The sequence below is a fragment of the Pinus tabuliformis genome, chromosome Q (genome assembly GCF_031772625.1).
Source record: "Pinus tabuliformis cultivar Carrire ecotype Pingquan chromosome Q, CPIR1, whole genome shotgun sequence".
Classification (NCBI taxonomy): domain Eukaryota; kingdom Viridiplantae; phylum Streptophyta; class Pinopsida; order Pinales; family Pinaceae; genus Pinus; species Pinus tabuliformis.
In genome coordinates, this window is record NC_142296.1 from 969435275 (window position 1) to 969579453 (window position 144179).

Consider the following 144179-nt stretch of genomic DNA (forward strand, 5'->3'; position numbering starts at 1 on the left):
ATATTCTGACCCCTCACCATTCGACTCGCTCTGGCTATAGGAGGTAATCATAAACAAATTGAGTAATCTGATATCTAAATTGCATGAAATGAAACTAAGATCAAACTACACATTCATCCTTCAATCCCTCACCATTCGACTCGCTCTGGCTATAGGAGGTAACTGAAAATGACATGAGTAATCTAATCACTAACTTGCAGAAAAATAAACTAAATCATATCACATCAACTCATATTCTGACCCCTCACCATTCGACTCGCTCTGGCTATAGGAGGTAATCATAAACAAATTGAGTAATCTGATATCTAAATTGCATAAAAGTAAATGAGCAAAATGAAACTGAAAGAAATAACAATGCTGGAATTAGAATTCTAAAAATAAATCAGCAGAAGGACAAGATGATTTCATGTAATTAGTCATTAAAAAGCTATGTGAAATTGCTCAGGCTGTCTATAAGAACCTGAAAGAAAAACAATGATCAGTTACCAATCATGAGAAAGCATAAAAGAAAATATGGACAACAGTTAACATGAATATCAAAAACAGTGTAATATATACAAACAAACGATTATGGCAACAGTAACATGAAAGAAGAAAGCAAGAAACTATACAGTAGTTACAGAGCCTTGGTGTACAGGGGCCCTCTGCAACCTCGGCCAATCAGCAATCAGTCACAAATTGAACTTAAGAACACTGTCTTCTCATATATTAAAATGCAGTCATAATATAAAGATAGAGCACGGCACTGTGGGCTCGTAAAACATTCAAGATTACATATACCAAGCTAACTAATAAGCGTATGATAACACGTTATTTATAACTGAGGATGCTACAACTAATTCCTAAATTCTGTGTTGTTAAACAGACACGTGAATAACCACGTCCGGAGATTTAGCAATATGGTAGCCGTGACAATTAAATCCAAGGAGTGGTGGCTGTTAGATTTGGGTTCACAGAGCAGTCCACAGGTGTTAGCACACCTCCTGAGATTGAGGAATTTGCCACGCAAGTCTTCACGTGGTGAAAAACAGAGTCCTACCACCGCAAAACTCTTAGGTTGACCACCACTTTGACTGTCCTTGATCATGGCCTTTTGTGAGTGATTCGGCTGAACCAAAGGGACACGTTCCATGTCCACATCATTTTCAGCTTTCCCATGTGGCTGGATTATCCAGTAGACACCTGTAACATAGACTTCAACAAAAAGGTTGCGGAAAGTTGAGCTGGCTACGGAAACTGACAAGATTCCACAGCTGACTGAGCAAAAATCTAGATCAAACAGCAGTCACAAGACATAGTTAGGAAACCATTTTATAAGCTCTTTTTAAAATAATATGCAATGATTTGACAGCTTGGTGGTTCAAGTAACTGGAAAAGAAGGCTAAAAAGGTGTATAGGGAAGGTGCAAGTTTGGGACTCAACAATGTTCTCAGACCCAGCTTCTTCTTTTCAGCCTCCACAATATCATGCTCAACAATATAATACAATGTGGAAAAATCAACCTCCCATCCCGAATTGGTCATAGCAACCATTTCCTTCATCATCTCCATGGCCGAATCAAGCAAGTCAACCCAGTTGGGCAAATTTTCCCTATACCCCACCATATTGGCAAAACAATGTATATCCAGCACAATGGTCCCCTCCTACTTCACAGAGTCAAGCTTGGCAGACAAACTGGCAAAGACTGATGAATCAGCCGGTAGGAACCATTCTGCTCCCTCAACCTACACTGCCAGCATTACAACAAAATCCCCAGTCTAACTTAAGACCGCAACTCCCAGCCCAACCCAACCCCAATCCAAATAATAGACCGGTCCAATCTATTCAAATAATTGAAACACCAGAGATAGGAACCGATCTAAGGGAGTGTAATGACCTTCAATTAAGATCTGGGCGCATCACTGAAACAGAGGGAGATAAAACCGCTCAAGTTGAAAATCAGTTACCTATAGAACAACTGCCACAAGAAGAGGATGTGACCAGACAACAAATTCATGATCAAGCAACCACATCTTCTCCCCCATTCCCAAAACGATTAATTATACCTCGACCTATACAATATCCTAATTTTGACATTTTGGGAGAATCAAAAAATCTATACATAAAAATCCCACTCCTCCAAACCATTCAAGACATCCTAATACATGCAAAGTCTATCAAAGAGCTATGTATAAAGAAACCAAGGAGGAAAATAACAAATAACCCAAAATTCCAAGTAGTTGGCACTCTATCCGACCTATTATCAGGAAAAGAAACACCCGTCAAATATGAAGACCGAGGAAATCCAATAGTAACCATACAAATCAATGGACAAACCTTCTCAAATGCCTTAGTTGATCTAGGAGCTGCAATCAATATCTTAACAACCACCACTTGTCAAAAACTAGGCATTACATCAGTAGAACCAACCTCCACTTTATTAGAATTGGCTGACCGATCTGTGGTTAGGCCAAAAGGCACACTACATGATGTCATGGTATCCGTTGACTCCTGGGAGTATCCTGCCGATTTTCTGATAATAAACCCCAAAAACCGACTTGATGGACATCCATTGATTTTAGGCAGACCTTGGCTTGCAACTTCCGATGCTTATATTGGCTGCCGATAAGGCAGTATGACCATAACTAGGGGGGATAATATCAAGAATCTAGCTTTATACCCTCCCGCGCAGCCAAGCGTCACAATAATAAAAACCAACAAACATCCTGTATCATACCTCACCGAAAATATTAGATCTCCATTAACCATAGAAGAGGCCCTTGATTTCAAAGACCGAATAGAAGATGATGCCATTAAAAATTTTATTAGTCAAGCTAAACCCAGATCCCACATACAATGTCACATGATAGAAGCAACATTTGATAATGAATTAGAAGAAGATCCTCTTAAAGATACTCACGAGCAAACAATACCTACTACCTCTGTTTCAAATAGAAAAATTGTAGAAATTGAGCCAGGAAATACTTTAAACATTAATGCCAACCTGACTTCCAAACAAGAAGAGAAGCTCATCCAACTACTAAGGAAATACAAAGAATCATTTGCATGGGACTATCCTGACATGAAAGGAATTGATCCCTAGTTCTGTACACACCATATTTACATAGAGAAAGATGCGAGACCTGTTCGCCAACCACAAAGGAGACTTAATCCTCATCTAAAAGACATTGTAAAAGCTGAACTTCAAAAACTTTTAGATGTGAACTTCATTTACCCTATCTCCGATAGTAAATGGGTCTCTCCACTTGTTGTGGTGCCAAAGAAGAATGGAAAGTGGAGGATTTGTGTAGATTATAGAGAGCTAAATAAAGCAACACAAAAAGACCACTTTCCCCTTCCATTCATTGACCAAGTATTAGACACTTTGGCAAGAAAGAAATTCTTTTCTTTCTTAGATAGCTTCAGTGGATACAATCAGATTCAGATTGCCCCAGAAGACCAAGAGAAAACTACTTTTACTTGTCCTTGGGGAACATTTGCCTACAGAGTTCTACCTTTTGGCTTATGCAATGTCCCTGCCACATTTCAAAGGGCTATCCTCAGCATTTTTTCAGACTTAATAAATGAAGGGCTCGAAGTATACATGGATGATTTTACACCATACGGGGATGATTTCGACCCAGCATTGGACACACTGGAAAAAGTGTTGCAGTGTTGCATTGCCACCAGGCTCTATTTGAGACATGAAAAATGATATATGATGATGACTAAAGGACTTATTCTAGGCCATTATATCTCAGCAGTTGGCATACAGGTAGACCCAGCTAAAATTCAAATAATTTTGCTAATTCCCACTCCTACCACTCAAACAAAGGTACGCAGTTTTCTTGGATTTTCTGGTTATTATAGAAGATTTATAGAACATTTTTCTCATATTTCTGCACCTCTATATGCACTGACAAGTAATGTTGACTTTATTTGGACAGAAAAATGTGACCTTGCTTTCCAGGATCTGAAAATTCTTGTCTCAACATCCCCAGTCCTTAGAGGTCCAAATTGGGACCTGCCATTTCAAATTTCATCAGATGCTTCAAATACAGCTATTGGAGCAGTCCTTGGGCAGAAAGAAGATAAAAAACCATATGCAATTTATTATATTAGCAAGAATTTATCCCCTGCTGAATTGAATTATACTGTTACTAAAAAAGAATTTTTGGTTGTAATACATGCTATCAATAAATTTAGGCATTACATTATTGGATATCTTGTTATCTTGTATACAGATCACTCTGCCATAAAATACTTAGCAAATAAACCAATCATAAATGGTAGAATAACCAGATGGCTGATTTTACTGCAGGAATTCGATATCACAATCAAGGACCGACTTGGAAAAGAAAACCCTGTAGTTGACTTTCTCTCACGAATGCCAAAGCCAATGGACGCAGCAGCAGTTGAAGATCAATTTCCAAATGAGCATTTGTTTGTTGTCACTGTTAAAACACCCTGGTATGTTGATGTTGCAAATTACTTAGCAGTAGGAAAATTATCAAAACATATGACCCCCAATGAACGAAAATAGATTATCCAGTGAAGTACTCGATTTTCTTGGATTGGGGGCTTCCTGTTCCATACAGGGGCAGATATGCACATCAGGAGATGCGTCCGCGAAGATGAAATTTTTTATATTTTGAAAGCTTGTCATGACGGACCATGTGGCAGACATTTCGCCGATAGAAGAACTAGACATAAGGTGCTGAAAATAGGGTATTATTGGCCCACGATCTTCAAATATGCAAAGAAGTTCGTTCAAGCTTGTGACAGCTGCCAAAGAGCAGGACGCCCTGGACAATTCGACGAAATGACCCTGAATCCACAGCTAGTTATTGAACCATTTGAGCGATGGGCCCTCGATTTTGTTGGTCCAATTAACCCATCGTCGAACTAGAAAACATATATTTTGGTAGCAACAGAATATGTCACCAAATGGGTTGAAGCAGAGGCATTGTCGAGAGCTATAGAGGATCCCATCATACAGTTCCTATTCCGTATATTTGTGCGATATGGGCTTCCAAGAGATATAATTATAGATGGTGGACCACAGTTTGCTGGTAATAAGATTGCTGCAACACTAAAAAACTATCATATACAGCATAAAATTACTACTCCATACCACCCACAGGAAAATGGTCAAGTAGAAAGTAGCAATAAAATAATCGAAGCAATCCTAACAAAAACCATTGCATCACATAGACGCGATTGGGTTGCAAGATTACCAGAAGCCTTGTGGGCTTACGGAACAACATGGAGAAGCACTACCGGCTATTCACCATACCAACTAGTATTTGGAAAGGAACCCATCTTTCCGATAGAGTTCGAAATACAAACACTGCGAACAGCACAAGAAGTCGGTCTAGATCTAAACGAAGCACAGATTAATAAATTACAGCAGATCAATGAGCTAGATGAAATTAGGTTCTCTGCACTTCAACACACTGCATTGATCCAACAGTAGCGAGCTAAATGGCATGATGCCCTCATTAAAAAGAAAGTCTTCCGTGAAGGAGATTGGGCCCTCCTATACAATTCCAGGTTTTAGGATTTTCCTGGAAAGCTTCAGACTCATTGGTTGGGGCCATATGAAATCTAGAAGGTACATGATAATGGCACCCTTACTCTAATCACCATTGATGGATTTGGACATACCTTCAAGGCAAACAGCCACCGAATTCGACTATACTGCAAACCACTTACCCGGGAATCCTTCTACCAGCAGCTCCATGAAGAATCCGACATGCAAATTTTGGAGGAGGAAGAGAAATCTTCCTCACCTCTGGTTCATTAAGTGATTCAACTATTCTTAAATTCTGTACATAATTCTTTTGTTTTTTTGGCATAAATTATTCTCTGTACATATTTTTCTTTGCATTTGCACTTTGTTGTTCCTTTTAGAAAGAAACAACATTCTCACCACCTTGTTGTTCCTTTTTCAAGGAACATCACCTTTCGTTTTGTTGTTCCTTTTTGTAGGCTCAGCAGTTCCTTTTCCCAAAGGAACAGAACTTACATTTTTTCTATTGTTCCTTTTTCCGAAGGAACAACACTGTCATTTTTGCTGTTCCTTTTGTGAAGGAATAGCACTTGTGTGCACTTTTGTTTTTTTGTTGTTCCTTTTCTAAAGGAACAACACTATCGTTTTGCTCTTCCTTTTCCAAAGGAACAACACTTTTGATTTCTGTTGTTCCTTTTTCCCAAAGGAACAACACTTGTATTTTCTGATGTTCCTTTTCCAAAGGAATGGCACTTGCATTTTTTTGTTGTTCCTTTTTCCCAAAGGAACAGCGCTTGTATTTTATGTTCATTTTGTTCTTCCTTTTCCAAAGGAACAACACTTTTGATTTCTGCTATTCCTTTTTCTCGAAGGAACATCACTTGTATTTTCTGTTGTTCCTTTTCCAAAGGAACGACACCTGCGTTTTTTTGCTGTTCTTTTTTCCAGAAGGAACAACGATTGTATTTTCTATTGTTCCTTTTCCAAAGGAATGACACTTCCATTTTTCTGCTGTTCCTTTTTCCCGAAGGAACAGAACTTTTATTTTTTGCGGTTCCTTTTTCAAAGGAACGACACTTGCATTTTTCTGCTGTTCCTTTTCCAAAGGAACAACACTTGCGTTTTTTGTTGTTCCCCTTTGAAACGCCAACATTTTCGTATTCCTTTTACTTATGCTTGTTCTCCTTACCGTTCCAATTCAAAGACACCTGTTGTCCCTGTTGTTTCGAGTCTTTTGGAGCACAACTATACACTTATGCAATGCATACAAAACTTGAACACACTGAAATCAGTAAATTACATAAAATCACTATTTTTACAAGAAATTGCTTTGAATTGATAGGAGGGAAGAGGAAAGGACACAATTATTCATCACTTTGCTGTCATTATTCTACTAATACTAATATGATTGGTTATCTTTATCATGGTGGTTCTTTTAAATTCCCATGATCTTCTTTGATCATTATTAAGGAATAAGAACAAAGGGTATATTTTTCTATTGAGATGTTAAGACTTCTTCCACCATTCCTACTCTTACGGAGTGTTGAACCACCCTTTGTGTATAAATAGGAAAGTACTCTATAAAAGAGAAAAAAGAGAAAAATGTTTATATGATCCGCTAACATGAGTTGTCAAATGAAGGATAGGGGGTCTCATCAAGAGCCAGCCTACCATGATCATAAGGAAGAAAGTGAAGTGGCATTCCCACTATGGCCACCACACCAGGGATATGATCCAAGAGGCACATCACAAAAAATAAAGAGTCCTTGGAACAGGAGGTCTCATCACGAGCCAGCCTGCCCACCTTTCACTCCTTCCTGGTGAATGGCATTATGGTTTAACTGGTTACCAAGCTAGCATAATGACCTCCATTTTGACATTGCACAACACTTCCTAAGCATACACAAAGGATCATGGTTCCATGGGTGAAACAAACAACTCTGTCAAGGTTATGGACACCTGTGGGCAACAGAGCTCTGTTGATGGTATTGAAGTCACATTCCTTATACACCAATAGCAATCATCAACACCCTTCTTGGTCTTATACCTTTGTAATAGGTCAAATGAGATTATGTATATCACTTCCCCGAACCTTTCAACACATGAAAATCTATTATAACCAATCATGACGGAAAAGTTGATAATGACCGCATCAGACTTTTTGTGCACGTCAGTTGTCCTATCCTTCCAGCCTCGCATCATATCACGACATTCTCTTATTTGTTAAGTGATCTTATACACCTCTATTTCGGCAATCTGTTCCTTTTTGTAAACATGGCATTTTGGTATACGATGTTCCTTTATGACTTTGTACCATGACAGTTCAGCATGCCTCTCTCTCATTTGACATCCGAAGACGGCCTATCACATTGCAGGGGGGAGGCAGGTGACCTCATAATTTGCTGGTATAGTATCAGACTATTATTCGGAAAACTTTCACTTGGGAATAGCAAGGCTTAATGGTATATCGTTTTTCAATTTACATGGCTTGTTGTTCTTAAGCTATTTCCATATCATGCTATGCATCAATTAGTAAGTGACTTAGGATTTGAACGAGCTTGTTGTTTCGTTATTTTCTTTGTATTTCTAACAGTTTGAACAGCCTACTGTTCCATTGCCATATTTGCATTTTTACAGTGTGCTAAAACATGGGAGGAAGATCAATTCGGAAAGAACCACAGGTATTTACAATTTCTAATGCTGCATGGGAAATCCTGACAAGGGCAAGATGGCTAGTTTATCTCAAACGTTTACAGGAATCCAATGAGACTGTAGCAATAGAATTCTTGCAGAAATTGCAAGAATATCACTCCATGGTAAGAGAGAGACACATAGCAGTCATCGATGACATAATTGCAAAGGTCTCAGCACTGCCAGCCACTGGACCTATGTGGACTCTAAAGAAGGAGAGACTGCGAAAAATCATAAAAATCTTCCGAGATGAAGGCCAGAACCTGACAGTAAGAGGAAAGGGAGTTCTACCAGTAGCATTAGGAGAACCGTGGACAGAATTGGCAAAGGTCATCCAGAGCTACATCACCTGTGAAGGCCGGAAATACGTGGTAAGACCACGACACCTTAAACTTTTAGCCGTATTAAAACAAAAATGCTCCGTGAATGTACCTGCATTTTTAAATTCTTTACTTCATGATGTTGCCCGAAGCATGAGAAAATCACGACACATAGAATCAGTAGTAAGTCACCATGGGCTGATACGACTGATAGTTAGCCACAGTCTTGCTCAGCAACAAAGCAGTTGGGAAGAGTTAATTGCTACGATAAATGAGGGACTGACTCTGCCACCCCCAAAACGAAAACATGCTTCCAGTACATCGAATAGACCAATGAAATGGAGGAAATCAGCCAGATTAGCATGGATCAGAGGGAGGCTAGAAAATCCCCAAGGGAATAACAGCCAACCAGTGGAGATAGATGATTCAGGGGATGAGCAACCCTCGCAATTAGAAGGAGAGGAGAATGAGAAAGAGATGGAGGAAAATAAGGAAGGAGAAGCATAGGAAGATACTGAGTAGTCTGGACAGGCGGAGGAAGAGACAGAGCAACACGAAGAGAGCCCATTGCAAAATCCATTGCAAGAGGACGAATTGGCCCAAATTCTGGCCAATATGGGCGAATATGCTCAGCCTCTTAGCCCGCTAGACCTCCACATCGAAGAGGAACCAAAGGAGCATTATGCTCAGGACAAAAATACACTCGAAGAATTGTGCGATGAGGAAGAAGAAGAAGAGAATCATTCCATTCATGATGAAATTATAACTGGAGAGAAAAGTGATGAAGATACAAAAGCGGAGCAATCTGTTCCTAGCCAGACTACACCGGAAGAATTTCATGGAGAAGAAGGGGTGGAAAAAGAAGTCACCCAGGAAATAACAGAACCAGCTAGGGTTTTTACTCTTGAGCAACCCAATCAAAATAACAAAGGAGCACCCCAAGAAGAAAACCAGGGAATTGGCCAAGATGACAGTCCAAGCCCAAGTACACAGACAGTTGTTCCTTCTACGAAAATAGAAGAAATTAAAAGATTACGAAAAGAACAACAAAGACTGTTGAATGTGATAGCACAACTTCAACAACAAATCAGGGTTTTGAAAATTGGAAAGAGAGCAAAAAAGACCTCGAGGGTAAGACATGTAGCCACTCTAGCGAGACCCCTTAAGAAAATGGTTAGGAGGACTCAAGTCCAGACTGCCGTTCAAAACCAAAAGGAATAGCATTCAGTTGTTGCTCATGTTGAAGTGCAAACAGATGATATATTGCCCTGCGAAAAGGAAGTTCAGACAGAGGCACAGCCCTCTGAAGAAACATGAACCATAAATATGACATGAAGCAATAAGTAGATTCAATTAAACCTGCCGCTTACCACTACCATGTGTGATAGTGATCCGAGGACAGTAACCCTACGAGAGGGTTTGATGCAAGCTCAACAAGCAGTATAAAAACTTACAGAACAAATGGTTTATCGAGAGAAGTATTAAGAATTACAACAACAGCTAAAGAATGCCAATTTATTCGAAAGTCGGGCTTTTGAAGGATGGCGAAAGGGAGAAGAAAGAGTCGCAAAGGTAACTCATAGGTTAGATGTAGTTATCAGACAGATGGATACCTTATGCTATTTGTACACTGACGTCCTAGCATGTAGAGCCCCTGCTAATAATTATGCCTTGTTTTTAATGGAATGATATTTGCAATTGAAAATTAAGGCCGTCAAAGCAGGAGCCCCTATACAAATTAATACTATTGATGATTTTATAAATTGTTGTAAGAACTATGGAGTAAAGGTTCAAAGATTATTGTGTGAATTCTATCTACATAACCTTGTGTTAGATAAAGAGATAGAGCAGAACCCAGGCCCTTTTGTTGGGGACATCCAACTGCAGGCATTTATTTTTGTTTGGAGTTAATCAAATCAAATGGCTTAAAGCCTAGAATTCCTTCCAAAGACAAGAAAACGGATTAGACTTATGGGCAAGAGCTGAGCCTAGAGATCCATTAAAGTTGTGGAATAAACATAGGAACCTCATGAGGATTCCGGGCGTGATTGAAGCATTAGGACCCATTCATACAGCAATCAATCAGCAAGGGATAGAATACTTTTTTTACCATTAAGGACCTTTCCATTGCAACTGCTAAATTTCGATATCAGATTTCTAATCCGAATATCCAACTCAGGGAACCATTTAATTATGAGAACTTTAAGTTAGCCGTTGATCGCTTGAGCCTCTATGGTGATCTTATCTTGTGGGTAGGGCCATCTTTGTTAGGATATAGGTTCCGGAGTCCGATTATTTGGCACCCTGCACCTAGATACCAAACCCTGTATGAGATGCCTGAGGGTCAAACATGCCATCTTTTTGAACACCTAGTTAGGCATCATGGCTGTAGACCACCACATGAGATCCCATCTTCGGCCTACTCTCTCATTGCCTTACATGTCAACTACAATGTTTTCATGAGGGCATGAAAAAGGGTAAGCAGGGGGGGGTGTGGAGTACTAAAAAAGGTATGTTTTTATCGTTTATTTTTTCATCTTTTCTTTTAAAATCATGACCTCTTTGCATCATGAACTAGGTAGATAATAAGAAATCATGACAAAATATATGGGATTTAGATGCAACGCAAAACAACTAATAATTGCCATTTTCTTATATAGGAAAAGGAGAAAATGGAAGATTGCCATCCCAAAGGAAAAGACAGGGCAAATTTAACTATTGTCCCTCTAGCAGGAAACCGCATGCAAATAAGACGATCCAAATTGGAGCGTATTAGCCAAGGAAGGGAAAAGGAGATATTGAATCGGCGCAAGAGAACAAATGGATAACTACGAATTAACAGTTTGGCGAATCCCTCAGGATCCTTTGATCCTGAGGGATCACTATCTTAACTATTTTTGCATCATTGATATCTCCGCTCGGCTGTTATAAGAAGGGGCAGCACTGCTAGCCCAGGGGACGACCTGTTGTTATTTTTATGTAATTCTCCTTTGTATTTGAAACTTTTATCATCGACTCTCATTGAGAAGTGATTCACTGTAACTCTGCTTTGATGTTTTAATATAAACCTGGTTGGCGTTCCATCTTTGATTCTGGAGTAATCTCAAGCGATGTGTCCCTGGAGGCTAAGGGCCCAACCCTGGTGGAACACTTGCTCCTGTACCATTATCTCTAATTCGTGTGTGGTTTTCATTATCAGCTTTGTTCGGTAATCTGATTTGTTTTGTTATTTTACATCACGGTTCTGTTACATTTGATTTATGTTCAATTTAGTAATATTGTTCTCTGTGACAGGAATGTTGTATTGTTCATTCCGACTTTGTAACGCATTTTTGTTCCTTTAATCATTGATATAACATTGCTGCTCTGTACAGAATGCTATTGTCGTTCAAATACAGAGCAACTGTGTTGTAACATTCATAAGTTGGTATTACTGTATTCGTCTATGGTTTACACTTAATCGCGATTGTTGTCCAATTGACGTTGTTGTTCCATTACGAATTACAATCGTTATTCTTTATAACTAAGATTGATACTTGTTGTATTGAAGTCATATTACTATTTCTCTTAATATTAAGGCGTGTCACATGTGTCATTTATCTTGGTTCATTGTACATTTACATTTAACTCTAGTTGTTGTTCTATATTTCATTTTTGATTAGTTGTTGTTATATTTCCATTTGTTGTCCGATTTATCCTTAGAGTAAAGATTGCTATCTGATTTCTGTAGGATACGATTGCTGCATTTATTTCCATGGACTAAGGTTTTGTTGTTCAATCTTATTTATAAGAACTAGTTGTTGTTCCATTTTCTAGTTGCTGTTCCATTTCCTAGTTGTTGTTCCATTTCCTGTTATTGGTGTTATCATTGCTTTGGTGTACAGAACGATCTGAGACTATAGTGAGCATTGACATCTGTTGTCTAGCTTCCAGATTGATGATCTTTTCCTTGATTATCTTTAGTTACATCAGTTTACATAGGGATGAGTTATTGTTACTGTACCCTTGACTGATAATTGCTATAACTTTCTGAGTGCATGATTTGAGTTTTAAGGTACTTTTCTGTAAGTAGATCTTATTTCAAGCATTCGTTTACTCTTGTATTTAGAGCATTGTACTACTAGCATTACTTTGACAAATGACCGCCTCAAACTGAGTACATTCTTTGAGATAACAAATCGTTCCTGGATTGACAAGTTAATTTGAGGTAAATAGAGGTGAAAAAGACCATTTTTACTGCTCAACAATATGTGGACCACTTCTTACGGAGATCATTCTTCAACTTCCCTTGCATCTATATAAACTCCAGGGGTCGGTGGTTTATGTGGATGATTGTTTCCTTCCCAAAAATGTAATGCTTCCATTGTCGGCATGCCTGCACAATGGAATACATCTCTTTTTCATAAGTGGGATACTTCTGGACTGTGTCTGAAAGTGTCTCACTGTGATATGTCACTGGATGCCCATGTTGAGTAAGGACTACCCCAATAGCTTAGTCAGAGGCATCTGTCTCTATCTCAAATGATTGTTGCAAGTATGGTAATGCGAGCAATGGTGTCGAGCAGAGGTGATGTTTTAACTCTATGAATGCCTTCTGTTGAGATTCAGACCAAAGTATTTTTGCTTTCGCTCCTCCCTTAGTGACTTGACTCAAGGGCCAAGTGATATCAGAAAATCCCAACACGAACCTGTGGTAGAAGTTGGCAAGACCTAGAAAGTTGCGGAGCTCTGTCATAGTGGTTGGAGCGCTAATCCCGAATGACTTGGATCTTGGTTGGATCCACATGCACCCCCTATTCAACAATAATGTATCCTAGATAAAGAACTTGGGTCATGCCAAAAGTGCATTTCTCCAAATTGGCACATAACTTGTGTTGTCGCAGTGTTTGGAGAACCTATCAGATGTGGTGGAGGTGCTCTTCCCAACTCTGGCTGAAGATCAGGATGTCATCCAAGTATACCACTACAAATGAGTTGGTGAATGGTCATAGGATGTCACCCATTAGCCCCATAAAGGTTGCAAGAGAATTTTTCAACCTGAAAGGCATAACCAACCATTCGAAAAGGCCCTCCTTGGCTTTGAAGATAGTCTTCCACACATCGGAGGGTTCGATTGGTACCTGGTGATATCTTGACTTCAAATCGATCTTGCTGAAATATTTTTCCCCCTTTAATTGGTCTAGAAGGTCATCAATCTGTGGGATCGGGTACCTATTATGGATAGTGATATTTTTTAGCACCTAATAGTCAATGTTATCACCTGGATTGAACCTTAGGCTGAAGGAAGGCAATGCCAGGGTAACCACAAACCACGCTTATCCAAGTAGCTAGCCCTACTAGGCCAGGAGAGGGCTCTCTCCGTAAGGATCTCAGCCAAGATGACTGGATCAAGAAAAGGATTTTAGGCTAGGTATAGTAGCACAAATTTTTGATTGGATTTTGAAGGGGTTTTGCTGGATCAAGAGGAGATGGATAGTTTAGGTCTAGGGAATTAGGTCAAAATTGCAGGGTGTTCAATGGGGCAAGGTAGGCATAAGTTTTAGCACTCTAGGGCTTGATGGGGTGAGATTTTTAAGACTGGTGAGAAGCTAAGAAGAGCATGTAAAAACATTAGATCCTTCCTAAACTGCAGAAAACATGAAACGGTGAATGTTTTCCCAAAGCAGAGCACTGATGTAATGAATTCTACCTATTAACTCGAAAGCTTTCACATAGAAGCAATGAAATGATTAAAGAAGTACACAAAACACATTAACATATGATCACAAAAGAAGAAACTGCACTAAAACTCCATACCACATTGATCCCATAAAAATAGCAACAATTCTTATTAATCTCCTGCTAAAGTGCTACAAAATGATGTACAATCAAGGTCTGAGCATCCAGCTGAGTCCAACCCTCTACAATGAGAAAGAAGAAGAAGATATAGGCATTGTTTCAACCTCCTCCCATCCTCAGGGGTCGAATCCCTAAGATGAGGAGCTAATATAACCAACACTGAACAAGAAACAGGAATATAGGCATCTCAACAACTTGCCTCTAAAAGTGAAAAACTGATTCATTTGAGCTCAAATTGACTTTTAATCTAATGAATCTACCCTATACTACTAATTATCCATCATATTTACAAGCCAAGTCATAATTTACAATAGTAAAACAACCTCCATGAGAGAAAATCCATGAACACAGTAAAAAAAATGGAAAAATAGCCATCCTGTGCAAAATTTGCCCTACGCGCAGCGCCACTGGCCCAATGCACAGTGCCACTTTCAGGTCCTTTTTGGAAGCCTTCCCGGCATACAAATTGATCTCATGATATCTCATTGGAAAGGTCTTTAAGTCTACTTTCCAAAATAGCTAGAATATCTTCATTTGAAGCTCATTTAACACCTCAAAAGTTGATTCTCCCAAGACTGCTTCTGTGCATCCAAAAAGTGGCAGAAAGGTCATTTTTAGGGTGTTTTTTGACCTTTTGTTGGACCAGTTTTGCCCCAAAAACTTAGAAAATCCATAGGGTGCATGTTCTTATCACTCTAAATCCAAAATTTCAAACCATTTCTCCATTGGGTGCCCCTAGGAAAATCGCAACGGCAGTGGCGCTACGCGTTGAGGCAGATTTCCTGTGTAAAATTTCAAAATTTTCAAGTGACAAAAGTTCTTCCAAACTTGCCCAAAATTTGTGAGAAGCACCATAATCAAGTGTCCTGATGAGCCAAGGAAGCTTCAGAAAGAAACCTAAGCCTATCCTCCTCCTTTTTAACTTTTAGAGCCCGCCTTAGCCTAGCTTTCATCTTTTTGACCCTCATGTTGCAAATTTTGTTTCGAGTCTTGTAATGGTAGGCTATGTGCCTGATCATCTAGTTATCTCTATTTGCCTTCTCATATTTCTTTACCTAAGCACTACTAGAAGGTCCTCTTGATTCTTGAGACACTGGTGGAGGAATTTGAGGACCCCTGAAGATGTCATGAGCAATAAATGTCTCCCCTGTCCATGTTTGCAAGTTTTGAGGTTGTGCAATCCTAGAAAAGGGATGGAGGGAATGAGAAAGAGTGATTTAGGAGTTATGGGATGGGAAATGACCTTATTAGGTGTTTGATAGACTAGAAAATGAAGGGGAGGGTATGAGTCATAAAAATGAGAGGGAGGGCTTGGTTTGTTTGAGATATTGTTGTTTGGGAAGAGGGATAAGGGATGTGGATGTTATGGAATGATATAGGGAAAGAGTTTAGAGGTTTAGTGATAAGTGATAGAAGGAATAATTGGGGTTTAGGGTTTAGGCATAACCAAGGGAAAGTTTAGGGTTTAGGCATAACCAAGGGAGAATTTAGGGTTGAGGCATAGCCAAGGGAGAATTTAGCTTAAAAGTTTGATTGCAAACCAACAATGTAGTATGGGAGGAAAAATTACTTGTATGAAGGGAAGAGAGGGAAATCTTGAATTTTTTATGAAGTTTGACACCTTTCTGGCCCTTATTCTCAATGCACAGTGCCACCTCCTGAACGCTCAATGCCACTCCTTAAACGTGCAACACCAATTCAATCTGACTTTTGACTGCCTTCCCGATGTCCAAATTGCACGTGGGATAGCTAGCAGGAAATATTGTCGAGTCAACTTTCCTGGACATCCTAAATTTTTCAATTTGGAGCTAATTTTCCCTGTCAAAAGCTCAATCGCCCAAGACTGGTCAAAATGTGAAGAATGAGGCTGCCAAAATGCAGAGTATTGTTTCAGTCAACTTTTGGAGGTCTTCCTCAACTCTAAATTGAGCTCATGATATATCATTGGAAATATCTCCGTGTTTAGTTATCATTTAACTCATCAAGCAAGTCATTTGGTCACTCCACCTAGGAGAAAACATGATTTTCCCAAGGTCACTCCAGAAGTGCATCAACTCTCCTGGGGCAAATGATGTTTTGGAAATTTCTCCCAAATCATGAGACTTGTGTAAAAAATGAAGGAGGTTTTTCTTCTTGTGTCTATGGTGGACAAAAACCTTTCTCACTTTTGTCAAATTGACCTTTTCTTGCTCAAAAACATCACTTGAATAAAACCTATCCCAATGTGTGGAATAGGGGATTTGTAGAAATAAAGGGAAATGAAGGGGATGAGGGGCTTCCAGTTTCTTGAGAAAACTTTTGGAAGTAGGGAGGGATGTTAGGAAGTAGAGGAAAGTGAAATTTCTAGGATTGAGTGAGGGGAAGGGGTCCAAAAGGGCAAAACACGGGCCTAACCTAGAAAAGTGTGAAATTGTAGCAATAGGCTAGGGTTTGTGGGAAAATGATGAATTTGAGGGATATCAGTGATGGGGAGTGTTTAAGAAGGTATATTAAGGATAGGGGAAGGTATATGAGCATCAACATCCAAGTTTTGTTGATGATTTGACCATCCAAGAAAAATTACCTCCAAAACCCTAGGAGAGGGAAATGAGCCTTACCTAAGCACAACTGAAGCAAAAACAAGGTGTAAAATGACCCATTGGAACCTAAAATAATGATGACAACTCTTTCAATGATGGTACACTCAGCTAAATGGTGACATGGACCGATACTTGGAAAATTTTGGAAGGAGTGAAAACAATCCTAGACCTAATACCTAATGACCAAATTTTACTTGAAGACTCACTGAAATGACAAAAATTTGACTTTGACACCCCAAGGCCACTTTATAAGAGCATATTTGATCACTGGTGGAAGGCTGCAAAGACTAACACTAACATTGGCTCCATTGGGGATGGTAGCTCCTTGGAGGTGCCAAGAACACCGTATACCAAGTAGCCTTATCCATTGGGCATGGAGTTAAAAAAACTCAATCTGAAATACATGACTAAATACTAATGACTCAAAGACACAAACTGACATTTACTCAACTAAAAACTGACTCCATACTAAAACACAACTGACAAACTAGAAAAGATGCTCATAATGGAGCTTATTCAATAAAACCTACTCTAATTGTTACATTCATCATCTGATCAAGTGAAATGAAACAACCAATGCAACCAAGTAAGCATTCTGGCTGCTATTTGAATTCTCCGCAAGTGCTTTTTTATGAGCAAGAAGAAAGAACGATTGAAATGCAACTCCCATAAAAACTTGTAAACAGATCCAAATTTTCCCAGATTGAATAATATGGATTTTCTATTAGACTCCAAAAATACTGCGTGAGGATCTTGAAATTCATGTGCACTGGGACTTAGCTCATCCAATGAATTATGTTTCTTCTCCTCATACCATGAATGCAAACTTTCATCTGAGTTTTGTGACGAGACTCCTGCTGAAAATGACAAAGAAATTGGCTATCGGATCAAGTTTGTATCAATAATTTTTTCAAGCTCAAAGTTAGCTAATGGAGAAGGACTTTGACTGCAAATATCATCCAACACATCAGCTATTGGATCATGAAAAACTTGAAAATACTATTGCAACACATTTTCTATTGGTTCCAATGAGATTGCATGATTTTCTACAGGCTGCTCATCCTTTATTGAAGATATACTATGAAAATTTCCCTTCAAAAACTGAAATGATTCAAAACATAATGGTACGGAATCATCTTGCATCATTTTATCATATGTTCCAGCTTCCAAGTCTTCATCTGCAACCTGACATTCAATGGCATTCGGGCGCTGCAAATCTAGATATAAGAAGTCTTGAACAAGGATTTCATTGCCCTCTATAGGGTCAAGATCAAAACTTATCGACGGTTGATTTCTGATTGCACAAAAGTTGTCTCTGATGATCCGAAATGAAGTAAAACAAAGAGGCAAAGATCCTTCACTCACTTCAAAATTTTCTGCACTTTCCTCCTCACTTCCATAGCTGATATGCATCGGTTGATCATTGTATTTGAGCTACTGAAAGTGAACTTCGTCCTTCCACAAACTAGCTGTTGATTTGTTTGCAATACTAGCTTCTGTTTGGAGAACATAATCATCAGCATACTAATCAAACTTAGGAAAATCATCAGTATAAAACACACCATCAAGCATACATGTTAGATCAACAGATCTCTCTTCTCTAAGATGATCTATAAAACAATCATTATCAGATCTATGACAACTTGGATAAGAAAGAAAATGTTTTGGATCAGCCACTTGTTTTTCTTCAATCAGTGAGGCATGGTCTTGAACATCATACTCATTCCTTGTGGTGATCTTTTGCATCATCTCTTCCACTGCACTTACCAGAATGTCGAGCTTTACCTCTAAAGATGTCAATTCCTTTGGATCTATGTTCTTAATCTCTTCTTCCTTCAACTTTTCCCTTCTGATCATGAGATTAGCCTCTACGTCTACTGCACTATTTTGCATCTCTTCAAGTGTTGCAAGGTTCCTTTCTCTCAGCTAAAACTCCATTTCCAGATCAAAGTCTTCCAGATAATGCAAGAGAGTTGAATCAGGAGGAGGTCTTATATTAAGAGACATTGAACAATAAGATTGGTTAAATCTGACAAAAAATTGTTGTACTATCTCCCCTGGCTGTCTTTTTAGCTGGTTATACTCTTCTAGAATTGAGAAAGGGTTCTGTCTGACCACCCACTTATCGAGGAAAACTTTGACGAACTGTTGGAAATCTAAGATGCTCGCATCAGGTATGATTTTGATCCAACTCTTGACTTTGCCTTGCAAAGAAAGAGCAAAAAGCCTAATACTGACATCCTTTTCATTAACTTCAAAAAGGTCAAGAAAAGACTCAAAATTTAGTACATGTCTCTCAGTTGTGATGTTGTCACATTCACCATCAAATCTTGGTAGATATAGGTAATGATTTTTAGGGAAAGCATGGGATATAGGAGGTAAAATCAGAGACTTGTATTTATCTAGAATTTTACAAGGTATAGGAGTATATGCAAAAGTTGTAGAATTATTCTTGATCTCTTAAGGCTCATCAGTTTGAAGACGGTCATCATAAGATTCGGAAGAAGGGTCTTGATCAAGATCAAAGGCATGCAAATATTTTGTATTCACAATCTTCAAAGGGAAAGAATCAAATGCAGGTCTAGGATATTTTCTCAAATACAATATACTTTTTAAAGCCTTCTTGACATTCTTGGGAAAAGAGAAGAAAAATTCCAACTTGAATACCTGATCTTTCCATATTGTCCTTTCATTTTTTTGTTGGTCAGGTACATCCTCTAGTGGAGTCCTTGGATCTAACCTCGAAACTGATTTAGAGTCACCAGGTGAATGATTTCAGCCTCCCAATGTCTGATCATTTTCCACCATCAACAATCAGATCTAGGTATGAACTTGATACATTTTTCTGAGGAACATAAGACTATGTTCCCCGGTATGGTCGCCACTATGTTATCACCTAGATTGAACCTCAGGCTGAAGGAAGGCAATGCCAGGGTAACCACAAACCATGCTTAGCCAAGTAGCTAGCCCTTCTAGGCCAGGAAAGGGCTCTCTTCATAAGGATCTCAACCAAGATGACTGGATCAAGAAAATGATTTTAGGCTAGGTATAGTAGCACAAAGTTTTGATTGGATTTTGAAGGGGTTTTGCTGGATCAAGAGGAGCTGGACAGTTTAGGTCTAGGGAATTAGGTCAAAATTGCAGGGTGTTCAATGGGGCAAGGTAGGCATAAGTTTTAGCACTCTAGGGCTTGATGGGGTGAGATGTTTAAGACTAGTGAGAAGCTAATAAGAGCATGTGAAAACCATGGATCCTTCCTAGACTGCAGAAAACATGAAATGGTGAATGTTTTCCCAAAGCAGAGCACTGATGTAATGAATTTTGCCTATCAACTTGAAAGCATTCACTTAGAAGCAATGAAATGATTAATGAATTACATAAAAAAAAAATAAAATATGATCACAAAAGAAGAAACTGCACTAAAACTCCATACCACATGGATCCCATAAAAATAGTTGCAATTCTTAATCTCCTGCTAAACTGCTACAAAATGATGTACAATCAAGGTCTGAGCATCCAGCTGAGTCCAACCCTCTACAATGATAAATAAGAACAATATATAGGCATTGTTTCAACCTCCTCCCATCCTCAGGGGTTGAATCCCTAAGATGAGGAGCTAATCTAACAAACATTGAACAAGAAACAGGAATATAGGCATCTCAACAACTTGCCTCTAAAAGTGAAAAACTGATTCACTTGAGCTCAAGTTGACTTTTAATCTAATGATTCTACCCTATACTATTAATCATCCATCATATTTACAAGCCAATTCATCATTTACAATAGTAAAACAACCTCCATGAGAGACAATCCATGAACACAGTAAAAAATATGGAAAAATAACCATCCTGTGCAAAATTTGCCCTACGCGCAGCGCCACTTTCAGGTCCTTTTTGGAAGCCTTTCCGGCATCCAAATTAAGCTCATGATAGCTCATTGGAAAGGTATTCAAGTCTACTTTCCAAAACACCTAAAATTTATTCATTTGAAGCTCATTTTACCCTCAAAAGTTTATTCTCCCAATACTGCTTCTGTGTGTCCAAAAAGTAGTAGAAAGGTCATTTTTAGGGTGTTTTTTAACCTTTTGGTGGACCAATTCTGTCCAAAAAACGTATAAAATCCATAGGGTGCATGTCCTCATCACTTTTAATACAAAAACTCAAACCATTTCTCCATTGGGTGCCCCTAGGAAAAGCGCAGTGCCAGTGGCATTACGTGTTGAGGCAAATTTCCTGTGTGTAAAATTTCAAAAATTGCAAGTGACAAAAATTCTTCCAAACTTGCCCAAAATTGGTGAGAAGAACCATCATCAAGTGTCCTGATGAGCCAAGGAAGATTCAGCAAGAAACCTAAGCCTATCCTCCTCCTTTTTACCTTTTAGAGCCCGCCTTAGCCTAGCTTTCATCTTTTTGACCCTCATGTTGCAAATTTTGTTTCGAGTCCTGTAATGGTAGGCCATGTGCCTGATCATCTGGTTTTCTCGATTGGCCTTCTCATATTTCTTTACCTAAGAACTTCTAGAAGGTCCTCCTAATTCTTGAGACACTGGTGGAGGAATTTGAGGACCCCTGAAGATGTCATGAGCAATAAATGTCTCCCCTGTCCATGTTTGCAAGTTTTGAGGCTGTGCACTCCTAGAAAAGCGATGGAGGGAATAAGCAAGAGTGATTTAGGAGTGAGGGGATGGGAAATGACCTTATGAGGTGTTTGGTAGACTAGAAAATGAAGGGGAGGGTATGAGTCATACAAATGAGAGGGAGGGCTTCGTTTGTTTGAGATATTGTTGTTTGGGAAGAGGGATAAGGGATGTGGATGTTATGGAATGATAGAGGGAAAGATTTTATAGGTTAGTGATAGGTGATAGAAGGAATAATTGGGGTTTAGGGTTTAGGCATAACCAAGGGAAATTTTAGGGTTTAGGCATTACCAAGGGAGAATTTAGGGTTTAGGCATAACTAAGAGAGAATTTAGCTTAAAAGATTAATTGCAAACCAACGATGTAGTATGGGAGGAAAAATTACTTGTGTGAAGGGAAGAAAGGGAAAAATTGAATTTTTTTATGAATTTTGATGCCTTTCTGGCCCTTCTTCTCAACGCGCAGTGCCACCTCCTGAACGCGCAGCGCCACCTCCTGAACACGCAGTGCCACTCCCTTAACACGCAAAACCAATTCAATCTGACTTTTGGCTGCCTTCCTGATGTCCAAATTGCACGTGGGATAGCACGTTGGAAAGAATGTCCAGTCTAATTTCCAAAATATCCTTAATTTTTCAATTTGGAGCTCATTTTCCTTGTCAAAATCTCAATCTCCCAAGACTAGTAAAAATGTGAAGAATGAGGCTGCCAAAATGCATAGTGTTGTTTCAATCAACTCTGGGAGGTCTTCCTCAACTCCAAATTGAGCTCATGATAGCTCATTGGAAATATCTCTGTGTTTATTTATCATTTGACTCATTAAGCAAGTAATTTGGTCACTCCACCTAGGAGATAACTTGATTTTCCCAAGGTCACTCCAAAAGTGCATCAACTTTCCTGGGGCAAATGATGTTTTGGACATTTCTCCCAAAGCATGAGACCAGTGTAAAAATGGAAGGAGGTTTTTCTTCTTGGGTTTATGGGGGACAAAAAACTCTCTCATTTTTGTCAAATTAATCTTTTCTTGCTCAAAAACATCATTTGAATAAAACCTATCCTGATGTGTGGAACAAGGGATTTGTAGAAATGAAGGGAAATGAAGGAGATGAGGGGCTTCTAGTTTCTTGAGAAAATTTTTGGAAGTAGGGAGGGATGTTAGGAAGTATGGGAAAGTGGAATTTCTAGGTTTGAGTGAGGGGAAGGGGTCCAAAATGGAAAAACACAAGCCTATCCTAGAAAAGTGTCAAATTGTAGCAATAGGCTAGGGTTTGTGGGAAAATGATGAATTTGAGGGATATAGGTGATGGGAAGTGTTTAAGAAGGTATATTAAATATAAGGGAAGGTGTATGAGCATCAAGATACAAGCTTTGCTGATGATTTGACCATCCAAGAAAAATTACCTTCAAAACCTTAGGAGAGGGAAATGAGCCTTACCTAAGCACAACTGAAGCAAAAACAAGGTGTAAAATGACCCATTAGAACCCAAAATAATGATGAAAACTCTTTTAATGATGGTACACTCAGCCGAATGGTGACATGGACCGATACTTGGAAAACTTTGGAAGGAGTGAAAACAATCCTAGACATAATACCTAGTGACCAAATTTTACTTGAAGACTCACTGAAATGACAAAAAATTGACTTTGACACCCCAAGACCACTTTATAAGGGCATATTTGATTACTGGTGGAAGGCTGCAAAGACTGACACTAATAGTCAATACAGAGTCTCCAAGTCCCATCCTTCTTCTGTACCAACATGATAGGCCTCCCACAGGGCAATGAACTCGATCGAATGTGACCTTTCTACAACAGCTCTTGAATCTGCCTCTTGATTTCATTGTTCTCTAGAACAGAGCGCTAATAGATTGGTACATTGGGCAGCGGCGCACCTGGGATCAGATCGATCTAGTGCTTGACCTGACAGTGCAGAGGAACCCCTTCGGGGGAGGTGAAGCCTTGTACTCCTCCACGACCTTTTCCATGTGTACTTGTCATGTAGAGGGGCCCTATCTGGAGGTCGTGGCCACCGTCTTCTTCTTTCCTTAAGGGCATATCATGAGGAAAACAAATTTCCCGGTTTTGGAAATGAGCTTACTGCATTGATTTGGAGTAACCAAAGAGATGGTGGTAGGATGTGCTACCTCTGGTATCCTGTACAACTTATTTCCCAAAGTAACAATAGCAGCATGAGGCCTTGACTCATATACAGCATGTCACTTCCACAAGTATGGTTGGCCTAATAATACGTCACAAACATCAAGGGGAGCAACGTCATACGATACCTCATCTGTGAAGGGCTTGATTTTGTATGGAAGGCGACATTGCTGGCTCACGCAAAGATCCCCTCCTTGGTGAAGCCACCTGATGGTGTACGGTTGTGGATGTGTTGTGGTCGGTAAGCCCATTGGCTTCATGACCTCTTCCGAAATGACATTCTTTTGGCTCTCATTGTCGACAATGAACTGTAGCGGGGAGCCCTTTAGCCACATCTGGGAGTGGAATAGGTGCTCCTCCTCCTCTAGATCTTTGGGTCCCCCCTTCTGGATCTTCGTGGTGGCAACAGTGGCATTGGGATCCGCATAAATAATATGATTCCCTTTGTCATTCCCCTTATCGGGTTCTGACTCAGAGTCTGAACATGCATCTAATTCCAAAGACTTTAGCTCGGCCACCAGTGACTGCTTGGCCCGACACTCACTTGTGTTGTGAGTGGAGCTCTTAAGGAACTCACACCACTTTCTCATGTCCTTATTCAGCTTCGCGGTGTTGTTCTTTGTCACCCCGCCTTGGCTTTGTACTTTGTTCAGCGGTTTGGGGGTGCCTTTCCCTTAATTTGGATTTGCAAATCCAAAGTCTCACTTCTTCTGTTAAAACTTCTGCTTGATCTTGACAGCGTATCAGTATGTCGTGCCGAGAGAGGAGATGTCCAGGAAATCCATCTCATCATGGTTGTACCTGTGTAGGCAGCTACGGTATTTGAGTACCAAATGTAGCTCAGAATCCTTGATACCCAACTTTGTGCGAAGGGTATAAAAAATATTGGTAAACTCTCGCACGTCTTGGTCCCTTCCCTGTCGCAGTGTGATCCACTTTATGTATTTATCCTCATAGCTTCTGATAGGGTAGTACTGCCCCTTGACGGCATTCTGGAATGAATTCCAAGTGGGTGCAGCTAAAAACAGTGAGGTCGTACTTTCATCTTTCTGCTCGCAATAGGTTTCCCACCAATCCTTGATGTGGGGGGCAGCTTTGAGAAGAGCGAAAGTAATCTTTTCCTGGCCAAAAAAATCATGAACAGAAAAATACCCTTCTAACATATTTAACCATTTATCTACAACGCCTGCATCTATCTGACCCTCAAATATGGGAATGTCAAAGTTAACTTGTACCTTAAAGGGTGTGGCGCTTTTAGAGTAGCTGCTGGAAGTAGATGTGTCACCCCTGGGTAGCCGTTGAAGGATCTGGGCAAAGTTGTCCATCATCGCATTCCTTTATCGCTCAAGGGCCTCTTCGAGCAAGATTTTGATAGCATCTCCTACCCCCTCGTCTTTCTTTTCATCTGCCATGGGAAGCCATCGGGATTTGCGAGGCTGGTCTTGAAAAGGTTCGACTAGTTCAAGCCTTAAATCCTTATATCCCGACCTCGTTGGGGACATGCAAAGAAAAACAGAGAAAGAGCAGACCGCTCTGATACCACTGATCTAGATTTAAACAGGAACGCAACAAATTACAGAGATAACCATAAATATAGAGATATAGCAGAAATAATACTTCATTTCATTAATGTAAAATACTGAAATGTGCTTACAAATAGAAATGGAAATAAACTAGCTCAGGCGATGGTAGCTTATCTCTGAGGAGAGATGTGACGGCTACATGCCTCTAAATTGTCTTACAATGAGGCTCGAAGGCCTATTTATTGTTGAGAAATAATGGAAAACCCTAAACATCCAAAACCCTAACCCTAGGAGATGAAACGCCAACTATGGGCCCCGTTTTGGGTAAATTGGTACATCAACTTCCCGGGGTCGTAACTTTGGCATACGATCTTCGTATGACATGCACAATACCTCGTTAGAAATATCTATCTGAGGACTATAGCTTTGGGATGAGTAACATCAATCCATGGACCCATGTTGCTCCCAGTTTTCCCAAAAAAAGTCTTTTAGGGCCTCAAAACAGCTGCAAAAGTACGAGACCCGAAAAACTGCCAAAATTAGTAAATTGTGCTACAAATAAGGAAACTGAAAAACTGAAAGAAACAATGATGGTGATCCAAGTGGAATTGGTGGGTGGCCATTAAAATTATCTGAAAATTTTTGAGCCACTCCATTATGATAGCCATCTGTTGTGGCCACCAACAACCCCCCTCCTTCTTTAGTATTAGCAATAACACTAAACTAGTGGGGACACTTAGTAAAAAATTCAAAAAAATTTATAAATTTTTTTTGTATTCTACTCCTTAAAAATACATCGCACGGAGAAGAGTAAAACATTTCTTTATGAGCACAATAAAAAACTGCGAAGAAGCGACGCGAAATTCATCGCATCGCATACATTAAGAAGCGCCCATAAATGAAGATCTTAAGAAATCTCCAATGGCCGATATGCGACATCGCATATCGCAACATCGCATAAACAACACACAATAACTTAAAAAATTGAAACGATCTGCGATCTTGCGATAAACGCGATGCTACGATCTTGCAACAACGCGATAACGTGATTCTGTGATGAACTGATCAGGAAACTCTGCGATGACACATCTTGATAATGCGATCCGTGATGCTGCGATGCGAGTCGCAGAAATCATCCATCGCAAATTTTCCTCGGCTCAGCATTCAAGAAAATTTGTCCCTAAAACAAAAATTGGGGGCACGCCTTAAAGGAAATTAATGAATGTACGCCAAAATATTCATGAAGGACAGTTTTGTGTTTTTCGAAGAGTCAGTTCACTATGGGTGTCATGATTTTATACATTCGTAGAGCTTAGAGCTTTCGTGTCAAAATTTATTATCATTACTCTTTTTCTTTGCGTGAACTGCAGGAATGAAAAACAGGAAACAACATGAAGCAATGTGCAGGAAACATCTAAGGAAAAAGGGAAAGCATCAATGCACGGAGAATAGAGAAGAGATGTCCTCATAAACGGATACCGCATGCAACAGAAACGCAGATTTCAGAGTATTATTGAACAGATGCTGATATCAATAGGCGATTCGACACTCAAGGCCAACAGCTCACAAAAGCACCATGTTTACAAAATTCTGAAGCTTATGCACAGTAAAGGAAAAAGCGCTAAAGGCGGAAAACGCACCAGAAAGGCCCGGATCAAAGAACGGAGGTAGTTTTCGATGCGTGATTAGCGCCTAGCGCTAATCGCGCATCGCTAAGAAAATTGTTCAGAAAGCAAAGTCCCTAACTTGCTTAGTCATCCACGAGTCCGAAAAACCGAGATAGCAAAAGCAGAAGCAATTTGAGAGAAATTTGGGTTGTTACCAAGTATATACGTAGTAAATTCACCCAGCCAGAGGATGATTCCCAAAAATATCTTCTAGTTTAATAAAAAAGTGGTGCCAGCGCTTGCCATTTCTATTTGCGTAGCTCAGGCAAAAGCAGAAAACAACCAGCCAACTCTTCCCAGGCAAATGTTGAATGCTCGCAACATTAAGGAGCAAATGCAGAAATAGTTAGGAATTAGATTCAATTTTTAGAAATAAGTTTGCTTAGATAAAGGGCGGTCATTTAAACCGTATCCTAAATTTATGTAATTAATTTATTTAGTTAGCAGTATTTAAACCCTTTTCATGCATTTAGAGAAGGGTCCAGAAATTTGTCAAAAACTTGTCCTCAGAACATGCACTTTTGCACCCTCAGAGGAGGTTTTGGTGAATGAATGGATCAAGGTTTATTAATGTTTGCATTTGATATCTGCTACTCATGTTGCACTTCTGTACTCTTAGTAGATATTAGAACAAGGAGAGATAAATCATTGTTGCTTGAAGCTTATGAGTAGGACCAGTCATAAATGGTACTTTTATCTCTTGACCATTTCTGCTTATATTCTTAAAGTGATATACAGTTTTTAGTTGTTTATATGTTATTGCATGAATGTTTGAGTTACCATTTAGCACTTTTGTATGGTGGAGCCATTTATTTATGTTTGATATATGAATAACTTATTATGTGATATGTTGTTCACAACTATTTTGCCTAACTTTTTATGCAAAGTGGTTTATCTTAATTGATTTCCATTCTTATGATAGATGAATGATCTTTATTACCAGTTATTATTTGAAATCTCTTTAGATCGCATAATAGAAGAAATACATCCCAGGTTAGCATAGATTAGATGTGCTGTTTTCATTAGATTACAATAGCATAGAATTAGATTAAAGTAGCTTAGATTAGAACTCTTAGATCAGCATCATCCAACTCTACACACACACACACCCTTAGATTGGGAAACTGGTCCCATTATCCCCAGTCGGACCCGCTATACCAAACGGATAAGGAGCTGCCAACCAAGGTCCGGACCGGGCGCGTATCCCCCTTGTTTTCGACCCGATTTTCGTGGCCTCAACATATTTGGCGCTAGAAGGAGGGCCTGAACTATGAATGGCACCTAAATCAAAATCTAAATACCATTCTGAGAGTAAATCGCCCTCATCATCTCCCCCGACTTCTCCAGTATATTTAAATCCAGAGTCAGAAGTCGCTCGAGTATCAATCGCTGCTACACACCCTGATATTTCAGACCAATCTACCATTAAACCTCCTGGAGTTGAATCTCTGATTCACAAACTTCAGGGATTTTCCATTTCTCCTCAGAGGTCTGATAAATCTCAAAGCAGTGTGACTTCGCAGTACAATCCTGCTCATCCCCTAACCAGGTTAAAGAGTGAAAAATTTGGCATCCAGCCAACTGAGTTGCCTCTTCCCACCAAGAAAAGAGCGAGGAAATCACCACAAGAGTCTGACAGTGAGACTCTTTCGTCCACATCGCCCATCTCAACTACCTCACCGCGAAGTCAACCACCCACACCTCCATTCCAAACCATCATCCATCCATCTACCGGAACTCCCACAACCCCTCTTCAATCCTCTACGATCATAATATCCTCATCTTCCCAGCCACAGAGATCATCTTCTGCACTTTTCTCTACTAACAACTCAACGATGGCCCAGTCTCCATGGAACAACCTGGGGCAGTTTTAATGCCTGCGCCCTTGAGTCAAATACCGGCCCATCCTAAGAAATGGCTGCCCAAATTCATTCCAGAAGCAAGCATGCTAGCAGAAGAACACATAAACAATTTCATGCTTTCTATCAATCTCAACGGAGTTACTAACGAAGATGCTGTTGTTTGGCTTTTTCCCTATACACTGCAAGGGACAGTCGGGTCATGGTATTTTTCATTACCCTCCGGGTCTATCACAAGTTGGGATATCTTCCAGAATCAATTCCTTATCAAGTTTGGTGATGATAGATCAACGACAACATTAATCAATGACCTATCCAATCTTAAAGCCCAAGCTAAAGAACCTATCAAAGATTTCGATTTACGGTTCAATAAAATTCTCAACAAAATTCCCACTGCTTCCCAACCCAGCGAAGAAGTACGATGTGAATGGTATATTACTGCTTTACCATCAAACATAGCAATCTTCGTGGATAGAGCAAATAAAACAACCTTAGTTGAAAACATGACAGAGGTGATAGCAGTAGAGAAACGCGTAATAGCCCTGGAAAAGAGATCTGCGATAGAGGAACGCAAGTCTAAAAAAGTCACCTTCAAGGAAGACTCCAAGAAGAAACAAACAAAAGACCCTTTCGATTTGGAAGGATTGCAGAAAGTATTAAAGACCATGTCTAATGAGATGGTTGACATAAAAAAACAAGTAGCAGAAACTTCTTTAAAAAAAGCCCTACAGAGCTTTTAAAAGAGGTCCTTCAATGGATGCAAAACCACCCAATGCCATCTCCAATGCTGAAACTGAGGAAGAGGAAGAAGAAGAAAGTGTCACTGAAGGGAAGATCGACGACGAAGAAGTTGTGGAATTACAAGGAATGTGGGATTTCATCCTCTCACAAGAAGAAGATCAAGAAGTATTTCCGGTTAGCACACGAAGCAAAAATCAGCTTGATCCTCCCCAAACTACCCCTAAACAGAAGAGCGCAAGCCCTACAACAAAAGATAAAGTCGCAACAAAGAAAACAACCACTAAAGCGACTCAATCTAGCCCAGTCCAAGCAGATCAAACAACTCCATCAAAAACACTGATAGTGTCGGATGAAATGGAGTACAATATTATTGATGACATGAAAAAGACTAGGGCTAATATTACCCTTTATGAATTGAGCAAATTGAAGCATCAACAGAAGATAATTATGAAAGAATTACATGCCGTGCCTATTGTACCTTTGCCTACCGTTGTACTCTCTCAAGCTTCCCACAACATGGGAAGACCTCCAACTAACGCGATCAATAAGATTGATCCAAATGATATCGCCTTCATTGGAGGAAGATCAAGATCTCACACTCCCCCGTTTCTTCTCACTTATGAAATTTTCAATAAAAATGTGCACAATTGTTTGGTAGATTCCGATGCTTCATCGAATATTTTACCCAGATCAATATGTGCTAAGTTAAATGTTCAACCACAAAAATCCGAAGTGCGCATAGTTCAGCTTGATCGATCTCAATTCGAAGTGATTGGTGAATTTAATCAAGTAACCATAAGATTGTCATCTAACCCGAAGGTATGTCAGATTATTGACATTCTAGTGGTTGATATCCCAGAATTCTATGGCTTAATTCTTAGCAGGGATTGGTCCGAGAAACTCCATGGATACTTTGCAACCGACTAGTCGTACATGTGGTTACCCTACAATGGTAAACCGAATCAAATAAATGTTGAACGAGAGTTACACCAGAAGTACATAGTAATGGAATTAGAGGGAGAAAATGAAGCAGTATCGTATAACAGCAGTATCATAGGCAATTACTCGGTGGATTCTTTTCTCAGTAATTTCAATGCTCACACATCACCTTACTTAGAAAATTCAGTTTTGTCCCAAGTCGAAATTTTTTCCCAAACTGATAGTTCAAGGTGTATTAATTTTGTAGATAAACCTATAAATACATCTTTGTTTTGGAAATTATATTTCGATGGCTCTAAATCTAATGAAGGAGCAGGAGCAGGATGCGTTCTGATTAGTCCAGAAGGAAACAAGACCATGCTTACATGCAGACTCGAATTCAATTACACAAACAATACAGCAGAATATGAGGCCTTGGTGCAAGGCCTATACAAAGCAATCGGGTTAACGTCAAGTATCTTCAAGTCTTCGGAGACTCTGAGATTATCGTCAAACAGATAATAACACTATACATTGCCTATCAGGTCATTTAAAACACTATCAATCTTTAGTACAAGATCTGACTGAGCATTTCAGAGCATTTAATATTTCTTCAATCCTGAGACTCCAAAACGCAAGCGCAGACCTTTTGGCTAACGTAGCCTCTAGGCTTATTCCCTCCGAATATTTTAGTCTAGATAGATTCTCAATAGAATTAATCTTTAGACCATACATCCCTGACAACATTACAAATTGGAGAGTATTCAATGATGATCCTGATATTGTAAATTTCCTCACTTCTGAAGGATCCTACTCCAATCAGATAATTGACGAAGACCATCACGATCGACAAATACAACAAAATAGCACTGATAATGCTATACCTAAATCGGTGGTTAAGTTGGAAGACTTATACGATTTAAAAAATTGGTTTAAAAGGTCTACCAATTCAAAGCTCTACAGTCCAACTCTGAACTATGAATTAGTAAACCTAGGAACCGAAGATAAACCACAAAACGTTAATCTAGGCATCGGCCTAGTCCCTGAAGAAAAAGTAGCGTATATTCGTCTTTTGAGACAATATAAAAATGTTTTTGCTTGGAATTACGATGAGCTGAAGATGTATGACACTTCTATCATTCAGCATACTATTCCTATGATTGATAACGAAAAACCTGTCCAACAGAAACTGAGAAAGATCCACCCCAATTTAGAAAATCAGATAAAAACTGAGCTAAATAAGTTATTAAAAGCCAGAATAATTTTCCCCGTCAGACATTCCAAATGGGTCTCCAATATGGTACCCGTTAGAAAGAAAAACTGAGATATTAGAATCTATATCGATTTTCGGAATCTTAACAAAGCTTGTCAAAAAGACAATTTTCCTCTTCCACCTATGGAACAGATATTACAGGCAGTAGCAGGCTCAGAACTGATGTCTTTTTTGGACGGATTTTCAGGATATAATCAAGTGCTGTTGCATCTCGATGATCAGTTGAAAACCACATTCAGAACTAAATGGGGCACATATGCATATCGGAAGATGCCATTTGGTTTGATTAATGTCGGCGCTACATTTCAAAGAGCCATGGACATCGCATTTAAGGGTTTAGTAAATAAATCTGTAGTAATTTATTTGGATGATATAACAGTGTACTCCAAGAAGCGAAGCGACCATCTCAAAGATTTAAAACAAATCTTTCAACGATGTTTAAGGTATGGGATTTCACTTAACCCAAAGAAATATTTTTTCGCATTAAGTGAAGGGAAACTTCTAGGATTCATAGTGTCAAAATCCGGTATTCACATCGATCCTGACAGAATCAAAGATATCTATGAAATATCTCTACCTCATAATCAAAAATCCATGCAATCTTTCCTTGGTCAAATCAATTTTGTAAAGAGATTTGTCCCAGATTTTTCATGAATTGTGTCTCCTTTGCAAACCATGATTAAAAAGAATTCAAATTTTAAATGGGGTCAAGATGAACATGAAGCATTCAACCTGATCAAACAAGCTATTATTAATGCTCCATCTTTAGCAACCCCGAATTTTTCAGAATATTTTGTTTTATACACATTTGCCTCAGAGAAATCATATGCTGCGATCCTAACTCAAGCAAATCAAGAAAAAGCAGAAGCTCCAATTGCGTTTTTTAGCTCAAATTTACAAGTTTCTGAACTCAATTATTCAGACATGGAAAAACAGGCCTATGCTGTTTTCAAAGCAGTCAAATATTTCAGACCTTTCTTACTTAAAAGCCATACTAAGATCATAGTACCGTTTCCAGCGGTAAGAAATCTTCTAGTACAGAAGGATATGGGCGAGAAAAGAGAAAATTGGATCACTGCTTTACAGGAATATGACCTTGAGATCAAACCAGCAAACATTGTAAGAGGTCAAGGCTTCTGCAAAATGTTGGCTAGAGCATCGCGAATCTCTGAAATTTCATTTGAAGAGATACAAATGTATGAGGTAAGCCTAAATGATGCAGAATCATTGTATGCTGATATCATTTATTATCTTAAGAACGGGTATGCTCCATCACACCTGGATCACACTAAGAAAAGAGCTCTGAGATTGAAAGCTAAACAATATCAGCTCATAAATGATATTCTTTTTAGAAAGAATTATGATTCTGTTTTTCTTAGATGTCTTGAAAAAACTGAAGCTGAAAAAGTTTTGCAGGAACTCAACGATGGACCAGCAGGCGGACACTATGTTGGAGATGCTACTGCACATAAAATTTTACGTGCAGGATATTAGTGGCCTACGATGTTCAAATATTCACACAGTTACGTGAGGAAATGTCAAGTGTGCCAAACTACTGCTGGAAGACAAAAGAAGCCGTCCCTGCCACTACAACCGGTAAACATCGAGCAACCATTCAGTCAGTGGGGCTTGGACATAATAGGTGAGATCGTTCCTCACTCTTCTAAGCAGCATAGATACATCCTCATGGAAACAGATTATTTTACTAAATGGGTAGAAGCAGTTCCTCTCAAGACAGCTAATTCTGAAAATATTATCGAATTCATAGATCAATTTATAATCACTAGGTTTGGGTTGCCAACGGCTTTAATGTTTGATAATGCATCATACTTTTCTGGAAATGCAATGACTGAGTTTGCATTTAAAAGAGGGTTCAAACTAAAATATTCGGCCAATTACTATCCACAAGGTAATGGGTTAGCTGAGTCAACAAATAAAAACCTAATCAGGATTATTAAAAGAACAGTTGACCAGAACCAAAAGAATTGGCATAAAGCTTTGGTAAATGCTTTATGGGCAGATAGAATAACGAAAAAAGCTTTGATCGACACTTCCCCCTTTAATTTAGTTTATGAGAAAGAAGTGGTTCTTCCAACTCACTTAGTCATTCCCTCTTTGTCTTTAATACAATACATTGATGAAGTACCTACTTCCTCCATACAACTAAGACAAATGGAAATAATTAAATTAGAAGAGCAACGAGAACAAGCTAAGAAAACCCATGCTCATCATCAAGCGCTAATAAAATCCTTTTTTGATTCAAACATAATGACCAGAAAAAAAAATTCAGATGGGAGATTTAGTTTTAAAATGGGATAAGGCTCATGAAGAAAAGGGCGAACATACAAAATTTCAAAAGATGTGGCTTGGTCCTTTTCAGATTGTTGAAGTCATAGGTCCATCAACGTTTGTCTTACAGGATTTAGCAGGTAGGAGGGATTCTTTGCCTGTTAATGGACAAATCCTTAAAATATATTTTCCGTAGAAGATTATTCTTCTATTTTGTATAATAGTTTTATTTTTCTTTTCTTTTTCATAATAAAATCAGTTGTAAATGGTTACTACCGGTATTCACGAAAAGACACCAATTCTCTTTCAGATTTTGAGCTTTTCGCTTGTATAAATAGAAAATTTTTGAAAAACTGATCTTTATTATTGACAAATACAGTTAAAAACTTTAGCCTAGATATGATACTAGTTTCAACTTCAAAAAATTTGATGAAAGCAACCTTTAGCGAAGAAATTGTTTTATATCAGCACAATGAAAGGTATCAATAGCAAAATAAAGATTCTCTGTAAAACTGCTGTTTTCAAACTCTATTATTGTCGTCAAGAGATTTCTTAAGGAAAACAATGATTTCCTCCGTGTTAAAGAAAATCGCAGCATTCAGAGGGACAATCCAAGAAACACTATATCTCAAAGAATAAGAGGTCTCATCATGAGCTGGCTTATCATGATCACAGATATTATAACTTTGTTGACTTTGCCAAACATTGTCCATCAAAACAGAGCAATGACTCAAGATTGTTGAAATCAAAAGACAAGGGGTCTCATCACGAGCCAGCTTGTTCAGCAAAAGTGTAAATCAAGTGAATGACTGTGTCATAATTTGGCTACCAAACCAAGACATTGTTCTTTAAGAATAAAAAAGGAAAAAGTGTCAATGTGGATTTTTCTTTGAAGGTTGTAGATAACCTTAAGCAGGATAAAGGATCATTGCTGGGTAATAGGTAACCCTGTCGAGGCTATGGACGCCTGCTGGCAGCAGAGGCTCTACCTACGACAAACGAGCATATTTTAAAGCTAGCACACAGAGAAGACTTTATTTTATCTTTACAAGACCAAGTAATGGCTGATATAAATACAAGGACAAGCCTGAGAAAGCAAACAATTAGAATAGAAAGAGGTTGAAACAAAATATCATTGATAGAATAAGGCATAATGTACTCTATCTGTCCATAACAAAGTTTAGATTTACGAAAAATTTTCGGTTTTGGAAGTTTAAAAAATTCAATAGAAAAGTAGAGATAATTGGTTCTTCCAAGTGAATCGCCATTGTTGTGGCCACCAACAACCCCCCTCCTTCTTTAGTATTAGCAATAACACTAAACTAGTGGGGACCCTTAGTAAAAAATTCAAAAAAAAATTATAAATTTTTTTTGTATTATACTCCTTAAAAATACATCGCACGGAGAAGAGTAAAACATTTCTTTATGAGCACAATAAAAAACTGCGAAGAAGCAACACAAAATTCATCGCATCGCATACATTAAGAAGCGCCCATAAATGAAGATCTTAAGAAATCTCCGATGGCTGATATGCGACATCGCATATCGCAACATCGCATAAACAGCACACAATAACTTAACAAATTGAAACGATCTGCGATCTTGCGATAAACGCGATGTTGCGATCTTGCGACAACGCGATAACATGATTCTGTGATGAACTGATCAGGAAACTATGCGATGACACATCTTGATAATGCGATCCGCGATGCTGCGATGCGAGTCGCAGAAATCACCCATCGTAAATTTTCCTCGGCTCAGCATTTAAGAAAAGCTGTCCCTAAACCAAAAATTGGGCACGTGCCTTAAAGGAAATTAATGAATGTACGCCAAAATATTCATGAAGGACAGTTTTGTGTTTTTCGAAGAGTCAGTTCACTATGGGTGTCATGATTTTATACATTCGTAGAGCTTAGAGCTTTCGTGTCAAAATTTATTATCATTACTCTTTTTCTTTGTGTGAACTGCAGGAATGAAAAACAGGAAACAACATGAAGCAATGTGCAGGAAACATCTAAGGAAAAAGGGAAAGCATCAATGCTTGGAGAATAGAGAAGAGATGTCCTCATAAACGGATACCGCATGCAACAGAAACGCAGATTTCAGAGTATTACTGAACATATGCTGATATCAATAGGCGATTCGACACTCAAGGCCAAAAGCTCACAAAAGCAGCATGTTTACAAAATTCTGAAGCTTATGCCCAGTAAAGGAAAAAGCACTAAAGGCGGAAAACGGACCAGAAAGGCCCAGATCAAAGAACGGAGGCAGTTTTCGATGCGCGATTAGTGCCTAGCGCTAATCGTGCATCGCTAAGAAAATTGTTCAGAAAGCAAAGTCCCTAACTTGCTTAGTCATCCACGAGTCCGGAAAACTGAGATAGCAAAAGCAGAAGCAATTTGAGAGAAATTTGGGTTGTTACCAAGTATATACATAGTAAATTCACCCAGCCAGAGGATGATTCCCAAAAATATCTTCTAGTTTACTAAAAGAGTGGTGCTAGCGCTTGCCATTTCTATTTGCGTAGCTCAGGCAAAAGTAGAAAACAACCAGCCAACTCTTCCCAGGCAAATGTTGAATGCTCGCAACATTAAGGAGCAAATGCAGAAATAGTTAGGAATTAGATTCAATTTTTAGAAATAAGTTTGCTTAGATAAAGGGCAGTCATTTAAACCGTATCTTAAATTTATGTAATTAAATTATTTAGTTAGCAGTATTTAAACCCTTCTCATGCATTTAGAGAAGGGTCCAGAAATTTGTCAAAAACTTGTCCTCGGAACATGCACTTTTGCACCCTCAAAGGAGGTTTTGGCGAATGAATGGATCAAGGTTTATTAATGTTTGCATTTGATATCTGCTACTGTTGTTGCACTTCTGTACTCTTAGTAGATATTAGAACAAGGAGAGATAAATCATTGTTGCTTGAAGCTTATGAGTAGGACCAGTCATAAATGGTACTTTTATCTCTTGACCATTTCTGCTTATATTCTTAAAGTGATATACAGTTTTTAGTTGTTTATATGTTATTGCATGAATGTTTGAGTTACCATTTGGCACTTTTGTACGGTGGAGCCATTTATTTATGTTTGATATATGAATAACTTATTATGTGATATGTTGTTCACAACTGTTTTGCCTAACTTTTTATGCAAAGTGGTTTATCTTAATTGATTTTCATTCTTATGATAGCTTAATGATCTTTATTACCAGTTATTATTTGAAATCTCTTTAGATCGCATAATAGAAGAAATACATCCCGGGTTAGCATAGATTAGATGTGTTGTCTTCATTAGATTACAATAGCATAGAATTAGATTAAAGTAGCTTAGATTAGAACTCTTAGATCAGCATCATCCAACTCTACACACACACATACCCTTAGATTGGGAAACTGGCCCCATTATCCCCAGTCGGACCCGCTATACCAAACGGATAAGGAGCTGCCAACCAAGGTCCGGACCGGGCGCGTATCCCCCTTGTTGTCGACCCGATTTTCAGGGCCTCAACATATTTGGCACTAGAAGGAGGGCCTGAACTATGAATGGCACCTAAATCAAAATCTAAATACCATTCTGAGAGTAAATCGCCCTCATCATCTCCCCCGACTTCTCCAGTATATTTAAATCCAGAGTCAGAAGTCGCTCGAGTATCAATCCTGCTACACACCCTGATATTTCAGACCAATCTACCATTAAACCTCCTGGAGTCGAATCTATGATTCACAAACTTCAGGGATTTTCCATTTCTCCTCAAAGGTCTGATAAATCTCAAAGCAGTGTGACTTCGCAGTACAATCCTGCTCATCCCCTAACCAGGTTAAAGAGTGAAAAATTTGGCATCCAGCCAACTGAGTTGCCTCTTCCCACCAGGAAAAGAGTGAAGAAATCACCACAAGAGTCTGACAGTGAGACTCTTTCATCCACATCGCCCATCTCAACTACCTCACCGCGAAGTCAACCACCCACACCTCCATTCCAAACCATCATCCATCCATCTACCGGAACTCCCACAACCCCTCTTCAATCCTATACGATCATAGTATCCTCATCTTCCCAGCCACAGAGATCATCTTCTGCACTTTTCTTTACTAACAGTTCAACGATGGCCCAGTCTCCATGGAACAACCCTGGGGCAGTTTTAATGCCTGCGCCCTTGAGTCAAATACCGGCCCATCCTAAGAAATTGCTGCCAAAATTCAATCCAGAAGCAGGCATGCTAGCAGAAGAACACATAAACAATTTCATGCTTTCTATCAATCTCAACGGAGTTACTAACGAAGATGTTGTTGTTCGGCTTTTTCCCTATACACTGCAAGGGACAGCCGGGTCATGGTATTTTTCATTACCCTCCGGGTCTATCACAAGTTGGGATATCTTCCAGAATCAATTCCTTATCAAGTTTGGTGATGACAGATCAACGGCAACATTAATCAATGACCTATCCAATCTTAAAGCCTAAGCTAAAGAACCTATCAAAGATTTCGATTTACGATTCAATAAAATTCTCAACAAAATTCCCACTGCTTCCCAACCAGCGAAGAAACCATCAAACATAGCAATCTTCGTGGATAGAGCAAATAAAACAACCTTAGTTGAAAACATGACAGAGGCGATAGTAGTAGAGAAACGCATAATAGCCCTGGAAAAGAGATCCGCGACAGAGGAACGCAAGTCTAAAAAAGTCACCTTCAAGGAAGACTCCAAGAAGAAACAAACAAAAGACCCTTTCAATTTGGAAGGATTGCAGAAAGTATTAAAGACCATGTCTAATGAGATGGTTGACATAAAAAAACAAGTAGCATAAACTTCTTTAAAAAAGCCCTACAGAGCTTTTAAAAGAGGTCCTTCAATGGATGCAAAACCACCCAATGCCATCTCCAATGCTGAAACTGAGGAAGAGGAAGAAGAAGAAAGTGCCACTGAAGGGCGGACCGGTGATGAAGAAGTTGTGGAATTACAAGGAATGTGGGATTTCATCCTCCCACAAGAAGAAGATCAAGAAGTATTTCCGGTTAGCACACGAAACAAAAATCAGCTTGATCCTCCCCAAACTACCCCTAAGCAAAAGAGCGCAAGCCCTACAACAAAAGATAAAGTCGCAACAAAGAAAACAACCACTAAAGCGACTCAATCTAGCCCAGTCCAAGCAGATCAAACAACTCCATCAAAAACACTAATAGTGTCGGATGAAATGGAGTACAATATTATTGATGACATGAAAAAGACTAGGGCTAATATTACCCTTTATGAATTGAGCAAATTGAAGCATCAACAGAGGATAATGATGAAAGAATTACATACTGTGCCTATTGTACCTTTGCCTACCGCTGTACTCTCTCAAGCTTCCCACAACATGGGAAGACCTCCAACTAACGCGATCAATAAGATTGATCCAAATGATATCGCCTTCATTGGAGGAAGATCAAGATCTCACACTCCCCCGTTTCTTCTCACTTATGAAATTTTCAATAAAAAAGTGCACAATTGTTTGGTAGATTCCAGTGCTTCATCGAATATTTTACCCAGATCAATATGTGCTAAGTTAAATGTTCAACCATAAAAATCTACAGTGCGCATAGTTCAGCTTGATCGATCTCAAGTCGAAGTGATTGGTGAAATTAATCAAGTAACCATAAGATTGTCATCTAACCCGAAGGTATGTCAGATTATTGACATTCTAGTGGCTGATATCCCAGAATTCTATGGCTTAATTCTTAGCAGGGATTGATCCGAGAAACTCCATGGATACTTTGCAACCGACTGGTCGCACATGTGGTTACCCTACAATGGTAAACCGAATCAAATAAAGGTTGAACGAGAGTTACACCAGAAGTACATAGTAACGGAATTAGAGGGAGAAAATGAAGCAGTATCGTATAACAACAGTATCATAGGCAATTACTCGGTGGATTCTTTTCTCGGTAATTTCAATGCTCACACATCACCTTACTTAGAAAATTCAGTTTTGTCCCAAGTCGAAAATTTTTCCCAAACTGATAGTTCAAACTGTGTTAATTTTGTAGATAAACCTGTAAATACATATTTGTTTTGGAAATTATATTTCGATGGCTCTAAATCTAACGAAGGAGCAGGAGCAGGATGCGTTCTGATTAGTCTAGAAGGAAACAAGACCATGCTTACGTGCAGACTCGAATTCAATTGCACAAACAATACAGCAGAATATGAGGCCTTGGTGCAAGGCCTATACAAAGCAATCGGGTTAAACGTCAAGTATCTTCAAGTCTTCGGAGACTCTGAGATTATTGTCAAATAGGTACGTAACACTATACATTGCCTATCAGGTCATTTAAAACACTATCAATCTTTAGTACAAGATCTGACTGAGCATTTCATAGCATTTAATATTTCTTCAATCCCGAGACTCCAAAACGCAAGCGCAGACCTTTTGGCTAACGTAGCCTCTAGGCTTATTCCCTCCGAAGATTTTAGTCCAGATAGATTCTCAATAGAATTAATCTTTAGACCGTCCATCCCTGACAACATTACAAATTGGAGAGTATTCAATGACGATCCTGAAATTGTAAATATCCTCACTTCTGAAGGATCCTACTCCAATCAGATAATTGACGAAGACCATCACGATCGACAAATACAACAAAATAGCATTGATAATGCTATACCTAAATCGGTGGTTAAGTTAGAAGACTTGTATGATTTAAAAAATAGGTTTAAAAGGTCTACCAATTCAAAGCTCTACAGTCCAACTCTGAACTACGAATTAGTAAACATAGGAACCGATGATAAACCACAAAACGTTAATCTAGGCATCGGCCTAGTCCTTGAAGAAAAACTAGCGTATATTCGTCTTTTGAGACAACATAAAAATGTTTTTGCCTGGAATTACGATGAGCTGAAGACGTATGACACTTCTATCATTCAACATATTATTCCTATGATTGATAACGAAAAACCTGTCCAACAGAAACTGAGAAAGATCCACCCCAATTTAGAAAATCAGATAAAAACTGAGCTAAATAAGTTATTAAAAGCCAGAATAATTTTCTCCGTCGGACATTCCAAATGGGTCTCCAATATGGTACCCGTTAGAAAGAAAAACAGAGATATTAGAATCTGTATCGATTTTCGGAATCTTAACAAAGCCTGTCAAAAAGACAATTTTCCTCTTCCACCTATGGAACAGATATTACTGGCAATAGCAGGCTCAGAACTGATGTCTTTCTTGGACGGATTTTCAGGATATAATCAAGTGCTGGTGCATCCCGATGATAAGTTGAAAACCACATTCAGAACTAAATATGGCACATATGCATATCGGAAGATGCCATTTGGTTTGATTAATGTCGGCACTACATTTCAAAGAGCCATGGACATCGCATTTAAGGGTTTAGTCAATAAATTTGTAGTAATTTATTTGGATGATATAACAGTGTACTCCAAGAAGCGAAGAAACCATCTCAAAGATTTAAAACAAATCTTTCAACGATGTTTAAGGTATGGGATTTCACTTAACCCAAAGAAATCTTTTTTCGCATTAAGTGAAGGGAAATTTCTAGGATTCATAGTGTCAAAATCCGGTATTCACATTGATCCTGACAGAATCAAAGAAATCTCTGAAATATCTCTACCTCATAATAAAAAATCCATGCAATCTTTCCTTGGTCAAATAAATTTTGTAAAGAGATTTGTCCCAGATTTTTCACGAATTGTGTCTCCTTTACAAACCATGATTAAAAAGAATTCAAATTTTAAATCGGGACAAGATGAACATGAAGCATTCAACCTGATCAAACAAGCTATTATTAATGCTCCATCTTTAGCAACCCCTAATTTTTCAGAATCTTTTGTTTTATACACATTTGCCTCAGAGAAATCATATGCTGCGATTCTAACTCAAGCAAATCAAGAAAAAGCAGAAGCTCCAATTGCGTTTTTTAGCTCAAATTTACAAGGTGTTGAACTCAATTATTCAGACATGGAAAAATAGGCCTATGTTGTTTTCAAAACGGTCAAATATTTCAGAACTTTCTTACTTAAAACCCATACTAAGATCATAGTACCGTTTCCAGCGGTAGGAAATCCTCTAGTAAAGAAGGATATGGGCGAGAAAAGAGCAAATTGGATCACTGCTTTACAGGAATACGACCTTGAGATCAGACCAGCAAACATTGTAAGAGGTTAAGGATTCTGCAAAATGTTGGCTGGAGCATCGCGAATCTCTGAAATTTCATCTGAAGAGATACAAATGTATGAGGTAAGCCTAAACGATGCAGAATCATTGTATGCTGATATCATTTATTATCTTAAGAACGGGTATGCTCCATCACACCTGGATCACACTAAGAAAAGAGCTCTGAGATTGAAAGCTAAACAATATTAGCTCATAAATGATATTCTTTTTAGAAAGAATTATGATTTTGTTTTTCTTAGATGTCTTGAAAAAACTGAAGCTGAAAAAGTTTTGCAGGAACTCCATGATGGACCAGCAGGCGGACACTATGCTGGAGATGCTACTGCACATAAAATTTTACGTGCAGGATATTACTGGCCTACGTTGTTCAAAGATTCACACAGTTACGTGAGGAAATGTCAAGTCTGCCAAACTACTACTGGAAGACAAAAGAAGCCGTCCCTGCCACTACAACCGGTAAACATCGAGCAACCATTCAGTCAGTGGGGCTTGGACATAATAGGTGAGATCGTTCCTCACTCTTCTAAGCAGCATAGATACATCCTCACAGCAACAGATTATTTTACTAAATGGGTAGAAGCAGTTCCTCTCAAGACAGCTAATTCTGAAAATATTATCGAATTCATAGATCAATTTATAATCACTAGGTTTGGGTTGCCAACGGCTTTAATGTTTGATAATGCATCATACTTTTCTGGAAATGTAATGACTGAGTTTGCATTTAAAAGAGGGTTCAAACTAAAATATTCGACCAATTACTATCCGCAAGGTAATGGGTTAGCTGAGTCAACAAATAAAAACCTAATCAGGATTATTAAAAGAACAGTTGACCAGAACCAAAAGAATTGGCATAAAGCTTTGGTAAATGCTTTATGGGCAGATAGAATAACGAAAAAAGCTTCGATCGGCACTTCCCCCTTTAATTTAGTTTATGGGAAAGAAGTGGTTCTTCCAACTCACTTAGTCATTCCCTCTTTGTCTTTAATACAATACATTGATGAAGTACCTACTTCCTCCATACAACTAAGACAAATGGAAATAATTAAATTAGAAGAGCAACGAGAACAAGCTAAGAAAACCCATGCTCATCAACAAGCGCTAATAAAATCCTCTTTTGATTCAAACATAATGACCAGAAAAATTTTTCAGATGGGAGATTTAGTTTTAAAATGGGATAAGGCTCATGAAGAAAAGGGCGAACATACAAAATTTCAAAAGATGTGGCTTGGTCCTTTTCAGATTGTTGAAGTCATAGGTCCATCAACGTTTGTCTTACAGGATTTAGCAGGTAGGAGGGATTCTTTGCCTGTTAATGGACAAATCCTTAAAATATATTTTCCGTAGAAGATTATTCTTCTATTTTGTATAATAGTTTTATTTTTCTTTTCTTTTTCATAATAAAATCAGTTGTAAATGGTTACTACCGATATTCACGAAAAGACACCAATTATCTTTCAGATTTTGAGCTTTTCGCTTGTATAAATATAAAAATTTTGAAAAACTGATCTTTATTATTGACAGATACAGTTAAAAACTTTAGCCTAGATATGATACTAGTTTCAACTTCAAAAAATTTGATGAAAGCAACCTTTAGCGAAGAAATTGTTTTATATTAGCACAATGAAAGGTATCAATAGCAAAATAAAGATTCTCTGTAAAACTGCTGTTTTCAAACTCTATTATTGTCGTCCAGAGCTTTCTTGAGGAAAACAATGATTTCCTCCATGTTAAAGAAAATCGCAGCATTCAGAGGGACAATCCAAGAAACACTATATCTCAAAGAATAAGAGGTCTCATCACGAGCCGGCTTATCATGATCACAGATATTATAACTTTGCTGACTTTACCAAACATTGTCCATCAAAACAGGGCAATGACTCAAGATTGTTGAAATCAAAAGACAAGGGGTCTCATCACGAGCCAGCTTGTTCAGCAAAAGTGTAAATCAAGTGAATGACTGTGTCATAATTTGGCTACCAAACCAAGACATTGTTCTTTAAGAATAAAAAAGGAAAAAGTGTCAATGTGGATTTTTCTTTGAAGGTTGTAGATAACCTTAAGCAGGATAAAGGATCATTGCTAGGTAACAGGTAACCCTGTCGAGGCTATGGACGCCTGCTGGCAGCAGAGGCTCTACCTACGACAATCGAGCATATTTTAAAGCTAGCACACAGAGAAGACTTTATTTTATCTTTACAAGACCAAGTAATGGTTGATATAAATACAAGGACAAGCCTGAGGAAGCAAACAGTTAGAATAGAAATAGGTTGAAACAAAATATCATTGATAGAATAAGGCATAATGTACTCTATCTATCCATAACAAAGTTTAGATTTACGAAAATTTTTCGGTTTTGGAAGTTTAAAAAATTCAATAGAAAAGCAAAGATAATTGTTTCTTCCAAGTGAATCACCATTGTTGTGGCCACCAACAACCCCCCTCCTTCTTTAGTATTAGCAATAACACTAAACTAGTGGGGACCCTTAGTAAAAAATTCAAAAAAATTTATAAAAAAATTTTGTATTATACTCCTTAAAAATACATCGCACGGAGAAGAGTAAAACATTTCTTTATGAGCACAATAAAAAACTGCGAAGAAGCGACGCGAAATTCATCACATCGCATACATTAAGAAGTGCCCATAAATGAAGATCTTAAGACATCTCCGATGGCCGATATGCGACATCGCATATCGCAACATCGCATAAACAGCACACAATAACTTAACAAATTGAAACAATCTGCGATCTGCGATCTTGTGATAAACGCGATGCTGCGATCTTGCGACAATGCGATAACGTGATTTTGTGATGAACTGATCAGGAAACTCTGCGATGACACATCTTGATAATGCGATCCGCGATGCTGCGATGCGAGTCGCAGAAATCACCCATCGCAAATTTTCCTCGGCTTAGTATTCAAGAAAAGTTGTCCCTAAACCAAAAATTGGGCACGTGCCTTAAAGGAAATTAATGAATGTACGCCAAAATACTCATGAAGGACAGTTTTGTGTTTTTCGAAGAGTCAGTTCACTATGGGTGTCATGATTTTATACATTCGTAGAGCTTAGAGCTTTCGTGTCAAAATTTATTATCATTACTCTTTTTCTTTGCGTGAACTGCAGGAATGAAAAACATGAAACAACATGAAGCAATGTGCAGGAAACATCTAAGGAAAAACGAAAAGCGTCAATGCTCGGAGAACAGAGAAGAGATTTCCTCATAAACGGATACCGCATGCAACAGAAACACAGATTTCAGAGTATTACTGAACAGATGTTGATATCAATAGGTGATTCGACACTCAAGGCCAAAAGCTCACAAAAGCAGCATGTTTACAAAATTCTGAAGCTTATGCCCAGTAAAGGAAAAAGCGCTAAAGGCGGAAAATGCACCAGAAAGGCCCGGATCAAAGAATGGAGGTAGTTTTCGATGCGCGATTAGCGCCTAGCGCCGATGCGCGATTAGCGCCTAGCGCTAATCGCACATCGCTAAGAAAATTGTTCAGAAAGCAAAGTCCCTAACTTGCTTAGTCATCCACGAGTCTGGAAAACCGAGATAGCAAAAGCAGAAGCAATTTGAGAGAAATTTGGGTTGTTACCAAGTATATACATAGTAAATTCACCCAGCCAGAGGATGATTCCCAAAAATATCTTCTAGTTTACTAAAAAAGTGGTGCCAGCGCTTGCCATTTCTATTTGCGTAGCTCAGGCAAAAGTAGAAAACAACCAGCCAACTCTTCCCAAGCAAATGTTGAATGCTCGCAACATTAAGGAGCAAATGCAGAAATAGTTAGGAATTAGATTCAATTTTTAGAAATAAGTTTGCTTAGATAAAGGGCGGTCATTTAAACCGTATCCTAAATTTATGTAATTAAGTTATTTAGTCAGCAGTATTTAAACCCTTCTCATGCATTTAGAGAAGGGTCCAGAAATTTGTCAAAAACTTGTCCTCAGAACATGCACTTTTGCACCCTCGGAGGAGGTTTTGGCGAATGGATGGATCAAGGTTTATTAATGTTTGCATTTGATATCTGCTACTGATGTTGCACTTCTGTACTCTTAGTAGATATTAGAACAAGGAGAGATAAATCATTGTTGCTTGAAGCTTGTGAGTAGGACCAGTCATAAATGGTACTTTTATCTCTTGACCATTTCTGCTTATATTCTTAAAGTGATATACAGTTTTTAGTTGTTTATATGTTATTGCATGAATGTTTGAGTTACCATTTGGCACTTTTGAACGGTGGAGCCATTTATTTATGTTTTATATATGAATAACTTATTATGTGATATGCTGTTCACAACTGTTTTGCCTAACTTTTTATGCAAAGTGGTTTATCTTAATTGATTTCCGTTCTTATGATAGCTTAATGATCTTTATTACCAGTTATTATTTGAAATCTCTTTAGATCGCATAATAGAAGAAATACATCCCGGGTTAGCATAGATTAGATGTGTTGTTTTCATTAGATTACAATAGCATAGAATTAGATTAAAGTAGCTTAGATTAGAACTCTTAGATCAACATCATCCAACTCTACACACACACATACCCTTAGATTGGGAAACTGGTCCCATTATCCCTAGTCGGACCCGCTATACCAAACGGATAAGGTGCTGCCAACCAAGTTCCGGACTGGGCGGGTATCCCCTTGTTGTCGACCCGATTTTTGGGGCCTCAACACCATCACACCTAAAACAAAACTCCTCTTAGCCCTCTTGTCAAAACTGCTCTCGAATTTATGGGATGGCTTCGAGAGATTCAAGTCCCTCAGGCTCTCCTTTGTGTAGTCGACTACTTTTCCCCATAACTGCCAATGCTTCAGAACCAAAAGAAACAGAAAATAAAACAAGATTTGTTTCATGATTATGCAGGTATATTTAACTAATATTTACCTCAAAAGGAAATAATAACATGTCATGATAATCCTGTGTTGATTCCCTTCGCATAAAATCTCGGGCTTAGACAAGACAGGTGAAAACAAAAATTGGTATAATCGCAATCATGCATTCGTGCCATTGATCATACCATTACTTTGATAATGATTATCACCCTTTGGTAGCGCAAATTCAAACAAATTTTCATTTTGAAAGAATTAAAAAAACACGTCATACCAATTAATTGATCAGTGCCATTTGTCGAATGATGATAGGTTGCATGGGAAATTGATGTGTCAATGCTCGCTTGTCCCAAAATTAAAATCTCTGCTGACGTTTGATTTGTCAGCACCTTCGTTTCAAATTTTTGAATTAGCTCTAACAATTTAACTTTCAAAACAACTGGAATTATTAATGAAAACTTAATACTGTTAAACACTCTACTCTAAACCTAGATTGTGATAACAGGTTGGTTGTTTTTAGTTCATTGTACTTGTTCACTTCTTGTCTCTCTTATGAGAAGAGGGACTTGGAATTGCCTAGAGTTCGATGTAGTTGCAAAAAATAAAGGAATAAAGAGGATGTGCCAAATGTTAACATGAAAATAAAAAAATAAAAAAAAAAAAAAAAAAAAAAAAAAAAAAAAAAAAAGAAGAAGTGAAAATGGATGAATTTTAATTAAAATCCAAGTTAACTTGAGCTCTACTCCCTCATGTGAGGCTAGAGAATTATCAAGTTCTTCCTTTGAGATGTTCTTGGCTAGATAATTATGCCAAGGAACCAATTCACCCAAATAGTTGATTTAATTTGTACTTTTATATCACGTCCTCAGTGATCTTAGGGACAATATTTTACAATTGTTGGTTTTCAATTAGTCATTCAATAAATAATAATTGAATAAAATGGAAGATAAGAGGAATAGAAAGAGAAAAAATAGGAGGTTTAAAACATTAAATTAATACTCAAAACCTTTTTGTGTTGGAATATGTGCTAAGCATGAGAATTTAACAATCACATAACATCATTTATCTCTATATTAAAGTTTCACTTCAATAGCACAATGAAAAATGGAGGTATGGTGGATACAAGTTGAATACTTCATAAGAAATGCTTTTTCACAACATTATGTAGACAGATGTGAGAGGGGAAGTAATACCTAATGGTCACTCTTAAAATTTATTCATACAAAGAGGAACAAATATATAATTGAAAATTCCTTTGATTAATAGGAGAAGACTTTACAAATATTTTAACATAGATTTCCACCAAATGAAGAATTAAATCTTACATAATGACAAAACCAATATTGTCCAAAATCATAATCTTTAGTAAATATAAATATCTCCTTCCTTTAGTATCGAGTCTTTCCTTATTTTTATATTGTTGACTTGAGGGGGGCTGACTCAGGTTCAGAGTTAATTAGCCAAACAAATCCCTACACTACTGGCCCTTTTGGCATCAGCCCGTGGAGTGCAGACCGAAGTCTCACCCGAAGCAGTATGGGAGGGTGCTGGAACCAAGTTTCCGCACCCTGAGATGGTTATGATGTCGTTTGATTCCTTCTATCCCTTCTTTCGTGCAGGTTGCTTATTTCTAGGGCTTGCAAGACAAACCCTCTATTTCGGCCTTCAATACCTCCACGAAAGTATACGATCGACCTTCGCGCAGCCCTAACCTGCTGCTCAGGTACTTTCACACTGCTAGAGTAGTGTGCCATACAAGTTCCCCAATTAATCTAAGTGACTTGCTTATCTTATCAAACAGTTATAGTTAACATCGCATAACCATATATTTGTAAATGGATTCAATTATTCAATGTACTTGCGGTCTTTTGCACATAATATAATCACAATAAAGGAAATTCATACATAAAATATCCAAATGCATCAACAGAACAAAGACAAATAAATTGCAGAATATCTCTCTTTATTAATATCTTTCAATTGTTTATAGACTCTGTCCACCCTACGCACACAGCTGCAGGGGTCCACACACTCGACTACGGACTTCTACCCTAGGCCTCTGCGCACTCAGCTACAGAGCCTCTACCTATGCTATGACCCAAGACTTAGACTTCTTGCTCAAAATCTATGACTCTTTTACATGATCTGCCATTGTATGTCCTTAAAACTACTTAGAGCTTAGCTCTTTTTATACAATCCCATGGTGCGCGGACCATGGGTAGATCTCATACAGCCGACTTTACTTGACAAAACTAAGGGCAGACTACCATTTATGACACATAACACCTTCGCACTTTGTGACCACAAAATGCGGAGTCTTTACATTCTTATTACAAAATTTGACTCAAACATGGGCTTTTAGCCCCAAAACTACCCTTTGGGTATCCCACTCCAAACAAGCCCCCAACACAAACATCGTGACTCACCCTTGAGTCACTCAGTAGGCGCAGAGATCTTTGCACGAAACCCATCCAGCTCAACCCATATGACCTTTACCTCGGTCATGCACTGAGCTGCCGCCTACTTCGCATCTTCCACTGTCTTCTCATTCACTGCTCCTTGATGAGCCCCAAAAATGTACAATTATTTGGGCTCATTCAACCTCCTAATTTGGCTTAGTCCACCATTCTCATTTGTTTATTGCATGTTTTTTATTATTTTTATGTTAATAGAGTGAATTTGGTTAGTCATTATGCCAACAAGTCTAATGGGTGCTTTGTGTAGCCTTTTTGGTCAACTTGGAGACAAAATGGAAGGTCTTAATGAGCACTTGGCAGCCAAATTCGTGGGAGAACAAGCTAGAGGATTTGTAGGAAGGTGTCCCCCTCATTTATGGGCCCTTACCTCGAATTCTCCACCATCAGCTCGGAGTTCAAGGGCCACCGAATCAATCAGCTCAAGGGCAGCCAAGCAAGTCAAGTTGGACTGTTGTTAACTACAAGTCTTGGGCAGCCAAGTCCCTAAATTTTAGGAGGACTGTTGGGTCCTCAAATTGTATAAATAAGAAGGCTTAGGGCCTCATTTTGGTTAGCTAGTTGGTAGTCATCTTTGGGATTAGCTAGTTAGTCAATTTGGTTAGCCAATTAGTCATTTTGTTTTAGCCATTAGTTAGCTAGTTTGTAGTTCGATTTTTATGCAATAGATTAGCTTTGCTTTCAGCTCATGTTCAAGTTCTCCTTGTGGACAGTTTTGATGTAACTTTTCATTTCTTGATTAATAAAGATGGATCCAGCTTTGCACCAGCTCTAAATCTCTCTTGGGAGGCTGTAGCTCTTGGGGTTGGGCCCATCTCAAGCGCCCAGTACCTCCCTTGTTTATATTTATGTGTTTGTTGCGTTCTTGAAATAAAATCTGCTCTTTAGATCTTGCTTTGTTATTGTAGTTGGTTTTGATGGGTAACGTAGCTTTTTATGCTTAGAATCGATTGGTAGGAGTTTGTATGCATTTATATCTTTTGGCATGTTCTTGCTCACATGATGTATATGGTTCTCTTTTCAAACAAGGCTGTTGTTTATTCATTCATTAACAGTTGGATTGAGTTAGCTAGGACTTGGTTTGTTTGCAAGAATTGGATTGAGTTAGCTAGGACTTGGTTTGTTTGCAAGAATTCATTGATTTGTTTGAATAAGCATTGTGCAGGGCATCTCTATCACCTTCATCACCTCCTCGTTCATCTGAGCCTCGTTCAGGTCAGCTCCTCCATCACCAAGTCTGTTTCTTCATCTCCCATCTGCTCTTTTGCCACGTAACCCTACCTTCTTGCTTTTCCATTGCCTAAACCTTCGTTGATGCAAGTCAGCCTTCCACATCATCTCACCACTCCATCCATCAGTTCCTAGGTCACTTCAGACCCCCATCCTACCTCCATAACCATCCATGCATCTTCCATCAACCATCCATCCTCAAAAATCCAATTCGTAAACATCCTGTAGAAGAATTACAAAACATCCTGTAGAAACTTCCTGTAGAAGCCCCTGCAGACTTCCTGTAGAAGTCCATAACCTCGGTTGCATAGCATCCAGACCTTGTGGAACTCTCTGAAAGAATGCCAGGGATCCCTTAGACCCTTCCTGAACCTTCCAAACCTTCCTCAAAGCATTTTCATCCTGTGATTCATTCCTGCACAGTGGAAAACTAGTTAAGAGCTCTTGCATGACAATTCTCATAAATTAGTCCAAAATACAAAAAGATGTTTTCTCTAGTTAAAGGCAGTATAGACACATGCATTTGATCATCATAGAAGTAGTGGCACCTTTTCTCATAAGTTTGCATCTTCATTTTCGCATTAGTTAGATTAGCTGGTAAAATTAGGGTTTACTAGGATTTCCATGCTTTGGTTGGCTTTCAGTTCATTTTTGCCAAGTAGATTAGTTTTCTTTGAGATAGCTTTCATCCATCATTTAGCAAGCTTCTTCTGAGAGCATATAGAAGTTGGCTTGAGCCCTAGCAGACTTGTGCCAACTGACCAAGTGACAGCTGCGACAAGAGCTAGTACTTGTGCATACAGCACCGTCGCTTCCAAGTTTGTACGAACTACCGGGTTGATAAAATTAGAGATAGGGAGCTCCAGGAGTTGTAGCATTATTGCTACAATACTGGAGCCCACCATCTTTTTGGCGCCGTTGCTGGGGAAGTGGCAGAGTATTGGTGATTGTTGCTATTCTTCTATTTTCTACTACAACCTTCTACTAAGTAGTTTATTTCATTTCCATTATGCAATTTCATTTATGCAAAAGTAGATTAGCATTTCTTGCTTTCATAGATTAGCATTTCAATTCCGCAATTTCATTTCTGCAAGCGTAGATTAGCATTTCAATTCCGCAATTTCATTTCTGCAAGCATAGATTAGCATTTCAATTTCGCAAGCGTAGCCTAGCATTTCATTCCTGCAATTTCATTTGAGCAAAATAGATTAGTCCTTTCCTGCTTTCATTTCAATTCCGCATTTTCATTTTCGCAAGATAGTTAGTTGCAGTTCAATCTATCTCAGTTTTGCATGTAGAAGTAGGAAAAAAAACAAAAATCAATCAAAAAGATTTCATTTCATGTCTTGTAGGAGTAGAGATAAGTTAGAAAAATGATTGCACAACCCCCCACTGCTTCACACAGCCTTCGCTCTTCTTCGATGGCTGTGACTAAGAAGAACCCCTGGGTGGACATCAAGGCATATTTAAAGAACCTCTAGGGGAGAAGAAGAAGAAAACATTCCTCTGGAGCAAATGGCTACAAGTAGAGATGTTGGGAGCAACATCTTGTCCAAAGATGAATTTGCAAATCAGTTGGAAGATTTCAAGAGTGATATGAGGCAGTTTCTTGCCATGCAACTGGATACCTTGTAGATCCAAAAGAAGCAAGAAGAAGCCAAGAGGGCTTTGGTCATCTTTTGTCCCAGATGCACTAGAAAGCATCCTAGGAACGAATGTCCAATGCACTCCCTAGAAGTGTGTTTCATCTGTGAAGAATACCATCCTACAGATCAGTGCCCTTCCTTACCCAGAATCAAAGCTGCATATCAGAGAGCCAAGGGAGCCACTGAATCACTCTATTATATGAACCAAAGTTGGCCACATGGACCTAGATCTTACCAGCAGGAACTGCAAGGGACACCCGAGACCTATTATGACCCTTATCAAGCCACTTTCATGCCTCCTAGGGGTCCCCCTGCTCATCCTTCATGGTTCACACCTCCTCCTTGTTCCTTCAAAGATCCATATTATACCCAACCAGTTGCTCATTCATTTCACTCTTATGCTCAGCCACAGCCTCAGTGGAATGCACCTTATCAGGAGTGGAGGCCCCAGTACAGCTCTCATCCCGCTCATTTTCCTCCACCACCTGCTCATCCACAACCATCGCCTCCTCCTCCACCAAGGCAACCCCAAATGCCTACCCAACCACAATGCCATCCATCTCCATCTCAATTTCACACCTCCACTCAACTACCCGTACCATTTCCAAAGCCATACAATGGAGTAGCTCAACCCCATTGCAAATCTGAGGCACAACATGTGCAAATGACTCCTCTTGAGCTCAATGATGTTCACCAAAGCTCAGGAAGAGTGTTGCAAAACAAAGATTCTATTGAAGGACCAAAGGAAAAAGAAGATTCCAAAGAGGAGATCAAAGAACCATGGGCTGCACTTGATGAAGAGAAGAGATCAGAATCAGAGATCGAGAAAGCTTCATCATGGTTACCATCAAATCTTCCATGTATTCAAGAGAAAGATCAACACAAAGAGGAAGATGAGAAAGTCATGTTAGAAGGTGACATGAAACATGATCCAGATCAGCAAAAGAACCAAGGATATCAAAGCTATATTGAGATATGGTTTCAGAAGGTCACTAAGTTGCAGCAGTACTTTCTTCCTCAGCTTTGTTTGATCCCTTCAAAGTCAGATCATTTGGTCTCTGAGATCTGGATACTTGTCCAAGCATGCATTTCGAGCCTTCACATCATTTTTTCTCTAATCTCGATGTGCACATGGCTCCATTGGAAGTATTCTTATACTTGAACATGATTTTGTTTTTCAAGTAGGGTAGGGTAGAAAAAAAAAAAAAAAAAAAATGAAAATAAGAGAAAAAATAAAAATCTAAGGTGAAAACCTCCTCGGAGGCGCCTTAGATTGGCTCATTGATTGAAAACCTCCATGAGGCGGTCAATGGGTTGGAAAAAAAGAGAAAAGAGAATAAGATCTTTGGGTGAAAACCTCCCTTGGAGGCGCCCAAGGCAGGCAATTAGGGTGAAAACCTCCATGAGGCGCCCTAGTTGTTTTTCAAAAAAAAAAAAAAGAGAAAAAAAGAAAAATAAAGCTAATCTCCATTGAATAATTTCATGTTGCAGCAATGACATTGCAGGTTGCAAGAAGGACGTTTCATGACAGGAGGAGCACTCAAATCAAGGTCAAAGGGATTTCTTGTGCCTTCTACAGGAAGCTCTGTATTTCTACAGGAAACATCCTGTAGAACCTTTGGACGAGCCAAATCCAATTTCAAAAGTGAATCTAATGGTGGGAATCTGTTGATTAGGCCTACAAGCACTTGTGTTTCCATCCCTTGCCTTCATCCATCATTTTTTCCACCTCCTTGTCCTTCTACAGGAACTTCCTGTAGAAATTGTGGGAAACTAGACATGCATTTCAAAAAGTGGTTTGGCAAACATGGTAGCTTCCTCAAGGGTTCAGAAGCCCTCATGCAATCTTCCAACTCCTCCTCCATCATCTCCATACCTGCATCATAGCCAAAATTCATTTTGTCATACCATGCAACCAAAATGCAAAGTGCCTTGAAGCAAAAACACATAGAGCAGAATTTGTTTTTGCCATAACTTGAAAACCATGCATCCATTTGACAAACCGTTTTATGGGAATTGTACAAGGTTGATGACAACATGCCTGAGCAGTTTCATGCAATTCTGATGCACGGTTTCCAAGGAATCAGCCTCCATCACCATCAGCCATTTTTGCATTTTCTCCATATCCGTGCATCCGTTTTAAAACCTGTTTCATGGGGAGATGCACATGGGTGATAGTAGCCTACCCAAGCAGTTTCAGCCGATTCTGATGCACGGTTTCCGAGAAATCGACCTCTGAAATCTTCAGCCATTTTCCATTTTTCTTGAAATCCGTGCATCCATTGATCACGAATTTGCTATGGGAGATGCATAATGATGGTAGGAACATGCTCACCGAGTTTCAGATCAAACCGATCTACCGTTTGGGAGAAATGGCAAAAAGAAGTTCTGGTTTTGTGACCATGCAGCAGCAGCAGCTTGAACAGGCAGAGTTGAACGTGGAAACGATTGCATGCAGCTCAGATCCAGCCAGAGGACACCTGCACAAGGAAAAGCAATCAAAAATCATTAGCCAAACCTCATGCAATCAAAGGATCCAAGCATGCAGCAGCAAAATCAGCGCATGCAGCAGCAACACGCTTCACAATCAGCTGTTTAACTTGCAGGTACGTGACTAAACTTGTTCCTCTGTTTGCATGAATCTAATCTGAGCATTGCATGAATGAATGAGATGGTTAGGATTAAAAAAATCGGTGGCCAGCTAACTGGCCACCCACATCTAGTTCAACAGCGCTTGGTGGGTGAATGAGACACGTGCGCTCAGCCATCGCAGGAAGGAAATTGAAAACGGGTAGTGATGGACAGTTAGACTTCAGCGTGCTTGATGGATGAGATTAACAGCAGAGAACAACTAGTTAAACATTGCAGTGGAGACAACAGTTGCATGGGGCCAACGTGCACTTGGCCACTTCACTCCCTCACCAAAAATCACGTTGAAATTAAATGATGCTTGGCTGACTCTCACCACCCTCTGTTTAACTGCAGTCAACTGAAGCGCATGTCTACCACTTCCAGATCAATTAACCAATGATGCTCTACAAGATTTCTACCTGATTCCTTAGATTTCTGTCGTTTCATAAAAAAAATTCTCACCTGTCACGCTCTACAGGCGTTTCTACAGGATGTCGTCTACAGGAAAGGCAGAGAACAGCTCTGCGGAAGGAAAACGCTGAAAGATTCAGTTGGCTTTGTGCAACACCTTCTTGATAAGTATGACAACATTATTAGCATGGCATTTAGCAATGATAAAACTTTCCAAAATGCTTTGAATTCATCATTTGAATTCTTTATGAATTTGAATACAATGTCACCAGAATATATTTCTTTGTTTGTCGATGATAACCGTCGGAAGGATCCAATGAAATCAGCGAAGAGCCTACTTTGGCCGTGCAAGTTCTCACAACAGGTTCATGGCCAACACAGCTAGGTTCATGTTGTAACCTGCCCACAGAAATCTGGGCTGTGTGTGAACTTAATGTTTCCACTTATCAGATGTGTATTCTAATGCTGTTTGAACAGGCAACAGATATCCTAGCTGCAGATCTGAAAAGGTAAATTGATATCTCTCAATGGGTATCTGAATTCCACGGTTGCAATCACAGTTTAGACACACATGGAGATCTAACCTTCAGGTAGACTTCATGGATATGATAAAGAAGCAACAGGGAGGATCTCAATGATGATGTAATAATGGTGCAATAATGAGGACAACCTCAGTCTCAGCGCTGGAAGTATGGGCATAACTACGTTCATGCCAAGATCAAGATCTCAATGAAGCAATGATGAATGATGATGAAAAATGTGACACTGTCACCCGGGTATTCTCACCATGCCTAGTAGCACAGTTCAAGAAGAAGGCACCCTCAGCCACGCAGACCCAAATAGTGAAGACTGTTTCTACAGGAAGACAGAGACTGTTTCTACAGGAAGACAGAGGACTGTTTCTACAGGATGCCAGCGAACAGTTTCTACAGGAAAGTTTGAAAAGAGGGAAGCCAAAGGAGAAATCGGCCGAGATGCTAGCCAAGGAAGCCACCAGGGCCATCAAAGACAAGGAGAGATTGGTTGCTCAGAGGATGAGCAACACTTTCAGTAGGGGGTGATGATGAGCCCCAAAAATGTACAATTATTTGGGCTCATTCAACCTCCTAATTTGGCTTAGTCCACCATTCTCATTTGTTTATTGCATATTTTTGATTATTTTTATGTTAATAGAGTGAATTTGGTTAGTCATTATGCCAACAAGTCTAATGGGTGCTTTGTGTAGCCTTTTTGGTCAACTTGGAGACAAAATGGAAGGTCTTAATGAGCACTTGGCAGCCAAATTCGTGGGAGAACAAGCTAGAGGATTTGTAGGAAGGTGTCCCCCTCATTTATGGGCCCTTACCTCGAATTCTCCACCATCAGCTCGGAGTTCAAGGGCCACCGAATCAATCAGCTCAAGGGCAGCCAAGCAAGTCAAGTTGGACTGTTGTTAACTACAAGTCTTGGGCAGCCAAGTCCCTAAATTTTAGGAGGACTGTTGGGTCCTCAAATTGTATAAATAAGAAGGCTTAGGGCCTCATTTTGGTTAGCTAGTTGGTAGTCATCTTTGGGATTAGCTAGTTAGTCAATTTGGTTAGCCAATTAGTCATTTTGTCTTAGCCATTAGTTAGCTAGTTTGTAGTTCGATTTTTATGCAATAGATTAGCTTTGCTTTCAGCTCATGTTCAAGTTCTCCTTGTGGATAGTTTTGATGTAACTTTTCATTTCTTGATTAATAAAGATGGATCCAGCTTTGCAGCAGCTCTAAATCTCTCTTGGGAGGCTGTAGCTCTTGGGGTTGGGCCCATCTCAAGCGCCCAGTACCTCCCTTGTTTATATTTATGTGTTTGCTGCGTTCTTGAAATAAAATCTGCTCTTTAGATCTTGCTTTGTTATTGTAGTTGGTTTTGATGGGTAACGTAGCTTTTTATGCTTAGAATCGATTGGTATGAGTTTGTATGCATTTATATCTTTTGGCATGTTCTTGCTCACATGATGTATATGGTTCTCTTTTCAAACAAGGCTGTTGTTTATTCATTCATTAACAGTTGGATTGAGTTAGCTAGGACTTGGTTTGTTTGCAAGAATTCATTGATTTGTTTGAATAAGCATTGTGCAGGGCATCTCTATCACCTTCATCACCTCCTCGTTCATCTGAGCCTCGTTCAGGTCAGCTCCTCCATCACCAAGTCTGTTTCTTCATCTCCCATCTGCTCTTTTGCCACGTAACCCTACCTTCTTGCTTTTCCATTGCCTAAACCTTCGTTGATGCAAGTCAGCCTTCCACATCATCTCACCACTCCATCCATCAGTTCCTAGGTCACTTCAGACCCCCATCCTATCTCCATAACCATCCATGCATCTTCCATCAACCATCCATCCTCAAAAATCCAATTCGTAAACATCCTGTAGAAGAATTATAGAACATCCTGTAGAAACTTCCTGTAGAAGCCCCTGTAGACTTCCTGTAGAAGTCCATAACCTCGGTTGCATAGCATCCAGACCTTGTGGAACTCTCTGAAAGAATTCCAGGGATCCCTTAGACCCTTCCTGAACCTTCCAAACCTTCCTCAAAGCATTTTCATCCTGTGATTCATTCCTGCACAGTGGAAAACTAGTTAAGAGCTCTTGCATGACAATTCTCATAAATTAGTCCAAAATACAAAAAGATGTTTTCTCTAGTTAAAGGCAGTATAGACACATGCATTTGATCATCATAGAAGTAGTGGCACCTTTTCTCATAAGTTTGCATCTTCATTTTCGCATTAGTTAGATTAGTTGGTAAAATTATGGTTTACTAGGGTTTCCATGCTTTGGTTGGCTTTCAGTTCATTTTTGCCAAGTAGATTAGTTTTCTTTGAGATAGCTTTCGTCCATCATTTAGCAAGCTTCTTCTGAGAGCATATAGAAGTTGGCTTGAGCCCTAGCGGACTTGTGCCAGCTGACCAAGTGACAGCTGCGACAAGAGCTAGTACTTGTGCATACAGCACCGTCGCTTCCAAGTTTGTACGAACTACCGGGTTGATAAAATTAGAGATAGGGAGCTCCAGGAGTTGTAGCATTATTGCTACCATACTGGAGCCCACCATCTTTTTGGCGCCGTTGCCGGGGAAGCGGCAGAGTATTGGTGATTGTTGCTATTCTTCTATTTTCTACTACAACCTTCTACTAAGTAGTTTATTTCATTTCCATTATGCAATTTCATTTATGCAAAAGTAGATTAGCATTTCTTGCTTTCATAGATTAGCATTTCAATTCCGCAATTTCATTTCTGCAAGCGTAGATTAGCATTTCAATTCCGCAATTTCATTTCTGCAAGCATAGATTAGCATTTCAATTTCGCAAGCATAGCCTAGCATTTCATTCCTGCAATTTCATTTGAGCAAAATAGATTAGTCCTTTCCTGCTTTCACTTCAATTCCGCATTTTCATTTTCGCAAGATAGTTAGTTGCAGTTTAATCTATTTCAGTTTTGCATGTAGAAGTAGGAAAAAAAAACAAAAATCAATCAAAAAGATTTCATTTCATGTCTTGTAGGAGTAGAGATAAGTTAGAAAAATGATTGCACAACCCCCCACTGCTTCACACAGCCTTCACTCTTCTTCGATGGCTGTGACTAAGAAGAACCCCTGGGTGGACATCAAGGCATATTTAAAGAACCTCTAGGGGAGAAGAAGAAGAAAACATTCCTCTGGAGCAAATGGCTACAAGTAGAGATGTTGGGAGCAACGTCTTGTCCAAAGATGAATTTGCAAATCAGCTGGAAGATTTCAAGAGTGATATGAGGCAGTTTCTTGCCATGCAACTGGATACCTTGCAGATCCAAAAGAAGCAAGAAGAAGCCAAGAGGGCTTTGGTCATCTTTTGTCCCAGATGCACTAGAAAGCATCCTAGGAACGGATGTCCAATGCACTCCCTAGAAGTGTGTTTCATCTGTGAAGAATACCATCCTACAGATCAGTGCCCTTCCTTACCCAGAATCAAAGCTGCATATCAGAGAGCCAAGGGAGCCACTGAATCACTCTATTATATGAACCAAAGTTGGCCACATGGACCTAGATCTTACCAGCAGGAACTGCAAGGGACACCCGAGACCTATTATGACCCTTATCAAGCCACTTTCATGCCTCCTAGGGGTCCCCCTGCTCATCCTTCATGGTTCACACCTCCTCCTTGTTCCTTCAAAGATCCATATTATACCCAACCAGTTGCTCATTCATTTCACTCTTATGCTCAGCCACAGCCTCAGTGGAATGCACCTTATCAGGAGTGGAGGCCCCAGTACAACTCTCATCCCGCTCATTTTCCTCCACCACCTGCTCATCCACAACCATCGCCTCCTCCTCCACCAAGGCAACCCCAAATGCCTACCCAACCACAATGCCATCCATCTCCATCTCAATTTCACACCTCCACTCAACTACCCGTACCATTTCCAAAGCCATACAATGGAGTAGCTCAACCCCATTGCAAATCTGAGGCACAACATGTGCAAATGACTCCTCTTGAGCTCAATGATGTTCACCAAAGCTCAGGAAGAGTGTTGCAAAACAAAGATTCTATTGAAGGACCAAAGGAAAAAGAAGATTCCAAAGAGGAGATCAAAGAACCATGGGCTGCACTTGATGAAGAGAAGAGATCAGAATCAGAGATCGAGAAAGCTTCATCATGGTTACCATCAAATCTTCCATGTATTCAAGAGAAAGATCAACACAAAGAGGAAGATGAGAAAGTCATGTTAGAAGGTGACATGAAACATGATCCAGATCAGCAAAAGAACCAAGGATATCAAAGCTATATTGAGATATGGTTTCAGAAGGTCACTAAGTTGCAGCAGTACTTTCTTCCTCAGCTTTGTTTGATCCCTTCAAAGTCAGATCATTTGGTCTCTGAGATCTGGATACTTGTCCAAGCATGCATTTCGAGCCTTCACATCATTTTTTCTCTAATCTCGATGTGCACATGGCTCCATTGGAAGTATTCTTATACTTGAACATGATTTTGTTTTTCAAGTAGGGTAGGGTAGAAAAAAAAGAAAAAAAAAGAAAAAAATGAAAATAAGAGAAAAAATAAAAATCTAAGGTGAAAACCTCCTCGGAGGCGCCTTAGATTGGCTCATTGATTGAAAACCTCCATGAGGCGGTCAATGGGTTGGAAAAAAAGAGAAAAGAGAATAAGATCTTTGGGTGAAAACCTCCCTTGGAGGCGCCCAAGGCAGGCAATTAGGGTGAAAACCTCCATGAGGCGCCCTAGTTGTTTTTCAAAAAAAAAAAAAAAGAGAAAAAAAGAAAAATAAAGCTAATCTCCATTGAATAATTTCATGTTGCAGCAATGACATTGCAGGTTGCAAGAAGGACGTTTCATGACAGGAGGAGCACTCAAATCAAGGTCAAAGGGATTTCTTGTGCCTTCTACAGGAAGCTCTGTATTTCTACAGGAAACATCCTGTAGAACCTTTGGACGAGCCAAATCCAATTTCAAAAGTGAATCTAATGGTGGGAATCTGTTGATTAGGCCTACAAGCACTTGTGTTTCCATCCCTTGCCTTCATCCATCATTTTTTCCACCTCCTTGTGCTTCTACAGGAACTTCCTGTAGAAATTGTGGGAAACTAGACATGCATTTCAAAAAGTGGTTTGGCAAACATGGTAGCTTCCTCAAGGGTTCAGAAGCCCTCATGCAATCTTCCAACTCCTCCTCCATCATCTCCATACCTGCATCACAGCCAAAATTCATTTTGTCATACCATGCAACCAAAATGCAAAGTGCCTTGAAGCAAAAACACATAGAGAAGAATTTGTTTTTGCCATAACTTGAAAACCATGCATCCATTTGACAAACCGTTTTATGGGGAATTGTACAAGGTTGATGACAACATGCCTGAGCAGTTTCATGCAATTCCGATGCACGGTTTCCAAGGAATCAGCCTCCATCACCATCAGCCATTTTTGCATTTTCTCCATATCCGTCCATCTGTTTTAAAACCTGTTTCATGGGGAGATGCACATGGGTGATAGTAGCCTACCCAAGCAGTTTCAGCCGATTCCGATGCACGGTTTCCGAGAAATCGACCTCTGAAATCTTCAGCCATTTTCCATTTTTCTCGAAATCCGTGCATCCATTGATCACGAATTTGCTATGGGAGATGCATAATGATGGTAGGAACATGCTCACTGAGTTTCAGATCAAACCGATTTACCGTTTGGGAGAAATGGCAAAAAGAAGTTCTGGTTTTGTGACCATGCAGCAGCAGCAGCTTGAACAGGCAGAGTTGAACGTGGAAACGATTGCATGCAGCTCAGATCCGGCCAGAGGACACCTGCACAAGGAAAAGCAATCAAAAATCATTAGCCAAACATCATGCAATCAAAGGATCCAAGCATGCAGCAGCAAAATTAGAGCATGCAGCAGCAACACGCTTCACAATCAGCCGTTTAACTTGCAGGTACGTGACTAAACTTGTTCCTCTGTTTGCATGAATCTAATCTGAGCATTGCATGAATGAATGAGATGGTTAGGATTAAAAAAATCGGTGGCCAGCTAACTGGCCACCCACATCTAGTTCAACAGTGCTTGGTGGGTGAATGAGACACGTGCGCTCAGCCATCGCAGGAAGGAAATTGAAAACGGGTAGTGATGGACAGTTAGACTTCAGCGTGCTTGATGGATGAGATTAACAGCAGAGAACAACTAGTTAAACACTGCAGTGGAGACAACAGTTGCATGGGGCCAACGTGCACTTGGCCACTTCACTCCCTCACCAAAAATCACGTTGAAATTAAATGATGCTTGGCTGACTCTCACCACCCTCTGTTTAACTGCAGTCAACTGAAGCGCATGTCTACCACTTCCAGATCAATTAACCAATGATGCTCTACAAGATTTCTACCTGATTCCTTAGATTTTTGTCGTTTCATAAAAAAAATTCTCACCTGTCACGCTCTACAGGCGTTTCTACAGGATGTCGTCTACAGGAAAGGCAGAGAACAGCTCTGCGGAAGGAAAACGCTGAAAGATTCAGTTGGCTTTGTGCAACACCTTCTTGATAAGTATGACAACATTATTAGCATGGCATTTAGCAATGATAAAACTTTCCAAAATGCTTTGAATTCATCATTTGAATTCTTTATGAATTTGAATACAATGTCACCAGAATATATTTCTTTGTTTGTCGATGATAACCGTCGGAAGGATCCAATGAAATCAGCGAAGAGCCTACTTTGGCCGTGCAAGTTCTCACAACAGGTTCATGGCCAACACAGCTAGGTGCATGTTGTAACCTGCCCACAGAAATCTGGGTTGTGTGTGAACTTAATGTTTCCACTTATCAGATGTGTATTCTAATGCTGTTTGAACAGGCAACAGATATCCTAGCTGCAGATCTGAAAAGGTAAATTGATATCTCTCAATGGGTATCTGAATTCCACGGTTGCAATCACAGTTTAGACACACATGGAGATCTAACCTTCAGGTAGACTTCATGGATATGATAAAGAAGCAATAGGGAGGATCTCAATGATGATGTAATAATGGTGCAATAATGAGGACAACCTCAGTCTCAGCGCTGGAAGTATGGGCATAACTACGTTCATGGCAAGATCAAGATCTCAATGAAGCAGTGATGAGTGATGATGAAAAATGTGACACTGTCACCCGGGTATTCTCACCATGCCTAGCAGCACAGTTCAAGAAGAAGGCACCCTCAGCCGCGCAGACCCAAACAGTGAAGACTGTTTCTACAGGAAGACAGAGACTGTTTCTACAGGAAGACAGAGGACTGTTTCTACAGGAAGCCAGCGAACAGTTTCTACAGGAAAGTTTGAAAAGAGGGAAGCCAAAGGAGAAATCGGCCGAGATGCTAGCCAAGGAAGCCACCAGGGCCATCAAAGACAAGGAGAGATTGGTTGCTCAGAGGATGAGCAACACTTTCAGTAGGGGGCTGATGATGAGCCCCAAAAATGTACAATTATTTGGGCTCATTCAACCTCCTAATTTGGCTTAGTCCACCATTCTCATTTGTTTATTGCATGTTTTTATTATTTTTATGTTAATAGAGTGAATTTGGTTAGTCATTATGCCAACAAGTCTAATGGGTGCTTTGTGTAGCCTTTTTGGTCAACTTGGAGACAAAATGGAAGGTCTTAATGAGCACTTGGCAGCCAAATTCGTGGGAGAACAAGCTAGAGGATTTGTAGGAAGGTGTCCCCCTCATTTATGGGCCCTTACCTCGAATTCTCCACCATCAGCTCAGAGTTCAAGGGCCACCGAATCAATCAGCTCAAGGGCAGCCAAGCAAGTCAAGTTGGACTGTTGTTAACTACAAGTCTTGGGCAGCCAAGTCCCTAAATTTTAGGAGGACTGTTGGGTCCTCAAATTGTATAAATAAGAAGGCTTAGGGCCTCATTTTGGTTAGCTAGTTGGTAGTCATCTTTGGGATTAGCTAGTTAGTCAATTTGGTTAGCCAATTAGTCATTTTGTTTTAGCCATTAGTTAGCTAGTTTGTAGTTCGATTTTTATGCAATAGATTAGCTTTGCTTTCAGCTCATGTTCAAGTTCTCCTTGTGGACAGTTTTGATGTAACTTTTCATTTCTTGATTAATAAAGATGGATCCATCTTTGCACCAGCTCTAAATCTCTCTTGGGAGGCTGTAGCTCTTGGGGTTGGGCCCATCTCAAGCGCCCAGTACCTCCCTTGTTTATATTTATGTGTTTGCTGCGTTCTTGAAATAAAATCTGCTCTTTAGATCTTGCTTTGTTATTGTAGTTGGTTTTGATGGGTAACGTAGCTTTTTATGCTTAGAATCGATTGGTAGGAGTTTGTATGCATTTATATCTTTTGGCATGTTCTTGCTCACATGATGTATATGGTTCTCTTTTCAAACAAGGCTGTTGTTTATTCATTCATTAACAGTTGGATTGAGTTAGCTAGGACTTGGTTTGTTTGCAAGAATTCATTGATTTGTTTGAATAAGCATTGTGCAGGGCATCTCTATCACCTTCATCACCTCCTCGTTCATCTGAGCCTCGTTCAGGTCAGCTCCTCCATCACCAAGTCTGTTTCTTCATCTCCCATCTGCTCTTTTGCCACGAAACCCTACCTTCTTGCTTTTCCATTGCCTAAACCTTCGTTGATGCAAGTCAGCCTTCCACATCATCTCACCACTCCATCCATCAGTTCCTAGGTCACTTCAGACCCCCATCCTACCTCCATAACCATCCATGCATCTTCCATCAACCATCCATCCTCAAAAATCCAATTCGTAAACATCCTGTAGAAGAATTACAGAACATCCTGTAGAAACTTCCTGTAGAAGCCCCTGCAGACTTCCTGTAGAAGTCCATAACCTCGGTTGCATAGCATCCAGACCTTGTGGAACTCTCTGAAAGAATGCCAGGGATCCCTTAGACCCTTCCTGAACCTTCCAAACCTTCCTCAAAGCATTTTCATCCTGTGATTCATTCCTGCACAGTGGAAAACTAGTTAAGAGCTCTTGCATGACAATTCTCATAAATTAGTCCAAAATACAAAAAGATGTTTTCTCTAGTTAAAGGCAGTATAGACACATGCATTTGATCATCATAGAAGTAGTGGCACCTTTTCTCATAAGTTTGCATCTTCATTTTCGCATTAGTTAGATTAGCTGGTAAAATTAGGGTTTACTAGGGTTTCCATGCTTTGGTTGGCTTTCAGTTCATTTTTGCCAAGTAGATTAGTTTTCTTTGAGATAGCATTCATCCATCATTTAGCAAGCTTCTTCTGAGAGCATATAGAAGTTGGCTTGAGCCCTAGTGGACTTGTGCCAGCTGACCAAGTGACAGCTGCGACAAGAGCTAGTACTTGTGCATACAGCACTGTCGCTTCCAAGTTTGTACGAACTACCGGGTTGATAAAATTAGAGATAGGGAGCTCCAGGAGTTGTAGCATTATTGCTACGATACTGGAGCCCACCACTCCTGCGTTGCCAGCCTGAAGCTTTTGTTGCATTTCTTGCAGAGTCACAAGCTTTCCTTCAATATTTCTTGTGATTGCGTAAGCCTCCTCTAGCTAAGGCTTTAGTCGCGCCTTTATCACTGCTTCCTTGTGCAGTGTTGCATCCACCTGCTCCTTCAGCTGCTTAGCCTCCTGCAGCTTGGCTAGCTTATGTGTCAGCGCGACAGTTTGCGTTGTGCCCTTAACTTCATCGTAGCGCTATTGTAGCTCGCGTGCTTTCGTCTCTAGCCTCTGTACTTTTGGGTCATCCTGCAAGCTTGTCAGGACCTCAAATGATTGCTAGAACAACTGTGTCTAGTCTGCTACTGCACTTTCCATCGCCACAACTGCTTCTGTGACAATGGACACCCGCTGTTCCTTTACCTCTGGTGGTGTTGAAGGTTGGGCCCTCAACTATAGCTCTGTAATCTACAAGTTCAACTCCGGTTGAACCTGCGCCATATCAATCTCAGTGTCGTGCACCCCTATGGCCAATTTGCGGATGTGGACCTCGACTGGCTCCTCCTCTAGAATGGCCAACTCTGGGACCATTCTGCATGCCTCCTCAACAACCTGCATAATCTTCTTGCTCTGGTTGGTCGCCTCGGTCTCAGCGGTGATGGCAGCATTTCTCTGTAGGGCCATCTGTTCATTGTTGATCCATTATTCGTTGATCACCTGGAGGGCGCGGTGCTCTCGGGCCCTCATTTCTGCAATTACTCCATCCTGCAAGAGGTGGAGTGCTTCACGCAGAAGTGCTACCAGGTTCAGCCTAACTCCCTTCAAGGCGCTGACAGTGGGCCTGTTAGCCTCATTGTCTGTGGTCAATGCTCTATCTGACATCACTATCGCACCGGAAGCCTTCGTGCACTGCCTATCGACAGCCTCTGAAGTGCCAATGGCCAAGCTGGTAGACACCGTACCAGCCTACGACACGCAAGTCTACAACTCCTGCAACCCAGTCTGGATAGCCCCTAGTATGATCTGCTACTGTTGTTCAAATTGCTACAAGGCCTCTGCGATGACATCTCTGAATTTGTCACCAATATCATGTAAGTCGCCCTCCATAAATGTGATAGGATCAAGTGAGGTCTTGGTCATCTTGGATTTCTTTCTGGACCCTCCCTTCTCCAGCTCTCTCAGGCGCTTAATGTGGGTAGATGTCTCCTAAGGGTCTGCATCGTGCTGCTTTTTGTCCTCCTCTTCAATCTTAGGTGAAGGTGACCACGTGCCTTTGTCAGAGCCCCGCTCTATGCCACCTGTCAATTTTCCTGCCTCCTTTCCTACTTGTTCTGCCTAGGATTTCTCAGCAGCCCCATTTTTCCTCTTTTCGACTAGCTACGCCATCTCCAGCTTGGACTCCTCTTTCTTGTTCTACGAAGCGGACTTGCTTCCGCTCACTGCCAAGTCCGTGGTAGTGCGCCACTCTACCGGCCATTGATCGAGCACTACATCGATGGCATCATCCGTGGCCAGATACGGCAAGTCATACCACTTTTGCGCAGGGTCCTTCCGCACCCTGATAGATACTCAATGGAAATCGGCTTTGAACTCAGCATAGATCTGTAGGTTAAGGTACACTGTGGGTGACAATTGCAGCTTGCGATTGACGGCCATCCTGATATTCATCTCCATCAAGATCCAAAAGATCTTGTTGTCCTGAACTCACTGCGTGTCCTTGGTCGCCCACAACGAAGTGTACTTCACTGCTTCAGGGAGGTCTGGCACGACCGAAGGGAACTGGCTCTCCTCTAGTAGCTCCCACGCTACCAGCACAATCAACAGCAAGAGCCACACGTAGTGGAATGTCCCTCTTTTCTCTTAGGCTTCGCGGCAGTTCGCCAGGAACTCTCTGCGAAGGTAGTCCAATTAGTTAAACTGGACTCCTTCTATGCACTGTTGTGTGAATGCGATGACAGGTGTCGGCACCTCATCGGCATGGCACTTCTGCATCACCTTCCCTGCAAGGATCTGCGTTTCTACCTTCACAGCAAGGTCACAGATGCTGGAGATAGCGTACCCACGCGGCATCTTTACCAGCTTAAATTTCTCCTTCAATGACTTTGCGAGCGCCTGCTCACCACCCTTGCCACCAAACATCATTGTTGGATTCTCGCCTGTATACGGTAGGTGTGTTATCCGGTGAATCAACATATCGATGATGGGTATCGGCTCCTCCAGCCACAAACATCCATCATGCACCAAGCACAGCAGCTGCTTGATGACCAAAACTGTCACCGGGGTGCGGTTATAGTTTGGCACCCAGAGCAAGTTCAGTAATCCTGCCTTCTCTACCCCCTTGAGCCACCTCCGCGGCTCCAATTTTGTCATTCCCATATTTGTATCTATGATGCGGCGCATCAGCTACTCGGTCGCCAGGTGTGGGAACTTCTCGTGGTCCGCCAAGTCCCAGTCTTCATGCTTCACTATCAGCACTTGTGCCAAACACGGACTGTCAAAAGTAATTTCATTTGGTAGCAGAGGGGTTTACAAGGGTGTCTTACTCTTATCAATGTCCTTTGGGACCTTGGACTTAGGCTTGCGCAGAGGGAAATACTCTGGCAACCGCGTAATAGGGTTCGCACCCTGGGTTTCAACCTCCTTTACTTCAACTCCTACATCCTCATTGTCCATCGGGATGTCTTCGATATCTTCCTCCTCAGCTTCTAGGTTTATAACATTTCCTTTCTCTTGTGCAATGGGCTTTGGTGGGTTTCGCATTAGCGAGGCGCACCAGTATGGCAGGCTGCTTGCCCTTCTTGTACTTCACAATCTCCTTGACTGGAGTTGGCTTCGGTCTCGGTGTTCTCGGTGACATAGGGACCTCCACTAATACTTCGGAAACCTTTGGGGAAACTTCTTTGGCCTCCATATCAATTTCTTGCACATTCTCCTCGACTACCACTTCTTCGGTATCCATAGCTTTTGTGCATGTCGACATGACGCTATTCACTAGTTCCTCTGTCTCCTTTGACAATTGTTCAAACGTCGGACTCGCTATCAGATCTTGAAAGAATTCACGGTTCATGTGCACATGAGAGTGCAACAACTCAATTCTCAAAATGCCAAGTGTTTTTCACTGGACAGCCACTTGTAATTTATAGGACATTTCGAATTAAAATCTGACCATTCCCACGACAGATCAAGGATCTAAGCCATAAATTTCATCTTAAATGTTGGCCGCCCACTCCATTTGGCCTCACTTCTGCTATACTATCATGAACAGTGACTTTAACGGTCACTTTCTGGCTGACTTGCACGATTTCTCCTTGGGTAATGCAGCTCCCTCCGCACTACCGCGAACCCAGTGACACTTCCTGGCTTCGCACCATCCTCTAGTCGTGCAACTCCCCAACCTGGGTAGTGTAGTTTATAGTCTCGCGCCAGCTGCCTGGAACGCTAAGATTGTGCACCTTCATCTAGTCACATGGTCGAACCGTCGGTGTATGGCTTCAAGTGACTGTCGTTCACCTTTCCTGGGAAGGGTTCTCCATTTAATTTGACCACCTGTATCACTCCTCCATCAGTAATCTCCTTAATAACATAGGGCCCTAACTAGTGCATCCTAAACTTCCCTGGAAATTTATCAAACTTACTATCATATAACAAAACCAAGTCATTTACCTTAAATTTTCACAGCTTGATGTGTCGATCATGCCATGCCTTTTCACGTTGCTTTTGGACCTGTTGGTGAAATCCAGCCAAAAATCTTTCTTCCTCCAATTCATCCAATTGTGTGGGCCTCTCCTCCAGGGCTCCGCAATCCGTCATACCTATGAGCGTTGCTATGTGCAGACTAGGCATGATGTATTCCATAGGCATTACCACTTCAACCCCATAAACTAGCCTAAAGGGGGTTTGTCCAGTCAACTTCTTACACGTCGTTCGGTAAGCCCATAATACTGAAAGTATGCGTAGGTCCCAATCACTTCATTAAGGATTACAAACCTTGGTCAGTGCATTTTCGAGCACTTTGCTGAATGCTTGCACCGTCCTATTAGCCTACGGGTGATAAGGCGTGCTCTTCTAGTGGTATACCTGAAATTCCTCTATTAGCGCACTGATCATCTCATTCAGGAAGTGTGTACCACGATCACTCATCATGATCTTTGGACAGCCAAATCGTGTCAGTACATGATCAAATACGAACTTCGCGGCAGTCGCACCCATGCAATCCTTCACCGGCTACGCTTCTGCCCAACGAGTCAAATACTCCATCGCGGTGATAATGTACCTTGCTCTTGTCTTTCCTTGTGGCTGAATGGGTCCTAGAAAATCGATCGCCCACTTCACAAAGGGTCACAACATCATTTGTGGATTCAAAGGCATCTCATCCCTCCACGATGGCCTACCCGTTCTTTGACATACATTGCATGCCTTGAAATATGCTTTTGAGTCCTGGTGAAGGGTTCGCCACCATAACCCTGCATGTAGAATCTTTTGTGCGGTTGCTCTCCCTACATAATGTCCCCCCGTGGCGCCCCCATGAGCATTCGCAAGGATGTTGCTCCTTTCGAACTCAGGTACATACAATCACAATATCTCATCAGTCCCCATCTTGTATAGATGCCCAGCAATGATAAAGAAATTTGTCGTGTGCACCACTAATTCCTTCTTTTGTTGGACAGTGTATCCTTCCAGAGCAGCTCCTGTCATTAGGAATTGTATTATATCCTCTAAATGACCATCCACAATGCGCACTGGAAATAGCTATGCGTTAGGAAATCCCTCCTCCAAATTTGTTGGCTCTTCCCCTATTTCGATGCGCGACAGATGGTCTGGTCCCGCGTTCAGTCATTTAAGCTTGACAACAACTTCAAAATCATACTCCTGGAACAATAAGATCCACCTGCAAATTCTCCCCACCCAACACAGGCTTATTTACCAAGTACTTCAGTGCAAAGTGATCCTCATACATCTTAAAATGGCCTCCCAGCAAGTAGTGCCTATACTTCTGGAGCACATACACCATAGCTAGCCCTTCGCGCTCAATGGTGAAATAATTCTTCTTCGCTTTGGATAATATTTGGCTTGCGAATGCGATAGGATGATCCAAGCCTTCTCCGTCAGCGTGTGTCAACATTGTTCCCAGTGTTATACATGACGCATCGACATGTACATGAAACTCTTTATTCCAGTCTAGGAAGACTAGAATCGGCACGGTGACCATATTTTATTTCAATATATCTAGGATCGTCTTATAGTCATCGTTCCAACAGAATGTGACATCCTTCTTCAACAGTTTCGCCATAGGTGTGGTGATCTGGGCATAACCTTTGATAAACTTTCTGTAATATCTCGTATGTCCCAGGGTAGTGCGCAGCTGCTTCACACTCCGCGGTGCTTCCAAGTTTAGTATCACTGTGATCTTCGGGGGGTCAACCATCAGTCCCTGTCTGCAAACCACATGCCACAACAGGTTTCCAAAAGGAACACAAAACAAACACTTCTTGAGATTGAGCGTGATCTAGTATCTTTGGCAAGTATCCAGCATCAGGTGCAAGCTTACTACATGGCACTTAACCAGCTCAAACACAATCCAGTGATCAAAATATACCTCCAGGAACTAATGAATATATTCCTTGAACGTAGCAAAAACTATGCACGAGAAGATCGCAGGTGCATTCTTCAATCCGAACGGCATTACAGTGTACTGAAAACAACCCCACTCAATCGCGAAGGTTGTCTTGCTCCTATCCTCTGGCACGATTTTGATCGGCTGGTACCCAGAGAACCCATCAGTGAAGGAATATGCTTCCTGGTCACCTACATTGTCCAACACTTCATCAGTGAATGGAGTTGGGAAAGGATCATGTACACAAGCATCATTTAGCTTTCTGAGATCCACGCATATCCTTATTTCATCCTTCTACTTATTTTCCTGTACAACCATTGGACTTACCCAGTCAGATTCTTCCACAAGCTCAATGATGCCTTCCGTAAGCATCTTGTCTAACTCTAAGTGGACCTTCTCCTTATATCTCAGATTGAGACGGTAAGGCCTTTGCTTAACTAGCTTCGTGTCGGGCTTTAACGTGATCTTCATCATTCCTAGGTCCCCGATTATCCTCTTTAGATCTGTGAACTTGGTAGGGAATAAATCCTGGTATTCGCGTCGTCCCAGTAGTCTCCAATCTTCGCGAAATTGGGTTCCAATGATACGACATCACACATCTCTTATGTAGATTCCAGTCCTGGAAGCGGAACCATTTGTTGGCTTGAGGGGGATTGACCCAGGTTCAGCATTAATTAGACAAACAAATCCCTACACTACTGGCCCTTTCGCATCAGCCCGCGGAGCATGGATCGAAGTCTCACCCGAAGCAGTATGGGGGGATGCTGGAACCAAGTTTCCGCACCCTAAGATGGTTGTGATGTCATTTGATTCCTTCTATCCCTACCTTCATGCAAGTTTCTTCTTTCTAGGACTTGTAAGGCAAACCCTCTATTCCGACCTTCAATACCTTCGTGAAAGTATATGATCGACCTTCGTGCAGCCCTAACCTACTGCTCAGGTACTTTCATGTTGCTAGAGAAACATGCCGTACAAGTTCCCTAATTAATCTAAGTGACTTTCTTATCTTATCAAACAGTTATAGTTAACATCACGTAACCAGATATTCATAAATGCGTTCAATTATTCAATGTAATTGCAATCTTTCCCGCATCAGAAATCACAATAACAGAAATTCATACATAAAATATCCAGATGCATCAATAGAACAAAGACAAATAAATTGCAGAATATCTCTCTTTATTAATATCTTCCAAGTGTTTACGGACTCTTTCCACCTTGCGCACACAACTCCAAGGGTCCGCGCACTCAGTTGCGGACTTCTACCCTAGGCCTCTGCGCACTCAGCTGCAGAGCCTCTACCTACGCTATGACCCAAGACTTAGACTTCTTGCTCCAAATCTATGACTCTCTTACATGATCTGCCATTGTATGTCCTTAAAACTACTTAGAGCTTAGCTCTTTTTATACAATCCCATGGTCCGCGGACCATGGGTAGATCTCTTACAGCAGACTTTACTTTAAAAAACTAAGGGCGGACTACCCTTTATGACACATAACACCTTCGTGCTCCGCGACTACAAAATGCGGAGTCTTTACATTCTTATTACAAAATTTGACTCAAACATGGGCTTTTGGCCCCAAAACTGCCCTTGGGGTATTCCGCTCCCAACATATACAAAAATAAACTCTAATGATAATTAGTTGCAAGTGGAAACTTTCATGGACTAGGATTAAAAAAATAGACATCAACTATAAAAGTGTATAAATTTTTTGTATTGTTGCAATGTGTTCATTGATGTATGCTTTTGTCGACTAGTTATTAATTGAGTCATCATAAGGTAAATTGAGCTAGCAAATTCCAATCTTCACCCATTGGATAATTGTATGTAGCCATCTTTTTGTATGCAATGTCTAATTTAATACATTTTCATAAGTTGCGATTATATAGAAAATGGGTTTTTTATGTCATAAAAGGTAAAAGTCATTAATCAACTTATCCACAATTTTTTGACCTTTCAAAGCTCTAGCCATATCTGAAAATTTATGCTCCTTATTTCTCTCCTTTAGTAGAAATTCTCTATAAGATTTTTGTAGAATTATATTACCTTTCCTTCCCAAACATGTGGGTAAAACCATTTCTTGTAAATTATTAAACATATTCATGAACTGCTCAATATTTCTTTCTATAATATTTCATTTGTTCTGATCCTCTTTTGTTAAAATATTCTTAGTCAAAAAAAAATTGTCTCCATTATTAATGATGTTTTATTAGTAAGTCCCAATGCATTCAACTCTTGCCAAGACTTATAATTGAGAAATTTTATAATTTAAATTGCCATATCATGCTTATTTCCCAATACATCCCATGTTTGTTGGATGTCTTGTTATGTATGGTATGCCAATGTAGACTCATCACCAATCAACCTAAAATAATTCCAAAGCATTGTAATTTATGCTATGATATGATCCCATAAAATGTGATTGGATCCAATTAAGTATGGTCTTCCTATCCATTTATTTTACACTTGTTGCAAATCCTATCAAATTTTAGCCCTAATTTGTTGATAGGCTATGATAGTACACTCTGTTTATGAAATATGATCCTTTAGAATAGGTAATTCATCTTCCTAAATTGTAATAATTCTTTTGAGGTTTTCTAGCTCAACCTCCCTCAAACTCAAATCAGCTAGAGTTTTTGGTTTGATGGTACTTTAGGCATAGATGAAGAACTTTGACAAACATGTTCTATCCTTTCTTTATTTAATATTTAAATTTGATGTTCATAATTCTGAATTTGTTTATTCATCTATATATCTAACTTAATAAGTGATCCTTCTCTTGTTGCATTGCCAATAACTCAAGGGTCTGCACATGCTATGTATTTGGGGCTTTTAAGTCTTTTTTTCAATGTAAGGATATCAGTATCCTTGGATCTTATCAATTCTTGAATTGATTATGCATCCTTACGATTAGCTCCCATCTGTACTATACATGTCTCTAACTAATTAATCCCCATCTATGTTGTCCTATTGAACAACTTCTCTTTTTTGTGTTGAATATCGATTTTTCTTACCATAGCCTACACTTTGATGCACTTAATGAAGTCTTTATGAGGTATCTAAATACCATGTCAACTATTTTTCTATGCAAATCCATATTATCCACTAGATTGATTTTATCCAAATTCATTGACAATTTCATTGTTTTGTACTCACTATTTGATTTCACAGTTTATGTCTTTCACTCTAGAATAGCCATATTCGATTGTCCTCTTTCAAAATAAAGGGATGATAATAATCTAATTTGAGATGGCCCTTTTTCCACAACTATGAATACAAATCGTTTTTTGAAAAGTAAGAAAACTTGGTAAAAATCACATCATCATAGTTTTGTCGTCGTGTTTCGAACCATCCAGTATGGTTCATCATCAGGACAAGATGAAGAACAAGATCTTGGCATCAAATTAAATATATGAAGAGAAAAAAAAAAATAGTTGCTATAATAAAACAATTAGATTTGACTAAATCAATAATATTTTTCACATTTTTTTATTAATAAATTTTTTTCACATTTTTGTTCGTTGTTCTAGATATTGAGAAAATAAGTTTTCTTGTTTTGATGGCTTTTCTATTGTCATAGCTCCTTCCTAGCTTGATCAATGGGAGATGATATAATTATTGATTGAACATATTCCAATAAAATATAGGCTTTCTTGGAGATGCCTATTGTATAGTGTGTATCGACACCTTGTTGCTTTCTTCTTGTTCCTTTGTTCTCTGCCTTTTCCCTAACTATTGATCATCTTCATCCATATCTGAATCTACTTGAGAAGTTTCTTGATAAGTCCTCTTATGATTTTTTTCCAACTATTGTTGAGTATCTATAATGGGAAACTGAGATAATTAAGTTATTTATTGAATTTCTTGTTGAAGTACTGGTTGCTTAGGTTCCCAATTGTCTTTATTTTTTAACTTGTCTATTGTGGATTCCTCAAATGTGCATATAGAGTCGAACCATGTTGCATGTGATCCAAGGATAAGATAATATTCTCTCTTCTTTCATGTATATCTAATAGCACTTTACCAAGTAGAAAGTTTATGTGCTAGTAAATGTCTACCATGTACATGTATTGGTTATATTGACCATGTGTGTGCCCAACATCAGGAACCCAATCCACAACATCTGCATGAACCTTAGTATTCAAGAGAATGTCTCTGTCATTGGAAATCTCTCATTCTGCTTGAGAAATCTCTTCTTAGACTGGTGGGTGTAGGGCGATTTAATTGTATGCTAAATCCATGTCATTTAATTTGTCAACCCAAGGTTTTCATAAACATAGAAGCAAACCAAAATATATGGGACCTCAGATGACATTGTTGTAGGAAGTTTGCTTAGAATGGAAATGCATATTACAAATCTAAACTATTTTGAAAGGAAAAGATTCAAATCTATTTTATGAAAGCATATAAATGATTGGTCAATGAGATTAGACTATTTTAGAAAAACAAGGAAGAGGCTCTCTCAAAGAGACCTGGTTTTCCTCCCTCAACAATTTTATAATGACATTGCCAATATCTAAGTAAGCACAAAATAATGAAATGAAATCATAAGAACTTAATCTAAGAAAGCTTGAAAGAAGTGAATCTTGTTCATTCTTAGTCCTAGCTCACAGAGAAGAGGCTCTCTCAAAGAGACCTGGTTATCCTTCCACATTCAAGCTAATCACTAAAAGGAAACAATCTTCACTTAACACATTCCATAAAATGAATTCACATTAAAGATATTTACAAATATTTACAACAAAGAAATAAGATGAACATCCAGAATTAAAACTAGTATATTCACAACTATGAACATTATTCTACAACAAAGTGTACTTAGCTTGGTATGGGGATCCTTCCATTCCTCAATGAGCACACATGAACATCTATCACACTTTAAGAATCAAACAACACTCATAACTCATAATTTTGGAGAAGATGATATTATTCATGATGAATGAACAATCATAAATCTGATGCTAATGAATAACTGATAATTGTTAGCTTCCTTTGAAGGATGATCCTCTTATTTATACATGAATTATGGATTTATTCTCAATAAATGTAAATCCCTTAAATATTTACTAGATCCATAATTGTCTCAAGTTATCCCTAAATACTAGATACAAATCCCATGACACATCAAGATCTCCATGATCTTTCTCCTTGGAATATGGTCCACCTCTTGAGTTGAAATTCGAATTTGATATTGGGGGCCACATAAGGGTGCCTTGGAAGCTTTCAAATGATCTACACATGTCATCAAACTCAAGCCATTTTTAGGTATAAGCAAATACATGTTATTTTTCTAATTTTTAATCATAAATTCACTCTAAATACATGAAATTAATAACTTTGGAAAATGTAAATGTGAACTCATGTAGTAAGGATAATGTAGGTTTATGTAATGACAATGTAGGTTTATGTAATGATATGTGATGGAATAAGGGGACAAAATGAGGATAAAGGTGAAAAATAAAGTGAAAGTGAATATTAATTTTGGTGGCCCAACAGTGGGGGAGTAAGCTCCTGGAACCATAGTGTCAAAATATTTGCCCCGACTTTCACCCTAGTATGCCCACATTGCCCACATTCCTGATAATAGGTAGCCCCATGACAAACATGAGCACACTAATGAGCCCCTGGGGATGGAAAATAGATGAGAAAAAAAAGAGAGAAAAAAAAAAAGAGTAGAAATGGCCTTGTGAGGGGCCTTACCTAGAAGAGAGAGCTCAAAGGATTGAGCAAGAAAAAATCAGAGCTTGAGGAATTAAGCAAAACAAAACAAACCCACTAACATCAGAGGGGAGTGAGAAAGAGAATTGCCTAGAGCTGCGTGGGCACCTAAGTAGCCAATAGACTCAATACAAAGGATGAGTATAAAATTGATTCAAGAAAAGAGATAACAAAGTCAAACCTGTGCTAAGAGGAGCTAGAGAAATGTATGTTAGGAGAGCTAGCTCCATAAATAATAAGTGGTTAACTTGATTGGAAACCTTTCTCCAGGGCTTGCCCCGATTGCGGAAACTAATCTCCACCAATAACCGGGAATGGAAAAGGCTAGTATGCTTGGGAAAATTTCTCCATTGTGTTGGCTTTTCTAGCCTAAAAATTGGATCCTTGGGCTTGAACATACAGAGATTGGGAATAGAAAGTCCCCTTCAAGCATTCGATTAAACAAAAAACTAAATAATAACTTAATTTGAAATTATTATTATTATTATTATATGCGTTATTAAATGGATGAATTATTTTTCTTGGCATAACTTGATATATTTTTTAATATTCTCATCTTCCACACAAGCTTTACACATCCATATCTTTTTCTTTTATTTATAATGTTTGGGTTAACCTCTTCTCCTATCTTCACGTGACAAATTTCACAAATTGTCTTTAATACTTCACACACATAAATTTGGAAACCACTTTGATTAAACCACCTTGTTTCATTTGGAATAAATAATGGTGGTATGATTGAAAAACTACCATAGGAGACTGTAGACTTGATCCCATATTGCTATAGATTTCCTTGAATTTGCTAGGGAAGCCTCCTTCATATTGGATTTCATGTCTCACTTAAACAAGGAACATTGTTACTAAGCTAAAAATAGTAACACTTCCATGTTACGCTCATCTATTCCCATGTGATATGCTTTCCACTAAGGTGTGAGATTTTGTGATAACACTATTTAAGTAATTTCATCATCATAGTTCTTAATGATAACATACTTTTAGTGCTTTACATAACTTCTTCCTCGTCATAGCAATGATTCTGATGACACTCCACCAGGCACTTAAGTAATTTATGTAAGTATAGGAAATTTTTCCTAATATATCTCATACTCATCTAAAAGGAAAATCTTCTTCTTGAGCTTCTCCACCTTTAAGCCCAAGAGTTTAGATTCCTATCATGTGAATGAGTCAACATGTTGGTGAAACCATTATTGATTTCTTCGTTGTTTGGATTCCATTTGAGACCTCCTCAACATGTAATAATTAGGCCTTGAAAATAAATCAAATAGTTGGTGCAAAATGGAAAAACCTAGACTTATATAGGTATCCAAAAAGTGTTGTAGTATATATTGCTTGCATCTTCATACCTTCAAAGAAGATAAGTCTCACCTAGGGCATGTAGGAAGAATTACTTGTAAAGAAAATACATTAAGTGTGTGGAAGGGGTCCACAATAATAATATCCAAACATTAACAAGGAGCTATAGTACTATGTTATACAACATCACAGAACGGATAATATACAAAATATAATCATACACATGTATATCTTAGTATATAAGACATGTAATGAGAATTAAAGCATCACAAAATGGATAATGTACAAAATATAATCATACACATGTATATATTAGTATATAAGACATGTAAGGAGAATCAATACCCATCGATTATTCCATGAGATCAACATATATACAATCATAATTGATTTATTGTTGACATTAAACTCATGAAATATTATAAAATAATATCCATGGCATTTACGTTGAATCCATCACTCAAAACCATAAAATAACAATACTAATGGATTATAAAACTTTAGGGAACCAACCATACCAATCATAACCCTTTACAATGGAAATAATATCATATTTATAGATTTTACATTGTTGGTTAGGGAAGCTTCTATAACATTCCATATTATCTATTGTAACATTTTTCTTCCACTTTGTTATCTATGTCACATCCATGATTAGTGCATACATCCAATTTTCATATGTTGTGCATACTCTATCTTGAATGCATTCATCTTATCTTACACATCCTATTGCCAAAACTATTAAGAGTCTTTAGACAAGAGTGCCAACATGGCATTTCTTCCATGAATATTTGGTCAAAGCACATACTAATCATGGATAAACAATTATTCAATTGAAAGTTGTCATAGCACTTTTCAAATGCCCCTTTCCTCTCCTTCATAAACCAAATAGCATACATTCCACATGAACTTGATCTTATAATAACTTCTTAAACTTACATCAAGCAATGTCATTAAGATCTACTTAAGAAATGATGTAAGCCATTTACTAGTATGGGCTTGGACTCTACACTATATATTTATATATTCTAAATATACATATACATTATAGGTGTATTTTATACAACTTAGTGTACATGGTTTAATATCCCAACAAAATATGTATATATAACCTAATTTCCCATTAAACTTTATAAACCTATATTTCGATTCTTCCTTGATCACACATTTACTCTATTTCATTTTTTAATATTATTATTTTATTTTCTTCTATTTTCACTCTTAAAAATTAAGATCCTTACTTTAATGTTTGCCCAAAAAAATTAACGTTTATCAACTTATCAATTACAAATATTATACAAAACCAAATATTTTTAATAATGATGAAAATTATGATATATACAAATTTTAGATAACTTAACTAAATAACAAAAGTGGATAATGGAGGGACTTATATACCTAAAGGTCTATGCTTATAAATAAACAATAGTGAAGAAACACTTAAATAACAAAAGTGGATAATGGAGGGACTTATATGCCTAAAGGTCTATGCTTATAAATACACAATAGTGAAGAAACACTTCCATACAAAAAAAATTGACGATTATATGTTTAAATGTTCAAGATTTTTTTTAAGGGTGAACACTCACAAAGTAATTGTATTAGTGATTTTTTTGAGTTGAAGTATCTTAACACTTATTCACCGTCAATTTAAAGTTATAAAGTGCTTTAACAGTAATTTAATGTCAATCCAAAACGCCATGGGTTTAAGTACTTAGAGTTAAAAACGAAATTGAGAAATATTTTTATTTATAAATAAATAATAGAATTTAAATCCATATTTTTAATAAGAGTAATTAATTCTTTTTTATTTAAATGATTTTAACTAAATGGTTAGGAATTGTATTTATATCAAATTGGTTACAATGCTAGGTTTTTTACATATTCAAGGTTTTTTACATATTCAATTGATTCTTCTGATTCTGGGTTTAAACGAGTCACTGCACTTTATACCTATTAGGTTTAAACAAGTCAAAAAACTCCTTTGTTTCTACTACACTTCATACCTACTACATTTCTAAACTGATAACACCTAAAAACCTTCCAAAAAACTCCTATAACCAAAATATACTTGCAATACATATTTCAAAAGAGAACAAAGTAAATTAGCCTACAAGTAATGACCCTTCTTCAATATTGACTTCAAGAGTTGCCTCATCCTGGCACTAAAATCGAGAAGAAGAGAGACTTCATCGGCTTCAAGGTTTGTGAGATGAAGGTCTAGCATATCCATCTTAACCTGCAACCTTTCTATTTTGATTTGGAGAAGACCACTATTTTGATTGAGGAGAAGCATGAGCCAACATTTCCCCTTGAAGATACAACAAAGATAATATGTGCTCCATAGTGGTCGTGATATAGTCAAGCTGGCAAGCTATATCAACGTTCTCCTAACTATTTAATAAAATATTATAAAAAAAATTACATTTGTTGGTGTGGTTCTCCTAACTATTTAATAAAATATTATAAACAATTGCATTTTTTTTGTGGTTCTCATAACTATTTAATAAAATATTATAAAAAATTTACATTTGTTGTTGTGGTTCATGCTCTCGGAGATTAGTGACTCTGCTACGTCCACGAAACCATTGTTTTGGGCAGATCCACTCAAAGGGATCACTTCTCGTCGACAAATCCACTCGAAGGGATCACTTCTCGTCGACTCATTAAAAGAGCAGGATCACTTCTCATTGGCTCATTAATAGAGCGGGATCACTTCTTGTCGGCTCATTAACAGAGCCTAATCCTAAGAGCATAGAGTAAAATCGACCCTGTGACCTCTCAATAGCGAGATGATTTTAAGAATGAGAACTGAGCTAACCCTCAAGGTAAAAATTGTATTATAATTAGTGTATTATATAGCGAGATGCTTTTAAGAACGAGAACTGAGCTAACCCTCAAGGTAAAAATTGTATTATAATTAGTAAAATTGACCCTGTGACCTCTCAATAGCGAGAAGCTTTTAAGAACCTCTTAATAGAGAGAAGCTTTTAAGAACGAGAACTGAGCTAACCCTCAAGGTAAAAATTGTATTATAATTACTAAAATCGAGCCTGTGACCTCTCAATAGAGAGATGCTTACCTCTCAATAGAGAGATGCTTTTAAGAACGAAAACTGAGGTAACCCTCAAGGTAAAATTTTACATTATAATATTATTAAAAAAATTATAATACAATTTTAGATTATAATATTATGAAAAAATTATAATATAATTTTAAATTAGAAATACTTAATATTTTGCTAAATTGTGATATAATATCATTATACAAACAAAGATTATTTTAAGTGGTAATATTGGTAGATGAGTAAATTTTCCAAGTTTTAAAAAAAAATCAACCAATTTCTATTTTTTTCCAAAATGATTTACCTAAATTTTATAGTACGAAATTATTTTATCTTAAAATAAAATAAAATAATAAAAATATACAAATTAATGTGAAATCATTAGAAATCTAATTTGTTTAAAAGATATTGCTAAACATTTTACAATTTGAATATAAAATTATTTTACTTTAAAAATCCCAAAAAAATATACACAATAACACACGAAATCATTAAAAATCTAAATATTTAAAAATATATATATTGTTAAACATTTTAGCAAAATTCTTTTACATTTCTAAACTTTAATAAAAAAATTCCTTTCTTAGAATTTTCATGGTATACAATTAAACTAGATTTGAATGTTACATTAGACAAATAACTTAAATTTAAAGTGTAGAGCCTTTTTCTAGATAATGGGAACATCTAGCATAATTTAGTTATCAAACTCGCAGCGAAAATAATCATCATATAATATTATTTACAAATATATACCACTCATCAATATTATTTAAATATAAAACTTCTATATATAATAATTTTAAGTTTTCAAAAAACAATTAATTTAAAATTAAAAATAATAAAATTTTATTTAAAAAAAAATAGAATGGCATATAAATAATCATTTTCTTCACTTTATTTTTTCTAAATACAATTTAAAAATTTATAATTATATATTCATAAGAATGAAAAATTTACCCTTAAATTACAATTTAATTTTATTATACTGAGAATTTGTAAAAATTTTATATTTTTTTTTTTTTTTTTTTTAACCATGGTGAATCTTTAACTTGTTGTTGGGGTAAATAATATTCCAATGGGTGAGGCCCAAAAATCAAACATAGTAGTTGTCACTATAACACCAAGAGTACATCCAAGAACTAGTAAACCTTAGGACTAAGCTAACTCCACGAGAATGGGAGAGTCTACTACTTGAACCTTATCAAAAGTATACGCAGTAAACTATATATATCAAGAATTTATTGAGCCTAGAGGCTCATTCTACAACCCAGTATGATGTGTAACATTTTCCCTTCATCATCAAAGTTGAAATTTTGAATTTATTGAGCCGAGAGGCTCATTCTACAATCCAATATGATGTGTAACAGTGTTCGCCCATCATCAAAGTCGAAATTTTGAATTTATTGAGCCTAGACCCTCATAGCCCAGTGTGATGTGTAACATTGTACGTCCATCATCAAAGTTGAAATTTTGCTTGTGACTTACAGCCGAGTATGATGTGTAACATTGTAACATTGTTCGTCCGTCATCAAAGTTGAAATTTTGCTTGTGACTTAGCAAGACCATCATCAAATTTGAAATTTTGTTTGTGACTTAGCAAGAATCCAGACTCCATTGAAGCAGAGAGCCAACTAGTTTAGATTTTGTGATTTTGATTGTGACTTAGCAAGAGCCTAGACTCCACTAGAGCAATTGTCCATCATCAAAGTTGAAATTTTGAATTTATTGAGCCAAGAGGCTCATTCTACAACCCAATGTGATGTGTAGAGCAATTGTCCATCATCAAAGTTGAAATTTTGAATTTATTGAGCCAAGAGGCTCATTCTACAGCCCAATGTGATGTGTAACACTGCCCGTCCATCATCAAAGTTGAAATTTTGCTTGTGACTTACAGCCCAATATGATGTGTAACATTGTCCAGCCATCATCAAAGTTAAAACTCAAGCAAGAGAGTCTACTAGTTGAGCTTTTGTGATTTTGATTGTGACTTAGCAAGAGCCTAAACTTCACTAGAGCAAGAAAACCTACTGGTTAAACTTTATCACAAGAGGCCACTATTCCTTGAACTTATCGCAAAGAGCCAAAAATAACCCAATAAAATTTGAAACCAGATAATAATAAAAAATAACATCTCATTATGCTAACCATTCAATCCTAAAAACACAATTTACATCTATTATACCGACTACTCGATTATAAGAACACAATTTGCATCTTCTATTATGATTCTCAAATCCGCCTAGGGTTGAGTACTCTGGTTGCGTGCTCAAGCTTCTTTAATTCCAAATCCAATTGCGCTGGTGACAGTTACCTGTTTACAAATACGAAACACAAAAAGCAATACATATATCACCATGGTAAACATCAATCTTTCATGCTCACGGCACTTATCAAATACCGAAGCTCTGTGAAACTAAAACAATGATAACCCTCACGCGGACGATGGAACTAACGAACAGCAGGTATTCCTACAGGGGTGACCTGAGAACACGCACCAGCAACATCCGCCATTAACAAGTGCAAACTGAACAATACGGAAGCAGAGTCTGAAAAATTCAGAAAGATAACATTCTACAACAACGAGAAGAAAATTATGGAGATAATGGGGGATGTTGCAGGACATGTGTTCCCAGTATTACCCCTGTTGGATTCAGACCGTCTTCTTCTGTTTATATCTTCCAATTCCCAGATGAAGGCCAACAGATAGATAGAATGGATCCGGCTCTTCCAGCTTATATATTATGAAGTAGTAATGGGAACCAAAACCGAAGAGGAAGGCATGTCGACAGCATGAGGCGGCATTCAAGTAAGTGGAGGGTCATTGTCATAATGAAATCATGACGAAATAATGTCGACAGCAAGAGGAGACACCAGAGTGCGTGCGTGGTCAATGTAATGATCATATATCATAGGCGACGGTGACGACATTTTGCCGTTTTGTTTGGAATGTTGCTCACCATGTCGACATTTCTACATTTCCGGTTCATGGAGCTACCTATACTTGACACGTCACCAAGTTCACCCACTTTATTAGACGGTTAAGAAAATTTTGGTGTAATATAATTTTAATTAATTTATCCATATAAATTAATTATATTAATTTTGGTGTAATATAATTTTAATTAATTTATCCATATAAATTAATTATATTAAATGATTAGTAAATATTGAGAAATTTTAATAGATATTATTTTATATTAATATTAGGATACATATGCCATCGTAAAATCATAAAATTTAATTATATTATTATTAAAAAAATTAACATATACATTTTCTATATATAATAGGTAACAAAATTATGACTCCAAGAGTTAGTTCAACTGGTCAAAGCAGTGCCTCGAGAGGTCACAAGGTCGAATCTAACCAAAAGCTCTTGGGGTCAGGTCAGTACATAGGCCGCGGGGATGTGATCCCCTTCGGGGTCGATCTACCCAGATTTACTGTGGACGTAACGGCTACCCAATGACCAAGGATGCCCGTGAACCACCGAAATATATATATATATATATAACAAAATTCTTAATTATAGAGATTCACTCTATTTTATCAAGAGATTCTTAATGTGTAAAAAGACTTTGTTATAATATTATGGCTTATAAATATTATATACTCACAAAATTATAACTCATTTCACAGGACACATGTTCATATAACAATTTTTTTAGTTAATGAATTTATTTAAAAGGGAAAAAAGTGTCTAACTATTTTGGAAATAAATCTCAGTCTTTGATTTGTGTGTGTTATTAACAATATTTTGAAATATTTTATGGAGATTAAATCTCTATCATCCACCTAATAATTATTGATAATTCAATTATAATTTTGGAAGCCCTATTCCAAAATACACATTTCTATCGACATAATTATATTAATAAGTGTGTCTATTAAGTGGATGAGAGGGATTTAATCTACAGAGTCACAAATCAAAGGTGGATATTTATATCAAAGTAGTTATGCTCTTCCACCTGCTTAATTAAATTGAATAATTAAAAAAGTGTCATAATGAAATGAAATGAAATGATATTTTAAGGTCCACGAGACTAAAAATAGTCTATAGGACCATTAGTCCCCTGTTTTTCACTCTTTGCAATTCAGTCCTTTTCTGATTCAAATTGATGATGAGCTGACCCAACCTTCCAACAATCTCCTCGCTAAAAAGACAATGCCAAGAAACTGATGCTAACATGTTCTCATAACTTTCTTTGATGTCTTTGAATGCATCACATTCCAAAATGAAATGTTTTTCCGATTCCACAACCCCAGACGTGCAAAATGTGCACACCCTTTCTTCCCAAGCTTCTTTAGGCCTTTTCCACCATCTTGTTTCACACCGAAGTTGATGTGAGTTGGTCCTTAATTGAGCAATAAGAACCTTTGCCCTCCACGAAATGCTAGCTCCAATGAACTCTTTTTGTTGTAAATCACACGTAGGGTTGAATTCCTCAATGTAATATTTCTTCTTTCTACCCAACTCTTTTCCCCATACCTTTTTACGAAACTTCTCCATAACAAAATCCTTTAGCTCCTTGCTATTTGTGGGACAGGCATTGAGGTAGATATCCCATTTTTGCATCCATGTGTAGCTTTGTTTCATCCATGTTTTCTTTCTTTCACTGATGCCTTCATTGAAGATAACATTAGGCCATCTACCTACTCTCATTTGTTCAATTCTTTTTAGGTATCTTATGAACTGCACCATAGCAATTGCTTCAATGGAAGTTACTCCTATTTCACTCAACATTATCTCATAAGGTACGGAACTTTTTATTTTGAACTTGCTCATGATCAAGCATTTTTGGATTTTCTCAATTTGTTTCCATTTTGAGACGAGAGTGATGCTAGCCCACAATTCACACCCATATAGCGTCACTGGACAAACTAGGAGTCCAAAAAGCACTTTAATCGTTTTCCAGTCCCATAACTCTACCTCTCTACATCTATTTTGAAGAGCATATAATGCTTTCCACCCTCCTAAAATTCTCTTCTTTCTGCAGTCCTCCGAATTGAGTTTGTTGTTGAAATCAATCCCAAGGTACTTGTACTCCTTTACTTCTTCAAGAATGTTGTCTTCAAAGAAGAAAGTACGCTAGCTATGCTTCCTTTTATTAGAAAAAATCATTATTTTGGTCTTGCTAGTATTGACTTGCATCCCCACTGCTCTACAAAAATGCTCAAGGGCATAAGTGCATTTGCAATTCATGGGCCGATTTATAATTCAATACAATATCATCAGCATATAAAAGAAGCTTTATCACAAACTCCCCCAACCGAACACCATTGCCACCTTGCATATTTAGCCACTCTTCCAGTTTATCAATATATAGCCCAAAAAGAGTGGGGGATAGAGGACAACCTTGCTTGACTCCAATGTCACTTCTAAAGCTTTATAAAATACTTGCTGAGGTTCTAATTTTGACTTTCACTTCTTCATAAATTCTATGGACAACGGCTCTATAATGCACAGGAATTTCAATTTCTTCCATTCTACACCACAACTTATCCCTAGGGACTATGTCAAATGCTTTTTTGAAGTCAACAAAGCAGCAAAATACTTCTTCTTTGTCCTCCCAAACCTTTTCAACAATGTGTCTCAACATGATGCCATGATCCACTGTAGAATGTTTCGGCCTAAAACCCGCTTGTCCTCTTGCCCGCTTTTCTTTTACTTCTGCCCACTTGCTAATTCTATCTTCTACCATGCTGCAGAAATTTTTTGCAAACAAAGGATTGATCATAATTGTTCTATAGTTGGATGGATTATTAATGTCTACACTTTTAAAAAGGAGTATTGCTAGGCTAGTTGTCCAGTGTCTTGGGAATCCTTGTTGAATGATGTTGTTGAATATTTTCATGATGTGCGGTGCAAGAACGTTCATTCCCCATTTTAGATACTCTGCTTGAAGTTCAACCAAGTCCTTTGTCTTTCATGTTTTCAGCTTCTTAATTCCATTCTCCACCTCTTGTAATGTGAAGAGCTTTGAATTTTTGTTGATCCTAGGGGGACTCTGCCTCAGATTCTTCTCATAGAGTTGCGTTGCATAATCAAACCATTGATTAGCTGTAATATTATTTTCAATTTGCTTCTTCCTTGGTTGCAGTTCCTGCCAGAAAAGCTTTGGATTATTCCTGCTTAAATATATTAACTCTTCTCTCCTTGTTTGCATGAACTCATCTTTTTTCCTTTTTAGTATCTACTTATATAAATTTACATTCATCTTCTCTTTTCCTACCTTTTTCAAGGTTCTCCTTGCCATTTTGCATTCCTCATCAAACCAAGCATTTACAGGAAAGCAATTTGATTCTGATTTCCTATTTTTTTCTCTTTTGCACTTCTCAAGTGCACTTTGGATTATATTTGTTAACTCATGGCTACTGAAGCGTTTGAAACCAGTTTTCTCTTTCTGAATTAATCTCTCTAACATTGTCTTGAAGATAGTACCATTTTCTTGTGTTAGAAGAATTTTGCCCCTTGATAGTGATTGTCGAGAGCATTGGGTTTTCCTCTTATGTTGCCTTTCTTCTAACCATGATAACCTTATAAAAATTGGGTTATGGTCTAATTTTAAGTCCCAAATATGCTCTCCAATACTAACTTCATCTATCTTTTCTATTAAGCTTTGTGAACACATCACATAGTCAACGACACTTGCCCCATTGTATGTGTTGCAAGTGAAGTTCCCAGACCTTTTCCATCTATCTAGACCATTGCAAATAATTAGGTTGAAAGCCCCACACAGTGTAAGCAACTCATCTCCAAAATGATTGCTAACTTTGTCATCTTCTGAACACCTCACCCATTGGGGATTCTCCTCTTCAGTGAGCCAAATAGGATTGTTATCATCTTTGCAACAAAGATGCTAAATTGATTATTTGTTGTTCTAGTATTGAAATCTCCCACTAAAAGAACAATTGTTGGAATGTGAGATTGTAAAAAAAACTTATTTATAGGTTAATAATATCCATGGTAAATCATGATTAAATCTTTATAATTTTTTTAATATTCACAATATGAAATGTATCATGAAATATTTTGATATTTATCATAAATGGATATCTATCAATATTTCTCCTAACTAGTGCATCCTAAACTTCCCTGGAAATTTATCAAACTTACTATCATATAACAAAACCAGGTCATTTACCTTAAATTTGCACAACTTGATGTGTCGATCATGCCATGCCTTTTCGCGTTGCTTTTGGACCTATTGGTGAAATCCAGCCAAAAATCTTTCTTCCTCCAATTCATCCAACTGTGTGAGCCTCTCCTCCAGGGCTCTGCAATCCGTCATACCTATGAGCGTTGCTATGCGCAGACTAGGCACGATGTATTCCATAGGCATTACCGCTTCAACCCATAAACCAGCCTAAAGGGGGTTTGTCCAGTCAACTTCTTGCACGTCGTTTAGTAAGCCCATAATACTGCAAGTATTCGTAGGTCCCAATCACTTCATTAAGGATTACAAACCTTGGTCAGTGCGTTTTCGAGCACTTTGCTGAATGCTTCCACTGTCCTATTAGCCTGCGGGTGATAAGGCGTGCTCTTCTGGTGGTATGCCCGAAATTCCTCCGTTAGCGCACTGATCTTCTCATTTAGGAAGTGCATACCACAATCACTCATCAAGATCTTTGGATAGCCAAATCGCGTCAGTACATGCTCAAATACGAACTTCGTGGCAGTCGCACCCATGCAATCCTTCACCGGCTGCGCTTCTGCCCAATGAGTCAAATACTCCATCGTGGTGATAATGTACCTCGCTCTTGTCTTTCCTTGTGGCTGAATGGGTCCTACAAAATTGATCGCCCCCTTCGCGAAGGGTCACAGCGTCATTTGTGGATTCAAAGGCATCTCATCCCTCCGTGATGGCCTACCAGTTCTTTGACATACATTGCATGCCTTGAAATATGCTTTTGAGTCCTGGTGAAGGGTTGGCCACCATAACCCTACGTGTAGAATCTTCTGTGCGGTTGCTCTCCCTACATAATGTCCTCCCGTGGCTCCCCCATGAGCATTCGCGAGGAATTTTCTCCTTTTGAACTCAAGTACATACCATCACAATATCTCATCAATCCACATCTTGTATAGATGCCCAGCAATGATAAAGAAATTTGTCGTGTGCACCACTAATTCCTTCTTTTGTTGGACAATGTATCCTTCCAGAGCAGCTCCTGTCATTAGGAATTGTATTATATCCTCTAAATGACCATCCACAATGTGCACTGTAAATAGCTATGTGTTAGGTAATCCCTCCTCCAAATTTGTGGGCTCTTCCCCTGTTTCGATGCGCGACAGATGGTTTGGTCCCGCGTTCAGTCGTCTAAGATTCACAACAACTTCAAAATCATACTCTTGGAACAATAAGAGCCACCTACAGATTCTCCCCCCCCCCCAACACAAGCTTATTGACTAAGTACTTCAGCGCAAAGTGATCCTCATACATCTTAAAATGGTCTCCCAGCAAGTAGTGCCTATACTTCTGCAGCACATACACCATAGCTAGCCCTTCGCGCTCAGTGGTGGAATAATTCTTCTTCGCTTTGGATAATATTTGGCTTGCGAATGCGGTAGGATGATCCAAGCCTTCTCCGTCAGCGTGTGTCAACATTGTTCCCAGTACTATACATGATGCGTGGACATGTACATGAAACTCTTTCTTCCAGTCTAGGAAGACTAAAATCAACACGGTGACCATATTTTATTTCAATATATCCAGGATCTTCTTATAGTCATCGTTCCAACAGAATGTGGCATCCTTCTTCAACAGTTTCTCCATAGGCGTGGTGATCTGGGCATAGCATTTGATAAACTTTCTGTAATATCTCGTATGTCCCAGGGTAGTGCGCAGCTGCTTCACACTCCGCAATGCTTCCAAGTTTAGTATCACTGTGATCTTCGGGGGGTCAACCATCAGTCCCTATCTGCAAACCACATGCCACAACAGGTTTCCAAAAGGAACACAAAACAGACACTTCTTGAGATTGAGCGTGATCTAGTATCTTCGGCAAGTATCCAGCATCAGGTGCAATATTACTACATGGTGCTTAACCAGCCCAAACACAGTCCAGTGATCAAAATATGCCTCTAGGAACTTATGAATATATTCCTTGAACATAGCAACAACTACACATGAGAAGATCGCAGGTGCATTCTTCAATCCAAACGGCATTACAGTGTACTGAAAACAACCCCACTTAATCGCGAAGGTTGTCTTGCTCCTATCCTCTGGCGCGATTTTGATCTGGTGGTACCCAGAGAACCCATCAGTGAAGGAATATGGTTCCTGGTCACCTACATTGTCCAACACTTCATCAATGAATGGAGTTGGGAAAGGATCATGTACACAAGCATCATTTAGCTTTCTGAGATCCATGCATATCCTTATTTCATCCTTCTACTTATTTTCCTCTACAACCATTGGACTTACTTGTCATATTCTTCCATGGGCTCAATGATGCCTGCCGTGAGCATCTTGTCTAACTCTAAGTGGACCTTCTCCTTATATTTCAGATTGAGATGGTAAGGCCTTTGCTTAACTGGCTTCATGTCGGGCTTTAACGTGATCTTCATCATTCCTAGGTCCCCGATTATCCCCTTTAGATCCGTGAACTTGGTAGGGAATAAATCCTGGTATTCACGTCCTCCCAGTAGTCTCCAATCTTCGCGAATTTGGGTTCCAATGATACGACATCACACATCTCTTATGCAGATTCCAGTCCTGGAAGCAGAACCATTTGTTGGCTTGAGGGGGCTTGACCCAGGTTCAGCATTAATTAGCCAAACAAATCCCTACACTACTGGCCCTTTCGGCATCAGCCCGCGGAGCGTGGATCGAAGTCTCACCCGAAGCAGTATGGGGGGATGCTGGAACCAAGTTTCCGCACCCTGAGATGGTTGTGATGTCGTTTGATTCATTCTATCCCTACCTTCGTGCAGGTTGCTTCTTTCTAGGACTTGTAAGGGAAACCCTCTATTCCGCCCTTCAATACCTTCGTGAAAGTATATGATCGACCTTCGCGTAGCCCTAACCTACTGCTCAGGTACTTTCGTGTTGCTAGAGAAACATGTCGTACAAGTTCCCTAATTAATCTAAGTGACTTTCTTATCTTATCAAATAGTTATAGTTAACATCACGTAACCAGATATTCATAAATGCGTTCAATTATTCAATGTAATTGCAATATTTCCCGCATCAAAAATCACAATAACGGAAATTCATACATAAAATATCCAGATGCATCAACAGAACAAAGACAAAGAAATTGCAGAATATTTCTCTTTATTAATATCTTCCAAGTGTTTACAGACTCTTTTCACCTTGCACACACAACTCCAAGGGTCCGCGCACTCAGTTGCGGACTTCTACCCTAGGCCTCTACGCACTCAGCTGCAGAGCCTCTACCTATGCTATGACCCAATACTTAGACTTCTTGCTCCAAAGCTATGACTCTTTTACATGATCTGCCATTGTATGTCCTTAAAACTACTTAGAGCTTAGCTCTTTTTATACAATCCCATGGTCCGCGGACCATGGGTAGATCTCTTACAGCCGACTTTACTTTACAAAACTAATGGCGGACTACCCTTTATGACACATAACACCTTCGTGCTCCGCGACCACAAAATGCGGAGTCTTTACATTCTTATTACAAAATTTAACTCAAACATGGGCTTTTGGCCTCAAAATTGCCCTTGGGGTATCCCGCTCCCAACATATACAAAAATAAACTCTAATGATAATTAGTTGCAAGTGGAAACTTTCATGGACTAGGATAAAAAAAATAGACATCAACTATAAAAGTGTATAAATTTGTTGTATTGTTGCAATGTGTTCATTGATGTATGCTTTTGTCGACTAGCTATTAATTGAGTCATCATTAGGTAAATTGAGCCAGCAAATTCCAATCTTCACCCATTGGATAATTGTATGTAGCCATCTTTTTGTATGCAATTTCTAATTTAATATATTTTCATAAGTTGCGATTATATAGAAAATGGGTTTTTTATGTCATAAAAGGTAAAAGTCATTAATCAACTTATCCACAATTTTTTGACCTTTCAAAGCTCTAGTCATATCTGAAAATTTATCCTCCTTATTTCTCTCCTTTAGTTGAAATTCTCTATAAGATTTTTGTAGAATTATATTACCTTTCCTTCCCAAACATGTGGGTAAAACCATTTCTCGTAAATTATTAAACATATTCATGAACTGCTCAATATCTCTTTCTATAATATTTCATTTGTTCTGATCCTCTTTTGTTAAAATATTCTTTGTCAAAAAAAAATGTCTCCATTATTAATGATGTTTTATTAGTAAGTCCCAATGCATTCAACTCTTCCCAAGACTTATAATTGAGAAATTTTATAATTTAAATTGCCATATGATGCTTATTTCCCAATACATCCCATGTTTGTTGGATGTCTTGTTATGTATGGTATGCCAATGTAGACTCATCAGCAATCAACCTAAAATAATTCCAAAGCGTTGTAATTTATGCTATGATATGTGTTGAGTCTTGAAAATGTCATTCATTTCCATTACACTTTCACTATTATGTCCATTATATCACCTCCATTTCACTACTATGTCACCACATTCATCCCACTTTCATTATCATTGGGCCACCTTTATGTTTTTCCAATCTTTATTATTTCTAAGCCTTTTAAGTGAATTTGTGGTTAAACATTAGAAAATAATGTGCATATGCTTATACCTAACAAATGGGTTGAGATTGTTGACATGTGTAGGTTCAAAGGAGGCTTCTAGAAGACTCTTATGTGGCACTCTAAGGCCAAATTCGAATTTGAGTGGAAAGAATCATGGGATCATGAGGATATGTGTCACATCTCCTAATTGTATTGTAACTCTAAGAAGACATGTGTCTTATCAGTTCCTATTTTGATTAGGACTCTAGAGGTAGAGGGAGAGATTCATGGATTCTCATTAATGAGATGGCTTCTCATCTTTTTGTATAAATAGGAGATCTCTCTCCTTCATTTGGGAGCTTAGCTTATTAGTCTTTTAGCTTGTGAGTTCTTTAGCTTGGAGTTTGTAGTTCTTCCTTGATGGCTTTTGAAAGCTTTGGAGAGCTTTGTTGTACTTTGTAATATTGAAGAATTTGAATAAAGCTTTGATGTTCTCAACATGGAAGGAGATGTGAAGTAGATTTCATGGAGCATATTAGAATGTAAGGTAGAGTAGATTTCATTTTGTAATTTTGCTTTGATTTCATTATGTCATTTAATTGCTTTCAAGTTTGATAGATTAGATTTTTCATTCATGCAATTTTAATTCATGCAAGTGTGTTCAACCGGTTGATTGTAGGTTAGTAATGCACATAGCTTTTTAATGACTAATGACATGGCGGAATCATCTTGTCCTTCTGCTGATTTATTTTTTTTGAGTTCTAATTCCAGCATTGTTATTTCAATCATTTTTGTTTTGCTCATTTACTTTCCTGCAATTTAGATATCATATTGCTTAACTTGTTCATGATTGCTTCCCATAAGGTAGATTGAGCTGAAGGGTAAAGGATCAGAAGAGTTGAAGTAGTGTGATTAGTTCCTTTATGCAATTTAATTTCTTGCAATTTAGATATCATATTGCTTAACTTGTTCATGATTGCTTCCCATAAGGTAGATTGAGCTGAAGGGTAAAGGATCAGAAGAGTTGAAGTAGTGTGATTAGTTTCCTTTATGCAATTTAATTTCTTGCAATTTAGATATCATATTGCTTAACTTGTTCATGATTGCTTCCCATAAGGTAGATTGAGCTGAAGGGTAAAGGATCAGAAGAGTTGAAGTAGTGTGATGAATTAGTTGCTTTGCTTTCAGTCTTTGAGTTGCTTTAAGTTCAGTTTTTACTTTCTTTTTCATACAGCAGCAAGGATACTGGGTTTCATAGTCACTAGCTCATCGATTGGTTGTTGCATTCCATTTTGATTGAAGTAGCTACATATTTACACTTTTGTTCAAGTACTAATTCCACCAATAACATGTTTTTAGATCTTTTGAAGAGCTAAAGTTTTGGAAGTTACCATTAGGGACTTAGGCCTTAGGCCTTGTCTTGAAATCTCTATCCATACTTGTCCTTTAAAAGTATTCTTAAGACCTTAGAATAGGATTTCCATTTGCATTAGACACTTTAGGAAACCAACAAAAACAAAACCCCAAAACAAAATAAAATCTATAAAATAACGAAGTAAGAAAAAGGTTAACTAAGCACATATGGTGCACCACACTTCATCAGTTTACGATACCCGGATTGATAATTTATGTAGAGCAATTTAAGACGTTAAATTGACTAGACAATATGATCCCATAAAATGTGATTGGATCCAATTAAGTATGGTCTTCCTATCCATTTATTTTACATTTGTTGCAAATCCTATCAAATTTTAGCCCTAATTTGTTGATAGGCTATGATAGTACACTCCGTTTATGAAATATGATCCTTTAGAATAGGTAATTCATCTTCCTAAATTGTAATAATTCTTTTGAGGTTTTCTAGCTCAACCTCCCTCAAACTCAAATTAGCTAGAGTTTTTGGTTTCATGGTACTTTAGGCATAGATGAAGAACTTTGACAAACATGTTCTATCCTTTCTTTATTTAATATTTAAATTTGATGTTCATAATTCTGAATTTGTTTATTCATCTATATATCTAACTTAATAAGTGATCCTTCTCTTGTTGCATTGCCAATAACTCAAGGGTCTGCACATGCTATGTATTTGGGGCTTTTAAGTCTTTTTTTCAATGTAAGGATATCAGTATCCTTGGATCTTATCAATTCCTGAATTGATTATGCATCCTTACGATGAGCTCCCATCTGTACTATACATGTCTCTAACTAATTAATCCCCATCTATGTTGTCCTATTGAACAACTTCTCTTTTTTGTGTTGAATATCGATTTTTCTTGCCATAGCCTACACTTTGATGCACTTAATGAAGTCTTTATGAGGTATCTAAAGACCATGTCAATTATTTTCTACGCAAATCCATATTATCCACTAGATTGATTTTATCCAAATTCATTGACAATTTCATTGTTTTGTACTCACTATTTGATTTTACAGTTTATGTCTTTCACTCTAGAATAGCCATATTCGATTGTCCTCTTTCAAAATAAAGGGATGATAATAATCTAATTTGAGATGGCCCTTTTTCCACAACTGTGAATACAAATCGTTTTTTGAAAAGTAAGAAAACTTGGTAAAATTCACATCATCATAGTTTTGTCGTCGTGTTTCGAACCATCCAGTATGGTTCATTATCAGGACAAGATGAAGAACAAGATCTTGGCATCAAATTAAATATATGAAGAGAAAAAAAAAATTAGTTGTTATAATAAAACAATTAGATTTGACTAAATAAATAATATTTTTCACATTGTTTTATTAATATTTTTTTTTCACATTTTTGTTCGTTGTTCTAGATATTGAGAAAATAAGTTTTCTGGTTTTGATGGATTTTCTATTGCCATAGCTCCTTGCTAGCTTGATCAATGGGAGATGATATAATTATTGATTGAACATATTCCAATAAAATATATGCTTTCTTGGAGATGCCTCTTGTATAATGTGTATCAACACCTTGTTGCTTTCTTCTTGTTCCTTTGTTCTCTGCCTTTTCCCTAACTATTGATCATCATCATCCATATCTGAATCTACTTGAGAAGTTTCTTGATAAGTCCTCTTATGCCTTTTTTCCAACTATTGTTGAGTATCTATAATGGGAGACTGAGATAATTAAGTTATTTATTGAATTTCTTGTTGAAGTACTGGTTGCTTAGGTTCCCAATTGTCTTTATTTTCTAACTTGTCATTGTGGATTCCTCAAATGTGCATATAGAGTCGAACCATGTTGCATGTGATCCAAGGATAAGATAATATTCTCTCTTCTTTCATGTATATCTAATAGCACTTTACTAAGTAGAAAGTTTATGTGCTAGTAAATGTCTACGATGTACATGTATTGGTTATATTGACCATGTGTTTGCCCAACATCAGGAACCCAATCCGCAACATCTGCATGAACCTTAGTATTCAAGAGAATGTCTCTGTAATTGGAAATCTCTCATTTTGCTTGAGAAATCTCTTCTTAGATTGGTGGGTGTAGGGCGATTTAGTTGTATGCTAAATCCATGTCATTTAATTTGTCAACCTGAGGTTTTCATAAACTTAGAAGCAAACCAAAATATATGGGACCTCGGATGAAACTGTTGTAGGAAGTTTGTTTAGAATGAAAATGCATATTACAAATCTAAACTATTTTGAAAGGAAAATATTCAAATCTATTTTATGAAAGCATATAAATGATTGGTCAATGAGATTAGACTATTTTAGAAAAACAAGGAAGAGGCTCTCTCAAAGAGACCTGGTTTTCCTCCCTCAACAATTTTATAATGACATTGCCAATATCTAAGTAAGCACAAAAGAATGAAATGAAAGCATAAGAACTTAATCTAAGAAAGCTTGAAAGAAGTGAATCTTGTTCATTCTTAGTCCTAGCTCACGGAGAAGAGGCTCTCTCAAAGAGACCTGGTTGTCCTTCCACATTCAAGCTAATCACTAAAAGGAAACAATCTTCACTTAACACATTCCATAAAATGAATTCACATTAAAGATATTTACAAATATTTACAACAAAGAAATAAGATGAACATCCATAATTAAAACTAGTTTATTCACAACTATTCTACAACAAAGTGTAGTTAGCTTGGTATGGGGATCCTTCCATTCCTCAATGAGCACACATGAACATCTATCACACTTTAAGAATCAAACAACACTGATAACTCATAATTTTGGAGAAGATGATATTATTCATGATGAATGAACAATCATAAATCTGATGCTAATGAATAATTGATAATTGTTAGCTTCCTTTGAAGGATGATCCTCTTATTTATACATGAATTATGGATATATTCTCAATAAATGTAAATCCCTTAAATATTTACTAGATCCATACTTGTCTCAAGTTATCCTTAAATACTAGATACAAATCCCATGACACATCAAGATCTCCATGATCTTTCTCCTTGGAATATGGTCCACCTCTTGAGTTGAAATTCGAATTTGATATTGGGGGGCCACATAAGGGTGCCTTGGAAGCTTTCAAATGATCTACACATGTCATCAAACTCAAGCCATTTTTAGGTATAAGCAAATACATGTTATTTTTCTAATTTTTAATCATAAATTCACTCTAAATACATGAAATTAATAACTTTGGAAAATGTAAATGTGAACTCATGTAGTAATGATAATGTAGGTTTATGTAATGACAATGTAGGTTTATGTAATGATAATGTGATGGAATAAGGGGACAAAATGAGGATAAAGGTGAAAAATAAAGTGAAAGTGAATATTAATTTTGGTGGCCCAACAGTGGGGGAGTAAGCTCCTGGAACCATAGTGTCGAAATATTTGCCCCGACTTTCACCCTAGTATGCCCACATTGCCCACATTCCTGATAATAGGTAGCCCCATGACAAACATGAGCACACTAATGAGCCCCTGGGGATGGAAAATAGATGAGAAAAAAAAGAGAGAAAAAAAAAAGAGTAGAAATGGCCTTGTGAGGGGCCTTACCTAGAAGAGAGAGCTCAAAGAATTGAGCAAGAAAAAATCAGAGCTTGAGGAATTAAGCAAAACAAAACAAACCCACTAACATCAAAGGGGAGTGAGAGAGAGAACTGCCTAGAGTTGTGTGGGCACCTATGTAGCCAATAGACTCAATAAAAAGGATGAGTATAAAATTGAATTCAAGAAAAGGGATAACAAAGTCAAACCTGTGCTAAGAGGAGCCAGAGAAATGTATGTTAGGAGATCTAGTTCCATAAATAATAAGCGGTTAACTTGATTGGAAACCTTTCTCCAGGGCTTGCCTCGATTGCGGAAACTAATCTCCACCAATAACTGGGAATGGAAAAGGCTAGTATGCTTGGGAAGATTTCTCCATTGTGTTGGCTTTTCTAACCTAAAAATTGGAGCCTTGGGCTTGAACATACAGAGATTGGGAATAGAAAGTCCCCTTCAAGCATTAAATTAAACAAAAAACTAAATAATAACTTAATTTGAAATCCTTATTATTATTATAATATGCGTTATTAAATGGATGAATTATTTTTGTTGGCATAACTTGATATATTTTTTAATATTCTCATCTTCCACACAAGCTTTACACATCCATATCTTTTTCTTTTATTTATAATGTTTGGGTTAACCTCTTCTCCTATCTTCACGTGACAAATTTCACAAATTGTCTTTAATACTTCACACACATACATTTGGAAACCACTTTGATTAAACCACCTTGTTTCATTTGGAATAAATAATGGTGGTATGATTGAAAAACTACCATAGGAGACCGTAGACTTGATCCCATATTTCTATAGATTTCCTTGAATCTGCTAGGGAAGCCTCCTTCATATTGGATTTCATGTCTCGCTTAAACAAGGAACATTGTTACTAAGCTGAAAATAGTAACACTTCCATGTTACGCTCATCTATTCCCATGTGATATGCTTTCCACTAAGGTGTGAGATTTTGTGATAACACTATTTAAGCTATTTCATAATCATAGTTCTTAATGATAACATACTTTTAGTGCTTTACAAAACTTCTTCCTCATCATAGCAATGATTCTGATGACACTCCACCAGGCACTTAAGTAATTTATGTAAGTATAGGAAATTTTTCCTAATATATCTCATACTCATCTAAAAGGAAAATCTTCTTCTTGATCTTCCCCACCTTTAAGCCCAAGAGTCTAGATTCCTATCATGTGAATGAGTCGACATGTTGGTGAAACCATTATTGATTTCTTCGTTGTTTGGATTCCATTTGAGACCTCCTCAACATGTAATAATTAGGCCTTGGAAATAAATCAAATAGTTGGTGCAAAATGGAAAACCTAGACTTATATAGGTATCCAAAAAGTGTTGTAGTATATATTGCTTGCATCTTCATACCTTCAAAGAAGATAAGTCTCACCTAGGGCATGTAGGAAAAATTACCTGTAAAGAAAATACATTAAGTGTGTGGAAGGGGTCCACAATAATAATATCCAAACATTAACAAGGAGCTATAGTACTATGTTATACAACATCACAGAACGGATAATATACAAAATATAATCATACACATGTGTATCTTAGTATATAAGACATGTAATGAGAATTAAAGAATCACAAAATGGATAATGAACAAAATATAATCATACACATGTACATATTAGTATATAAGACATGTAAGGAGAATCAATACCCATCGATTATTCCATGAGATCAACACTTTTTTCCGAAGAAATAGAGTTCGTAATTTCTATTAAAAAGATAATAACAGAGATTACATGTTGTTGATGCCGAAGCATATGTTGTAATGTGGTATAATCCACTGATCAAAGGATTTACAATAAATCATCCTATGATGTCCAAAAATGGTAGATACTGTGCACAGTATCCACTACACAAAAAACCAGAAATAAAACAGAGTTTTGTAGCAGTAAATAAAACAGGTATCTGAGGCATATACATCCTCATGCAGAATAGACTTAGAGCCGATATAGTGCATAGCTGATATATACAATAAATAAACATGTAGATCAAAAATTTTCTAAGTATCGGGGGGATCCCCCTGTTGAAGGCCGTCGATGTATGGGCGGTGGTAGTAACTGTGCATGCCTTCTGGAGTGTACTCTTCAATCTTCCAGTCACCTATGTGGCGATCCGCCGCTTCTTTCGAGAGCCGGTCAGCAAGCGCATTTCTTTCCCTGTAGATGTGAGAAACAGTGATCTGGTCAAAATGTGTTTTTAGAAAAACAATTTCTTCCAAGATATGTTTCAAATAATATGCATGACAAATAGAGATATTGTTTGCCCAATCAATAACAATCTTTGAATCCCCAAATATTTGAATTTGTCTGCAATGTTTGGTAAGAGCAAAATATAGGAGATGTCTCAAAGTGATCAGCTCAGCAAAGTTATTAGATCCAGTCCCTAATCCCAATCTCAAGTGATAATAATGTGTATCTGTTAAATGAAAAACAATACCCCCTCCACATCCCTGGAGGGGCGCAGCCCCGTCAAAATAAGCCCAGGGCATTTCCTTGTTGATGGTTTCAGGCTGTATGTTCCGTGGGATATTAGCTTTCTGCTCAAAAGGAATTTCAGTGTAGGCCGCGCAGATAGAAGGCGGAAGAAGATGCCAGTTCACTTTATAGTCCTCAAAAATAGTGACATTTCGGTTGTTCCAAATGTACCAGGAAACCACCAGCGGAAGGTTTCTGGCCTTTTCGGAGGACACCTCAATCCACCATTGCTCCCATGCAGAGAGTATATCAACTCCCTGCCAGACAGTGTTAATATTGAGCACCTGCGTAACTTGTGTCCATATATTCTTCGTGACTTCGCAGTGAAGGAAAAGATGAGCCGTCGATTCCTCCTCATTTTTGCATAGGACGCACCAAGTTGGTCCAGAGAAAGCCCGCTTCTTAAGGGTGGAACCTGTTGGGAGTTTATCAGCTATAATGTTCCACATATGAAGTCTGGTACGGGGCTGTGCCTGTAGCTGCCAGACATCCCGCCACCAGCTTTTAAGAATGTCCGGTTTTTTTGCTTCAATTAACTTCAAGTAACCGAGCTTTGGTGCATATGTACCAGATTTGGCTGGGGCCCAAATTAATTCATCTGCCTCCTCCTGTAACTTGATATGAGTTTCGGTGAGGGCCCGGATGTAACCTTGCCAAAGTACAGACCAATCCTCTGGCAGATGCCATTGTCTATCCGTAACCCAAGCTTGCGAGAATATAGTTGATCGATGAGGGTCTCCGATCTGAGCCAAATATTTGATGCCTCTGTTGTTTAGGTGTCGGATTAATCCTTCAGGCAGTAGATGCGCATTCCCTGAGCCGGGCCATGGATCCAAACCGATGCGAACCTATGTACCATTCCCTATTTTCCATAGCAGGTTATCGCGGATTAGGGGCATAGCTTTTAGAGTAGCCCTCCATATTGCGGAAATGCCAGAGTGGTGCCAAGTAGGTCTGCGAAGCCATTCCGTAATGCTGGAAGGCCAAATGTATTTGTGGTGAACAACTTCCGCCCATAAGCTGTCCATATTGATGAGTGACCAACCCTGCTTTGCAGTTAGAGCCTGTGCAAAATCTGACAGAGATTTAATCCCCCATCCTCCCCATCTTTTCGGCATGGAGACAAGAGCCCATCTGGTCCAAGCAAATATCTTACCCTTTTTGTTGCCATTCCACAGAAATCTATTACAAATTTGTTGTATTTTTTTTAGGATTCCTTTTGGGATCCAAGTAAGCGACATCCAATAGACAGGAGTTGCCTCGAGCACAGATTTGATTAATAGAAGTCTGCCCGCTTTTGACAGTAGACGGTGTTGCCAGCCAATAATCCTCTTTTCAATTTTAGTTATGAGCCAAGTCCAGTGGGCCACCTTATATCCATCCGGTCTTAATCTGAATCCAAGGTATTTGATACCATCCATCAGCTGGCTTTCCGAGAAGGGAAAATGCTGTGCAGCCAGCAGAGATTCCTGTTGTGTGCAGCGCATCAGGGATCTGGTGGATTTGTCCCTGTTTATTTCCATGCCCGTGGCTTTACAAAATAACAGCAGTATATCATTCAAAGCAATAATGTCTCGGACACTTCCATTAAGGAAAATTAATATGCCATCAACGAACAATAGGTGGGTAAGTGAAAACTGCTCAGTGATTTTGAGGCCGTTGATATCACCATTCCTTTTAGCTTCCGCTATGAGCCTACTCAAACCCTCCATGACAATGAGAAAGAGTAGTGGGGAGAGGGGGCATCCTTGCCTAATTCCCCTGTTAATATTAAATCTTTCCGAGGCTGCACCATTGATAAGGATAGCAAAAGAGACCGAGGAGACGCATCCCATAATCCAGCTTATGAGAAGGTGAGGGAATCCCAGATGTGTAAGGATCATCTTGAGATAGAGCCAATTCACTTTATCAAAAGCCTTTGCTAGATCAATCTTTAATGAGATACCTTTAAGATTCTTCAGTTTTATGGAGTGTAGGGCTTCCTGGGCAGTGCCAATGGCCTCTTGGATGTGCCTGTTACGGAGGAAGGCAAATTGTTCAGCCGAGATATGCGAAGATAGGATAGGTTTGATGCGATTAGCTATGATTTTTGCGATAATTTTATAAAGGCAGTTACAGAGGGAAATAGGGCGAAAATCATTGAAGGATGTGGGGTCATCTGATTTAGGTATCAAGGCAATGAAGGTTTGGTTCATAGGAGGATGAATGTGCCCTGTGATCCTGCTTTCCTCGACGACGGCCAATAAGTCCTCTCCAATCTGATCGTAGAAGGCCAGGTAAAACTCCACTGGCCATCCATCGGGCCCTGGACTCTTGTCCTTCTTAAACCATTTGAGGGTGCTTTCAAGCTCTTGTGAAGAGACTGGAAGGCCAAGATCTTCTCTGTCTTCCTGCCCAACAAAGCTAGGGAACTTTCCAGCAAGTCTTATGATGTCAGGCAGATTGACATTGTTTGGGGCCGTGAAGAGTCTCTTGAAGTGTTCAACCCCCAATCTAGCAAGTTGTTGGTGTGTTGTAGCCCATCCATCAGGTTCCGTTGGAAGCTTCCAAATGGTATTGGATGCCTTTCTACCGTTTGCCAGATTATGAAAATACTTTGTATTATTGTCCCCAGCTTTGAGCCAGATGACCCTGCTTTTGAGTCTCCATAGTTCCTCTTTATCTTGCAATATCTTCGATCTCTGCTCCATCAACTGGCACAATAGAGTTTTTGTGTCATCGGATTGAAAACCAGCACCTCTCTCATCTGTCAGATTAGCAATCTGCTCTTCCATATACTTTAGGGACTGATCATCTCTATCCCATTTTGCTCTTGCCCATATCTCGGTCAAAGATTTGAGCTTCTTTAGCCGAGCACAAAAATCCATCGCTTTTCTCTGCTCTCTCAATGGGGGTTGAGATGCCCAGAAGTCAGTGACCAGCTTGTGATAATCCAGGTCTTGGAGGTAACCAGCGAAAAATTTGAAGGGAGAGCGCGACTTAGGATTGTTGTCACTTATCTGCAGGAGAATCGGTTGGTGATCCGAGAGTCCTCCAGTTCCGACCCACTGTCTGTATAAGGGAAACATCTGAATCAAAACTTCATGCATCATATATCTGTCAAGCCGCCTTCCAAGAGCAGCCTCACCAGTTCTTTGGTTGTGCCAAGTGGGGAGCTTCTTGTTCATAGGGATATCCACAAGGTGGTGAGCATCAAGTAACATGCTCATCTGCTCCGCAAGAGGATCATATTGCGCCTGATGACCCCAGGTTTCCCTAGCCCCCAAAGAGAAATTGAAATCGCCCCCAATGATGGTATTCTGAGTGATATGATGACCAGACAGGAAATGTTGCCAGAAGGTTAACCTATTCTGGTTTGGCCCATAGATATTAATAAATCTAATCGGGATGTCAAGTTCTCCCAGAATAATATCCATACCAAGAAATCCACAGCCCCCCCATGCCGAGATAGGTTTGCATTTTCTAGGGTTTATGCTGATAAGAAGCCCACCAGATCTACCACAGGCATCCAACCCATGTAGAACCCAACCAGGGAGCATAGCTTAAAGAGTTTTCACCGCCATCTCAGCAGTGCATAGAGTCTCCTGTAGGAGAATAATGTCACATCTAGAATCATGAATGAGCCGCTTCAGCGCCAAGCGCTTTTTGGGGTTGGCTAGTCCCCTACAATTGAAGGAGAGCCAGATCATGGGAAAACACAGGTCAGGGGCTCATTTGCTCTAAGTGCCCGTTCAATAGTAACCTGACGGCCCATGGCGACATCCGCGACCGCATTAAGCTTAGCAGAGGAGATTTGGGATGGTCTACCACGCTTTTGTTTGCGGTGACGACCAGGGGATGATCCCAGTCCCAGAACATTAGCGCGGACCCGGGATCGTAGATGGTAATGATGTGCTCCTGAGGCGACCGGGGAGGGAGGGGAATCAGGCCAATCCAATTTTGGATTGTAGGAGGGGGGGGTAGTAGAAAAAGTGGGCGGAGGCGGGGCAATTGTACACAGAATGGAGGGGAGGGGATCATTATCAGTGTAGGGAATCCGAAAAGATGAGTGCATAGAAGATTGCAATGCATCAGAAAATAAAGGATTACAGATAGGGAATGGAGCAATACCCGAATGTGCAGAAACTGCCTCCGCCGATTTTGGTGCAGCCTCTGCAGTCTTAGATCGGGTACGCGACGGCTCTGTGGAAGACAATGCCTTTCTTCGAGTGCTCTTATTTGCACCAACACCCTGCTTCTTAGTAGAATTCTCCTGCTGTGCCAGACCACCAGTAGTAGGTATGTTGTCTCCAGCATTTTGGTCCCCTGTAGACTGCTGTCGAGGGCCTTTGGGATCCTCCGATGTCAACCCTGTAACCAATGGGCAATCCTTATACAGGTGACCAATTTTATGGCATCTACGACAGCGGAAGGGGACGCCCTCATAATCCAGTAGCTGTTTCCGGGAGACATGGTCGTGGTGCAGCGTGATCTTCTCCACTAGGCCCGGTTTGATATCCATGTGAACAAGAATACGAGCCATGGACCTATTGCCCGTCTTCTCATATGAACGGTCGTGCTCCAAGTATGTGCCGAGTGTGTTCCCAATCCTCATAAATGCATACGTGTTCCAAAATTGCCATGGCAGTCCAGGAAGACGAACCTAGATGGGGCCGGCCCCCAATTGTTCTCTTTCCAGATCAAATAAAGGATCCCATCGCTTGAGCATGATAGGAGCTAGCTCAATGTGCCAGTATTGTGAAAGAATCCACTGGGTGAGGTCAGGCCGATTGAAGTGCAAAGCGAACCAGCCCCCGGTGAGGACCATGACTTCTGGTAAATCCTTAAGCAGTGAACCCCAAATCTCCTCCACCCAGAGCTTTAATCGTTCGGCCGAGTAGGTGCGCCCACGAACCCGACCCACCAGGACTTTACGAGAGGCGTCCATCACGTCTGTCAGCGGAGCTTCAGGCCCAAAGATAACACTGAAATCAGGATCAATAGCACGTAGGCATCTGCCTTTCTTTACCTTCTCAGAGCGCTTGCCAAAGGGGGTCTCCTTCAGAAGCCTGCGGCACGGGTCCGAGGAGCTGTGTTGGGCGGAACCCACAGAGCGAGCAGGTATCAATGGCGGAGTGAAGACGCCAGACCGAATAGGGGAACGGGGAGCCGAGGTAGAAGTGCCCGGGGGAGGGGGAAAGGAGGAGTGGGGAGGGAGCCGTTGGGTCTGCGGCATAAAGGAGACTGAGAGGGAGTGGGAGCTAGAAGGGGGCGGAGGAGGCGGGGGCGGGGGGAAGTCAGGTCTAATGTGGAGCTGAAGCGGAGCGTCCAAAGATGGCGAGGATTGGAAACAAGGACCCAAGATCTGTAGGGTAGCAGGAGATAACGGCGGACAATCCAGCGGGGAAGCGTCAGCGAGGTTATACTCAGGAGATTTTTCTTTTCCTTTGAGCGGCAAATGCGGGTGCCTCGATGAAGCACCTGTCTCGACCCTGAGCGCGACACTCCTCGGTATTAAGCACGGTCTGCTAGTGTGTGCCCAGATTTCCTGATGGGGCATGGGGTCCGCTTCATAATCCAAAATATCCTCTTCGCCCATAGTAACTGTCGGAGTGTATAGCCTGTGACCGTGATCGAAACTGGAACCGTCCAGCGGGAAGAACGGAGGTCGGTGTCGGAAGGTAAACGGGGAGGGGACCGCGGCAGAGAAAGACAAAAGGAACCCCGTGAAAAACGATACCGCTGTCGGTGTTCAGGCGGTCAGAGCTGTCATTCCTGTGAAACTCCAGGTGCCAATCGCCATGAAACGGGACCCTGAACCGAAACCCTAGCTAGGGTTCCACCATCGTCGCCTCTTCAGTGAGGGGAAATCATTGATTAATCCACTGGGATTTGAGTTTCTGTGGTGTGAGATCAACATACATACAATCATAATTGATTTATTGTTGACATTAAACTCATGAAATATTATAAAATAATATCCATGGCATTTATGTTGAATCCATCACTCAAAACCATAAAATAACAATACTAATGGATTATAAAACTTTAGGGAACCAACCATACCAATCATAACCCTTTACAACGGAAATAATATCATATTTATAGATTTTACATTGTTGGTTAGGGAAGCTTCTATAACATTCCATATTATCTATTGTAACATTTTTCTTCCACTTTGTTGTCTATGTCACATCCATGATTAGTGCATACATCCAATTTTCATATGTTGTGCATACTCTATCTTGAATGCATTCATCTTATCTTACACATCCTATTGCCAAAACTATTAAGAGTCTTTAGACAAGAGTGCCAACATGGCATTTCTTCCATGAATATTTGGTCAAAGCACATACTAATCATGGATAAACAATTATTCAATTGAAAGTTGGCATGGCACTTTTCAAATGCCCCTTTCCTCTCCTTCATAAACCAAATAGCATACATTCCACATAAACTTTATCTTATAATAACTTCTTAAACTTACATCAAGCAATGTCATCAAGATCTACTTAAGAAATGATATAAGCCATTTACTATTATGGGCTTGGACTCTACACTATATATTTATGTATTCTAAATATACATATACATTATAGATGTATTTTATACAACTTAGCGTACATGGTTTAATATCCCAACAAAATATTTATATATAACCTAATTTCCCATTAAACTTTACAACCTATATTTCAATTCTTCCTTGATCACACATTTACTCTATTTCATTTTTTAATATTATTATTTTAGTTTCTTCCATTTTCACTCTTAAAAATTAAGATCCTTACTTTAATGTTTGCCCAAAAAAATTAACATTTATCAACTTATCATTTACAAATATTATACAAAACCAAATATTTTTAATAATGATGAAAATTATGATATATACAAATTTTAGATAACTTAACTAAATAACAAAAGTGGATAATGGAGGGACTTATATGCCTAAAGGTCTATGCTTATAAATAAACAATAGTGAAGAAACACTTCCATACAAGGTCTATGCTTATAAATACACAATAGTGAAGAAACACTTTCATACCAAAAAAAAATAATTGACAATTATATTTTTAAATGTTGAAGATTTTTTTTAATGGTGAACACTTTTGAGTTGAAGTATCTTAACACTCATTCACCGTCAATTCAAAATTAGCTTTAACAGTAATTTAATCTCAATCCCAAACGCCATGGGTTTAAGTATTTAGAGTTAAAAACAAAATTGAGAAATATTTTTATTTATAAATAAATAAATAGAATTTAAATTCATATTTTTAATAAGAGTATTTAATTCTCTTTTATTTAAATGATTTTAACTAAATGGTTAGGAATTGTATTTATATCAAATTGGTTACAATGCTAGATTTTTTTACATATTCAATTGATTCTTCTGGGTTTAAACGAGTCAGAACACTTTATACCTACTAGGTTTAAACAAGTCAAAAAAACTCCTTTGTTTCTACTACACTTCATATCTACTATATTTCTAAACTGATAACACCTAAAAACCTTCCAAAAAATTCCTATAACCAAAATATAATTGCAATACATATTTCAAAAGAGAACAAAGTAAATTAGCCTACAAGTAATGACCCTTCTTCAATATTGACTTCAAGAGTTGCCTCATCCTGGCTCTAAAATCGAGAAGAAGAGAGACTTCATCGGCTTCAAGGTTTGTGAGATGAAGGTCTAGCGTATCCATTAAACCTGCAACCTTTCTATTTTGATTTGGAGATTTTGATTAAGGAGAAGCACGAGCCAACATTTCCCCTTGAAGATACAACAAAGATAATATGTGCTCCATAGTGGTCGTGATATTGTCAAGCTGGCAAGCTATATCAACATTCTCCTAACTATTTAATAAAATATTATAAAAAAAATTACATTTTTTGGTGTGGTTCTCCTAACTATTTAATAAAATATTATAAAAAATTGCATTTGTTTTTGTGGTTCTCATAATTATTTAATAAAATATTATAAAAAATTTACATTTTTTTGTTGTGGTTCATGCTCTCGGAGATTGGTGACTCTGCTACATCCACGAAAACATTGTTTTGGGTAGATCCACTCGAAGGGACCAGTTCTCTCGTCGACAGATCCACTCGAAGGGATCACTTCTCGTCGACTCATTAACAGAGCAGGATCACTTCTCATTAGCTCATTAACAGAGCGGGATCACTTCTCGTCGGCTCATTAACAAAGCCTAATCCCGAGAGCAGAGTAAAATCGACCTTGTGACCTCTCAATAGCGAGATGATTTTAAGAATGAGAACTGAGCTAACCCTCAAGGTAAAAATTGTATTATAATTAGTGTATTATATAGTGAGATGCTTTTAAGAGCTAACCCTCAAGGTAAAAATTGTATTATAATTAGTAAAATTGGCCGTGTGACCTCTCAATAGCAAGAAGCTTTTAAGAACCTCTTAATAGAGAGAAGCTTTTAAGAACGAGAACTGAGCTAACCCTCAAGGTAAAAATTGTATTATAATTACTAAAATCGACCCTGTGACCTCTCAATAGAGAGATGCTTTTAAGAACGAGAACTGAGGTAACCCTCAATGTAAAAATCTTACATTATAATATTATTAAAAAAAATTATAATACAAATTTAGATTATAATATTATGAAAAAATTATAATATAATTTTAAATTAGAAATATTTAATATTTTGCTAAATTGTGATATAATATCATTATACAAACAAAGATTATTTTAAGTGGTAATATTGGTAGGTGAGTTAATTTTCCAAGTTTTAAAAAAAATTCAACCAATTTCTATTTTTTTTCCAAAATGAGTTACCTAAATTTTATAGTACGAAATTATTTTATCTTAAAATAAAATAAAATAATAAAAATATACAAATTAATGTGAAATCATTAGAAATCTAATTTGTTTAAAAGATATTACTAAACATTTTACAATTTGAATATAAAATTATTTTACGTTAAAAATCCCATAAAAATATACACAGTCACACACGAAATCATTAAAAATCTAAATATTTAAAAATATATGTATTGTTAAACATTTTAGCAAAATTCTTTTACATTTCTAAACTTTAATAATAAAAATTCCTTTCTTAGAATTTTCATGATATACAAATAAACTAGATTTGAATGTTACATTAGACAAATAACTTAAATCTAAAGTGTAGAGCCCTTTTTTAGATAATGGGAATACTTAGCATAATTTAGTTATCAAACTAGCAGTGAAGATAATCATCATATTATCTACAAATATATACAACTCATCAATATTATTTAAATATAAAACTTATATATATAGTAATTTTAAGTTTTCAAAAAACAATTAATTAAAAATTAAAAATAATAAAATTTTATTTTAAAAAAATAGAATGGCATATAAATAATAATTTTCCTCACTTTATTTTTTCTAAATACAATTTAAAAATTCATAATTATATATTCATAGGAATGAAAAATTTACCCTTAAATTACAATTTAATTTTGTTATACTGAAAATTTGTAAATTTTTTTTTTTTTTTTTTTAAACCATGGTGAATCTTAACTTGTTGTTGGGGTAAATAATATTCCAATGGGTGAGGCCCAAAAATCAAACATAGTGGTTGTCACTATAACACCAAAAGCACATCCAACAACTAGTAAACCTTAGGACTAAGCTAACTCCACGAGAATGGGAGAGTCTACTACTTGAACCTTATAAAAAGTATACGCATTAAACTAGATATATCAAGAATTTATTGAGCCGAGAGGCTCATTCTACAACCCAGTATGATGTGTAACATTTTCCCTTCATCATCAAAGTTGAAATTTTGAATTTATTGAGCTGAGAGGCTCATTCTACAATCCAATGTGATGTGTAACAGTGTTCACCCATCATCAAAGTCGAAATTGTTAATTTATTGAGCCGAGACCCTCATAGCCGAGTGTGATGTGTAACATTGTACGTCCATCATCAAAGTTGAAATTTTGCTTGTGACTTACAGCCGAGTATGATGTGTAACATTGTAACATTGTTCGTCCATCATCAAAGTTGAAATTTTGCTTGTGACTTAGCAAGACCATCATCAAAGTTGAAATTTTGTTGTGACTTAGCAAGAATCCAGACTCCATCAAAGCAAGAGAGCCAACTAGTTCAGATTTTGTGATTTTGATTGTGACTTAGCAAGAGCCTAGACTCCACTAGAGCAATCGTCCATCATCAAAGTTGAAATTTTGCTTGTGACTTACAGGGTAATATGATGTGTAACATTGTCCATCCATCATCAAAGTTGAAACTCAAGCAAGAGAGTCTACTAGTTGAGCTTTTGTGATTTTGATTGTGACTTAGCAAGAGCCTAAACTTCACTAGAGCAAGAAAACCTACTGGTTAAACTTTATCACAAGAGGCCACTATTCCTTGAACTTTTCGCAAAGAGCCAAAAATAACCCAATAAAATTTGAAACCAGATAATAATAAAAAATAACATCTCATTATGATAACCATTCAATCCTAAAAACACAATTTACATCTATTATACCGACTACTCGATTATAAGAACACAATTTGCATCTTCTATTATGATTCTCAAATCCACCTAGGGTTGAGTACTCTGGTTGCGTGCTCAAGCTTCTTTAATTCCAAATCCAATTGCGCTGGTGACAGTTACCTGTTTACAAATACGAAACACAAAAAGCAATACATGTATCACCATGGTAAACATTAATCTTTCATGCTCACGGCACATATCAAATACCGAAGCTCTGTGAAACTAAAACAATGATAACCCTCACGCTGACGATGGAACTAACGAACAGCAGGTATTCCTACAGGGGTGACCTGAGAACACGCACCAGCAACATCCGCCATTAACAAGTGCAAACTGAACAATATGGAAGCAGAGGGTCTGAAAAATTCAGAAAGATAAAATTCTACAACAACGAGAAGAAAATTATGGAGATAATGCAGGGATGTTGCAGGACATGTGTTCCCAGTATTACCCCTGTTGGATTCAGACCGTCTTCTTCTGTTTATATCTTCCAATTCCCAGATGGAGGCCAATAGATAGATAGAATGGATCCGGCTCCATCTCTTCCAGCTTATATATTATGAAGTAGTAATGGGAACCAAAACCGATGAGGAAGGAATGTCGACAGCATGAGGCGGCATTCCAGTAAGTGGAGGGTCATTGTCACGATGAAATCACAGGGAGATGATGACGAAAGAATGTCGACAGCAAGAGGAGACACCAGAGTGCGTGCGTGGTCATATATCATAGGCGACGGTGACGACATTTTGCCGTTTTGTTTGAAATGTTGCTCACCATGTCGACATTTCTAAATTTCCGGTTCATGGAGCTACCTATACTTGACACGTCACCAAGTTCACCCAATTTATTAGACGGTTGAGAAAATTTTCGTGTAATATAATTTTAATTAATTTATCCATATAAATTAATTATATTAAATGATTAGTAAATATTGAGAAATTTTAATAGATATTATTTTATATTAATATTAGGATACATATGACATCGTTAAAATTGATTTGAAAAATCATAAAATTTAATTATATTATTATTAAAAAAATTAATATATAAATTTTTAACAAAATTATGACTCTAAGAGTTAGTTCAACTGGTCAAAGCAGTGCCTCGAGAGGTCACAAGGTCGAATCTACCCAAAAGCTCTTGGGGTCAGGTCAGTACATAGGCCGCGGGGATGTGATCCCCTTCGGGGTCGATCTACCCAGATTTACTGTGGACGTAACGGCTACCCAATGACCAAGGATGCCCGTGAACCACCGAAAAATATATATATATAACAAAATTCTTAATTATAGAGATTCACTCTATTTTATCAAGAGATTCTTAATGTGTAAAAAGACTTTGTTATAATATTATGGCTTATAAATATTATATACTCACAAAATTATAACTCATTTCATACGACACATGTTCATATAACAATTTTTTTAGTTAATGAATTTATTTAAAAGGGAAAAAAATGTCTAACTACTTTGGAAATAAATCTCAGTCTTTGATTTGTGTGTGTTATTAAGAATATTTTGAAATATTCTATGGAGAATAAATCTCTATCATCCACCTAATAATTATTGATAATTCAATTATAATTTTGGAAGCCCTATTCCAAAATACACATTTCTATCGACATAATTATATTAATAAGTGTGTTTATTAAGTGGATGAGAGGGATTTAATCTACAAAGTCACAAATCAAAGGTGGAGATTTATCTCAAAGTAGTTATGCTCTTCCCCTGCTTAATTAAATTGAATAATTAAAAAAGTGTCATAATGAAATGATATTTTAAGGTCCACGAAACTAAAAATAGTCTATGAGACCATTAATTCCCTGTTTTTCGCTCTTTGCAATTCAGTCCTTTTCTGATTCAAATTGATGATGAACTAACCCAACCTTCCAACAATCTCCTCGCTAAAAAGACAATGCCAAGAAACTAATGCTAACATGTTCTCATAACTTTCTCTGATGTCTTTGAATGCATCACATTCCAAAATGAAATGTTTTTCCAATTCCACAGCCCCAGACGTGCAAAATGTGCACACCCTTTCTTCCCAAGCTTCTTTAGGCCTTTTCCACCGTCCTGTTTCACACCGAAGTTGATGTGAGTTGGTCATTAATTGAGCAATAAGAACCTTTGCCCTCCATGAAATGCTAGTTCCAATGAATTCTTTTTGTTGTAAATCCAATGTAGGGTTGAATTCCTCAATGTAATATTTCTTCTTTCTACCCAACGCTTTTCTCCATACTTTTTTACGAAACTTCTCCATAACAAAATCCTTTAGCTCCTTGCTATTTGTGGGACAAGCATTGAGGTAGATATCCCATTTTTGCTTCCATGTGTAGTTTTGTTTCATCCATGTTTTCTTTCTTTCACTGATGCCTTCATTGAAGATAACATTAGGCCATCTACCTACTCTCATTTGTCCAATTCTTTTTAGGTATCTTATGAGCTGCACCATAGCAATTGCTTCAATGGAAGTTACTCCTATTTCACTCAACATTATCTCATAAGGTACTGAAATTTTTATTTTGAACTTGCTCATGATCAAGCATTTTTGGATTTTCTCAATTTGTTTCCATTTTGAGATGGGAGTGCTGCTAGCCCACAATTCACACCCATATAGCATCACTGGACAAACGAGGAGTCCAAAAAGCACTTTAATCGTTTTCCAATCTCATAACTCTACCTCTCTACATCTGTTTTGAAGAGCATATAATGCTTTCCACCCTCCTAAAATTTTCTTCTTTCTGCAATCCTCCCAATTGAGTTTGTTGTTGAAATCAATCCCAAGGTACTTATACTCCTTTACTTCTTCAAGAATGTTGTCTTCAAAGAAGAAAGTATATTGGCTATGCTTCCTTTTATTAGAAAAAATCATTATTTTGGTCTTGTTAGTATTGACTTGCATCCCCACTGCTCTACAAAAATGCTCAAGGGCATATAAGTGCATTTGCAATTCATGGGCCGATTTAGAAATCAATACAATATCATCAACATATAAAAGAAGCTTTATCACAAACTCCCCCAACTGAACACCATCTCCACCTTGTAGATTTAGCCACTCTTCCAATTTATCAATATATAGACCAAAAAGAGTGGGGGATGGAGGGCAACCTTACTTGACTCCAATGCCACTTCTAAAGCTTTCTAAAATACTTGCTAAGGTTCTAATTTTGACATTCACTTCTTCATAAAGTCTATGGACAGCGGCTCTATAATGCACAGGAATTTCAAGTTCTTCCACTCTACACCACAACTTATCCCTAGGTGTCACGCCCCCAGGCCGACGGTAGCCTTTCAACTATGCTTGGCGAGGTGCGGCACCACCGAACACTTTCTTTTCACCAATACTTATGTTCGTGGACTACGCCTAACCACTTATTCCTACTTAGTTTGTGTTTCGTAACCAAGTATTATTATGTTATCCTTTATACCAATGAACACCCATACACATTCATTATCATCAGCAATTATAAACGAAGAACACAATTGCACAGTATAAAGGGAGGGGCAACTCCCTAAACAATGAGTCTGCCCGATAATATATTATACAATCTTTTACAAGTTACAAGCTTTACAAGTATACCTGGAAACTCCAAGTTTCATACTTAGCCAAATTTACAATCTTGTCACACCTTCATGCGACAACCAAGATTTCCTTGCCCAAGGCGGGCGGGCGCGCCCTCACACGAGCTGTCCTCCGCACTTCTCAAGCGAACCTTGTTTCACCGTGCACCCGGCTTCACCACGTTCCACCGTTCTCCAACTTCGCACCGGCGGTCGACTCACCAAGTCTCCACCGTTTACCCTTGCACGACGGGCGGGCGTTCACCCGAACGACCAAGACACCCGTGCCAAGTCTCACCCAAAACCAAGTCGTGTGCTACCTCCATGCGGCCTTGCCCAAGAGTGGGCGCATCACCAAATCTGCGCCTTCTCCTCTTGCTGCGTCCACCTCTAGATCTGTGCACTTCTCTTTGTTTGTTGAGCGAAGTTCCATGCTCCAAATGACTCAACGCATCACCAATATATACCAAAGTCAGGGCGAAGTCTTGGCTGCCCAGCCGACTTGCCCAACGCCCACAATCCATCGCAATCTCATCCAAAACGCATGTCGGCTTGCCATGTTTGTAGGTCGGCCGTGGGTTGAGCGTTCATGCTCCCCACGCCTTATAAACTCGTCGCTCTCCCTTCCCTTGTGCGCATTATAACATAACGCCATCGCACATGAAGCCGGAGCTCGCACTTCCATCGTTCGTTCATCGTTCCAACCGGTCGCTCATCGTTTGAACGCGGTCGCACTTCGGGCGGAACCGCAGGTCCTTACATCCTCCTCCACCTGAAGTCATTGTCGTCCTCGACAACATACCATCCTGGTAGCCATCCACCAAGATCATCATCAATATCTGTCTCATCCTTGGTCCATGATGTCAACTCCTCCACATACTGCAAACATCCCTGCAACATATGTATAAATCCCATCTCCATCATGTGTCGTCCCCATCCTGTGAACTGTCATCCTTCTTGCCTGCCTGATGCCAACATCTCTCCGTGCACTTCTGGACCCCATGTCTGAACTAGTTGGGTAGCTAATCCAACTGTCACGCTCAAGCCATGAGAGTGAACATCCTTATGCCTTCACCAATCTATCTTGGATTCTACCACATCTCGGACTCACCAAGAATCTCACCCATGTTCAGGTCCATGGAAACTCCATCCCATCTGCAACATGTCATGATGCTTGATGCCAAGCCATCCCTGCACCATCTGTCATACCTGCTCAACATGTTTTAAGGACTCACTGCCATGAGCAGCTAACAATGAGCCCCATCTTCTTGTCATCTAAGAAGATGTGGAGGGAGTAGAGCCTAAAGGCTCACCCTCACTAATCATCTCAATCCATCTGTCAGGATTTTCTATCTCCATCCTCTGTAGATAAGTGACCCGATCCTCCTCCCGGACATTCGGCCTCACATATGCCTCCTCCTCATCATCATCATCCTCAACCACTTCTAGCCTTCTTGACAATTCCAAGATGCTATCTGAAAGTGTCATGATGACCAATGACTATTTGGTAAGCTTTGTCTCAACCGTAGACAACCACTTACTCATGTCTTCCATCCGCTTCTCATCCTCCATTTGCATCACTGCCAACTTACAATCAGGCCTTGTCACTCCAATGGTTGGAACACCAATGGGTACATCTTTCCTTCCATCATAAATGTACAGCTTCTTCAAATGTGTAACAATCATAGCATCAAACTATTTCATGAATTCCATCCCCAGCATAGCTTCATAGTCATCTATCCGCACTATAGTGAAGTCGACCTTCCCTGTCCACTCACCTAGTGTTGTGTCCACTTTTTCAGCTACACCAAGAACATTATCAGGAGGAGAATTCACTGTCTTCATCTGTGCCTTCACCAGTACAAATTTCAGCCCAATTCTTCTTGCAGTATCTTCACCCATGAAGTTGTGAGAAGCCCCACTATCCACCATAGTGAGTATATCAGCACCTCCAACCTTCATCCGAACATACTCCAACTTGTTCCTCTCAGGATCCCTCTGAGAGATCACCTCTGTAGCAACAGCACCACCAAGTATCTGCATCATCCCCATAGAAGCTTCTTCATCCTTTGTATTAGATTGTGCAATCGCAGCCACTTTCGGTTTAGAAGGAAAATTCTTCACCGTATGTGGTCCAGCACATATCCAACACTTCAAGGCTTTCTTCATCTTCGAATTATCATCCGATCTTGAAGCATCATCCTTTTTCTTTTCTTTCGACTTATCAGACTTCTTCTTCCTATCATCAGAAGTCTCATCATAATGCTCCACCAACCTGTCCACAACAGCAAAAGCTTCCTCAAGTGTTCTAATCCTCTGCCTCTTCACTTCATTGCGTGCCCAAGGCTTCAATCCAATAATGAAATTGAACACCTTGTCCCTCTCCGCCATGTCAGGAATTTCCAGAACCGCACTTGCAAACTCCCGCTGATATGTATGAAGGTTCCCAGTCTGCTTTATGAACTTAATTTTCATCCTTGCTTCCCACGTTTCATCCTGAGGACTGAAATGGGTCTGCAAAGCTTTCTTCATGTCATCCCACGAAGTAATGTCACCAGCACTGCCATTGGAAATTTGATCCATCCTCCTTCGCCACCACATCTTAGCATCCTTTGTCAAGAACTGAGCAGCCACTTTCACCTTTGTCTCATCATCGATAGACCCAAGCGTTCCAAGTATTGCTCCATGTCCCATAAAAAGTTGCCAAGAGTCTTTGCACTCCATGTACCATCGTAAGATTCTGATTCCTTGACTTTCACATGAGGCACTCCTCCACCTGAGTTATACCTCACGGCTTTCTTCAACACCGCGATCTCATCTCTGGCTTCATCAAGAGATTTCTGCAAGTTCACAATCTCTGCAAGACCTTGGTCCCTTGCCTCTTCAATCTCCTTGACCTTCACTTCAAGTTGTGTACACATAAGATCAGTGTACTCGTGTTGAGTCCGGAGTTCATTGAGCTCTTCCCTCATCTTCAAATTGGCCTCTTGATCCCTATTGACCAAGTCCATCTTCTTAGTCCAGAAAGCTTCCAAGTCCTCCATCTTCTCCAACACTTTCTCCATGAGTGCCATAGTAGCATCCTTCACACTATTACTAGACCCAGCCTGAGATACAGCTGCCATTGCTAACAGCTTCCTTCTTCTTTTGCAATCTAGTTTCGACCATTCAACAGCTTCACTAAGATGCCTGCAACCTGAACCAGCCCTTGTTCCACTTGTATGTGAAACAGCTTCCTTCACCTGCAAGTACCTGCTTCACTGTCACCAACTGTCAAGCTTCTTCAACCCTGAATCAGCTTCAATGTCTGCACTTTGTCACGAGCAACCTTGCTCTGATACCACCTTCACTTCAGTGGAGGTGTGTAGCAGCTTCAACCTTCAATGCCCAAATCAGCTGCTCTGATACCACCTGTCACGCCCCCAGGCCGACGGTAGTCTTTCAACCGCGCTTGGCGAGGTGCGGCACCACCAAACACTTTCTTTTCACCAATACTTATGTTCATGGACTACGCCTAACCACTTATTCCTACTTAGTTTGTGTTTCGCAACCAAGTATTATTATGCTATCCTTTATACCGATGAACACCCATACACATTCATTATCATCAGCAATTATAAACGAAGAACACAATTGCACAGTATAAAGGGAGGGGCAACTCCCTGAACAATGAGTCTGCCCGATAATATATTATACAATCTTTTACAAGTTACAAGCTTTACAAGTATACTTGGAAACTCCAAGTTTCATACTTAGCCAAATTTTACAATCTTGTCACACCTCCGTGCGACAACCAAGATTTCCTTGCCCAAGGTGGGCGGGCGCGCCCTCACACGAGCTATCCTCCGCACTTCTCAAGCGAACCTTGTTTCACCGTGCACCCGGTTTCACCACGTTCCACCGTTCTCCAACTTCGCACTGGCGGTCGACTCACCAAGTCTCCATTGTTTACCCTTGCACGACGGGCGGGCATTCACCTGAATGACCAAGACACCCATGCCAAGTCTCACCCAAAACCAAGTCGTGTGCTACCTCCGTGCGGCCTTGCCCAAGAGTGGGCGCATCACTAAATCTGCGCCTTCTCCTCTTGTTGCGTCCACCTCTAGATCTGCGCACTTCTCTTTATTTGTTGAGCGAAGTTCCATCCTCTAAATGACTCAACGCATCACCAATATATACCAAAGTCAGGGCGAAGTCTTGGCTGCCCAGCTGACTCGCCCAATGCCCACAATTCATCGCAATCTCATCCAAAACGCATGTCAGCTTGCCATGTTTGTAGGCCGGCTGTGGGTTGAGCCTTCATGCTCCCCACGCCTTATAAACTCATCGCTCTCCCTTCCCTTGTGCGCATTATATCACAACGCCATCGCACATGAACCCGGAGCTCGCACTTCCATCGTTCGTTCATCGTTCCAACCGGTCGCTCATCGTTTGAACGCGGTCGCAAATCGGGCAGAACCGCAGGTCCTTACACTAGGGACTATGTCAAATGCTTTTTTGAAGTCAACAAAGTAGCAAAATACTTCTTCTTCGTCCTCCCAAACCTTTTCAACAATGTGTCTCAACATGATGCCATGATCCACTATAGAATGTTTCGGCCTAAAACCTGCTTGTCCTCTTGCCCTCTTTTCTTTTACTTCTGCCCACTTGCTAATTCTGTCTTCTACCATGCTGCCAAAAAGCTTTGCAAACAAAGGATTGATCATAATTGTTCTATAGTTGGATGGATTATTAATTTATACACTTTTAAAAAGGGGTATTGCTAGGCTAGTTGTCCAGCCTCTTGGGAATTCTTGCTAAATGATGTTGTTGAATATTTTCATGATGTGTGGTGCAAGAGCGTTCATTCCCCATTTTAGATACTCTGCTTGAAGTTCAACCAAGTCCTTTGTCTTTCCTGTTTTCAGCTTCTTAATTCCATTCTCCACCTCCTGTAATGTGAAGAGCTTTGAATTTGTGTTGATCCTGGGGGGGACTCCACCTCAGATTCTTTCTCATAGAGTTGCCTTGCATAATCAAACCATTGATTGGCTGTAATATTATTTTCAATTTGCTTCTTCCTTGGTTGCAGTTCCTGCCAGAAAAGCTTTGGATTATTCTTGCTTAAATATATTAACTCTTCTCTCCTTGTTTGCATGAACTCATCTTTTTTCCTTTTTAGTATCTACTTATATAACTTTACATTCATCTTCTCTTTTCCTACCTTTTTCAAGGTTCTCCTTGCCATTTTGCATTCCTCATCAAACCAAGCATTTACAAGAAAGCAATTTGATTTTGATTTCCTATTTTTTTTCTCTTTTGCACTTCTCAAGTGCACTTTGGATTATATTTGTTAACTCATGGCTGCTGAAGCGTTTGAAACCAATTTTATCTTTCTGAATTAATCTCTCTAACATTGTCTTGAAGATAGTACCATTTTCTTGTGCTAGAAGGATTTTGCCCCTTGATAGTGATTGTCGAGAGCATTGGGTTTTCCTCTTATGTTGTCTTTCTTCTAACAATGATAACCTTATAAAAATTGGGTTATGGTCTAATTTTAAGTCCCAAATATGCTCTCCAATACTAATTTCATCTATCTTTTCTATTAATCTTTGTGAACACATCACATAGTCAACGACACTTGCCCCATTGTATGTGTTGCAAGTGAAGTTCTCAGACCTTTTCCATCTATCTAGACCATTGCAAATAATTAGGTTGAAAGCCCCACACAATGTAAGCAACTCATCTCCAAAATGATTGCTAACTTTGTCATCTTCTGAACACCTCACCCATTGGGGATTCTCCTCTTAAATGAGCCAAATAAGATTGTTATCATCTTTGCAACAAAGGATGCTAGCTTAATTATTTGTTGTTCTAGCATTGAAATCTCCCACTAAAAGAAGAATGGTTGGAATGTGAGATTGTAAAAAAAAACATATTTGTAGGTTAATAATATCCATGGTAAGTCATGATTAAATCTTTATAATTTTTTTAATATTCACAATATGAAATATATCATGAAATATTTTGATATTTATCATAAATTGATATCTATCAATATTTCTCAACCATTTAATTTAAATATTTATACTAATATAATTTTAACTAAAAAACTTTCAATAAAATTTAATGTTATAAAAATTTTAATAAAATATAATATTTAACTTTAAAAAAAAAAAAAATAATTAACTTGTGATTGCGATTTCATTGATTCTCATTAGTTAGTGTTAGAATCAGTTTGATCTTGATGTTTTTTTTGTTTCTTTTTCAGCACGAAAAAAAGCTATATTTCTATTAAAAATTCATATTGCGGAAAATAGTACATCATAAGACTGTATGAAGATCACAAGATAAGGCTGAAATTGCCAATCAAGCCAAAACTAGAGGGTGATCCAAAAGAACTGAGACTACAGACCATCATCCGAATGTAACGAGAGAACAGCTTCAGATTAAGACAAAATATGGGCATCAACAGATAAACATTGCAGGATATAGAAGAAAACTCCTCCAAAAAAAAGAAAATCTAATATGAGGGGGCCAGATGCATACCAGATTGACGGCAAGGAGTATAGAGAGTTATGTACCCGGCATGATAAATTCCTGAATCTAGAAAGATTTGTTGTCCACTGAGATACTCATCATCCAGACTTCATGTTGAGATGAAAGTCCTTTCTTCGATAGAGCATCCGCCACCTTGTTTTTTTCCCTGTCAATATGGTCTATAGAGTAATCCTTTCTGTAGTTCCATATTGCCTCAATCCTGTTCAGCCATCCCGATAAGTTGATGTTTTTTATGACATGTTTAGACCGAACATGATCAATAATCACTTTTGAATCCCCAAAAATTTGCAGCTCTTGAATGTTGAGAAAATCACAGAAGGATAGAAGTCCAGCAAGAGCCATAACCTCCGCTTTATTATTGGATCCAACACCTCCATTCCAATAAATTTCAATCTGTTGCCCTTCTACAGGAATGATATAAACTCCACATGCACAGAATCCTTGTTGTGCTGCCCCATCAAAATAGGCACGCGGGACACCTGTGGGTTCCATTGATAGAGCCTTCCTCCCACTTCTATCCCGAATATGTTTGGAAAGATTTAGTGCATTGTGCAGAAAGAGGATAGATTCAAAAACTGTATAATGATTTTCCATTTTTGAGTTAAATATAGCCGCATTCCGCCATTTCCAAATGGCCCATATGGACAGCAAAGGGATGGGCCTCCAATCAATATTCATGTCGCCCCACCATCTAAATGCTTCTGAAATGGAGGGGAAAGAGATTCTGTTGAGGCCGAAGTGGGCAGCCAAATTCTGCCATATCATCTGTGATTGGGGACAGAGAAGAAAAATATGAAGATTTTTCTCTGTATTTGATCTGCAAAGGGGACAAATGGCGGGCCCACTCCAATTCCTTTTTTGGAGATTTTCCCATGTAAGATTCTTGTTGTGGAAGACTAACCAAGCAAATAATATGATCTTAAGGGGGCAACCTGTTTTCCATAATGAGAGTGGGAAGATGTGAGTCATCTGTTCAGATTCTGAAAGAAGGAGAAGTTGATAGATGTGCCTAACATATACAAAAGATCTTCCACCAAGCCCCTTCCATATAAGGATGTCCTCGTCCGCAGAACGAAATATACCTCTATCCCTCATAGCCGATATGATCAAGTTCCATTGGAGTCCCAGAGCATCATTAAGGCCCAATTCACATGCCGACTTCCATATAGGAATGGCACCCTCCCATTTGCGAAAATAATCCCCCTATTGTGCAATGCCCCAAGTAACTGATGAGAAATGGGAATTGTCCCTTCCCCACCTGTGATGGCATCCAGACCAATAATTTGTTAGTATTATTTGGGGAAGCTCTAAGTTTCAAAATAGTTAATTATCACCCACATATTAGTCTCTAATGTAATTCGTTAGCATTATTTGGGGAAGCTCTAAGTTTCAAGCTAGTTATCTTTGATTCGTTGTTGGAATATATTGAATTGGATATGAAGGGTAATAATTTATATTATAATTTTTGGTTTTATCTAATGTGTAGAATTTCGTGTAGATTCTTATATTTTTATTTGGTATTAAAATTGTGGTAGTAATGTGTAGAATTTCATATAGATCCTTATGTTTTTATTTGGTATTAAAATTGTGGTAGTACTCCCTAACGTTCACTAATTAGCCTTTCACTAATTAGCCTATAACTATTTTGAAGAAACTATGTTTAATCACACTTTAAAACTGAGTTACGTGAAGTGGTTAGTCTCCATGGAGGTTGCTGCCTCAAGAAACTATGTTCAATCACATTTTAAAACTTAGTTATGCGAAGTGGTTAGAAACTATGTTCAATCACATTTTAAAACTTAGTTATGTGAAGTGGTTAGTCTCTCTCGAGGTTGCATTTTTGAAGAGTGACATTTCCTTTGGGATTAAAAATGAGGGAACCATTTTTATTTTTAGTATGTATGGTTTTGGTTTGTTTTCGTGAAGTTTTATTTATTTAGATTATGTATTTTGTAAAATTATATATTAACATTGATTAATATATATTTTTCATGTGAAGTTATAATTTTTTTGTGATTTATTAGACATTTTACTATTTTAATTGTCATTTCATTAAAAAATTGAAGTATGGGTAGATTTATTTAAAAGTTGGGTTGGTAACCAGATTCAATTTGAGATTGTAGGGAGATTGCAATATATGACAATAACTATTTGGTGGAAGTTCCTTCATACAAATATCTTAGAATCAATATCCATCACAAGCTCAATTGGAATTATACCATTGAGAAAAGGATAAATGGAGGAGATGGAAAGCTTACTATGGGCTTGAAAGCAATTGTTAGTTAGCAAATATTTGGATAAGGGATTGAAAAAAACTCCTCTTTAAGACTCTCACTACACTTGTTATTTTATATGGATGTGAAGGTTAGGGTTGTATTACCTCCAGAGAATTATGGAGGAAGATAGAACAATCCAAAAGTAGTTTATAGCCTACAATCTCAACATTAAACAAAATACCCCTAACCGATCTTCCTAACTGAAGCAAGATTTTCCCCATTGAGCATGGCTACATCTAGGTGTCTTATGTATAAGAAGTAGTCAAACAACATGGAAGCCAGGAGGTTTCCCAAAATTCCTTCTAAATCTAGCCAAAACCCCCACCTTCAGCTCATGTAGAGATGGTATAAGGATCCCAGTCTTGGGTAGACTTTTGGGGGATAAAGGAGGAGATCATTTTGCAAAATAAGAATAGTATTAAAAATATTATTAATTTGAATTTTAAGGAGAAATTTTAGGATGATAAAGAGTTAGAAGGGAAAAGGAAAACAAAGATATTATAAGTTGGTGTTCAACCCCAATCTCGAAAATCAAAATTATCTTTGTGTCTTGACTATTGTTAAGAAGAAAATGAACATTGCTAAAATAAGAACAAATTATCATGAGCACCATAGTAAAAATGAGCGTTGGTCAATTCCCAAAACACCATGGGATGAAAGAGTTTGTCACCTTTGTGACATTAAGAGGGTTGGAGATGAAAAACATTTTCTCTTACATTGTCCATCTTATACTAACATGTGATCTAACTTTCAAAACATTTGTCACATTACCAAACTTCTTGACATTTTAACTTAACAAACTCTAGTGATCTTGAAATGCTTCTCTCAATACTTTTTTAGCATAGAAATACTAAAAAATTCTAAGTAATCTCTTACCTTCTTAAAGTCTAAAAGACGATATAAATAATATTAGATATCAATCATCATCATCATCATTTGTTTCTCTCAATTCAATATCTACTCACTTCCTAAAATTTAAAGAGATTTCAACCCAACAACTTTTATAAAACTAAAACTAAGATTTAATTATTTTGATTTACATTTTTATTGGTTAAGCTAATACAATCTAAATAAGTAACATGAAAGGTACTTTAATCTTAATCATTTTATTTGAACATGTTTTGACATGTCACATAAGTAACATGAAAGGTACTTTAATCCTTTTATTTGAACATGTTTTGACCTATCATTAATGCCTATTATTGTTTAATGTTCAACCGTAATAAAATATCATAAAGAAATTTATGCATCCTTAAAATAATGGATTACTTTCTCATAGTTTACGATTCAAAAATATGAATCTTTGCACGATAAGAATGATCGATCGCATCCTTAATGTTGAGACACCATGCATACAGATACCTAATTGTTCGTTGTTGGCATCTTTCGATTGCTTCTAATATCTCGCAATGGACTTTCTTTAATGGAACACTTTCATACACTTTTGAAAGCCAATCACCCTTAATCTACCATCCCATTATTTGATTTGGATTCGTACTATAATAATCATCCTTATATATGTACATGTGTGGTTTAACAGTAAGCTTATTTGGGCGAAGCTCAAGAGACCATGGTTCAAATCTCATTGAGTACATGGCCTGCTGTGGTGGCGGCTCGAGAGAAAATTCCCCCCCGCCTTGGTGGCACAAGAGTCTTGTTTTGCTAAAATCATAGGATCTTAGTATATCGACTTACAGGTAGTTGGATGTACTCTTGGTGTTATAGTGGCAGCTACGATGATTGATCCTGGGTCTCCCATAGATTAGGACTAGCAGTTACCGATTCACCACGTGGTTAAAAAAAAATAAAAAATCATCCTTATACATATTCATTTTTTGCATTAAAATAATAATAAAAATCATAATTCAATAGTGATGTTTGATTCTAAGGGGTATAATAATATTTTCTTCTGCAATTTTTAAATAATAAGTTAATATTAATGTTTGATTATAAAGGGCAGCACACTTTTTTTTGCATTGTTAGTCTTTGTCTGGGGACTATAGTGATGGTAGATGTTGATCTTGTATTATTTTGGATTTTCAAATTAATACATTCAAGGTTTTAACCAAAGTTTTAACAAAAGTATTTTTTGAAATAAATTTTTATTTAAAGTTTCAATCTCGATTTCTCATTGTTGAAAAGAATGTATCGTTTTGTTATTTTTATTAAAACTTAGGACAATTGGTTTGGAGTTAAAACATTTAAACACTTGAACTGATGTTAACTTGAAAGTTAGCATTAATCTGAAACATGTAACGCGATATTTTTTTTATATATGAAGTTATAAAGGCATGCCTACAACCTTAACCTATAGGTGTCACCTACCCCCTCAACACCTACATTGCTTGCCACCACAACACCATGTATTAACCTGCCTCTCCTGCTGCTTGAACACTTGCCCCTCGCCTCAACACGTTGTATTAACCATTGCTTGTTTTCATATGAGTCGAGCTACAAGAAAGCAAGCACTAGATAAGGCGTAGCAACACTTATGCATCTATTTCAGGCACTAGATAAGGCGTAGCAACACTTATGCATCTATTTCAGGCACTAGATAAGGCGTAGCAACACTTATGCATCTATTTCAGGCACCAAATAAAGGTGCAACACTCATGCATATAATTCAAGAACCAAGTAAATGCAGGTGCAGTTTACTAGAAGCCATATCTCCAGAGGTTGTTAAGGTGGAGGCATCAAACTATAAAGTTGATCTCCCACTCACAAAAGGGGCCGACAATGATTACAGGGTGCATTGGAGTTGAACAAGGATCAACCAACTCAACCAACAGCAAGAGACGGTAAGAGACCTCACTCATACATCAACAATCATAGGATGCTCACCTCTACATTGTCGAAGAAGTGAATTGGGATGCTAACAACTTAGAGTTTTCAGTGGCTACCGCTTAAAGGGATTTGGTGGTATTTTCAAATTCCGTTGCTTCCTACTACTTTTATTCTGGTTACTAAATTATATGCAGTTATGCAGCTCAACGTCCATCCTTCAGGGAGTTATTATTTTCATTGATTGGTTATAAATCCTTGTACCTTCATTTTACCTTGTCTAACATCTTCCCTTCAGTCATTGATTTAGCATAAATTTCTATGATCCCTTGGCTTTTACCCATATTCATAACCTTAATGATCGGGAGGCCCAACAAAAAAAGAACTGGAAAAATGAATGGGGAAAGACTAGAAGTTAAGACGAGGTTCGTAACTTCACCTTTTTGGCAAGTCCTGGTAAACCGAGAAGGCCTCAGGTGAAACCAACTAGGGTCACATTCAAAACCTGCACCTTACAAGTATAAAAACTTTATTAACTTTAATACATAAAAACATTAAAAATTGAAATATAAAAGGGCTTTTAAGAAAATATAACAAGCATGGAAACTTCATCAACTTATATACATAAAGACTTAAAAAATTAAAATATAACAAGGCAGATGAGAAAATAAAAGATTGTCTTATCTACAATACTATATATTTATCAAATATGACATAGAATAAGAAAAAAAGGAAATGACTAAAGGTATTATCTACATTAGTGTACATACATATCCAATTATTGCATATTTCTGTCAAGTTTTCCACTCATCCAATTATTGCCTATTTTTGTCTAATTTTGTAATCAGTTAGCCTTCATATACTTTATATCCATATATATTTTTGAAAAAAAAAAAATTGAGAATGAAATGGTTATTTTCTTGTCACGGTCTTCTAATAGCATTTTACCTAGTATATCCATTTATAATAAAGGAAAAAAAAATATTTAAATAATCACATTGTAAACCCACTTAAAAACTCACTTAAATTGTATAAAAAACACATTTCATATATTAATTAAAAAATAAAAAATCTGGTTCAATATTGATTTCACAATTAAAAAATTATTTAAATAATTAGTGATTATAAACTCACTTAAATGGTATAAAAAAAAAACACATTTCATCTATTAATTAGAAAATAGATAAAAACAGTCATGTTCATATTTTGATTTCACAATATTCTTTGGTAGATTAAATTCCATGTATGTAAATTATCGATTGAGTTTGGCTAAAGAAGTTTGACAATCATTTTGGCATACACATCTTAGGAAAAGACCTAAGTAAGAAAAACCAAAACTAGACCAAATGATGAAAAATGACAAGATAGTTTTAATTCATAAAAAATGAAAAACATGTTTAAGAAGTGGAAAATATGTTTAACTTCTTAGAAACTAACGGTATATCTTACCAATTAAATATATGTTTTATATTATACATGTACAACAATACACTACCAATTAAATATATGTTTTATATTATACATGTACAACAATACAAGTACAACAATGCAGTATAGTTCCATATGGAAACATAAAATATGTATTAATATGATGATTTTATTTATATGCTTCAAAGTTGAAATATGTATTAATAAGTTCATAATTCTTTAGTTTTCAGGTTTCTAAATTAGGCCTACTTTTTGTGAATTTATGTTTCTGAATTAAATCTCTATTTGTGATTTAGGTTTTTATTAGGTTTTTTTTGCGAATTATGTTGAAACTTCTTTATTGAATCTGAGTCACATGAATTTTACTTTGGGCGTATGTACAAAGGAGTTTTGAAAACTGAAAAGGTGTGTGATTGTTCAAAACGCCAAATTACTGAATAAAAATTTTGGATGAAATAATTCTTCAAAACACTTATTATTGATTGTAGATTTGCTTTTATGGCTTCAAAAAATCCATAGGAACTTGTCCTCCTCCCAACATTTGTAGGATTTATCACATTGTACAGTAGCCTATGAAACTATTTTAGGTTGAAGATAGATGCTTGTTATCTTTAAAAAATTTCAAGTTATTAAATAAAAGTAATGGATGGAGATAATTTTGAAATTGACTAACTTTAGTGTTTTTAAGGGCTCTTGAATATGTGTTTTCAAATATTCCCTTTCATTTTCGTTGAAATTTTATACGGCTTCTCATTCTTCAAAATGTTGTAGATATTATGTTCATCTTAATATTTTATCATATACACTTTTTTATCTGCAATTTCTTTCCTTAATAAAACAGAGTTGACTACTTAGTCTCCATTAAATTACTTTAATTGAACCATCTTTTGGAGGTTGTATCAATTAAACAAATGCATCTAAACTCATTAAGAGGAGCCCATGGCGAAAGGGAATTCATAGTGAAAGTTGATCTATTGAGCAAGGTTAACCATCCAAACTTATTTCGCTTGATAGGCTAATGTGCTGACAAAATTCAGTGCTTTCTGGTATACTAGTTTAAGATTTTCTTGCATTTTCACACATTTCTATTTAGTTTCAATGCATAGAACTTCACCCCTTGTTGAATTCTGGTAATTAAGTGAAAGTCTTCTGCTTTCACTTATCAACAAAACAATAATTTTATTTGGTATTTTTCATTTTCTAAATAAAGGGTTTATTTTGTAACTACCCGTTGGGATTTCACCCTTATTCTAGATATCCTCCATTGCATTTTTTCCCTTTGTAAGTGATTCCCTATGACCTATATTTATTAGTCTCAAAACCATGCATCTTTCAGTGTGTGATCCCTCCGGAAATTCTTTGCCGGGTTGTCCTCAAATGCTTGATCTAGCAATGGAGTCTTTTAACATCTAAGAAACAAACAAAGTTGATGCAAAATGTGTCTTGCTACTAATAAGAAATTCAAAGGTGCTTTGTACAAATATTGTGTTGGTTAATTCTTATTATTGTATGGCATCTACTATGGGCATGTCACTACTAGCATATCCATCTAATAGTGTAAAGAAAAGGAATTATCTATGTCTCTTTTGGGTTGATGTCGTTCAACGTTATTTTACCGAAGACACTTTCCATATTTTTTGTACTAAGTCACTAGTTAAAAAGCTACTGGAAAAATATGTCTTTCTTCGTCTTCTTTTCCTCTCATTTTTTTGGAGAATTGCTTCAAGAAGCATATACCCAATTGGTTGTGCTACACAGAGCAAATTTCCTTTGGTTCAGGTGCTAAGTTTGAGTGGTAGTTATTTTGTGAAGATATCCAAGTACCTCCACTTGGCCTCATCACTTTGAAAGAAGAATGGAACTTTGTTGAATGGTTTGATAGTCAAATGGGCTTACCACTCCAATTTCAAGCTCAAGATTAGTTCCTCTAAGGCTTTTCTTTCAAAGTTTTAGGAACAGTAACAATAAAGTTTCATTCTTTTACTGGGAAGTAGCAGTTCTTTAAGGCATTCGTTCTTTTACAAGAATAGTCAATGTATTACACAATTTAATTTGTACGGACATGTGTGCATTTTAATGGTGTTACAATGTTATATTAAGACTTAGTGATTGAATAGTTGTAACATATGGACTCCAATGAGTTGATATGGGTAAAAATAATAAAGAGATTTGATAGGGGTAAAAATAATAAAAAAGTTATCATGCTCATATTATTGTTATGTATTAATTAATATATTTATTATGATTCTTTAATATGTTTTCATGGTAAGAAATGTGGTGTAGGATACATAGGCTTACCACACAACATTAAAATGGGTGTAATGAACATTAAGTGACATATGATAAAGGTAGAGACATGAAGCGTATACTCTTTTAATAGGGATGGGAACACTAGGAGGGGTGGAGATCCATTCCTAACTATATCTACTTTTCATCTACTAAAATTGGAGTTGTAAGAATTGAAGATGAAGCTCCAATCCCCTTGACGTACTTGGTTCACTTTAGGATATATGTCATGATGTAAGGATGCTATGGCATCCACCCATTTAATATTCCACTATATAGAGGAACAAATGCACTAGGTTGAGTTAGGTAGAACAATGTAGGTTTGTGGTTAAGTGTAACTCTCCATGGTGATTAAAAGCATCATTAAAACACATAATTCTGACCATGCTCAAAGGAAAATTATAAATTAAATATATTTTTGGTCGCAATTTCATAATAGAAAATTATGTTTAACCACTAAAATGGCCTTATAACTCTGTGGAAGTCATTGTTGTATAAAAAGTAAAATTATGTGAATTTGATTTGATAAGTTGTATGAGCATTGATTTATATATAAAATAGAAATTTACATATGTTAATTAGATGTATAGGAAAAAATAGTCAAACATTGAAAAATGGATTGTGATCCTTGGAAATGTTTTAGTGCACTTAAAGATTATTTTCACGTTAACTAGGGCTTGGTTAACGTGTTCAAATGCAACCTTTCTATCATAAGGGGACGCAATATGGTCTCACCCAAAAAGTCCATTATCATTTTTAGTATTGTTACTTGTATAGAGAGTGGAGATGGTGCCAAAGGCTCCCCAAAATTTTCTTACAAAGGTGTCTCATGAGATAATGGCCCTCCTAATATTGACTTTTATAAATCTGAGTATAATATTTTATATAATTTGTTTAAGGTAATATCCATCTGGAGTTTGTTTGTAGATTGGGTGCCTCCTAAGTTACACATCTTAAATTGGATTCAAGAGGTGTGGGAGCCATAAGGATGGTACATATAATCAAACAATCTATTTGTTATATACCTAGGGGGGATAATATGGGGTACAAACGTAGGTACCCAAGGGAATAATGTAATAATGGGATGGGCCATAGTAATAAATAAGGTGGTTAGCCCGTATCATGTAAGGGACCACAAGGAGTTAGTAATAATGTAATGGGCCCATGGTATTAGATAGATGGTATTGAGGGAACCATGGTAATGACCCATGGTATTGTATGTATGAGGCCTATATAGAGGCTAGAGACTCCACATTGAGGGGGGTCAAGGAATATTGTATGAACAGGCATATGGCTTGTGGAGTGTTCTCCTTCCTTAAGGAGTGAATGTATGGTGTTGCCCTACCTTAAGGGTTTGATATTAATAAAGTGAAGGATTTATATATTCAGATCTTGTTATTCTTGTGTTTATTTCTATTTCTCATATATTTTCAGGTCAGATCTATAACAAGTGGTATCAGAGCTATAAAAACTGGTATTGGAGCACTTTCTTGGGCCAAAGTGGAGCTCTGATACCACTTGTTATAGATCTAATCTGGAAATATAAGATAATAGAAATAAACCCAAGAATAACAAAATCGAATAGATAGAAATGATTCACTTTATTAATATCAAACCCTTAAGGTAGGGCAACACCATACATTCACTCCTTAAGGAAGGAGAACACTCCACAAGCCATATGCCTGTTCATACAATATTCCTTGACCCCCCTCAATGTGGTATCTCTAGCCTCTATATAGGCCTCATACATACAATACCATGGGTCATTACCATGGTTCCCTCAATACGATCTATCTAATACCATGGGCCCATTACATTATTACCAACTACTTGTGGTCCCTTACATGATACGGGTTAACCACCTTATTTATTACTATGGCCCATCCCATTATTACATTATTCCCTTGGGTACCTCCCTTTGTACCCCATATTATCCCCCCTAGGTATATAACACTATTATTTTCCTAATTCAATTTAATTACCTAGTCTACACAAATGAATTCATGCTTCATAGTTGTTGGGTTATAAAAGGATCTATAAAAATGCATTCTTATTTTTTTCCAATTAGACAAGTGATTTTTTAATTAACAATGTTTCCCAACTAGCTAGTCCAATTTGTATGGCTTTCCTTGTCCTTCTAATGCAATTTTGGCTAGACCTTGGGTGGATTGGAGCCACTTTAAGGGAATTTTTTGGCCAACATCCTAAGAGATTTTTTCACCCTCAAATTTAATTGAGAGTTTGTTGGGGTACATTAAACTTAGGAGTTCATTAGGATGTCAATCAAGCCTTTATTTGATCATCTTCCATACATCATTAGTGACACATAGGAACACTTTTCTTTCAATACTAGACCTTCCCTACCATTTGGGAGCATCAACTATTTTTAGCATTTTCTATTTTTAGTAGAGGTGACACATAGGATAACGTGTGGCAGTGATTGGGCATTGAATGTGCTATGACATGGTTATTTCCTCTCCATTATTGTGCATTTCCTTATCACTAAGGTCCAATAAAAATTCCCTCTCTTATTTTGGGACACAACCTAATCCTCTCATTTACCAACCTAATCCTTTGACTTTTAATCTTATTTTTGGAGTTTGCATTGGGTTATTTCATGTGAGGATTTTGCATTATTTCCAAGTGATTTTTAACTCCACTTACTTTTATTTAACCTTGCCATTAGATATTTTTATCATTTAAGGTCTCCCACTCTATTTTTGACTTATTAGCTATATTAGGAATGCTAACTAGTTAAATGAGTGTATGCATAAGGGAACCCCAACCTAGTTCAATTTGAATTTCTCTCATGGAGAGGCTATTTACTGTATTCATGTTCAAAAATAATATCATATCAGAGTTTCATGAGTAATTGGAATTGTCTCTTTGGTTACTCGGTTAATTTTTCAACAGTTGCCCCATGGGTACGACTTGTTGGCCAATAAACATACTATTAAGGCATTTGTGTCCTTTGTGCAGGTCACACGTTCAAACTTTGACTTACTTGTGTGTCATGCTTCGGGGATATGCGGTTGCACCTAGAGATTATAGTTGCAGCCATCGGGGATTGACCCCATGTGATGTGAGTACGAGAGTCAGCACTTACCAATTCCACCAGTCATTAAAAAAATCAACAGTTATATGTTTTTCTCTCTTGTTTTGCAGTCGCTAGTCTAGTATTTTTTCACACTTAGATCATATGCTTATGCTTAAAATCCAATAGAGTTTTCATTATGGTTAACATGCTAAAGAGCTCAAATATTTTTTTATCATTAGGATTTCTAACTCAGTTCACCATTAATTTCTTTTCTATATCAATTTTCCCAACATGTACTTCTATTGGAAAATCATGGATCATTACATACGTGATTGTCTTCTAATGTCCCATGCCAACCTAAAGGTGGAAAAACCTACTCAAAATCATCTTGCCCTAATTCTCTCCTTGCAAAAATATGGGTGAAAGTGTATGGACTAAAGTTATTTATAAAACTAAGAGGAATGGTGTAACTAAAGCTCTTTTTTAAATACCTCTACTCCCAAAGTTTTTATCACCAAGGCCATTGTCATAGTTAGACCTAGTCATTCATCATCTAACCTAGCCTCTAAATCACTTGTTGTTTCCATGGATATGGATGGTGGTGGGAGAAAAGTGTGCTCTTCTCCGTTGTTCCTCCACAAATAGGTAAGTGAAGTGTTCTCTAATAGTAAGGGCAACGAAAAGAGGCCATGACAAATGGCTCTTATTGATTTTCCTCCACCATTCATGTAATTAATTCCTTCCATGTTGTATACAACCTCAATGATATTGAGGCAATTATGTTTACAATGTCATATATTTTTAATGAAGTTGACCTCATGGAGTGTCAAAGGTTTAAGCGACTTTGGAATAAAATACACTACCCACTAGATGTTGTCGTTTATGAGTGGAAGAGGTATCCTATTCTTGTAAGAAGTAAAAAATGTAGGGTTCCTACTTTGTATCACTTTGTTAATAATTTGGTTTGGGAGTAATTAATTTAATTTTGATCATTCTCCATAGTTTTTCCAATGCTATTGTTGATTGGGGGATTAACCCATCACAAAGAGTTGTTTGGAATTTTCTCCATTTGGATGGTTGAATACCTATATCTATAAGGGCTTGATGAAACATGCAATGATTTAGTTATTTAATGTTTTCTCAAGCTCTTATCCACTCACCTACCAATATTAAGCTTTGTTTTTCAACCTCATTTTTGAAGTTTGCATGGGTAGTTATTGTATGTGAGAGTTATTACATTATTTCTAACTTATTTTTAGCTCCACTTAATTTTGTTTAACCTTGTCATTAGATATTTTTATAATCTAGGGTCTCCCTCTCCATTTTTAATTTGTTAGTTATTTTATGAATGTTAACTAGTTAACTTAGTGCACGCACAAGGGAACCCCAACCCAATTTGATTTGGTTTTCCATCCTAGAGAGATTTTTTATTGTATTCATGTTCAACAATAATATCATATTAGAGTTTCATGAGTATTTCAAATTGTCTCTTTGGTTAGTTAAATTTTTAGCAGTTTTATTATTTTCTCTCTTATTTTGCAGTAGTTAGTCTGGTATTTTTTTACACGTAGATCTTTTGTTTTTCTTAAAATCCAAGTTTACATTATGGTGAACATGTTAAAGAGATCAAATCATTTTTTATCATCACTATTTGGAACTAATTTGACCGCCAATTGCTTTGCTAGAATATATATCCCAAAACATAGCTTTGTTGGCAAACCTTTGATCATTGCATATGTGATTGTTTGCTTGTGGCCTATGTCAACCTAAATATGGAACAACCCACCCAAAATAATATTGCCCCAATTTTCTCCTTGCAACAAATGTGGGTGAAAGTGTATGGACTAAAGTCATTTGTAAAAAAAGGGAGAATGGTACGATAAAAGCCCTTGCTTTGAAGTCCTCTACTTCCAAGGTTCCTATCACCAAGGCCATAGTCATAATTAGACCTACTCTGTTATAGACATATTTGGGCACTGCAACTCCAATCACATATGTTGATAAACCAAGGGCTCTCAAACCCCTAAAAGTGTTGTTTCAGACCCTAAAGGATCAAGGTCAACTGATTACATCATTTCCTAGAAGTTCTCCCTGAAAAACTACTCAGAACTGGTCAAACTGGACCATACAGACTACTCCATGCTGAGGGTGCGATGCATCTCACCTGTTACACACAAGGGGTGCGATGCATACTGAAAATCCCTTCTGTAAGGTGTGATGAGCGAGAGCAGACAAATGGTAGAGGGAGTTTGCTAGGTGGAAACCCAGAGAATCTTCTAGAAACTGCTCATATGACACTTGCCTCTTTGAATTCGCCCAGGGATGAGTAAGAGATCATGAAATCTACAAGTGGAACCAAGAACTATTAGTGAAATGACACTAATCAAAATCCCAGAAGCTGACTCACCCCCATGCAAATATCTATATATGGATCCCTCATCCTAGAGATCCAGAGGCTGGAATTTTGTATTTGTAAGGAAGTGCTATTGGTTCCTCAGTGAAACATTGTATTGTTAGGTGATCTAGCTTTTCATGAGGTGAAGAGGGCTTTCATGCTGGGAGGATGGTGTTGGATCAGACAGCTGGGTTGTGATCCTCTCTTCTACTACTTCTATCAATAAAGTTATTTGATTTTTCCTCCATATACTTGTATATTTCTGAATCTTGTATTTGTGTATGCATTTGTATGGTTAATGTACATCTGATTCTACATTGTTTATGGTATCATATATCTTTATGCTTTGATGGTATTTTGCTGCTTTGACTCTACAGGTGTTCTTTGAAGCGGGACAAACGAGAAAGGAGTGGTGAAGCTCTATCAAAGGAGAGAGGAAACAAGCAAGGAGCCAAGCGAAAGACTAAGGTTGGTGCTCTCTGCTTCTCTCTCATCTATCTCCCATAAAGGAAAACACAAGTTACTTTGAATTGTTTGTTTCTAAGATAGCTACCCATCTTAGTGGGACTAGCAGATCTGAATAGACACTAGTTTTCCCGAAAACAAAATGGCAACTCCACTGGGGAGTGAATACTTTGTTTGTTTGTTACTGTTGTTTGCTTTATAAACTATAGACAGAGCCTGAAGTTAAGCCAGCTAGCCTTCGAAGTACTTTTTCTATGCAACTGCAAAGTAGATCAACGCTGCTTTAGTCAATCTCTGGGTTTGTTTATGAACTAAACATCTAACTTGAAAACATCCTAAGTGCCCTGGTGGTAGCTCAATAATATCATTAGATCATACCTCTATACTTTGTGTTTATTGTCTATCATAAGCTTGGCCTAAATCCCTGAACTTAGTTGCAAACTGTGGGTGAAAACCAAGCTCAGTCTTGTCCCTGGACCATCGCAATGTCTCTCATTGGCAGTCTGGATGCATCGCACCTCCCGTGTACTGCAGGTGAGATGCATCCTTGTTTCCCTTAAGGACAGGTGCGATGATTGAATGGGACTGTTTCTCTCTCCAAATTTTGGTTTTTTCTTCATTGTTTTCAACTCTATTCAGTAGTTTTGCAGCCTATGATTAGTATATCACTGTTGAAGCCTTCTTCGTTTACATTATTTGGCCTCCATTTATAAGGAATTGTGAATTTTTCTATGTATGTTTCATCATTTACAGTCATCCTTTGCAAAAAGTATCTTAATCGAACTATCGTCTTTTGATTCAAAAGTGTCGCAACTGTCGTTTTCAGTCAAGGAAAAGAGTGTCATAAAGTCTTCCTCTTGTAGATAGTCAATTGTACTTTTGCCATTGTATTTGATTTGAATTGTCAATTCTTTGAAGTGTCGAAAGCAGTTGTCCATTCGAAAGTGAAAGTGTCGTCTTAGTCTTCCTTTCGTTTTTTGAAAAGAAATTGCTAAAGTGTTTCTTTGAGGAAAAGTCGTTCAGATCTGTACTTAGTTTTCTTTTTGGCATTCTCACATTAAGGAAACAAAAAAACAAATACATGCATGTGCATTTGCATGTAGACTGCATGTGGAAATTGATTTAGGAAAAGTGCATCTTAGTGTGTGCTCTCTGCTCTCTGTTGAAAGAATTTTACTCTTCTTTCTTTAGTAGCTAGGATTTTCATTGCTAAAGGAAAATAAACAATTGCTTATCATTTAGATTGCATATTTAGGAATTGTACATCTACATCATGCGGTGAACCTTGAAAGACAAAATTCTTAAGAAATATCAACTGTAAAATAAACCTCAATGAACATAAAAACGCTTTGGAACCTAACACACAACATCTAGAAGTCTAGGCTAGAGATGTATACCAGTGTCGTAAAGCCTGGTAACTATCGTTTTCATCGTAGGTTGGGTGATTCCTCCTCTTTGATACGACAAGTGCCAGTATGGACTTGTGCTCCCACGTACCATCGAGTATATATTGGGAGACCACAATAGGCAGATATCCTTTATCCTTAGGAAGCCATGTCTGCCACCCTATCGATCGCAATGCACTGAACACAGCATTCAGGAAGATTGACTGTCGTATGTAAATTCATTGGTAATTTCTCTATAATTTACCACTGAGGTGTATATTGCAGTTTTGTGATTGGTTTGGTAATCCCTCTGTCTAGATTTCCAGAGTAGTCATTTTCGTTCTTTTTCGACTCCTTAAAATAAAAGGTCCATCTGAGCACTTGTCACTTCAGGCTCATTAAAAATCGAAGGCGACTAGAGTCATCTTTAGCTTTTTCTCGACTCTTAAAAATTGAAAAAGCAAGTTGTGTCAAAGTGTCATAAAATTCATTTAATTAAGAATAACATTTTCCCCCTTTAATTTTGAGTTGATCAAGTAATCCGCAATCGTGGAAGAAAGTCAATCAAAACCCCGTCATTCGCAGAGACTAACAAGTAAACCATCTTTGACTCTGGAAATGAAACCATTCCGGGCCAAGCAATCTTGTTTAACTGGGTCAAAATCTCCTGGTTTATTTGAAACTTGTGTTTCAACATCATCAGAGACTCCAGTTACTCCAATTATTTCTGGTACCCCTGCCTCTACAAAAGAAGTTCCGCAGTTACAAGAGGACATTAGAATTGATCCTAATGTAATGGTAAACACTTCTATTCCTGAACCAAATCCATCTAGGGTTGATTCGGAAGGTGTCACCCCTCCAGCATCTATCGTTGCAGAGTCTATACCTTCTTCGGCACCAGAAATATTTTACGGACCTGATGGTCTACCTCTTCCACCTGGACTGATTGCTATAGAAGAGATTGTGGAGGATCTTCCATCCAGTACCCCATTGCATTTTGGAACTGGGATCCACCTATATCCTTCTACCACAGAAGTTAGTTCTTTTGATCACCCTTCATCGCGAGTTCCTGTCGAATCGCTAGGAAATCTTTTGGATAGACTCAATATGTCTGAACAACCATCGACATCTAGGACTGTGCCATCTGATACAGCAGCAGCAGAACCTCCTGCAGCTACTCTCACAATGTTCACTAGTATACCATTTGTCCCAACTAGTTCTCAACCACTAGATGGAGTCCACTGAGGGACTGTTTCGACAGCATGGTCTGTTCCTATTTGTTCATCCGAAATCTTATCTTGAATTTCTTATGTTGAGACTCAGCAAATTGATCCTTCACATCAGTATCAATTTGGGCAGTCCAGTCTCCAAAGACTAATTTACCCTTTGAACACTAGATTGCCACCATATGGAGGGCAGTATGCCTTTTCATTGTTCCCTCTGGGAGAGCAACCATATGAGAGTTCACAACAAAATTCGGGTCAAGCTAGAATTGCATCCAGTGGTTGGGTACCAATACTGCCTCAATAGCCAAGAGTTGTATATTCAATGCAACCAAATCAACCTGTGTCGAACATTCCCACTACACCGGCTATTGTGATGGTGTCACAGGTACAAGCGTTGCCTATTGTATGTCAACCTCAAGTCTCTCAGGTCATAATACAACAGCCTCTTGTCTCCACGACTCAATCACAACAGCAGATTAGTGGCTCCTTAACTAAAGCGACTCAGGCTCAAACAGGTACTATCACCCCTCATCTTGGTCAAACATCTAGTATTGGACAACAGCAAATGGTCCAACAACCATGGCTGGTGCAATATCAACAACCGCAATTCCGGCAAGCTTACTGAGGACCTGAGCAACAAAGCTTTGCAGGTAATGGGCAACCGTTTGTTCAAAATGGTTACTAACAATCATATTATAATGGTTATGCCCATCAGCCTTATCAAAGTTACCAGCATCAAATACATTATGCTGGTATGCAAAGACCCACTGCTCAAGCGATCCCATCTTATCCTGGGTATGCTTCGCCAAACCTGAATCAACCGTTGCCTTTCATAGTAACTTTAGAATTACCAAATTTGAATCGGCTGACAAATGATCCAATTGCTTGCGCCCCTTGGTGGCTAGCGATTCCTCATAAAATTTCATCAGATATTCCTAAATTCAATGGAAATCCGGGTGAAGATCCATCGAATCATGTAATGACCTTTCATTTGTGGTGTTCGTCCAACACCCTCAATGATGATTCGATTAGGCTTCGCCTTTTTCAGCGAACGCTAACTTGTCTGGCAGCGAAATGGTACATCGAATTGCCTAGAGCTTCATTCGATAACTTCAGCACCCTTTCCACCACCTTTTAACCCATTTTCAGTTACCCATAAGGTACAAAACAGGAATGGAGCTCCTTACCAATTTTAAATAGACAACAACCACTCACATATCTAATCATATTCATGAGTGGTGACATCGTCATCAAATGCTAAAGAAATATGTTCCTGATTAGCTTCTAGCTGAATGGTTTATTAAGTCATTGTTACCTTCTATTACAGAAGATGTGGCCAAGGGAGGAGTTGTCACTGAAGAGCAAGTCATTGCTCGTGCACAATATCTATACTTGATCTATACTCAGTCTGGCATGCTCTATGACAAAATTCCTGATGCTCCAAGACCAGATTTTTCCATTCCTCCTCCTCCTAAATCGAACAGGGACTCTCATGTCGGTGACGGTGTGATTGGCACTTCAAGTATGCAAACTGCAAAGGCCCTATCTAGTAAAGCCCTTGCAGTTTCTAGTAAAAAATAAAATGACAAAAGAAAGGGAAAAACAAAAAGAAGAAATAGGAAGATTCAACTCCTGAAAAATATTCTGAAAACCCTACTGGGCGAAAGAAACCTAGTCAACCATGTCTCATATGCGATGGAGACCATTGGATGAAAGAATGTCTGCATAAAGCTGAGGTCAAGAAGTTCTTTAAGAATTAAAATACCTCAGCGGTATTGACTGATCCGTTTCCAAACCCAGAAACTAATTTGGTTGCTATCGATAATTCTTCCCCCTCCCAAGTGCTTATGTTGTCCATTTTGAAACAACAAAATGATGCTTTGATATCGACAAGGAATAAAGATTATGGGAATCCATAGATGCCAAACAACAAGGCTACAGATCAACCTAGTAGTTTGACAACAACTTCGACCGAAGTTGTGCCACCCATCATTCCTGAGCTAACAATACAACTACCAAAGGGAGTAGTACACAAATCGACATTTAATCCTCGTGCTCGAGCAACACAAAATTATAATATAGTAGAGGATCTGGCCCAATCGCCATCCGCTATGTCGACACTTGAAGTACTGCAAAATTGCCCCTCCCAAAAGCAGGCTCTATTATCAGCAATAGGTGGGATTGACCCAATGGATTCCAATCTTGTGGCCTTTAATCATAAAGGATACGAACCTCAGTTACTGGCTCAACTCGCTTTCCTCGTACAGGTAAAAGCCCTCAACAAAACTGTTCATCAAACAATCATTGATGAGGGGGCATCTACCTGCATTATGTCAATGAGTTGCTGGAAAACTTTAGGCTCACCACCCTTGTCAAGATCATCAACGACATTAAAAGCATTCGATGGACAAACATACACCCCATACGGGATTTTAAGTAACTTGCAAGTTGAACTGGGGGGCAAGACAGTAGAAATTGACGTCGAAGTTATCGATGGAAACCTCGATTACAATATCCTACTGGGAAGGCCCTAGATTTACGCTATGGCTGCTGTTGTGTCAACATATTTTAGAAAGATTGCATTTCCCTTCCAAGGAGGAATTACAATCGTTGACCAACAAACCTTTCTCCCCAACAGTTCACAAGTTACGGGAAGCATTCCAATGATCCATGGAAGCTCTCAATCGCTTCAAAATGTCGAAGTAGGCCTCCTAAAAGATCCTGCCTTAATGGTAACTTCTACCCTACCGCCTCCGAGTAATCTGGTGGAAGTGGCCACAGTGGAAACCTGCAATATGATATCTTCTATATCTACAAAGATTCAAAAGATTTATAAACATTTTGTTAGCATGGATCATCGCCAGGTATTGCCTCCAAGCCCAATAGAAATTTCGTAGCAATAAATTTTCTTGGCCTGGGCAGCAAACCCAAATCAACGCTCAACGAGTGTTTGGATAGATAGGTCTAAGGAATATGGCACCTCTTCAGATCCTTGGCCGCATGTACATTCTACAGACAAAGGAATCATTCATTCAATGATGATAGGAGAGGCAACATGGGAAGATTACCACCATCATTCCCATCTTCAGGATAACAACAAAGATTATTCCAACGACCTTAATCATCCTTCAGTTTTTTATTTTCTATCAAATACTGTAAGTACAGTGGATTCTGTGCGAAATCTATCCAATATTGAAGAAAATATCGCCATAAATATCTTGACCAAACCTAATGTTGTAGAGAATATTCATGTCGGCCAATCTTGCTCTTCTTCAAAACTGGAAATATATTGTGCTCTCTTTTGCGTTTTCAGAGATGTATTTGCATGGTCATATGAAGAAATTCCAGGCATAGACTCGAGCATAGTTGAACACAAAATCAAGATGTATCCAGATGTCAAACTAGTACGACAACGACTTCGACAGGTTCACCCGAAGAAAGCCACTGCCATCAAGGCAAAACTTGAAAAAAATTTACATGCTGGTTTCATTTACCCTGTTCCTCTAACTGATTGGGTATCAAATATTGTTCCTGTGATGAAAAAACAAGGAAAAATTAGAGTGTGCGTTGATTATAGGGATGTAAATCAAACTTGTCCAAAGGACAATTACCCTACACCCTTCATCGACCAGATAATTGATGAATGTGCTGGATGTGAAATCTTTTCATTCATGGATGGATTTTCCGGGTATAATCAAATAAACATCTGCCCATAGGACCAGTCGAAGACTGCATTTATATGTCTGTGGGGCACATTTGCATACCGTAAACTACCTTTCGGTTTAAAGAATGCAGGGGCAACTTTTTAGAGGGCTATGAACTACGCCTTCCACGACATCAAGAACATCGTTCAACCGTATCTCGATGATCTACCGGCTCATCTGCGGAAGTGGACTGATCATCCGCAGCATTTGAGAGCTATATTTCTACGTTGCCGACACTACAAGATACGACTCAATCCGCACAAATGTGTGTTTTGGGTCGGTTCTGGTCGTTTACTTGGTTTCGTAGTTTCTAAGGACAGGATTTGACTCAACCCATGTAAGGTTCAGGCAATCATCGATATGCCTCCCCCTTCAAATTTTCTTTAGATTCAGAAACTCCAAGGGAAAGCAAACTTTCTGAGGAGGTTCATTCCAAATTACACCAAACTTGCTAAAGGTTATACGTGTCTTTTGAAAAAAGAAGTGCCCTTCAACTGGGATCAGGTTGCACAAGCTTTCTTTGATGCTCTAAAGGAATCACTAATAAAAGCATCATTAATGTACGCTCCTAACTATCAAAAAGACTTTAACCTGTATCTAGTTGTAGTAGATACAACCATCGCAATGGTTTTAGTACAAGAAGAAAATGGAATCGAACATCGTGTCTATTATTTAAGTCAAAACTTAAATGATACAGAAAACAAGTACTCCTATGTTGAAAAGTTGTCTCTTGCATGTTCAAGCAGTACAGAGATTTCGACACTATATCCTCTTTCGCAAAACTACCATTTTATCAGATTGCAACCCTATGAATTACATTTTGTCGTGTCAGTTACTAGGGGGCACATATTCGAAATGGATAGCCATTTTGCAAGAGTTTGATGTGGAATTCCTAAAATCCAAACAAAGAAATCTTTGGTTTGCGCAGAGTTACTATGCAACTTCCCATCGTTGTCCAACGATTCAACATCCAAAGCATCAATCATGGATGAATCTTTGTTTATGATATTATCGAGCAATCCGTGGTATGGAGATATAATAATCTATCTCCAAACCCAAACATACAAGCCTAATACCTCTCGCTCAAAACAGCGACGTACTCAATACCAAGCAAAAGACTACATAATCATCGGTGATACACTTTACCGTCGTGGTATCGATACAGTTCTGCGAAGGTGCTTCACGCATGAGGAGGCTGAAAAAGTCCTGAATGATTGCCATTCAGGTGCGTGTGCAGGGCATCAATCTGGTTACGCTACGACGCAAAAGATCTTACAAGCAGGTTAATTCTAGCCTACTATGTTCAAAGATTTCATAATCGCAGTCAGACGTTGCCATGCTTGTCAAATCTTCGACCGCAAAACCAGACTACCACCTGCACCTCTACATCCAGTAGTTGTTGTTGGGCCATTTGCCAAATGGGGCATATATTTCATGACATGTAACCCCACCTCGGCCGGGGGGCATGGGTATATCATAGTCGCAGTTGACTATTTTATAAAATGGGCCGAGGCGATGCCTACATTAAACAACAGCGGTGAAACGGCTGCTCTTTTATTTTTCATTCATGTAAGGCTATAGTCACAGATCAGGGATCGCATTTTCACAATCACACAGTGGTTGAATTGGCTGCCAAATTAGGACTGTCCCAGAACAGTTCTACTTCGTATTATCCGCAAGCTAACGGACAAGTTAAGGCCATTAACAAGGTCCTGAAGTGCATGCTGGAAAGGATGATTGGAGTCCATAAACGAATTTGGCACCTAATTCTGTACTCAGCCTTGTGGGCATATAAGACATCGGTGAGAAATGCAACCGGATTTACACCCTTTCAGTTGGTGTATGGCCTGGAAGCGGTCTTACCAATTCAGTGTGAAATTTCATCTCTCAAGCTTGCATTCGACCTTATCCCTGGAACTTCAGAGGAAGAAGCTTGTTTCTTGGAACTAATCCAATTGGATGAAACCCATCATGACATCGCCTTGGCTAACGAAGCTCATAAGAAACGAGTCAAGGTGCAGTTTGACAAAAATTTCAAACCCCGTGTCTTCTCGGAAGGTGACCTAGTCTTGCTTTACGATCAGGAATCCGATAAATTGGGAGCAGGTAAGTTCCAACCATTATGGATAGGTCCCTACATTTTTAAGCGAGTATTAGCAAAAGGAGCCTACGAACTAGTAGATTACAATGGGATTCCACTGTCGCAACCCCGAAACGGGTTGTATCTTAAGTGTTACTATGCTTGATTAAGTGTAGTAATCTCTTTATATTCTTTTGTTATGTTTTTGTTTTCGTCAAGAGTGATCATTTTGGTTAGGTAATTCGCTTTTGCATTTGTTGCAGATGTCGAACCTATTGGAATCATTTGTTGGATATGTCGACGGAGCTAGTCGTAGTATGCGGAACCTATCTTCTACAACCTGGGCCATTTTTTATCCAAGCGGCGAGTTAGTGAGTTTCAGAGGGGTATGTATTGGTCGGTCAACGAACAACATCGTTGAGTA

The 144179-nt window shown here is 38.3% G+C and overlaps 1 protein-coding gene across 1 annotated transcript; it reads right to left on the minus strand.

The window, feature by feature from the left end:
- Nucleotides 1-120737: 120737 nt before the first annotated feature.
- On the minus strand, nt 120738-121370 carry LOC149222713 (uncharacterized). Its single transcript, XM_089387658.1, has one exon. It carries the CDS (start codon nt 121368-121370, stop codon nt 120738-120740), a length of 633 nt encoding a protein of 210 aa, XP_089243784.1.
- Between the last annotated feature and the right edge of the window lie 22809 nt (nt 121371-144179).

Excerpts from the sequence above, each read along its gene's own strand:
- LOC149222713 (XM_089387658.1), bottom strand. The coding sequence starts at position 121,370 with ATGAATATTGATTGGAGGCCCATCCCTTTGCTGTCCATATGGGCCATT.